The sequence below is a fragment of the Heteronotia binoei genome, chromosome 1 (genome assembly GCF_032191835.1).
Source record: "Heteronotia binoei isolate CCM8104 ecotype False Entrance Well chromosome 1, APGP_CSIRO_Hbin_v1, whole genome shotgun sequence".
NCBI classification, from domain to species: domain Eukaryota; kingdom Metazoa; phylum Chordata; class Lepidosauria; order Squamata; family Gekkonidae; genus Heteronotia; species Heteronotia binoei.
In genome coordinates this window covers 205,553,957-205,698,135 of record NC_083223.1, presented here as the reverse complement: position 1 = coordinate 205,698,135, position 144,179 = coordinate 205,553,957, and the positions used below count along the sequence as shown (strand labels likewise).

The window sequence follows — 144,179 nt, the reverse complement described above, 5'->3', positions numbered from 1 at the left end:
GGAAACTCACAAATACCTCCCCCTAAATTCACAGGATCTGCATTGCTGTCAGATGGGAGAGCCCACCACCTCCTAAGGAAGCTTGTTCCACTGAGGAACCGTTCCAACAGTCAGGAAGTCCTTCCTAATGTTGACCTGGAAACTCTTCTGATTTAATTTCAACCCATTGGTTCTGGTCCTACCTTCTGGGGCCACAGAAAACAATTCTATACCATCCTCTTGATGACAGCCCTTCAAGTACTTGAAGATGGTGATCATATCATGTCTCAGCTGCCTCCTCTCCAAACTAAACATCCCCAGCTCCTTCAACCTTTCTTCATAGGGCTTGGTCTCCAGACCCCTCACCATCTTTGTTGTCCTCCTCTGGACCCATCCAGTTTGTTTATATCCTTCTTAAAATGTGGGGCCCAAAACTGAACAAAATACTCCAGATGAAGTCTTACCAGATCCGAGTAAAGCAATACCATCACTTCACGTGATCTGGACACTATACTTCTATTGATACAGCCCAAAATTGCATTTGCCTTTTTAGCCACCATATCACACTGTTAATTCATATTCAGTGTATGGTCCACTAAGACCCCTAGATCCTTTTTGCACATACTACTACTAAGACAAGTCTGAGGTCTCCCCCATCCTGTAACCATGCATTGGATTTTTCCTACCTAAATGCAAAACTTTACATTTATCCCTGTTAAAATTCATTTTATTGGTTTTAGCCCAGTTTTCCAGCCTGTCAAGGTCATCCTGTATCCTGTTTCTGTCTTCTACTGTATTTGCAACCCCTCCAAATTTAGTATCATTGGCATTTCCTCTATTCTTTCATCCAAATCTTTGATAAAGATGTTGAACGAAACAGGTCCCAGGACAGATCCTTGAAGCACTCCATTTGTCACTCCTCTCCAAGCACTCTTTGGGTGTGGTCTGTCAACCAGTTACAGATCCACCTAACAGTGACAGGATCCAAACCACATTTTACCAACTTGTCAACAAGGATAGTATGTGGAACATTATCAAAAGCCTTACTGAAATCAAGATAAACAATGTCTACAGCATTCCCCTGATCCAGCAAGGTAGTAACCTTCTCAAAAAAAAAGAGATCAGGTTAGTTTGACATGACTTGTTCTTGAGAAACCCATGCTGGCTCTTAGTGATCACAGCCATCTTTTCTAAATGTTCCAGGACTGACTGTTTGATGATTTGTTCTAAAACTTTTCCAAATATAGACGTCAAGCTGACGAGTTGGTAGTTACCCGGATACTCCTTTTTCCCCTTCTGGAAGATGGGGATATAATTCTCCTGCCTCCAATCTTCCTACACCTCTCCTGTTCTTCAGGAATTCTCAAAAATAATAGACAGAGGCTCAGAAATTACATCTGCAAGTTCTTTTAGTACCCTTGGATGCAGTTCATCTCGCCCTGAGAACTTAGTTTCACTTAAAGAAACTAGGTGTTTATGTACTACCCCATGCTGATCCTAAGTTGGAACTCCATACCCTCATTATATGTTCTGTTATTGCCATGTTGAGCACTGTTTCCCTCAGAAGAGAAGACTGAGGAAAAGTAGGAACTAAGCAGTTTCGCCCTCTTTCCATTACCTGTTACAATTTCACTTTCCTGCCCTCGCAATAGGCCTCCCATGTCCTTGCTCTTTTTCTTACTCTGAACATAAGAAAAGAACCCTTTTTTGTTGTTTTTAGCATCTTTGGCCAGCCTAAGCTCATACTGAGCTTTAGCTTTCCTAACTTTTTCTCTACAAGCACTGGTGATTTGTTTATATTCATCCTTGGGAGGCCTCTTACCATAGCTCTTTCCACATGGAAAGCCCAGCATAGTTATAAGAATTCCAGTCTAGTGAACCCTATAACTTCCCCTGCTATAAGTTCTTCGATAGGAAGAGGCAAGAGGCCCCAAATGAAAGTCTCAATGCAAGATCACAGTTGCCTTAGGAAATGGTCACAAGGATAATATTGTAGATGAAGAATATTCAGTAACAGAGGCAGAGTCTTGATTGGGTTATTATGAAGTGGAAGGAAATAATAAGTTTTTAAAGGGACTTAGCAGTCATAAAAATATGAAAATTTGGCAGTCTCTTGATCTGAAGAAAGTTGTAGTCAAATTTGCTGGTTCTCACAACAACCAATGTAGCCAGCTTTATTTATATGGTAAATAAAATTATTAACAGCATTATTTATCTCAGTTCTGTGTTATTTGATATACTTAGTAAAATTCTTACTCCTTTACTAGGACTCTTTGCTGTTACTTGGCTCCATCAAAATAGATTTTATGTAGGCAAACTCAGTTATCATAAAGTTTACATTATATTACCTATATTAAGGGAGGTAGCTATTATGCCATAGCACCAACAACCTCACTGAATTTTATAACTGAAATAAGAGCACCAGAGAAATTAGAAATGCACATCTTGGTTTTAGGATTGTAAATTGTATGAATGATTTTATTATGTATTTTGTTTTTAATGTTTATGTGGTTTAATTTGTTGTTGTTGGCAGCCCTGAGTACGTCAGGGGAGGGTGGAATATAAATTTGATACAATAAAATTAAAATAAAATAAATTAAGTGATAGAGTTGTTGATGTTTTATTGAAGGATAGAGGCAAGTCAACACATGTTGAAGCCCTAAACTAAGAAGTTTAAGAAGCATTAACCAAAATTAAAGAGTAATTTAGTTATCAGGGTGGGGGGGTTATTTAGAATCATAATCTGAGGCCCTAAACTGTAGTTTAGTTTGTGCATCGTGCTCTGATGAAGGATGCAGACCCAATGTTAACTTACTGTTCAACCTGTTCCTAGATAAGTTTATTAAGAAATAAATTCTACTGAGTTGAGAGGCATTTATTTCTTCGTATGCTTGTGAGTGCAGCTTTAGCAATGAGAATAAAGGCAAAGGCAAATGAAAAGGGCAATTAAATTAGCAACTAAAAGAACAAACACTAAGTTAATTCATTTCCTGCAGCTGAGAATGATGAGAAAGAAAACCTTTCCTTTAACAGTTACGTAAGGTATTACTCTATTTTTTCCAAGCACATGCTTAATAACATCCTCCAGCAAAACTCACAAGCACATCCTGATATCACATGCTCACTTCTTCACAAAAAAGGAAATGACCTCTGCTCCTCAGCAGGAAGCTGCTCACACCATCCTGCTGCTCTTTCCACATGGAAAACCCAGCATAGTTATAAGAATTCCAGTCTAGTGAAAACAGTTCTTCATTATCTCTGGTTTTTCACTGAAGATGTGTAGGTATATTCCCACTTCATGGGACTATTGTGGTGCCCTATAGACTGAATTTTAATTAATTTGCTTAAATTGATAAGATGTTCTTCCTCAGGTGATCTGATCAGGGAAAACTTCACTCAGCCAGCAGCACTGTCGACTGTTGTAAAAACCTTTAGCCATCTCATGCTTAAGAGCATAATGAGGCCTAAAAATGTACTGAAGCAAATCAACACTACTATTTTCTGGCAAGTATCGTGGAAGCAATCAGCTCAGTGAGAAAAATAGATGATGCATTTTAAATTGTTTCAGGTCATGACAGAATGGTGACTGCAGAGGATTTGCACCATGCACTTAACATTCCCTTGGGTTTCAGGCATCAAACAGTAATCAGAGTTACCACCAGCAACCAGAGTTGCTCCAACAACAACTGGGGCAGGGACATGGGAGATGCGTGTGAGGTCAGCAACAATGCCAATATTGCTACACCACCCAGGAGGCTCCAAGCCTGACATAATTATTGATGGCTGCTTTTGTAGAGCCTTGGGTTCTCTTCTTGTCTCTCCCTATATACAAACTACTATCATTTCTGTCTCATATTTTTGGGACCTGAAAGGTTCCAAGAGGCTGCTGATGAAGAGGTAGTGTAGGTAGGCAATCCCCTCCCTCGATTTGGATCACTTGCAACACCCAACAAGAGCTCCACTCACCAAGGGACCTCATAGTAATTGTAAATATCTGTACATAATGTTATGTCAGAACACACATGGTCCATAATTGTGCTAAATGACAGCCATTTTAACCACGCTTCATTGTTCTGATCCCTAGACCATTGTATCCTTGTTTACATGTCACAGTGAACACATACAATCAGTTTATTGAGAGGTTTTGCAATGTACGCACTAATTCTCATGTTATGTTCAATGCATGTAGGGTTTCCTTGCACCCAAACACTCTCATCCATTAGATCTATTAAGTTAGAGCAACATCGAACATGAGCATCGTGATTTCTCCCACTGTGTCCAATCACGACATCTGTGAAACGTCCACTATGATCAATGGTGCCCTGCAGCAGTACCAAGTAGAACTTTTTATGATTGATGTATTCAATGGCCTGGCCCGGGTGGGGGAGGGGCAGATCGCCACGTGACATCCATCAACGGCCCTGATGGCATGTGGGAATCCCATGGATGCAAACCCAGCCATAATCTGTTAAAGAAAAAAAAAATTGTTATCATGTATGGCTGATCACATGCATCTATCATTTGCTAAGCAAAAGGCTTGAGCCTTCGAACGTTTATCTGAAGGAATATCAAATTTAAAAAGGAAACATTTAGGAAGACCAGAGGTAAATACCATGGGAAGCAGCAGTGATATGTCAGCATGAAAAAGGCCATGGCAAAAAAAAAAGTAAGGACAGGTGAGACAGCATAGGAGAAAAGCATTGCATCGTGGTGACGTATATATATTGAGTCAACATGGCACCGTAGTGCATTAGATAAAAAACGTTTGCCTTACTTTCCTTTGAACACCCTTTCAGCTTGGTTGGGCTGAGAGAGCTCTAACACAGGTCACCCTCTGAATGGCAGCCTCGTGATAGCTTTGGAAAAATAGGCACATAATGTCAGCTGATAATGTGGAAGAAGAGAAGTTGGAGGTGTAAGAAAGAGGTATTGAGATTTCTCGTCTGATATGTAGCTGTATTGTTATAATCGGAAAACCCTGCAGGGAAGGTGGGGATGGGATATGTCAAGAAGCAGGTGGCATCAATAAGATAACTGCATCGGGAGGTGTGGCCATCCAACATTCTGATAGTCTCTAGTAGTAACTGAAATGCTATAATAACTGCACAATAGCACAATAACTGAAGCACCGCAGTAGGTATGCCAATTTAAAAGGAAATACCATAATAATGTTGTGTAGAGGTTCATTATGGCATAAATTTAAGCACTAGAAATGTCCTATGAACGTTTGTAAGCTTTCATAAGCTGGAGAAGCAACGTATTAGGATGCTAACATGTCATCATAACCTGTACCGTATCATTATGACAAAGTATTACTCATCTTAATTCACGAATACCTAGTTATAGGTGAAGTGTTAAGATGGGATATGCATGTTGCCCTTTCCCTTGGTGGCTTCTTCACTGTGAAAAGTTAGGTTGATGGGTTGTATTTCTGATTCATAAATGTGTGCATGTAGTACTGGTAGGTCTCTACATTGTGAAGTCACACACAACTGCCATACAGCTCCATGCACATGCAAACGTATGGCGAGCAGCCAAATTTGATATGCAGCAGGCAATAGTGACAATTAAATTCAAAGGGCAGTCTGATTTAGGTATGCCCATTTGTGTGAGACCTTACCTGCTCGTGTGGTCCCAAATACATCATTCTCTTCAGTAGCTTGAGCTCAATTGCCAGTGCCACCTCCACCACAATGCCTGCAACTGTTGAACGTGCAAGACCAAATAGATTGCCAACCAAGCGGTAGTTGGTGGTGCTGGCAAACCACCACAGTGCTACTGCAACACGTTCCTCCGCAAATATTGCAGCATGCATATCTGTGTGTGATCTTGTGAGTTGTTCGCAAAGGACATCCACCAACCACTTGAAGGTGGCCCTGAGAGGTATGAATTCCAGAAATAGGTTATCAGCAAATGAAAGCAGGTTTTCTATGGTGAATCCAAAATTATGAAGGTTAGAGAACACAGAGCTTCCCCTCTAAAATATCCCTCAATAGGACATAATGAATGGGGGTCACTTTATGTGAGGGTTCATAGAATTGAGTCTCCAGGCACAATGCTTTTGTAAATTGGAAGCCCTCCCCCCGCTTCAGGGTCATCAGAAAGCGGGGGGAGGGGAGGGAAATGTCTGCTGGGAACTCTATTATTCCCTATGGAGACTTATTCCCATAGAAAATAATGGAGAATTGATCTGTGGGTTTCTGGGGCTCTGGGAGGGGGCTGTTTTTTTAGGTAGAGGCACCAAATTTTCTGTATAGCATTTAGTACCTCTCCCCAAAATACCCACCAGGTTTCAATAACATTGGACCAGGGGTCCAATTCTATGAGCCCCAAAAGAAGGTGTGCTTATCCTTCATTATTTCCTATGGAAGGAAGGAATTTAAAAGGTGTGTCGTCCCTTTAAATGTGATGGCCAGAACTCCCTTTGGAGTTCAGTAATGCTTGTCATACCCTTGCTCCTGGATCCATCCCCAAAGTCTCCTGGCTCCACCTCCAAAGTACGCAGATATTTCTGGAATTGGACTTGGCAACCCTTCCATGCCACTCAACCCGCCACCCCACACAGTACCTGGACATTCTGAAATTCTGGATCCAATGCTTGTCCTCCCAGACCCAGTTCACGAAAACCCTCTACCATTGTGAGGACCTCAGGAAGACCCACCATCGGCAGCCAGGCACCTCCTGCGTGATTCGGATGATGGAGGAAGACATGAAGGAGCACCGAGAAAGGCAGTAGCGGCAGCGATCTCTGTGAATGGCGATATAACGTCGCCTCAGAACCGCATGCCTTCGCCGGAGCGTAGTCAATCGTCGTCTCTCTGCAAACATTACAGAAAGAAGCATAGCGATGATGCCCACGGCTTCTGTTATTGCACCCGCTAATGTGGCAAGAATATCAGCATCCAATTCATTGCAAAGAGCCAGCAAATAAGTGATGAATTGATGACCCAACTCGAGTCGCGGAGCGATCACAGAAATTTGAAATGCACATTGAATGCGCCAGTGCAAATGCGTATGCGCTGAAATGCTGATTAATTTTTTTTTAAGCAAAGCACGATAGCAGGCATCACTGCACCTGTGCTAATGCGGATGGACGTCTCTTGAAATGAGGTCCAGTAGAGCACTCTGATCGACCAGCGACGGGACCCACACAGGATAGAATGGGAACCTGGCTGTTGTCTGATCGGGAAATTGGTTGTGCGGATTATAATGGAGGCGCGTTACAGATGGATTTAATGGTAGGTGTGACCGCACCCCATGTGTGGTTTAAACCCCATATTTATCCAGGTACTGGTCTACGGATACATTTGTAAAATTAGCACACATTAGATCTCTCTTACAAACAGACATGTACATATTCATCTTTTCATTGTAATGTGTGAACTGGGCATGGATGGAGAAGACATTGTTTCCCAAGGGAAATTCCAGCCTTAAACTGCTGAACTAGAATTCTTCAGTGAGTTTGGTATCTTTTCCCAATAATGTAAGGATATCTTAGGATTCATCAATCATTACAACTTTTAACCAGTTGGCAAACATAAAGAAATTACGTTATCACCAATGACGAATATTGTGAATGATCTCTGTACTTTTCTTGATTCCTTTTCAATTTTACATAATTATATCTCTGCATTGCATGCTTTCATTGAATCTGCTGTGTACATTCTGGACTAGATTTTCCAGTGGTAGAATGGAACTTTCTTGTCTTTCCCCCACCCACCACAGATCTGCACTAAATGCTGCTCCTGGAGGATAGGAATTACATGGAGGTAGGGGTGGTCTGCCACAGGAAAGGAAAATCTGTGAAAATGGACAATGAAGTCTCGATTCAATCCTATGCTGCCTAGTTAGGACTCACTTCCACACATTTTATGAAGTGGACTCTAGTACACAAAAATTTATGCTAGAGTAAAAGCTTGTTGGTTTCTGGGTAAAAGGTAGTCCCCTGTGCAAGCACCAGTCGTTTCCACCTCTGGGGTGATGTTGCATCACAATGTTTTCACGGCAGACTTTTTTTTACAGGGTGGTTTGCCATTGCCTTCCCCAGTCATCTACACTTTACCCCCAGCAAGCTGGATAATCATTTTACTGACCTCAGAAGGATGGAAGGCTGAGTCAACCTTGAGCTGACTACCTGGCTGCTGCCAGGATCAAACTCAGGTCATGAGCAGAGCTTGCACTGCAGTACTGCAGCTTACCACTCTGTGCCACGGGACTTTTACTAGTTAGTGTCAGAACTTGTATCTTTACTGCTGGTTCCCTATAATGTGACCAATGCTGCAATGTATTTTTACTATGACTTAGAGCTGCTTTGTTACTGAACCAAACTGACTCCATGTTGTAACCCTTGCTTGACCCAAAGTGCTTGAATAGTAATTAACCTTGCCCCACTGGTATCCAAAATATTTGGGGCTGTAGAATGAGTTATGTTATGTCTCTGCACATTCTCACACTGGGACCCTTTGAAGCCGAGCAGCATGGCCTTCGGAGTAGGGAGGCATCCTCTCTACTGATAGTGATGGTGAGAAGACAGATGTGCCTGTAACGGTGTGAATTGTGGCTTTGTGAGATGTTTGCTTTACGTGTATAAAATTGTGCTGGTGCTGGCTCTCGCCATCACTGTTATCTTGCCTCTTCCAGTGCTTAGTTCTCTTCAATAAAATCCTAACTTTGTAACCAAGTATGGGATCCGTTTGAAGTTCTTAAGTTCTGACATTATAACAGTGATCCCATTGTTCGTGGCTTATCTGTACTGGAGGCTTGGCCCGATGGCGGCAAAAGTGCCAGACGACGGAGAGCCCACCACCCCAATAGAGGACCCGCCGCTCGACCCAAATGTGACGGGGGTCCGGCGCAAAATTAAGGTCCCGGCACCTTTCTCGGTCGACGCCGCGTTCCCAGCCCCGCGAACCTGGAGCCCACGGAAGTCCACGGCAGCAATCGACACCGCGGAGCAGCGGTACCGAAGCATGCTGGGCGAAGGGGGAGCCGGAGACGGCGACGGCGACCAAGAGGAGGGCCCGGAGCCCCAAGGGGGAGATGACCAGATCCGGACCCTCCGCAACGACTTATTCGACTGGGTTCGGGAGATACACGACGACGTGCACCGATCCCGCGTGACGATGGCCGAGGAGTTGCAGCAGAACCTGGGCGCGATCTACGACCAGCTCCGCACTTTGCAAACTGCGGTCCTGGGAGTCCCGATTGGAGGGCTACCGCTGGGGCAACCGCCCGTAGCCCCGCCGGCTCCGCCGGCCCCAGCTCCGCAAGCTCCGGCCGCCCCGGCCCCGCCAGCTCCGGCCGCCCCGGCTCCGCCGGCTCCGGCCGCCCCGGCACCACCAGCCCCGCTGGCCCCGGCTGCCCCGGCGCTGCCGGCCCTGCCCGCTCCAGGGGCCCCGGCGCCACCCGCCCCGATCCTGCCGGCTCTACCGGGCCCCGCGCCGCCGCCGGGGGCGCCGCGAGCCCCGGGGGGGTCGAGGGTCGAGGAAGAGAATTGAAGATTACTTTCGATGGGAATCCGGAGGACGTGGAGTATTTTACCATACAGTGCGACACGTTCTTCACCCACTGGGGTGCGGATTACCCGACCGAAGCCAGCCGAGTGTACCACATCGCGTCCCGACTGAGAGGCGCGGCCCGCAAGTGGTACATCGGGCTTTTTATGGGAAGAAAGCCCGAACTAGCTACGGTGGCGGGGTTCCTGCACGCGATGCTCCGCCAGTATGGCGATCCCCTACGGGAGGAGAAGGCTGTCGCCGCCCTTCAGCGCATAGAGCAAGGCAACCGCTCCACCCGCGAGTATCCGAGTTCCTGGGGTACTGCGCGGCGGCGAGGGGATGGAACGAGGTCATGAAATATACCGCGTTCATCAATGGTCTGAACCCGACAATCCTCGACCGCTGCTACAGTCAAGGGAGACCCGACACGTTGGTCGGATGGATCCAGCTGGCCGGAGAGGTGGAGACCAACCTCCAACATGTGGGGATGCGACGGCAGCAGCTGGCGAAGAAGGCGGCGAAGCTCACACCGACTAAATCCGAAGGGAGGAAGGCACCGGCGACCTCCACCCCGTCTCCCGCTCGCAAGTGCTTCAAATGCGGAGACCCAAATCATCTCGCTGCCAACTGCCCAGTGAAAGCGGGTTCCACCCCACCCACGGCGAAGACAACTACCCCGGGGCCGAAGAAGAAAAAGAGCGGCCGCTCGAAAGAGCCCAGCCGGGGCTCTGTCGCCACTTCCTTGGCGACTGACGAGGATTTTACCACCGACTTGGCTACAGTGGAAGAATCGACCGAAGAATCGGACGACACCGAGTCGGCGGGAAACGACAGCGACCTGCTTTAATGGGTGCCGCAAAGCAGGTCCAACAACAGCCGGCACTCCTCACGGTGAGAGCAACAGGGGGTTTACTATTTATGGCCGTTACCCTCCTCAACCCTAACCTAAAGAGATTCATGCACGCCGAGCGCTGATCGACTCCGGGTGTAACAGGGACCTGATCACCCCCCGCCTAGTTGAGGCGTTGGGATTAGCCACCTCCCCCCTACCACAGCCGATGCAGTTCCAGCAGATGGACGGGGGGCCCATGAGAGGGGAACCATGTACTTTAGAGACTCAGGCAGTCCCGGTGGGAACCGAGGAGCATTGGGGGATTGAAACTTTCGTAATTGCCCCCTCTTGCTCTTTTGACGTGGTGGTGGGCTCGTCTTGGCTCGCCCGCCACCAACCAGACATAAGGTGGGAGGAACAAATCGTCCGGTTCCCGGATTGGAGGTGTGAGCATCACCACTGGCGCCCCGAATGGGGGCCGCACGCTCCCCCCCAAAACATGCGGGCTTGCCTCACTCTCGAGGAAGTCGCCTCAATCCCCAAGGAATACCAGGATCTAAGATTAGCGTTTAGCGAGAAGGAAGCGGACGAGCTACCGCCCCACCGCCCTACGGACTGTGCCATGGAGCTGATCCCAGGGCAACAGCTTCCCAAGGCGAAACTGTACTCCATGGGTTGGGCGGAAAAAGCTGAACTCCGAAAGTTTTTGGACAAGAACCTTAAGCGCGGCTTCATACGGCCGGCCACTGCCCCCCATGCCGCCCCCGTCCTCTTCCGAAAGAAAAAGGACGGGTCTCTTAGGCTTTGCACAGATTTTCGTGCTATAAACGGGATTTCCATGTCCAACGCCTACCCGATCCCGTTGATAAAGGATTTGTTGAACACCGTAGCAAAGGGCAAAGTATTTACAAAGCTTGATCTCCGAGACGCGTACTTCCGCGTCCGCATCAAAGAGGGGGACGAGTGGAAGACAGCATTCAACACCCCCCTGGGACAATTTGAGTACCTAGTCATGCCCTTCGGACTGCAGGGAGCCCCTGGTGTATTCATGAACTTTATCAATGAAGTGCTACGGGAATTCCTGTTTAAGGGGGTGGTGGTGTACCTTGATGACATCATTATCTATTCACAAGATCTAAAGTCTCATGTACCCCTGGTCCGAAAAGTGTTACGCACCCTTTGCAAACACAAACTGTACACCAAATTGTCAAAATGCGAGTTCCACAAGACCGAATTGGACTATTTGGGTTTCCGAGTGTCGGGGGAGGGATTGGCCATGGACCCCGCAAAGGTCCAAGCGGTACTAGACTGGGAACCCCCTCGAACCCGCAAACAATTACAAAGTTTTATCGGGTTCGCTAACTTTTACCGCGACTTCATTAAGGGGTTTGCCACAGTCATGCTCCCCCTCACGGAACTCCTCAAAACCAAAGGGAAGGGTGAAGAGGCGAAAAAGCCAGGCGCACGCCTAACGTGGACGCCTGAATGCCAAAAAGCTTTCAATGAACTGAAACGCCTCTTCACCTCCGAACCCGTGTTGGCTCATCCCGACGAGCGGAAACCCTTCGTGGTCCAATGCGACGCCTCCGACGCCGCAGTGGGAGCCATACTGATGCAGAGGGGGGAAAATGGGGTGCTCCGTCCATGTGCCTATATCTCAAGGAAATTTTCCAACGAACAAAGAAATTGGTCGGTCTGGGACAAGGAGGCGTTTGCAGTCATGTTTGCCCTAAAAACCTGGCGCTCCTGGCTCGAGGGAGCGAGAGTGCCCTTTGAAATCTGGACCGATCATAAAAACCTTGAAGCCCTCACCGGGCGCCGCAAAATGACTGCAAAACAAATCCGGTGGGCAGGTTTCTTTGCTAAATTTGACTTTGTGCTGAAACACATCCCGGGCTCAAAGAACTTTTTAGCAGACGCCCTCTCTCGCATGCCACAACACGACAGTCTCCGGGAGGAGGTAGTGGACTCATTAATTTCCCCCTCAGCCATCTCGGGGGGGGGCACTACCCGCTCAGGCAGGCAGACCAGCCCTCCGGATTCAGATCTGCTGCCTCGATTCCTCTCAGAATATAACCAGGAGACCGACCGCCCACCTAACTTGGTTAAAGCCGAAAACGGGCTCTGGCTGCACAATGAAAAAATCTATGTGCCCACCCCCCTCAGAAAAGAGGTCTTGGAGCGCTGCCACTCAAGTCGCCTGGCCGGCCACTTTGGCTATGTCAAAACCCTCAACTTACTCACCCGCCAGTTCTGGTGGCCGAAAATTAAAAAGGATGTATCTGAATTTGTTCTTTCATGCCCCACCTGCCTCATGGCGAAAAGAAGGGGGGGTAAACCCCCGGGCCACCTGGTTCCCCTCCCTACAGCCACCCGACCGTGGTCGGTAGTCTCCATGGATTTCATTGTCGAACTCCCACCTTCACAGGGCAAAACAGTCATCCTGGTCGTAGTCGACACATTTTCTAAGCAAGCCCATTTCATCCCGTGCAAGAAACTACCCACAGCCAAAAAACTCGCCCAGCTCTTTTTCACCCACATTGTACGCCTACACTCGTTCCCAGACAAGGTCATTAGCGACCACGGGACGCAGTTCGTTGCCAACTTCTGGCGGGAGTTCTGCAAACTCGCTGGCATCGAGCAGGGGCTAAGCTCTGCCTACCACCCCCAGTCGGACGGACAGACGGAGAGGGTTAATGGTCTTCTGGAACAGTACCTCCGCTGCTTCATTAATTTCCAACAGTCCAACTGGGTGGACCTCCTCCCCTTTGCAGAATATGGCTACAACAATAGCCTCCATAGCTCAACCAAAACCTCCCCTTTTCAAATTATCAATGGTTACGAGGGCAAGCCGTTTCCCACTCTCGCCCTCCCCGCCAGCCCGGCCGAACCCACATCCTGTCAACAATGGTGGGAGGGCCTCCGTGAAGGCTGGAAGGGTATTCAGGAAAACCTGGAGGAAGCGAAAAAAGCCTACAAAAAGCAGTTTGACAAAAAGCACTCCCAAGAGTGGGACCTGAAGGTGGGGGATACAGTTTTCCTGTCCACAAAAAACCTTCCCCTTCCCCAGCCCTGTCGCAAACTCGCACTGAAGTTTCTTGGCCCATTCAAAATAAAAAGGGTAATAAACAAAGTGACCGTGGAACTCGAACTGCCCAAATCTCTAAGTAAGATCCATCCTGTTTTTCATTGCAGCTTGCTTCGGAAAGACCCTGGTGCTACGTCCTTCCATCCCAGGGCCCCACCGCCCCCTCCGACGACAGTGAGGGGTCAGAGTCACCATGAGGTCCAGGAGATCCTGGACTCCAAAGTCAAAAGGGGGAAACTGTATTATTTGATCAGGTGGAAACACTTCCCCCCGAGCTGTGACGAGTGGGTCGAATCTCAGAACGTAGCCGCTCCGCAACTGCTGAAAAAGTTTCACCTACTGTACCCGCACAAGCCCAAGGCTGGCCCCGTGGGAGGGGGCGCTTAGGGGGGGCAGTATGTCAGAACTTGTATCTTTACTGCTGGTTCCCTATAATGTGACCAATGCTGCAATGTATTTTTACTATGACTTAGAGCTGCTTTGTTACTGAACCAAACTGACTCCATGTTGTAACCCTTGCTTGACCCAAAGTGCTTGAATAGTAATTAACCTTGCCCCACTGGTATCCAAAATATTTGGGGCTGTAGAATGAGTTATGTTATGTCTCTGCACATTCTCACACTGGGACCCTTTGAAGCCGAGCAGCATGGCCTTCGGAGTAGGGAGGCATCCTCTCTACTGATAGTGATGGTGAGAAGACAGATGTGCCTGTAACGGTGTGAATTGTGGCTTTGTGAGATGTTTGCTTTACGTGTATAAAATTGTGCTGGTGCTGGCTCTCGCCATCACTGTTATCTTGCCTCTTCCAGTGCTTAGTTCTCTTCAATAAAATCCTAACTTTGTAACCAAGTATGGGATCCGTTTGAAGTTCTTAAGTTCTGACAGTTAGTCTTTAAGATGTGTTTATTTTTGCAGCAGCTAACATGGCTACTCCTCTAGATTGATTCCTAAGAATATAGAAGATTTTGGTTATGCATTGACATCAGCAGTAGACAAGCAGCAAGCAACCCGTGAGCCTCATCTGGCCTGCAGACAGCCACCCTCTGTCCCATGAATCAAACAAGCAGCCAGATCCTTTGTTTCTCTCCCTTTCCTCCCATCTGCCCATCAGCAGTGCAGTTTGTTATGCAGAATGAAGCTAAGCAATGCCTAGCAGCACCCACTCACATCCTTTGCTCAGTTCCCTCCCCTTCACATATTTCTTTTGGAGTAAACCCCATGCTGACGTGGTTTGCTTTGAGGTTACAACAGCAAAATTTCTTGAAAATAAAAATAAAAAAACATAGAAAGCATGTGGAAATCCCTATATGAATAAAAAAGGTGTCTGGTGAATGTTGTCCTAATAGCTTGACCACTGATCTGTAGCCTTTCCTTGGGACAGAAAATATATAAACAGCCTTGTGATGTGCACAATAGTTTTCTTGTAGCAGTTTAACAGGCTATAAGAGCTTTATAGAAGAATACAAAAGCCCAATATTGGCAACAGTTTAACAGCAAAGTGCTTAACAAAAGGTCTACTTGTTTTCTTGGCTAGTCTAATTTATTTCAATAGCACAAGATACTTCTAGCTAGCTCCTTGGGTGGGGCACACTCAACCCCTTTCCATATACTAAAAAAGGGACTTATACTTGAACTGAGTAAAAATGGCAGTTTTCAATCAATGATACTTCCTATGGTATGAGTAATTGTTACAGCATGTAGGCTCATAGGTGTAAACTACGCGGGGGCTCCCGGATTTTCCCGGCGGGGGCTAAGCCCCCTCCGGGCAACCAACACAAGACTTTGGGGCTTCCAATTTAAATTTTCAAAAAGGAGAGATCATTATCTTCAAAGGCATGAATGGGGTGGTAGAGTCCATGTGTGATTTTCCCTCTGGGCTGCAAAGTACTTAGTGGTGTTAATGACTTTACAACCCCAGCTTCTTAGAAATGCTAATTGAGCTAAAACTTTGTTTGTCTTAAAGGTGTTACTGGACTCAAACTTTTATTCAACTAGTTAATGATTGGGGGGAAGAATAACACTGTATTGCTATGTTGCATATATATTACTATAGTATTTGGGGGTTCTTTTGGCAGATAGATATTTTGTGTCTTCTTCAAGCCTGTGATTATTTACATTCATTTAAGTGGATGCTGAACCAGATCCTTTTGAAAATTAATGGCCCCAGCAAGCCTTTTTTTTCTTCTCAAAATGACTACACTCTTAAAGACTTGGTCAAGTAGGTGTGTATTGACAATCGTTCACCACCTAGGCATAGGGTTGCCAATCCCCTGTTGGGGCAGGGTATCCCTCAGTTTGGAGGCCCTCCCCCTGCTTCAGGGTCATCAGAAAAGGGAAATGTCTGCTGGACACTCCATTATCCCCTATGAAGATCGATTCCCATAGGGTATAATGGTGAATTGATCTGTTGGTATCTGGAGCTCTGGAGGGGCTGGTTTTTGAGGTAAAGGCACCAAAGTTTCAGCATAGTATCCGGTGCCTCTCTTCAAAACACCATCCAAGTTTCAAAAACATTGGACCAAGGGATCCAATTCTGTGAGCACATGATATGTATAAATCATATCATATATGTCAGTATAAATGGGCAGTCTTCGCAGTGGAGGACGGTAAGCAGTGGGGTGCCGCAGTGCTCGGTACTGGGTCCCGTGCTCTTTAACTTGTTCATAAATGATTTAGAGTTGGGAGTGAGCAGTGAAGTGGCCAAGTTTGCAGATGACACTAAATTGTTCAGGGTGGTGAGAACCAGAGAGGATTGTGAGAAACTCCAAAGAGATCTGTTGAGGCTGGGTGAGTGGGCGTCAACGTGGCAGATGCGGTTCAATGTGGCCAAGTGCAAAGTAATGCACATTGGGGCCAAGAATCCCAGCTACAAATACAAGTTGATGGGGTGTGAACTGGCAAAGACTGACCAAGAGAGAGATCTTGGGGTCGTGGTAGATAACTCACTGAAAATGTCAAGACAGTGTGCGTCTGCAATAAAAAAGGCCAACACCATGCTGGGAATTATTAGGAAGGGAATTGAAAACAAATCAGCCAGTATCATAATGCCCCTGTATAAATCGATGGTGCGGTCTCATTTGGAGTACTGTGTGCAGTTCTGGTCGCCGCACCTCAAAAAGGATATTACAGCATTGGAGAAAGTCCAGAGAAGGGCAACTAGAATGATTAAAGGGCTGGAGCACTTTCCCTATGAAGAAAGGTTGAAACGCTTGGGACTCTTTAGCTTGGAGAAACGTCGACTGCGGGGTGACATGATAGAAGTTTACAAGATAATGCATGGGATGGAGAAAGTAGAGAAAGAAGTACTTTTCTCCCTTTCTCACAATACAAGAACTCGTGGGCATTCGATGAAATTGCTGAGCAGAAAGGTTAAAACGGATAAAAGGAAGTACTTCTTCACCCAAAGGGTGATTAACATGTGGAATTCACTGCCACAGGAGGTGGTGGCGGCCACAAGTATAGCCACCTTCAAGAAGGGTTTAGATAAATATATGGAGCACAGGTCCATCAGTGGCTATTAGCCACAGTGTATGTGTGTATATAAAATTTTTTGCCACTGTGTGACACAGAGTGTTGGACTTGATGGGCCTTTGGCCTGATCCAACATGGCTTCTCTTATGTTCTTATGTTCTTATATTAGCAGATCTTAAAGTGACTATTCTAAAAGTGAATTTCAAAAACAGGACACAGCAAGAGACCTCTGAGATATCACTATAACCACTGGCCAACTCCCACCTTTTCCTGGGTTTGGCCCGGTCCATGGGCATTGTTGAAGGGGGGGGTGGCTCCCTAAATTTATGGGGAGGGAGCTTCTCTATAAATTCATAGGTAATGATAATGGAGGCCACTCCTATGATGTCACTGGATCAAATGCTTCTGGCTGGGCCCCAGCCCCCCCCCCCCCCCTGGAAATTGAAAAGTCTATGCCCCTGTGTAGGCTAAGTCCTGTTAGGGGAAGGGAGAAAATTGGTGGCAGTGTCAACCCTTTTCTGTCTATTTTGCTCCAAGAGTGTGAGTTAGCCAGGCCAATAAAAATGCATGGCTCAATCAGCCATGAGGACCTTGATCTAAGCATGAGACAATGAGCAGCATTGAAGATTTACAGTCTTGCTTCCAGAATCTCATTATCTGGAGCAACAGCAAAAATAATACTTGCAGATGATATCGGAATAACAGTGTTCTTCCTGTAGATCACAAGATGGTAGTTTCTTTGTTCCCAGCCTGGCTAAATGAATAAGTGGATCCTTCTTTGCATGGGAACTCAAGTTTCTTCAGACTAAAAGGAGAAAATACTTTAAGATCAGCAAAATGTAGGCTTCCCTGCTGTGCATTAGGATACATCAATCCGCTACTTTTGTAGCATTCCCCTACTTGACCAGATAGCATATACTCCAACTGTTCATTTGTAGAGATGGCTTCTGTTTCCTAAAACCCATTCCTGGTAAATCATTATCCCTACTTTCTGTACTTGTGATCTTTCTTTCTTCAAATCCAAGCTGATTCATGGGAACCCTGGAGAGTTTTTAAGGCAAGAGATGTTCAGAAGCAGTTTGCCACTGCCTGCCTCTGCATTATGACCCTGGTTTCTTTGGTGGTCTTCTTTCCAATTACTAACCAAGGCCAACTCTGCAAAGCTTCTCAGGATGCCTGCCTCAAGATGGGACCTGGGGATCCCCTAGAATTACAGCTCATTTTCAAATTTTAGATATCAGTACCCCTAGAGTACCTTATGTCCAGATTATAGACATCAGTACCCCCCCACACACCAGAGGCCGGGGGATCTGGCAAGCCTACCTGTCCATATCTGATGAGCTCAGGTATATTTCCTGAATTTGAAAACTCTGGATTGGGAAATTCCTGGAGATTTGTGGGTAGATCCTGGGGAGTGAGGAGTTTAGGGAGGGGAGAGATTGCAGTGTGGTATAATGTCATGAAGTTTGCCCTCCAAAGCGGCCATTTTCTCCAGGGGAACTAATCTCTGTTATCTAGCGATATGAGAACCTGTTTGGAGGTTGAGAACTCTGATTTCTGATTTTAGTCCCACCAAGCACCACCAGAGGATTTACCACATTCCTACCTTCCCTACTGCACAGGGGATTGCAGAGGGGATAGTTTTCTGGAATGGAAATATGGCTTGGATATGACACCTATCTAAGCCCGTATCTGAGGTTGTGGTGTGAGGTAACCTTAACAGAGACTGTGAGACACTCAAGAAGATCCAGGAGGCTTGCTGAAGTGAGCATTGTATAACTTTATTTACAGTAAACAAAGGTTAACAAGGTCCAACAGAGTCCTGCATAGCACTTTGCTTAGCACCTTGTTGCAAGTTTGTAGCACAATCTGCATTCAGCTACCCAGAAAATATAGGGAAGTTTAATGGAAAAAAATATTTATCTTCTAAAGGTACCTCCTTCAGCTAATGATCTTCTCCAGTTCAGTTTTCAGGATATATGGTCCAAAACATCAAACATACATTTAAAAAAATCTTTATGAGATTATTCAGATTTCAAATTGTCTTTATTCAGTTTGTGCAACACTCCTATTTCAGGTCTTTAATCAAGCCCATCAACTTATCTGCATTGGTAAATTACAAAGAGTATGGCACCTGGGGCCTACTAGACATCAGGTCATGTTGTGTGGTGTCACATACTGTCCTCCTTGATGGCTGCTCAAAAATTGACAAAGAAGAGACCTCTATAGTGGATGACTATGGAAGACTGATAAAGGCCTCTTTCCTGGGTTGGCACTTAGCCTGGCAAGCGCACACCACAACAGAAATGCACATTTGAGTTGCCAGCTCAGGGAGGAGAAATACCTGGAGATTTTGGAGGTGGAACCCGGGCAGGGTGAGGTTTGGGAAGGGGGCAGTGTATAATGCCATAGAATCTATCCTCCAAAACATCCATTTTCTCTGCTAACTTCTCATGGTCATGTGGAGAGCAATTGCAATGGAGGGAGATCACCAGGTGCCATCTGGAGGGTGGCAACTAGACATGGGCATAAACCAAACCATGAATCATGATTTGTGCATGATTTGGGCCAATTCGTAGTTTGTTCTGAACCAGTCTGGACCTTGGTGGTTCATTTGGTTTATTTTTACAGTTTGTTTTCCCAGCTGATTCAATCAATTCCTAGGCAACTCTGGGGGCGGACGTCTGGGAGCCTAGACACACCCATATCAGATTCCATAGCTTGATTGGCAGCTCCAGGAGCTAATCATGGAGATCCCTTTCTGCGGCACAAAGAGTTGTCATGAGAGCTGAAGCTGAGCTTTCCTATGGGCACCTGCTTTGGGGGGCTACAACTCGGCCATTCCAAATCCAATCTTCACCAAACTTGGAGGGTGGGTGGAGGAGAGCCTACTGAAGACTCCTGGTGAGTTTTACACTTCCTGAACCAAACAAACTAATGAAACACAAACTGAGTCAGAAATCAAATGGATCATGAAATGAACCACCATTTCCCTTGGTTTGTGCCCATCCCTACTGGCAACCCTAATGTGTATGCATGTGGGTTTTCACTTTTCTGGCACCCACATTCACTATTGCTTTATTAATTATATATTTGTTTCATTTCTACCTTGCTACATGCTTCAAAAAGCCCTGGGGCAGTGAAGCTAGGAGTCTTCCATTACCCATTTCACATACCAGCTTACAGCTGTAGGCTGCAGGGCTGGCAGCAAACAACTTGATGAGCCTGGTGCTATTGAGATTTGCTCATCACTTTTAATTTCTCTCCTGCTTCCCGACTGATTCAGGAGCTACTTATTGAAATTCTTCTTCTCCCGCCTTAGTGGAATCCAGCTCAGCTGCTGTCAAATCTGCCAAGAGACACAGCAATGGTACTGTGATAAAATAGGTGCAATTCTCTCCCAATCTTACTTTCCTGTGGAAGAACAGAACTCATTAAATAATTATCAACTGTGACAAGAAAGTAGCCAGCCAAACACTTGCTGCTAATCTAGGCATGACAGCAGGACTATACCTTTCAAAGTGGTAATTAGCTAGATGAACAACAACATAAGTACCAGACAATGACATGGAAAGGACTGTCCCTAAAGGACAGATTCATTATACATAGGGTTTTAGTGTTTGCATGACTTATGAATGGTATTTTGCATTATACAATGGCACTCTTTCTTCGTCTTTTTTTTTTGTTCTTCCTACTCAACATAGTCAAAGGGGGGAAGAGAGAATGTGTAGTTATAGGTAAAGACTGAGCACCAGGTGAAAGGTTATCCTTGTTCAACATATGCATATGATGGGACAGAGTCATTACCGATCACATAAGGATGCATCGTACCACACAGTATGTAAATAGGCATTTGTCTATAAACTTTCCAAGCACTGCAGTCCTAAGAACACTTTACTCAATAAAGTGGGACTTGCTTTTGAGTAGATCTGCTTAGAATTGCTCTCAAAATGTCTAACCACAATAACAAGGGGCCTAATAGTATTGTGCTAATATAAACTGGCAAAGATCTGCAAAAGTGAATGAAGCTATGCTGGTTATGCCAACTAAAGTCCCACTTTAATAATTCATAAGTTAATTGCTTCTGACTAGCAGAGAATTCATGCCTATGTCTATGTTACAACAGTTAATTGATTTCCATTTCAGTTGTTACCCAGTTTTCTTCTTCAGAAGCCCAAGCTGTTGTTGGATAATTATACACAATAGCAAAGATGTCATGTAGTGAGAAGATCGAACAAGATATTGTTATGCCAGCACCCCTAAAGGGGTCTAATGCTTCAAGCCTCAGTGGAACAGGCTTCCTCAGGAGGTGGTGCGCTGTCTTTCATTGGAGGTTTTTAACAGAGGCTAAATGGCCATCTGACAGCAATGAAGATCCTGTGAATTTAGGGGGTTGGTATTTGTGAGTTTCCTGCATTGTGCAGGGGGTTGGACTAGATGACCCTGGAGATCCCTTCCAACTCTATAATTCTATGATTCTAAGCCACCCCAGAACATAGAAAAGTGGACAGCTAAAGGCACCCCCACTCACTTGTAGACCTAGATAACAGATGTCAAAAGGCTCTGGAAAGAAATACTGGAACAGTCAAAACAAACAAATTGTTTAAAAGTAAAGCAAGATACCCTTTTGCAAGAAAGTTTGCCTTACAAGCAAGTACCTTAATTAGCTGAGAACCATTTCAGACTCCAGCCACAAAATATGGCTAGTCTTTGTGACAAAATAATAAACATGCTATAGAAGATTTAAAGAGCTTTTAAGACAATGTCTAACACCTCCAGAAGAGCAAACTGGTCTCTCACTTCAGTTAATTATAAGGGCCAAAATTAATCTCCTGAGTCCCAACACATCTGCAAACTCACCAAATAAGAAGCATGTGAATGTACCTCGCTGGTATTAAGGGACAATTACTTGATTGGAGGGAACAGTTAGCAGGCAGCTGTGTCTCTGAAATCTCATAGTTTAGTAATTAAGGAAGCAATCCTAAGCAAGTCTACTCAGGAGTAAGTTCCATTTTATTCAGCGGGGCTTACTCCCAGAAAGTGCTTTTAGGATTGTACTGTGAGGACACTTTCCTGGGAATAATTCCTGGTGAAAAAACATGGGTCTTAATTCTGAGTAGATGTTCTTAGGATTGCACACTAAAACACGAACTAATTGGCATCTTCTTCACATCCCAGCTTTCCCAACACATTTTCGAACCATACACCCAGCCTCATCCACATAATATTTCTTCAGAGAAGAATACAGTTAAATCAACGTACTGCTATAAACAAACCAGTTGTACCTAGATAGTGGATGGTAAGGCTATATTCCAAATGTATTCCTTTACACTCTTTGTGATTTGATAGCTTTACACTCTTATGCCAATGTTAACTTTTAAAAATAATTTTTTAAAATAAAACTTTTTCAAAGCATTTCCAGAGAATACATCCAGTATTTAACAGATTTTAAAAGGTATCACTGAATAATACTCCTGGGAAGGTATCTTTCTTCCCACCATCAAACCTGTATTAATGTTGTAAAGGCATTAAAAAAAATCCATTGGTTATAATTTGGATAGTTTGGTATTAATGGTGCAACCTATGCTGAGTTACTTTAATCTAAGCCCCTTGAAATGGAGAGGAGGCGATTGGAACCGATGAAGTGGTGTGTTGCTGGGAGGCAAAAAGAAGCCATCAGAGACCAAAAAGAAGAAACCACCAGAATTTTCTGTAGAAAAAGCCCAGCAGGAACTCATTTGCATTAGGCCACACCTCCTGGTGGCACCATTGTTTCACACAGGGCTTTTTGTAGAAAAAGCCCAGCAGGAACTTATTTGCATATTAGACCACGGCCCCTGACACCAAGCCTGCCAAAACTGCATTCCTGTACGTTCCTGCTTTAAAAAAAGCCCTGTAAACAGCTGCTGTTGTTCTATGAACCAGATATTAGCTAAATGTTATTTTCTTTTGTATTTTATTGATACGTATATAGGGATACCAGAGAGGATTTAGGGACTGAGGACAGGTGTACCAGCCTTGCACTAGTATAAAATCTCACTTCTGCTTAAACCATAGAGTTTCTGATAAGTTCTAGCATGGGTTGACAAACTTGCTGAAAGTAAGAGTCATACAGAATAAACATCAGATGTTTCAGAGGTGCAAGACATGAACAAATATTACACACACATCTTTATTAAAACTCTCAATGCTTTCTTTGCACAGAAAGATATAATACATATGTATGCACTTCACAAGGTGCACAGGATGCAAGCCCCTTCCTCCGCTGATCAGGGTGGGGGAGCCGGCAGAAGGCGCGTGGGACCAGAGCCCCAGCCTGGCTCATGGGGGGGAGTGCCCAGGCAGGGTGGCATCCTAAGCGGCCACCTACTCTGCCTACTCCCACGTGCCAGCTCTGATCAAAGGGGATTATTAGGAAGAGAACTGAAAACAAATCAGCCAGTATCATAATGCCCCTGTATAAATCAATGGTGAAGCCTCATTTGGAATTGTGTGTGTACAGTTCTGGTCACCACACCTCAAAAAGATATTATAGCCCTGGAAAAAGTGCAGAAAAGGGCAACTAGAATGATTAAAGGGTTGGAATGCTTTCCCTATGAAGAAAGGTTAAAGCGCTTGGGGCTCTTTAGCTTGGAGAAATGACAACTGAGGGGTGACATGATAGAAGTTTACAAGATTATGCATGGGATAGAGAAGGTAGAAAAAGAAGTACTTTTCTTCCTTTCTCACAATACAAGAACACATGGACACTGAATTAAATTGCTGAGCAATCAGATTAGAATGGATAAAAGGACTGCCACAGGATGTGGTGGTGGCTACAAGCATAAGAACATAAGAACATAAGAGAAGCCATGTTGGATCAGGCCAACGGCCCATCAAGTCCAACACTCTGTGTCACACAGTGGCAAAAAATGTTATATACACACATACACTGTGGCTAATAGCCACTGATGGACCTGTGCTCCATACACTGTGGCTAATAGCCACTGATGGACCTGTGCTCCATATTTTTATCTAAACCCCTCTTGAAGGTGGCTATACTTGTGGCCGCCACCACCTCCTGTGGCAGTGAATTCCACATGTTAATCACCCTTTGGGTGAAGAAGTACTTCCTTTTATCCGTCTTAACCTGTCTGCTCAGCAATTTCATCGAATGCCCACGAGTTCTTGTATTGTGAGAAAGGGAGAAAAGTACTTCTTTCTCTACTTTCTCCATTCCATGCATTATCTTGTAAACCTCTATCATGTCACCCCGCAGTCGACGTTTCTCCAAGCTAAAGAGTCCCAAGCGTTTCAACCTTTCTTCATAGGGAAAGTGCTCCAGCCCTTTAATCATTCTAGTTGCCCTTCTCTGCACCTTCTCTAAAGCTATAATATCCTTTTTGAGGTGCGGCGACCAGAACTGCACACAGTACTCCAAATGAGACCGCACCATCGATTTATACAGGGGCATTATGATACTGGCTGATTTGTTTTCAATTCCCTTCCTAATAATTCCCAGCATGGCATTGGCCTTTTTTATTGCAAACGCACACTGTCTTGACACTTTCAGTGAGTTATCTATCATGACCCCAAGATCTCTCTCTTGATCAGTCTCTGCCAGTTCACACCCCATCAACTTGTATTTGTAGCTGGGATTCTTAGCCCCAATGTGCATTACTTTGCACTTGGCCACATTGAACCGCATCTGCCACGTTGACGCCCACTCACCCAGCCTCAACAGATCCCTTTGGAGTTCCTCACAATCCTCTCTGGTTCTCACCACCCTGAACAATTTAGTGTCATCCGCAAACTTGGCCACTTCACTGCTCACTCCGAACTCTAAATCATTTATGAACAAGTTAAAAAGCATGGGACCCAGTACCGAGCCCTGCGGCACCCCACTGCTTACCGTCCTCCACTGCGAAGACTGCCCATTTATACTCACTCTCTGCTTCCTATCACTCAGCCAGTTTTTGATCCACAAGAGGACCTGTCCTTTTACTCCATGATTCTCAAGCTTTCTAAGGAGCCTTTGATGAGGAACTTTATCAAAAGCTTTCTGGAAGTCAAGGTAAACAACATCTATCGGGTCTCCTTTGTCCACATGTTTGTTCACCCCCTCAAAGAAATGCAACAGGTTAGTGAGGCAAGATCTTCCCTTGCAGAACCCATGCTGAGTCTTCCTCAATAACCCATGTTCATCAATGTGCCTACGCATGGATGGTTTCAAGAGGGAACTGGATGAACATATGGAGCTAAAGTTGCCAAGTCCAATTCAAGAAGTAACTGGGGACTTTGGGGGCGGAGCCAGAAACAAGGGTGTGACAAGCATAATTGAATTCCAAAGGGAGTTCTGGTTATCATATTTAAAGGAACCGCACACCTTTTAAATGCCTTCCCTCCATTGGAAATAATGGATAGGGGCACCTTCTTTAGGGGCTCATATAATTGGATCCTCTGGTCCAATCTTTTTGAACTTTGGGGGGTGTTTTGAGGAGAGGCACCAGATGCTATGCTGAAAATTAGGTGCCTCTACCTCAAAAATCAGCCCCCCCCCAAGCCCCAGATACCCGCAGATCAATTCTCCATTATATGCTATGGGAATCAGTCTCCATAGGGAATAATGGAATGCCCAGCAGACATCCCCCCTTGCTTTCTGATGACCCTGAAGCAGGGGGAGGGCCTCCAAACCGAGGAATCCTCTGCCACCGGGGAATTGACAACCCTGTATGGAGTAGAGGTCCATCAGTAGCTATTAGTCACATGGTATAGATGGAACTCACTTTCTGGGGCAAGTGATGCTCTGTATTTTTAGTGCTTGGAGTGGGGGGGCAACAGTGGGCTGACTTCTACTGTCCTGGCCCCATTGGTGGACCTCCTGATGGCACCTGGTTTTTTGGCCACTGTGTGATAGAGTGTTGGACAGGACGGGCCATTGGCCTGACTCAACATGGCTTCTCTTATGTTCTTAACCGTCCCTGTAAGACCAGCATAGGGACGGTTAAGAACATAAGAAATGGGAATTATTATTTTTGGCACCTGTTAAAGAAGGAAACACACATGTACCATATAAATGCTTCTGCTTTGTTTTAATGGGTTTTTTTTATATATTTAAAAATGTTTTTAATTGTGTAAACGCCTAAACTTAATATTGTTATGTCGGATTTCATGTGTTGTGAGCCGCCCTGAGCCACCTGGTGGGAAGGGCGGGATACAAATCATAAATAAACTAAAAAATAAACTAAATCACTCACAATCATCTGCATCATTATTCATCTCTCTTTGCCTTGATACCAAGGCAAATACAGCTCCTACAAGGGCTATGAAACTAAAGGGGAACCCTGTGCCGCCCTCTTTAATTTCCTCGCTCTTACCAGTGGCTCCCTTGGCTTTTGTGCTCTCTTTTCCTGCTCTAGGTCTCTGAGTGACCTCTGTGGTGATGGAGAACTTGCAAGCCTGTCTATTTCCCCTTCCTGCGCATCACACATGGCAAAAAAAGTCATTTTCCTATGGGTCAGTGCTCAGAGGCTGACTGAGGTCCCGATGCTAAGCATGTTTACCTGAGAGTACGCCTGCATTAAGTTCCTCCGTAATATGTGTGAAAGAAACACATGCGGCTCCTGAGCTGCAGTTTGGCCACCCCAGTCTAGAGTATCGTTGCTGACATCATAACATCATTTTTGGGTTTCTGTAGAAGGATCATTGCATACACCAGTGCTCCCACGCCATTCCTCCCACTGGCCTTTGAGGTTCTGGAGGAAAACACAGAGGTTTGCCAGTACCCCATATGTATATGTTATGTACATATGCATTGAAATATGTAAAATATTTGTGTTTGATATTGTAGCTCTTTACTAGGATTATATATTGTTGCGGTTTTAATGCTGCTGCATTTATTTGTTGTCATTGAATAGCTGTTTTATCTGCTTTTGGATTGCTAGTCTTGTCATGCACTGTAAGCTTCTTGGAGCATAAAAATTTACACACAGATACATATTTATTTGTACATAATGCTATGTTTACACAGTTACAGTGACGTCCCATGACATAGTGCACTATAGATATGAGGCAAAAAGAGGGGCTGCCACTGAATGGCAGTAGAGAAGATGGGGAGCCGACACCCTTACCTGTAGAAGGTCCAGTATGTTTGCCTGCATGGTGGGTGCTTCAAGACAAGTGGTACTTGCAATTCTGGACCATGCTGACTCCGGCTGCACCCCTGCCTGCACTGCCACTTCAGATTTGCTGCAGGGTCTCCAGGACCTCAGACAGAGCTGGTACATCTCACTTGCTAACTGCGTTCTTTTTAAATGGAGATGCCAGGTTTTGAACCTAGGGCTTTCTGCATTCAAAGCAAATGCTCTGCCACTGAGCCACAGTATGAACATATGAAGCTACCTTATACTGAATTAGACCCTGGGTCCATCAAGTCAGTATTGTCTACTCGGACTGGCAGCAGCTCTCCAGAGTCTCAAGCTGAGGTTTTTCACACCTATTTGCCTGGATCATCCCCTCACACCTCTCTTCACATCTCACTGTTACAAATACCTAAAAAACACTGCTCCTAAATATATACATTTGTGTGTGTGTGTGTGTTACAAACAAAATCCAAAAGAATGATGAAGCACTAAAACAATATTTCTAATACTTATAATTTGAAACCCTTTTTTAAAAAAATTAACTTTGTCTTTAAACATATCTTGGAGCCTGATAAAAATGAATCTGCATCACAGGTTAGCTGTACCCTACTTGCAATGGTCCATATTATCATTTAGGATACTAAACAATGACCTCAAAACTTCACTGATGTCACTGAAACAGGCAAAACCCCAAAAACTCAAAATCTCCAGTCTTGAAATCCCTACAATCCATAATTCTCCCCCTTTTTAGAATCTGAGCAATGCCTCTGACATCACTAGGCTAAATTAAACATGGATAAATATTTGCCTGACTGGGAGCAGGAGGAGGCCTTGTTTGGAGTGTGAAAATAAATCCAAGCGGAGATAGATGAGCTGGCAAAATGGCTCAAAGATGTATACAGTTTATCATGCAATCCTGTTATTTATCACATGATTATCACAAACAAATATTTGGTATGGGGGATATAGATGTACACATGCACACAGAACTAGACAGAGCCAAAGTTTTTTTGGCATATGGGTCATGCATTCATTGCAAATTGTGAGTCTGTGGCTATGCTTGTTCCAGAATTGCTTCTCAGCTGCCAACCCACTGAAGCGCCTCAGGCTTCAGCCTCATCCTTTGTTTGCTTGCCCATTAAAGTTCTTATCCCATACTCCCTTTTGGCAGAAGATTCCATTATTTCTGCCTTATGCTGGTCTAGGCCTTTCTCCTGCCTCGCTTTCTATTAACCTACGGCAGCAAAAGCCAGGAGTAAACTGAAGCAGCTGGTTACAGATTCCACTATCTGACTATGAAACAGCTGCTTTGCAGAAGGGCCACAGTGGAAAATATATACCACAGTGATGAGTCATATTTTAGGCAGGCAGACAGACGTATAAGAGAATGAAGAAAATTTTCATTTGCACCTCTTTAATTGCTGGGGGTGGGGTGGGGAAATAAGAGCTCATACATCACTCCTCCCAGATGCCATGCCATAAGTAGGCCTTTCCAGGTATATTTTTGGCATTGCCTCACTCCATTATCTGTCTGTGCACCAGTGTCCATTGGCTCTGTTTCATAACTCAGTGCGAAAATGATTTCTGGATTTTCAGTATAAATTAATATTTACTTGTTGGTTATTTTTGGCAGTGCTGCCTTTGACAGCATTTAGTGGAAATGGCAAACAGGGGGACCAAATTTAGGTCTATGGGCATTAACACTTGGATGGATTCCTTTAGAGTGGGGTAACAGAGAGCCAAATCGGACATATTCAAAGCACTGTGGGCATAAAAAAAAACCTAACATGTTTTTGCAAAACCCTGATTTTCCCTTAAAAATTATATCCATGACTTGGACACTTCCTTATGATATGGATTGCCTAATAAAGAAAAGAGCAAAGAATAAAAAGAAAAACATAATAAAACCAATAAAATAAATTTAGCAATAAAAATAGAAACATAACAGTGGCAAGTATAAAATTCAATAGGAATTTATCCTCCATTGCAACAGAATTATGAGAGACTCCATGAATCTAAGAGCAATACAGAAGATATGGCACTTCCAGTTTTTTCATGGGAACTCAAAGTGGCTTATAGCATCACCCCCCCCCCCCCGCCGCCCAAATAATATCCTCCCAACAATAACCTGCTTCTCTCAGACCCTGGGGCCAAACTAGATAAAGAACTATGTTCCCAAATTCCTCCTGGGGACATGCCTCCATTTTGTAGACTGAGTTCCCACTGAGAAATTCCTTTTAATATTCCCATGATTGCCTGATTCTTGTCAGGATCACTATGGTGGAGGTGCTCCTGCCTACCCCCCCCCCCCCAATGTCTCCTTTACAATCCAAACCTGTACCCAGGAGCAACTAACACCCACCCACACTGTTTTGGGTCAGAAAAAAATGGTATGGAGGGAGGGCATTAACCCCTTCTCCTCCACACTGGTGGTCCCAGCCACACTGGTGGTCCCAGCCAGAATCAGAACCACAGCACTCTTCAAAGAAGTTCCTCAGGAGGCACTCACTAAAAAAAAAAATGAAGAGAACATCTCTGGGGTGAACTTGAAAACACAATCTTAGTTTGGCTCCTAGTCTGACACTTTAACTATTTCACCATTCTGGACTAACAGATCACAGTGATGGAGATCAAACACTGTAGCATGCAAATTTCCCAAAGAAAAAGGAGTCAATGGTTTTCCAGGGCACCTTGCCTTCTATCCGCTTTCCTTCTGAGTTAACAATTGCGTACATCTTTACTTCATTTCAGTAAGGCTTTTGATAAGATTCCACATACTACCTTGTTGACAAGTCGGTAAAATGTGGTTTGGATCCTGTTACCATTAGGTGGATCTGTAACTGGTTGACAGATCATACCCAAAGAGTGCTTGTGAATGGTTCCTCATCCTCTTGGAGAGGAGTGACAAGTGGAGTGCCTCAAGGATCTGTCCTGGGGCCTGTTTTGTTCAACATCTTTATAAATGATTTGGATGAAGGAATAGAGGGAATGCTTATTACATTTGCAGATGATACTAAATTGGGAGGGGATGCAAATACAGTAGATGACAGAAATAGAATACAGGATTATCTTGACAGGCTGGAAAACTGAGCTGAAAGCAATAAAATGAATTTTAACAGGGATAAATTTAAAGTTCTGCATTTAGGTAGGAAAAATCCAATGCATGGTTATAGGATGGGGAGACCTCAGACTTGTCTTAGTAATATGTGCAAAAAAGATCTAGGGATCTTAAGTGGACCATATGCTAAACATGAGTCAACAGTATGATGCGGTGGATAAAAAATACAATTTTGGGCTATATCAACAGCAGTATAGTGTACAGATCACATGAAGTGATGGTATTGTTTTACTCTGCTCTAGTAAGACTTCACCTGGAGTATTGTGTTCAGTTTTGGGCACCACATTTTAAGAAGGATATATACAAGCTGGAATGGGTCCAGAGGAGAGCAATGAAAATGGTGAGGGGTCTACAGACCAGGTCCTATGAGGAAAGCTTGAAGGAGCTGGATATGTTTAGCCTGGAGAGGAGGTGGCTGAGAGGTGATATGATACCATCTTCAAGTACCTGAAGGGGTGTCATATTGAATATGGTGTGGAATAGTTTTCTGTGACCCCAGAAGGACCAGAACCAATGGGTTGAAATTAAATCAGAAGAGTTTTCAGGTCAACATTAGGAAGAACTTCCTGATGGTTAGAGCAGTTCCTCAGTGGAACAGGCTTCGTTGGGAGGTGGTGGGCTCTCCTTCCTTGGATGTTTTTAAACAGAGGCTAAATGGCCATCTGGGGGGGAGGGGTGGGCTCCCTCTTGGGTATCCTGCCCCCCCCCAGGGAAAGTGTATGCGCAATACATAGCCTCTCCTTCCTGGTGTAGTGAACGCCGCGTGGTCACTGTCCGGCTATGCCTGGCAGATGGTCACTGCAATGGCCTCTCCTGCATTACTGCATCTGTGGCAACACCTTCCCGCTGGTCCCCCCCCGTTTCTCACAGAGTTTGCCACGTCATGGTGTGACCGAATGTCCGGCGGTATAACCGGATGGGCAGGCTGGGCTCACCAACCTCGTCAGCCAAGAGAAGGAAAACTCTAACATCAAACCCGGGCAGATAGAGCTCGTTAATGTAACACCTACCACCTGGAGGACTCGCTGCCGGCGTCCCGGCTGACTAGGCCATGGCAGATGACCCCAAGGTGAAAGGGTGGAGCCAGTACTGCGCACACTGTACTTCACCTAAAAATTCCTCTGTGCAGGCCTGAAGGGCATATCCACATCCACAACCCACAACACACCAAGTCCTGCAGCGATGGGCAAGGGGCAAAACGGCAGATGGAAGATGCCACTGGAAGCCACAGTCCCGATCCTGCATGTAGGCGGTTCAGGGTATTGGTCGCCTGATGCTGACCCGGAGACGAAAGCATCTTTCGGCAGCACCCTGAATGACCAAGCAGCCTTATCTAGGGACAGCACTGCTTGCTCCATACGGAGAGAGGCCTAGAAAAGGTGGCCTAAACAAAGCTCGTCTCCCCCACCCCAGTTGGCTAGCCGCGGTCAACGGGCATCCTTACTTGCGGTCAAAAAATAACAACAAAGAAAAGGCATGCACCTACCTCACAAAGTGTGCAAAGACTTAAGCTTGCGTGTTGGAACATCAGAACCATGCTTGACACAGTAGACAGTGGTCGCCCTGAACGATGCTCTGCTCTAGTTGCCCACGAACTTCTCAGGTTGAATATCGACATAGCAGCTCTCAGTGAGGTCCGTTTCCCTGAGGAAGGTAGTCTTCAAGAACATGGTGCTGGCTATACCCTCTACTGGTTGGGTATGTCAAAGGCTGAGAGTCGCCTTTCTGGCGTTGGCTTCATGGTCAGGAACTCCATTGCCTCCAAACTCAAAAACCTGCCAACAGGTCACTCAGATTGCATCATGTCCATGCGCCTCCCACTTCAAAGCAAGCAGCATGCAACACTCTTCAGTGTGTATGCCCCAACCCTTCAAGCAGATCCTGCAGAAAAGAACAAGTTCTATGCTGATCTACGCAACCTCGTACGGAAGACCCCTACAGAGGACAAGGTAATCATCCTTGGCGACTTCAATGCCAGAGTAGGTAAAGACTCGGAAGCCTGGAAAGGAGTACTTGGCAAACACGGCATTGGCAACTGCAATGATAACGGGCGCCTCCTGCTAGAATTCTGCACGGAGCACCAGCTCACCATCACCAACACTATCTTTCAGCAGAAGAACAGCCTGAAGACAACCTGGATGCACCCACGGTCCAAGCACTGGCACCTTATCGACTACATTCTGGTGCGCCAGAGAGACCTTCGAGATGTCTTACACACCCGAGTAATGCCCAGTGCGGAATGTCATATGGATCATCGTCTTGTACACTGCAATCTCCGTCTTCACTTTAAACCCACACCCAGGAGAGGAGATATCCCTCGGAGGAAGCTTCAGGTTGGCAGCCTTCAGTCAGCCGAAGTTAAAGCTGCCTTCCAGGCAAAACTCCAGTCAAGAATTGAGGACCCCAGTTGCCCCACAGACCCTTCTCCAGAAGCACTCTGGGAACACCTAAAAACTACCATCCTGTTGATCTCTGAAGAAGTCCTCTGGTTCTCCACAAGGAAAAACAAGGACTGGTTTGACGAGAACAATCAAGAGATCCAAGAATTACTAGCGAAAAAGAGATCTGCCTACCAAGCACATCTTACTCAGCCCTCCTGTCCCGGGAAAAAAGCAATCTTTCGCGCTGCATGTAGCAACCTCCAGCACAAGCTTCGAGACATTCAGAACGAGTGGTGGACCAAGCTTGCAGAGAGAACCCAGCTGTGTGCAGACACTGGTGATTTAAGAGGGTTCTACGAAGCCCTGAAGGCAGTATATGGCCCATCATATCAGGCTCAGAGTCCCTTGCGTAGTGCAGACGGCCAAGTGCTCCTCACAGACAAGGCATCCATACTGAACCGGTGGTCGGAGTATTTTCAGGCTCTCTTCAGTGCCAACCGCGTAATTCAAGATTCAGCAATCCACCTCACCCCACTTCAACCAGTGAAAACAGAGTTGGATGAGAACCCCACCCTAGAAGAGACTGTTAAAGCCATCAAGCAACTGAAAAGTGGCAAGGCAGCGGGAGTTGATGGAATCCCACCAGAGATCTGGAAGCATGGGGGCACAGTATTACATAGCACACTTCACAAAGTACTTGTCACCTGCTGGGAACAAGGCAAACTACCACAGGACTTTCGCGATGCAATCATCATCACTCTATACAAGAACAAAGGAGAAAAGTCAGACTGCTCCAACTACTGGGGGATAACCCTGCTCTCCATCGCAGGCAAAATCCTTGCCAGAATACTCCTGAACAGACTGGTGCCCACCATTGCAGAAGAACTCCTCCCAGAGAGCCAGTGCGGCTTCAGAGCTAACAGGAGCACCACCGACATGGTATTTGTTCTCAGGCAGCTCCAAGAGAAATGCAGGGAACAGAACAAGGGTCTATATGCGACTTTTGTCGACCTTACCAAAGCTTTCGATACCATTAGCAGGAAAGGCCTGTGGCAAATCTTGGAACGTTTAGGATGTCCCCCAAGGTTCCTCACCATGATCATCCAGCTATATGAAGACCAGCGAGGCCAAGTCAGACACTGCAACGACCTCTCGAAGCCCTTCCCAATAGGCACAGGTGTAAAGCAAGGCTGCGTTCTCGCAACAACTCTCTTTACGATCTTCTTTAGCATGATGCTTCAAAGAGCCGCAGTAGATCTAGATGATGACGATGGTGTCTACATCCGCTATCGCACTGATGGCAGCCTGTTCAACCTGAGGCGACTAAAGGCTCACTCCAAGACAATGGAAAAACTCATCCGAGAGCTACTCTTTGCTGATGATGCTGCACTCGTCTCCCACTCGGTATCAGCTCTGCAGCATATGACGTCCTGCTTTGCAGAGGCTGCCAAGCTATTCGGCCTAGAAGTTAGTCTGAAGAAGACAGAAGTTCTCCACCAGCCTGCACCCCAGGAAGATTATCACCCTCCCTGCATCACTGTGGGTGAATCAGTACTGAAGACAGTCCAGCAGTTCAGCTACCTGGGGTACATCATCTCCTCAGATGCCAAGATCGACAAGGAGATTGACAACAGGCTGGCAAAGGCAAACCGTGCCTTTGGCCGACTGCACAAAAGAGTGTGGAGCAACAAGGCACAAAGATCAATGTTTACAAAGCGGTTGTGATGACAACCCTCATCTACGGCTCCGAATCGTGGGTTTTATACCATCATCACCTGCGACTCCTTGAGCCCTTTCATCAGCGCTGCCTTCGCACCATCCTCAACATCCACTGGAGTGACTTTGTGACCAACACTGAAGTTCTCAAGCGGGCGGAGGTTACCAGCATCGAGGCACTGCTGTTGAAGACGCAGCTGTGCTGGGCAGGGCATATTTCTAGGATGGAAAACCACCGCCTTCCCAAGATTGCTCTGTATGGCAAACTTTCCACCGGCCATCGAAATAGAGGGGCACCAAAGAAGAGGTACAAGGATTCCTTGAAGAAATCCCTTGGCACCTGTCGCATCAACCATCACCAGTGGTCTGACCTAGCCTCAGATCGCAAAGCATGGAGGCACACCATCCACCAGGCTGTCTCTTCCTTTGAGAACGCACGCATAGCTGGTCTTGAGGACAAAAGGAGATTGAGGAAGAATCGCACTGCTACAGCACCAACCCCAAATCAGACTTTTCCCTGTAGCCACTGTGGCCGGATCTGCCTGTCCCGCATTGGTCTTGTCAGCCACCAGCGAGCCTGCAGCAGACGTGGACTTCTGCACCCTTCTTAAATCTTTGTTCGCAAAGTCAAGCAGAGAGAGAGAGAAATGGCCATCTGACAGCAATGCAGATCCTGTGAATTTAGGGGGATGTATTTGTGAATTTCCTGCATTGTGCAGGGGGTTGGACTAGATGACCTTGGAGGTCCCTTCCAACACTATTATTCTATGACTCTAAAGGGCCATGATTAGGCCTACTATACCCCAGTCAGGGAGGGGGATGGCCTGGCCCAGTCTTCTGTTTCTTCCTGCTGCTCGTAGCGGCAAAAGAAAAATAAACAAAAAATTGCTGTCACCCCAATGGCTTGACACTTTTACCATAGAGTTTCTGGCAATTCCTAGAGACAACTGATGTAACTTCTGAGTTTCCCCCATATGTTAAGTCACAGTTGCCTCATGTCCCTGTGCCTTCAGTCTCCCAATAGCCTGGCAACTAATGGGAAACTGAGGGCACAGAAACATGAGGGGTGCTGGGAGTGGCAGCAATTTGACTTAACATCTGGGGGGAAACCAGAAGTTATATCTGTTGTCTCCAGGAACTGCCATGCTGGCAACCCTAGCTGTGATTCACTAGTTGAATATATGCTTTTCACTTGGAAAATCCTATGTTCAATCCTTGGTTCAGCTATCTCCGGTAGAGCTTTCTCCCCTGAAACGTTGTAGAGATGCTGTCATTCACAGTAAATACAGAACTAGATGGACCAATGGCCTTACTCAGAGTAAGGCAGCATCACATCTTCATTTTTAGTTATGTTTACCAACTTATGAAAATCTGAATAGGAAATTTAGGATTTTTGCCTTGATTTTGAGGTCCCTTTGCTTGACCCAGAATGATAATTAAGCTAAAAACCCAGAATTGCTGACTTAATATTTCTATTCATTTGGATCTTCATGTTTCTAAATAGATGTTTAAAGAAAAATATTATGATGCTTGAGACTGCCAAGCTTTAAGGATGAATGGTAAATTAAGCATTCTGCTCTGTTTATAAATTCTAATGAAGGCCTCTCCAGCTTAGATTTTTGGCAAAGGAGCAAATTAGGCATTGATTAAGAAAGTCTGCTAAACCTACTTGCAGGAACCTTGGATCTGAATTTTCTAGCAGCAATGATATAATGAATACCGTAGGCCTAACAACTACACATTACATGCAAATGGACATAATTGTTCAGCTACAGCAGGTTTAGAGAACTGCCACTTTGGGTGGTGTGACTGGGAAACCAGAAGCACTGGCATGAGGTGGCACAACCATTGCCCACCTGTCATTTCCTACCCCCCATGCCTTTTCATGAAGCAGAGTTTTCACTGTGGAAAAACATGTATTTAAATCACTGTGGGGAGAACTGAGTTGGGACTGACTCGGAACAGAGAAGCAGTTAACTGAGAAAGGGTTACATTTTCCTGCTTTGCTTCTGATCACATCCCCTGAAAGCACATGCCTAATAAAAGGGTCCTTGGAATATTTTTGCACTTGTATATACCTGAGCCTTATTTAACTTTCAGATGACACAAGGTCTTGCAAAGCTTGCAAATGACTTGTGCTGTCTTGCAAAGTCATCTTTGATGTGGCAAGTTCATCTCTAGGAAAGCTTGCCTTAATTGCCAATCACAGAGCCCTGTAGAGGCGCTGGTAGATACAGTGGAATGGGACTGCATCTGCTGACTTTGCCATCCTGATGCCTCTGTCTGTAGTGAACACTAAGGGTGTGATCAGACAGGGAGTTAGCCATGGCAGTATCTCAGCCCTGTTTGAGACGTGCCATAGCAATCAGATGGCACCAGCAACACAATCGTGACCCCATGAGGCAGGATGGGCCACAAACACACTGAGAGGAGTGATCACACTGCATGGTACACCTGGGCTGATCACATGGCCAGAAACGCACCATGGAAGCGCCACGACGACTTTGCCACCAGGAAGTTCCCAGTGGCTCTTTAATCCATTCCCAGATTGTCCTACAATTAGGTAAGTATGAGTGGGCCGCAGGGGACAGATGTGCACATGTGATCTCACACATTAAATCTGGAGGTGGGATGGCTATTGTATGCCAAAATGCCCATCTGATTGCAACCTAAGTGGGTGACAAGCACATCTGCTCTTCCATGTAATCTGGAAAACAGCAAAAAAACAGCATTCTCAACTAACGGAGGAACTAAGCACGTTGATTTGTGTATGTGTAAGGCTTGCTGCAGATGTTCAGCAGAACATATGAACATCAAGGGCAGGGCAAGTGAGCAAAATTCTACCCTGTTCTAAGCATGTATAAGACATGCAGTGTTCTAAATTTGCACAGAGCTAAAGTTCAGAAACCCACAGCTACTGACTGCATTTGTGGACCACATGACAAGCCTGGCTTGGGTCTCTTCCCTTTTGCATTCAGAAATGGTCTGGTGCTGGTCCCTTCTGCCCTTGGCTGTGAAATCAGCTAAACAACAGATCTCCAGAAATTAACAGGCTTTTATATAAATCCCCATAGCATTCCTTCCATTCCTCTAGCCACTCTGAAAAGGACCAGAACAAAAGCAAACTCAAGAGATCAAATAGCCAAAATAGGACAGAAGAACAGCCAAAAAACCCATTGGCTCCTGCCCAAAAGCAGAGAAGATGGGTGGTGGTGGGCAGTGTATATGTATAGTGTAGGATATGAACTCAAATGCTTAGATTTTGTTTGTGCCATCTAAATTTGGATAAAATGGTCTCGTTGCCAATATTTTCCTAACCTCTGCTAAATACAAAGCACAGAAACAGCACTTTGCTAAAGCAGCCGGGATGATCCTGTAATGGGGGAGGGGGGAGGAATTTACCTTAAGTACCTTCACCATGCCATTCATGATTAATCACTTAAGAAACCCTTCAACCATTTCTAAAGTGAAAAGAAATAGCAGAGTCATTGCTAGGGCCACGAGAGCCAGAGCTTATTTTAATTAATTAATTAATGGAAGGCAAGTCACTCCAAATGAGAGCACCACACTGTTTTCCATCTGGTCTATTGTGTAGCAGTTCCAGGTTACTTGCAGCTATAAACATTGATTCTATACATAAAGGCCTATGTTGCCTAACTCTGTGTGCTGTGCACTAAAACAATATTCTGTGGTAATAGCTTTTAAGGCTGGCCATAGTCAGCTTGCAATGAATGTATGTTGTGCCATTTCCCATCCCCCTTTATCATCTTAAAGCCGAAACTTTATAACTGAAGCAAGGTCACTGAGCTGAGCTCCTGGTGACACTGATGAATATTCAGGCCAATGTCTTTCAAATGTTATTGTGATTCACCTTCCCCTCCTTCCTTCCCCTGCTTCAGTCATCTTGCTGGCTCAGAATTTTTACTTTTGTCTCGGACCTCAGCTGCCTTTGGTTTATTGCAGATGACTGCTATTGTCTTTGTTTCTTTTATCCGCTTCACTGTGTCTCATTTTCCTAAAGTACCTGGCACCCATTTTTCCGTAACATTGTTCCTTTGTTTCAGGAAAAGCATAATTTCAGGAGACAGCAGAAATATGGTTCCAAAGGCCAAGAGGTGACATCCTCTCTCACCTGATCTTTATTCATATTTAGTTTTAATTGCATTCTTTTTTATTTTCCATTTCTCAAGCACCTTGCAACTCCCTTCCTCCCTGACAGGAAGATGCATTTTCTTTCTCATAAAATTGCTTTCCTATGGCTTTTCTATTCTTCAGAAATCTAAGGCCCTTCTGGCACCTACTGGCTTTCTCATGCTCACTGAACGTTTAGCCTTGACACAGCTCATAGCTGTTCTAACGTCTGACATTCTCCTCTTTCTTAAGCTACATGACCCTTGCCACCCTTAAAATCATTCCAACCACTGTGCTAAACATTAATCTTCCTTATGCTTGTTTTTAATTAGGCAGTGCTAGATTGATTAATGTTGTAGTAGTGACTTTATCAAATCACTCATAATTATTCCTGATGTGGTAGGTCTTGCCAAAATGACTTCTACAAGAAATATGTGGTCCATATAGGGTGGCTATGTCTCCCACAATAGCAGGAAACCTGCAGCCCTGGTCCCCACATTCTCCATCACCACTTGACAAGGTAGCTGGAGCGAAATACGGGAGGTGATTCTGCATGACACCACTGCCACAATGTCACTTCTGGCACAAACCAGAATTGAAAATACAAAAGGACCATGGTGGAAATAATCACAATATAATAAATATCGCACTGTGAGCAACTAATCAAAATCCTAAATCATTATATTATGACTGTATATAACACATATAATGGCAAACTTAATAAATTAATTACAATGATTATATTGAAAAATCAAAATATTCAAGTCCAAATATCAGTCCTTAATAAATCTCAAAGCCCATACATTTTCTCAACATAGAAATCCAACAGAAGAAAGTATTCCTTACTCCATGATCCTCATCAGCGGTAATTGACTGAAGATGGTGAAGAGCAAAGGCAGCTGATGATGAACACAGTAAGCCAGTATCTGGCATTGATAATAGCTTGCATATAACAATGGCACTAGTTTGCATATAAACAGCAGCAGCACAATAGAGATCAAGATAAACTCTGTTTCAATACCGGACCGTCGGCAAGCCTCACAGCATTGATTTTTTTTTCCTGCAATCTAGATCCAACATGGCTTCTCTTATGTTCTTATGAGCTGTGTAGGGACATATTAAAGAGCTGAAATGTTTCTCAAATTGAGTAAAGGCAAATTGAGATCTAAACCATATAACAATGTTTTGTTGAACATGTTTGATGGTTTGGACCATGCAAATTGTTTCATCACTGGACTAGCACAATGTTCAACTCCCAGCTCTAAGATGAGCATTAGTATTGAGCCAATGCATGATTTGATGCTTTTGACCTCTGCATGCCCAATGCGGAGGGGGAGTGAGGCAGGACCATCGTGTGAGACTGTGCCCCTTTAGACCAGTTTTAACTTGCTAAACTTCCTTCTGAACGGCCATCCTTGTACATGCAGGGCTTTGAGGGCCTGTAATACGTTTGCCGTTGTGTGGTCTTGCAGTTGTTGTGTGGACAGTGCAGCTGTCACTGAGAGCTTCCCTATCTACCAGGCTGTGAGCTACTTTCTCCTCATAGAGAGGACCTGCGGCATTAAGTGGAGGTGCTGTAGTAGCTCAAGAAAGTATGTGTGCCATTAGCATATCGATCTTAATGTAAACAATCTGAAGATCATATTTTTGAAACTGTGGTTTCATTTTTAATTCAAAAGGCACTAAGATATCAATATACTGATGTAATGATAGATCAAGTGGGTTCTCTGAATTGCTAGCTTTCATTAAAAAAAATTAAAATGTAGTGTACTGGGAGCTTCAAACTAACACCCTTTGTTGGAGAGGCTCCTTGCAGCTGCATTCAGATTGACCACCCTTGCTCAGCCAGCCAATCAGGTAATATCCTTTTGAATGAAGCCCATTGTTTGAGAGGCTCCTTGCAGCTACACTTGCTGAGCCAGCCAGTTAGGTAACATCCATTTGAACCCCAAGCAAATGAGGATTCCAAGCACCTGTTTTTCTGTTGAGTTGTTTATAGATGGAGGTGTGTTTTGGGTGGAGTTTCTGTGTATATAGTTGTGGATAGCTGCATGTGTTTCAGTTGGGTTTTCGCTAATAAAAGAATTATGCTGGAATCACTATAGTGTCTGACCCATTACTTTTCAGTAAGTCTCTATCCTCCTGCTTCATGGAGAGGTAATGAAAAAAGCTTATCTCCACACGGGAAGCTACTAGAGACTTCCTTTAAAACAATTAAAGCTGGGAATTCAGAGAACATGCTTGACCTATCATTACAGAAATCTAAAAACAATTGTGTCAGGAATACAATTTGACAAAATTTACAAAAATCTATATATTATATTGTGCAAAAACATCCAAATTTCATTCCAAAACCATAAATCAGATAGAAAGCATAAAATCCCAAACAGAAACACTGTTCCTAAGGATGACTCCAACAAATTCTTTTCAAAAAATCTATAAGAAGTAATACTACTCAGGAGTAAAATTCAAACGGAGTCCTTCCACTGATGTCGGCTTCCGAAGGAAAAATCTTGCCTTCACACAATCACCAGCTTAAATTCTAATATGAAAATTCTAATATGGGCGTTTGAGAGAGGCCAGTCTGAGGACCTTGTTAGGTTGTATTATGTGTTGTATTTTGTATATTTTGTTGTTTAATTTGCACCAGTGTTTATTGTACTATTGTTGTCACATTTGGTCTTATTATATAGTTGGCTTGTGAAGAAGCTGCAAGTGCAGCGGAATGTGATTTAAACCGGTGATTGTGTGAAGGCAAGATTTCTCCTTCGGAAACCGACATCAGTGGAAGGACTCCGTTTGGATTTTACTCCTGAGTAGTATTACTCCTTATAAACTTTTTGAAAAGAATTCATTGGAGTCATCCTTAGGAACAGTGTTTCTGTTTGGAACTTTATGCTCTCTATGTGATTTATGGTTTTGGAATGAAATTTGGATGTTTTTGCACAATATAATATATAGATTTTTGTAAATTTTGTCAAATTGTATTCCCGACACAATTGTTTTTAGATTTCTGTTCATATTGTGTTGCCATTGTTTTCTCTGCTCTGACCTATCATTACAGCAGTGTATAAAAAATGCAGCCATGATATTGATATAGCTATACAAGCATGTGCAAAAAGTAAGAAGAGGAGTGCTGGATGACACCACCAATGACAACAGCTCCCTCCTTTGAAAATCATGGTTATTTAAGGCACATGAGGAAGAACATAACTTGATTCCACGACTGTGAAAATGCAGAGGGAAAGTAGATGTGCAGCAGAACCATGCCCAAACCAATTCCAGTGTTGTGCATTGACTCCCAAGAAAAGAAGTGTGCAAAAATCACTAAGACTTGGGTGCCAAGCACATGCTGGTGGAATTTTAAGTTCCTTTTCAATCTGCATGTGATTTTGTTCACCCTTTGTTAGTGCTCTAGCAGCAAAGGAAATCAGTTGTTGTTGTGTCCTAGGCTCAAATGGGAGAACTGTTACTTTTGGAGGGAAGCCGAACAAGCCAGAGCTTGAACTCCACACCAGGGTTCCAGAGAAGGCCTAAGCGTGCCCAATCAGGGGAAGGATTGAAACATAAGTAGCCAATCAACATCCAGGCTCATACTGTACCCTGATAGGCCCTTAGGGCCCTGTAAATAGCCAATCCGTGTAGATAGTTAAGGACCAATCAGAAGGGGGCAAGAATTGTATAAAGGAGCGGGAAGTTTGAACAGTCTCAGTCTGTCTGTGTGTGTGTTCCTGAAGTAAAGCTTGGTGAAATCACTCTCCGACTCTGGTCTCTTACTGCGCTGACCCCAGTACTTCACAGTTGTAGTAGACACTTTCCACTAAAAATGTAGTTTTATGACTCATAGCCAATGACGTGGATCCTAGTTTTTGATCTAATCTGATAATCCTGTAATTATGATATGGGATGTGGTTTATTTAATGTTGTGGTAAAGTTTTTAATGTTGTAAGCCGCCCTGAGTTCGCTTGCGGGATAGGGCAGGGTATAAATAGAAAAAATACATTAAATTAAAAACTGGAAAGCAGTAGAATTCTATTGAAGCAGTAGAATTCTGAAGTGGTAGAATGGTCGTACCACATCCCAGTGGGGAAAGGGTCACATTCTGAAGTCCCTCTGTATAAAAATCCCAGGAAAAGAAGTCAGCAATATGTTTATGTTTATTGGTTTTATATCCTGCCCTCCCCGCTGGAGCAGGCTCAGGGCGGCTCACAACATGTAAAAACAGTTCACATTACATTATTAATACCATTAAAACAGTTAAAACATTTTGGTGCTAATATCAGTTGACACTATTACATTACTACATTTCAGATGGCGTTCAGAAAATAAGGTATCCTTCCCTAGTCCCATATCAGTCATTCCAGGTTAAAGGCCTGCCAGAAGAGTGCCATTTTACAGGTCTTGCAAAACTGGGCAAGGCCCTAACTTCTTCTGGCAACTGATTCCACCAAAAGGGGGCAGCGATTGAGAAGGTTCTCTCTCTCGTTGACTTTAATCTTGCCTCCCTCAGCCCAGGGATCACTAATAGATGTTGGGCGTTTTCCCACAGAGCTTACCGCGGAGCAGTGTCCCTCTTCACCGTGCAGCGTCTGCATGGATTTCCCACAAACTGCTCCGCAGAACCAGGAAGTGCTGGGCCTTATGCATCGCAAATGTAAACCGCTAAAAACCAGTTTACGTTAGCAACGCAAAAGCCGCGGCTCTTCCTGGTTCTGCAGAGCAGTTGGTGGGAAATCCGCGCAGACGCTGCGTGGTGAAGAGGGACGTCACTCCGCTGTAAGCTCTGTGGGAAAACACCCGTTGTGTCGCAGATCTAAGTACCCTCTGAGGAACATGTGGGGAGAAATGATCCCTAAGGTAAGCAGGTCCTCGGCCATATAGGGCTTTAAAGGTGATAACCAGCACCTTGTAGCGAATCTGGTATAATAGCAGAAGGAAAGTTTGTGTTCTAACCCATTGGATGCTGTTCTTGTTTTCCACATACAGGAAATCATTAATGTAGGGGGACTCTGAAAAATAAATCCCTCAACTGAATATAATTCCTCGTCTGAAGTAGTAAAGTCCATTTTATAACCTCAGCAGTCTTTCACTTCATTTTGTGGCATATGTGGACTCAGCCTAAGATGCAGCAGCAAAACAAGAAAAGAAAAAAAGATGATATTGTCCAGGATGAGGGACATTTCCACTGCAGTCTTAAAGTACACCTTTCTAAACTCATTGACTTCAGTAGAAATGTGTAACTCTGCTTAGGGTTGCACTGTTTGATAGTTGAAATCTTCGGATCCTATATTTTATAGGAACCATGTACAGGATCATATATGAGCTTAGGTTGTAGAATTGTAAAGTACCAGACTTGGAGACGAGCGTAGGGCAACATAGTTTATTCCATGGTACTATACAAGATGGAGAGAGCGAGCACGCGGGCCGGATCCCGCATATATACAGTTGCCGGACTATTCTCCCTGCTGGCCGGTCCAATGCCGGCCAGCCGTATTTCCCGCCACGAGCTGTGATTGGCGGATCGTTGCGCCCAGCGCGGAGGCACCTGGATGTTTCTCAGTTGCCTCCACGGCTGATGTCATTCTGCTGTTGTGGCCCTTATGAACTGGTTGCGTTCTGCGAACGCCATACACTACACTCCTCCCCCCTTAGTTAGTGACATAGTCCTGGAGGTAGGCGGGAGGTCGGCGCTCCCGTGTTGAACGCCTGGGAGTGGCTTGTGGTGCCGGGGCTACTTCCGCCTCTGGGGTTTCCCCGGGGGGTTGAGCGTTGTTGGGTTGTGGGTCGGGGTCCGAGGGTTGGTCCGCCTCTGCTGGTGTGTGTGGCCGTGGTGTCGGTGCAGGTGTCATTGGGTGCCCCTCGGACCCTGTCCCCTCCCTCGTTTCCGTGGGTACCTCTGGGAGAGTCCGGCGGCGTAACTGGTCTATGTGCCGATGTAGGATCTGGCCCCCCTCGGTGGATACCTCATAGTGGCGGGAACCCACGACCCGTAGTACCCGCCCGGCTACCCACTCGGGGCCTGAAGCGTAGTTGCGAGCGTACACTGGGTCCCCTGCGAAGAACCCCCTAGCCGCTTCTCTGACCTCCGGTGACCCTCGCACGTCGGGGGCTCTGTCGGGGTTTAGCCGATCTAGCCTTGTGGTGAGCTTGCGCCCCATGAGGAGCTCGGCTGGGCTGACCCCGGTGACTGGGTTTGGGATGACCCGGTTGTCGAAGAGGAACGCGGCTAGCCGGTGGTCCCAATCGCCTTGCACTATCCTTCCCAGGGCCTCTTTTGTTGTTCGGACCATCCACTCGGCCTGGCCGTTGGTGGCCGGGTGGAAGGGGGCTGACCGGATGTGTCTAATGAGGTACCTCTGGAGGAATGCCTGGAAGTCCCCCGAGGTGAACGCTGCCCCGTTGTCCGAGACTATGGTGTCCGGAATACCGTGGGTGCACAGGACCCTGCGTAATGCTCTAATGGCTGCTGCTGACGAGGTAGACCCTACGGGAACGACCTCTAACCATTTTGTGTATGCATCCACAATGATTAGGAAGATCTGTCCCTGGAACGGCCCGGCAAAATCAATGTGGAGCCGGGACCACGGTTTCCTTGTGGTCTCCCATTGTGTAGCCGGGGCGCTGGGTGGGTCCGGCCGCGACTCCTGGCATGTGCTGCATCTCCGGACCCAGTTCTCTATCTCCCCGTCCATCCCCGGCCACCATACGTAGCTCCTGGCCAGGGCCTTCATTCTCACTATGCCTGGGTGTGTTTCGTGGAGTGATTCTAAGACCTGTTTCTGTAGAGGGGGGGGGGACCACTACCCTGCTCCCCCATAGTAGGCACCCTTTGTGGGCTGTGAGTTCCTCCCTTCTCATTTTGTAGGGTTTGAACTCTTCCCCCATGTTCCCCTCTGGCCACCCCCTCACCACCCAGTCGAGCACCCGTGCTAGGGTTTTGTTTTTCCCGGTGGCTCTAGCCACCTCCGCCGCGTGGAGGGGCTGCTCCGGAAGCGACTCGATCGACATGACCTGGTGTGCTGGGGCTGGATCGGGGCCTGTGTCAGGGAGCGGCAACCGGCTGAGAGCGTCCGCGTGACCCATTGCCTTGCCCGCTCTGTGTACCAGCGTGTAGGTGTACGAGTTGAGGAATTGATTCCACCTCAACACCCTCTGGGACAGGATTTGGGGAGTTTGTCGGTCTGGGGCCAACAGACCCAAAAGCGGCTTATGGTCCGTCGCTATCGTGAACCGGCGCCCATACAAATAATCGTTGAATTTATGGACCCCCGCTACTATGGCCAGGGCCTCCTTGTCGATTTGTGCGTAGTTCCATTCTGCCGAGGTCAGGGTGCGTGAGTAGTATGCGACCGGAACCTCCCGGCCATCCGGTAACTGGTGCCCCAGGACTGCGCCCACCCCGTACGGCGATGCATCGCAAGCCAAGATGACCAGAAGGCGCTCGTCGAAGTGGTGCAGCACCCCGTTGGAAACCAGAACGTCTTTAACTGCCTGGAAGGCGGCGGCTTGCTTCTTCCCCCACACCCATGGAGCTTTTTTGTCCAGTAATCGGTGTAGGGGTTCGGCGAGAGCCGCCTTGTGGGGTATGAACGTGTGGTAGAAATTGAGGACCCCCAGGAAGCTCTGTAGCTCCGCTTTACACGTGGGTGCTGGGGCTTGAACAATGGCCCTGGTCTTTTCCTCGGTCGGGTGGATTCCCTCCGCGTCCACTGCGAAACCCAGGAACTCCACCCGTGGCACCCCCAGCATACACTTCTCCCTCTTAACTTTTAGTCCAGCGGCTTGGAAACGGCGGAGCACCTCTCGCAGGCGGTTGCGGAATTCCTCAGGGTCCGGGGCAGCGATTAAAACATCGTCGAAAAACGGCTGGACTCCGGGGATCCCTTTAAGGAGAGCATCCATTATGCTCTGGAAGATCCCCGGAGCCACGCTGACCCCAAACTGCAACCGGTTAACCCTGAACGCCCCCCTGTGGGTAACTATCGTCTGCGCCTCGGCCGTTTTAGCGTCCACTGGGAGCTGCTGGTAGGCTTGTGCCAGGTCCAGCTTCCCAAAAATCTTTGACCCCGCCAGGGCTGCCAGGACGTGGCTGACTACTGGCACCGGGTATGGGTTGTCTTGGAGCACTTTGTTAATTGTGCACTTGTAATCGGCACATATCCGCACGTCCCCATTTGGTTTGACCGGGGTCACTATGGGGGTCTCCCACATGGCGTAATCAACTGGCTCCAGGACCCCTTGGGCTACTAGGCGGTCCAACTCTGCCTCGATCTTGGGCTTCAAGGCGAAGGGGACCCTCCTTGCCTTGAGCCGGATCGGTCTGACCGTCGGGTCGAGCGGTAGGGAGATGGCCGGGCCCTTGTAACTACCCAGCGACCCATCGAATACGTCGGGGAACTCTCCGCACACCTCCCCGAACCCTCCTGCTGTGGCTGTGCGCGCCACCTCTACTCGGATTCCCAAGGGGCCAAACCATGCAAGACCCAACAGGGTGGTAAGCGGCCGCTTGACTACCAGGATGTCTAGGGGCCCTCTGAAGGACCCCCGCTCCACCAGCACCCGTGCCCACCCCGCTATTTGGACCGGGTTTTGCTGGAAGTCCCGCAATATGAAATTTGCCGGTCGCAGCTGCAGCCCCTGGCCGGGGCGTAGCCTTCTCAGGGTCTCCTCCGCAATTATGGAGATGGAGGAGCCTGAGTCCACTTCCATGGTGCAGGGGGCCCCGTCTATGAGGACCGCCATCGTTATCTTGTTGGGGGTGGTCAGGGGTAAATTCAGTACCTGAAGTGAGGTGGAGGCTGTGGAGTGGGACTCGGCGGCCTCGTGGTGCGCGGTCGGCCGCGGGTGGTTGGGCTTGGCTCGGCAAGCTCGCGCGATATGGCCGGTCTTCCTGCTCCTGCAGTCCCAGGTCCGGTACTGGCAGTCCCGCCGATCGTGGGGGTCGCCGCAGCTGGCGCATTTAGCCCTTTCGCTGGTGCGCTGACTCTGCCGTTTGTGGGCTCGGGGGCGCTGTGGAGCTCGGGCGGCGGGTCCTGCGGCGCGTCGCGTCTGGAAGGCTTCTCCCTCGTCCTGGTGCTCGGGGTCCAGCTCCTCGTGGTGAGCGGTCTCGGTCTTGGCCCGGGGAAACGTCCTGGCGGTCCTCTCCCACGCTACCGCCTCGCTGAAGGCGCCCTGGAGGGTGAGCTCTTCTTTGGCGAAGAGCTTCTGCTGGAGCCTTTCATCGCGGAGGCCCCACGTGAATCGGTCGGCCAGGGTTTCCTCCAGCTGGGGAAAGTTGCAGTTCCCGGCGAGTTTGCGGAGGGCCGCCAAGTAGTCCGCTGCTGACTCTCCTGCGGTCTGGTCCCTTCTGTGGAACAGGAATCTGCGAGCCACCCGTGAGGGCTGCGGCAAGAAATGGCCCGTGAGGAGCCGGATGATCTCCTTGTAGGATTTCTCCGCCAGGCGGGCGGGCGCCGAGAGACCCTTCGCGATCTTGAACGTGGCGGGCCCGCAAACGCTCAGGAGAACATCCCTCTTTGCTCCGGCGTCGGTGATCTTGTTGGCCCGGAGGTAGAACTCGACCCGTTCCGAGTAGGACTCCCAGCCCTCTGGATTTGCGGGGTTGAAGGGCTCGAGGTAGCCGGTGATCCCGCCCTGGTTGGCCATGGTGGCGGCGGCGGTCGTGTCCGGTCGTTCGTTGCCCAAGATCTCCGTCGTAGCCGATGAGGCTAGAATCCCATCCTCGTCGCCACTGTAAAGTACCAGACTTGGAGACGAGCGTAGGGCAACATAGTTTATTCCATGGTACTATACAAGATGGAGAGAGCGAGCACGCGGGCCGGATCCCGCATATATACAGTTGCCGGACTATTCTCCCTGCTGGCCGGTCCAATGCCGGCCAGCCGTATTTCCCGCCACGAGCTGTGATTGGCGGATCGTTGCGCCCAGCGCGGAGGCACCTGGATGTTTCTCAGTTGCCTCCGCGGCTGATGTCATTCTGCTGTTGTGGCCCTTATGAACTGGTTGCGTTCTGCGAACGCCATACACTACAGAATGACCTGCCTGAAAAGGTCAAGAAGGCTCCTACATTCTTATCATTCCACAGAATGTGAAAAACAGAAATATTCAGGAGGGAGTTTTTATAAAGGAATTAGAATCGTAGTAGAAAGGAATAGTTCAGGAGGGCACCTTTTCAATGGAATAGATTTGTAGTCTACTGCAAAGGTTCTTGGAGGTACCATCTTGCTTTTATTTCTAATTCTACTTTCTGCATTTTCCATAATATACCTTGCTTTGGAAAGTCTGTTGTTCACATTGTTTTCTAAATCTACTGAGATATCTACTGAGGTTATGCATGTGAAATGTTATGAATGCTCTAAGTGCTATATACATAATAAAATTGATTGTTATCATTGGCATCTACACAGTGTGCAACTATCCTGATTTAAGCCTTAAATTAAGTCTTTATGGGCCTAGTGTGTATGGGAGTGTTACACAGCATCTGGGTATTTAGTATTCATTTATAGTCAAGTAATATTGCCTGATTTGTGAGCACACTGATTACTGGAGTTTGGGGTGAGGTGGGGAAAGAATGGACACAAAATTCCTGAGAAGTTCTACAGTAAGTTCAAACTATCTTTTGTGTGTGTGTGAACAGCATTTACACACATAAGAAATAAAATAACCAATTGACTCCTACATGGTCAAGGCATTCATTTTAATATACCTCATAATGAAAGTCTAGCATGTATTATATTCTCCATTTTACATGCCCTTGAGCCAGGGTAATTATATTATTAGCTAAGAACAGGTGGAGGACAGTGGCATCAGCTTTCTATTATAAATGGCTAGATGGGGAAGATGGAATAATTATAGTGTCAACAAGAGGATAAGTCTATAACCACTGATTCTTTAAACAAAAAGATTCCATCTTTTGTGGCTTGTCCTTAAACATCACATGGTCCCACAAATGTTTGCTAAAGTTAAAAAAAAACCAGCATGAAAATGCCTCAAAGATGAACAAAACAAACTGTGCCTTAACAGCTGCCCCCTTTGCAAGACAGCTCAGTAAAGTGCTGAACACCATCAGTGTGATAGCTTTGAATCAACAGCTTATTTTTCTAATGGGGCTGTCCTTGACAGACACAAAGAGCTATGTATAAGGAATGACATGTTAACCATGACCTACTCATTAGTATCCTTTCAAATCTTTTCTAACTAACAGCCATACGTGGTACTAAGTAAAATGCTTCTTAGAACATCCCATTGTTCAGTTACATATTGATATCCATCCTAGGATTAAAAAAATTCTTTTTCAGCTATATTATATGCGGAGAAAATGTTCAGTATATGTAACATTTGTCTTTTTTCTAATTATTGGATATCCATAACAATTACTCCATGCTGTTAAATGGTAGTGACCCCCATGAATTAGGAAATAATTTTATTTTGAGTACCTAGAAAGTTGGTCATCATATGGAGGCAAATACAAAAGTTGCTGTAGCTGCATGGTGAGGGTCAGTTTAAACTTCTCTTCTCTATTCTTATCTAGCTTTGCCTCATCTCCCCCGCCCCTTTGGTAGTTCCTGTACCTCATGGTCTAGCTTGCCTTTCAGAACTGGAAATGTTCAAATATACAAGAGACAGGAACTGATTGGACCACTGCTGATATAATGGCTTTTGATATTGCCATTCTAGACCAGATGTTATCAATTGTGGGCCCAATTCTGATTAAAGTGATACAGGGATGGGGTTTTCATACAATGAATTTCAGTCCATTAATGATCCGTCTCTGAAGCACTCCAACCTTCAACCCACAAAGAAAAGAAATCTGTCTCCCTAAGATATCATACCTGGGATTCTCTTGGAAACAGGTTACTTACCAGTCCATCCTGTCTGGGCAGTCGTGGGCTGCATGGATGGTTGAACATCAGGAATCTGCTAGAGACACCTTTGGTTAGCAAACACTGTAACACCAATCACTGCTGCCCTGAGCGCCTACCCACCAGGGAGCTGCTTTTCTCCTCCTGTATCCTGATGCAGAACTGAAGTGCTATTTTTAATCTTGCACAATACAAATTAATGTTGAATGTTAAAAAAAAAACTGTGAGAAAGATCATACAACAGAAAAAAGGGGGGGTGGCTCTACTGAAAGTGCTATACACATTTTAAACAGGACACTACAATGATTCAGGAGCACAAAGAAGAGGTGAAAATGGAGTAAAGTAGTTTACATCAAAAACAGCTGAGCCCTGCTTTGCCAACTGGACACAAGTGGTTTTGTGTGAAAAGGTAAATAAAATCTGATAGCAGTCGGTTGCTCTAATGGTTGTGTCTGAAATGACACAAAAAAATCTGCTAGCAACCAGCTGCTAAAATGAATCACAAAGGCTGTTTGAAAGAGGCTAATGTGTGTTATGTACCATCAAGTTGCTTCCAGCTTAAGGCAATCCAATTGATTCCAAAATGCCCTATCATTAACAGCCTTGCTCAAGTCTTGTGAACTGAAGGCTGTGGCTTCTATTGAATCTATCCACCTCATGTTGGGTCTTTCTCATTTCCTGTTGCCTTCAACTTTTCCTAGCATTAGTGTCTTTTCAGTGAGTCTCATCTTCTCAAGGGATGACCAAAGTGTGAAAGCTTGTTTAGTCATTTTTAGCTTTTAGGGAAAACTCAGGCTTGATTGGAACTAGAACCCACTTTTTTTTTTGATGGTTCATGATGTCTGTAAAACTCCCCTCCAACACCACTGTCCTCAATTCTACACTGAATAAACCTTTTTATTAATCTGTTAATTGGAAGGTGGTGAGAGGTGTCTGTTGGGCTACTCGTCAAGTGAAAGGTAGCAGTTTCCCCAATCTTATAGCACAATCCTATGCAGTGTGAAAGGCTTCTAAAACCATTGACTTCAATGATTTTACTTATATATTATGAAATGTTAATTTTAAAGTGTAATTTTATATTTTTATGTTAGTTTTATATATGTTGTAAGCTGCCCTGAGCCACTCGGTGGGAAGGGCGGGATATAAATCCCAGATAAATAAAAATAAATAAATAAAAATGTCTAAGCATATTTCTCCTCCTACTCAGCTGATGTATCATTCCTACCTTGTGCCAATGGAGGCATTCAGGATAGAACATTGAACATATGAACATATAAAGCTGCCTTATTCTGAATCAGACCCTTGGTCCATCAAAGTCAGTATTGTCTTCTCAGACTGGCAGCGGCTCTCCAGGGTCTCAAGCTGAGGTTTTTCACACCTATTTGCCTGGACCCTTTTTTGGAGATGCCAGGGATTGAACCTGGGACCTTCTGCTTCCCAAGCAGATGCCCTACCACTGAGCCACCGTCCCTCCCCAACATTACTACAGAAATGTCAGCCTGTTAAATAGGATGTGTTTGTATTCAATGAAATAGATATATATAAGCATATATATATATATATATATATATATATATATATATATATATATATATATGAATTTTTCTCTGATGGTGCCGACATTAAATGAACATTAAATGAAATAAAATATATGAAATAATAATTTATAAATAAAAAATATAATAAATATAAATAAATAAACATTAAATGAAAATATCTTCTGAATACTTGTCAGATTGGCTGGATGCAACAAATTAAATAACATAATAAATATCCTCTTTTAAACTGATGGCCAAGTAATGATGTATATAAAACAGAAGTTCTGTCTAGTTTTTGTTATAATGGATAATCAAGGCCAAATCCAGGACCGGATCTACATGTTTTTTTTGAAGGGGGGCAAAATTAAAAAAATGGCGCCCCCTTATGAGCCATTCTATCTTATGGTCCCATAGAATACAATGGACTCCATACCCAATTTGGCATCCCCCCTTCATCGGTGCCCAAGGCAAGCACCCCCCTCTGCCCCCCCCCCCTAGATCCGGGCCTGGCCAAATCAAGCACTTTTAGGCACTAATGGTTTCAATGGGACAGTTATGTATATAGTCAGATTTCTCTAAAATTAGTGGAACTTAAAGGTGCTAACTTCTGTTGGAATAAGCTGTGAATGTATTCAGATATAACCCCTGAAAATCAATCAGAACTCATGTAGTAAATCAAGATTTTTTTAAAAAGCAATATATGCTTTCTGCATTTATTATTTTAAAAATGCATAACCTGTGGCTTTCAGTCCATGGCTCTCAAGCAATTTACAGTATAACAAGCAATTAAACAAACAATAAAATGACTTAACAAACAGTACTACAACAAAGTAGCCTAAAACTCTTTTAAAAATCTAACAACAAAATCAACTCAATAGCCAATCTGCAGTTAAACTACAGTCAGCAAAAATGTTTCATTAGACAAAAGCAAGAAAACAAACAAAACCCTCAACCAATTTATTTTTTTAAAAAAACCAGGAAAAGCAAAATAAAGGCTAATTCCTCACTTGGCATTTAAAGATGGACAAACTTGGTGCCAGACAAACAGCTATGAGAGGGACTTTTACAGATGGTGAAGGGTGTCTGTAGTTGGACACCCACCTCAGTGTGTATTGTAAGACATAAAGAGGTCTTTGGTAATGATCTTAACTGGCAAGCAGGCTCATTGGGAAGCACTAGACATATATATCAGGCATATGCACAAGACATATATATATATAAAAGAAAATTGGGGGTAAAATATTAGAATAATCTACACAATAAAGAACAGTGCACAAAATGCTTCTTGAGCAAAGAACAAGCTGGAAAGATGATGAATTCTGTATCCTTTAGGAAAAATAGTTTGTTAATAGTTCTATACATTGCATGGAACAAGAAAAATTGCCCTGAAATATTTCAAGCCATGCTAGGCTGATCTCCAAAATTATTTGCAGAGTGTGCCCATCACGTCCTGGGTCTATTTCAGAAAGGCTTGTTTCCGTTGGAACCCATGGATCAGACCAGTGTCAATGTGAAATCCATCCTATCACTAGTATGAACTCTGCTAAAACTGGGCAGTTAGACAACTCAGATCAAAGGTCTACTTCCCAATTTGCAATTTACACCAAGGTGGACAGGCATTCATTTCCAATTTCTCCTGGGAGCACGGAACCAAATCTTGGCTGATCAAAAATCTGTAGTTCATTTGAAGACAACCCAGAAGTTCTCCTGGAGCTGTCCTCTATACATTTTTATTGATTTAAATGATAATAGATATGACAGGGCAAGCTGAAGTTAACACAAAATGGCATTTGAAGGGCTGCTGATTCTTATCGAAGGAAATAATGAAGTTGAAGCCATCCGAGCGCTCAGTGTCATTTTCACACTTAACAGCTGCCCTTGCTGTTTCCTATTGACATCTAATAACTGTCATCATGATCTGCCACTGAAACCACGTTAGTGTTCCTGTCACTCTCTTGTCTTTGCAGATTTGCATGCAGGTTTTTTTGTATTGATATTGCTTGCAATGCCTCACTTATATCCCAGGGCTTTTTTTGAGCAGGAGCACACAGGAACACAGTTCCGGCTAGCTTTGCATCAGGGGGTGTGGCATGATATGCAAATGAGTTCCTGCTGGGCTTTTTTTCTACCCAGAAGCCCTGCCACATCCTATTCATGAAAAGCAACTAAAATATGTAGGTTCAGGTGCAAAAACTGCCAGCCTTCAGATGCTGAAGCATGATGGGATCTTCACATAGAAAATGATCCAGTGCTAAACACCCTCAGCACTCTTTTCAATTTTTTTTATTTTTTTTATTTATTTAGTAGATTTATACCATAATGGGCTCAGGGCAGATCACAAACATGATAAAACAATAAAACAGTAAAATCCAACGATAAAACAATAAAACAATCAACAAACAATCAAATTATGCAGCATGGATGGTACAGCATGTACTATAAATTACAATACAGATATCCTAGGTGTCATAGATGTCATAGCTGTAGGCACAATATCTAGCAGTCCAAGTAGTTGGTCAGTGCAAGGAGGTCTGCTAGATTATGTCAGCAGTAAGGTAAGGACGCCTGCTTGCTTCAGCCAAAAGCCTGGTGGAACAGCTCCGTTTTGCAAGCCCTGAGGAATGGTAGTAAGTCTGGTAGAGCCTGAATCTTCATAGGAAGCTGATTCCACGAGGTCGGGGCAAAGGCCATGAAGGCCCTGGCCCTGGTCAAGGCAAGCCGGATATCTTTTGGGCCAGGGATGGTCAGAAGATCTTGATTTGCTGATTGTAACGATCTCTGGGGCTCATTTGGGGAGAGGAGGTCCTGCAGGTATGTCGATAAATGTCAGTACTAGTATCTTGAAATGGATCCGGTACTCGATTGCTAGCCAGTGCAAATTGTACAGCATTGGTTGACTGCCTGCCTATACAGGCAGTTCAGTCAACAATTGTGCTGCCACATTCTGCACCAGCTGGAATTTCTGGATCAGTCCCAAGGGCAAGCCTGTGTAGAGCAAGTTACAGTAGTCCAACCATTGCATTGATCACTGTAACTAAGTCCCAGGGGGCCAGACAGGGTGCTAACTGCTTCATCTGCCGAAGATGGTAAAAGGCAGATCACGCAACTGCTGTGATCTGGGCCTCCATGGAAAGGGTGGCGTCCATCATCACATCCAAACTCCTCACCTTCTGGGCTGGCACGAGGTGCCCTATCCAGGGTGGGGAGTCAGAGGCCCGGTCGTGGCTCCCTTCGACTCAGGTGCAGGATGTTTTAGTTGGATTGAGCTTTAGCTGGCTTAGTTGTAACCAACCAGCCACGGCTTCCAGAGCCCTGGTCAGATGGTCTGAGGTGGAGTCTGGATGGCCATCCATCAACAGATAAAGCTGGGTGTCATCCACATACTGGTGACAGCCCCAAACCTCTGACAATCTGGGCAAGTGGGCGCATATAGATGTTAAATATAATTGGCGAGAGGATAGCTCCATGTGATACTCCACAATCTAGTGGATAACACAGGGAGGTTTGCTTGCCAATCGCCACCCTTTGTCCCCGACCACAGAGAAAGGAGGAAAACTACTGCAAGGCTATCCCCTGAACTCTAATGTCGGCAAGGTGGTAGGCATTAGATTGTAATCAACCATATCAAACGCTGCTGAGAGATCTAGAAGCAACATCAGCGCTGACCCACCTTGATCTAGATGCCTTCTGAGGTCATCTGTGAGGGCAACCAAAGCAGACTCCGCCCATGACCAGGATGAAAGCCAGACTGGAAGGAGTCAAGGGCGGATGTATCTTCCAGGAATGCTTGGAACTGCTCTGCTTTCTCAATCACCTTTCCCAGAAATGGTAAATTTGAGACTGGGGAGCAATTGGCTAGGTAGGACCATCAAGTCCAAAGATGGTTTCTTCAAAAGCGGATGAACCACTCCCTCTTTAAGCCTAGCTGGAAATGTCCCTGATGACAGGGATAAGTTGACAATCTCAGCTACGGGACCCTGGATACTATCTTCACCCACTTTAATGAGCCAGGATGGACATGGATCCAGAGGGCAAGTGGTAGGCTTCACTGCAGCCAAGATCCTGTCCACATCCTCCAAACAAATACAGCTGAAGTGGTCCAACATGGGACCAAAAGACGGACAACGGAAATGTTGCTCATTTCTTAAAATTATCTTTATCCTCAATTGCTGCAATTATTCAATTTGGAGATTTTGGGGCCACTTCTTCAGTGAACTGCATGAGGCAGTTCAGCAAACAGTAACAGCCTAAAACCCAATAATAAACACCAGCTATATAATTGTAAATAAAATCCCCATGAAAGGGCATGAACAATATAACCAGAAATGAAACACAGCCCCGCAGCACAGAGCAGTCCTAAGTTCTGCTCACGACCTGAATTCGATCCCGGCAGAAGCTGGGTTCAGGTAGCCAACTCAAGGTTGACTCAGCCTTCCATCCTTCCGAGGTTGGTAAAATGAGTACCCAGCTTGCTGGGGGGAAAGTGTAGATGACTGGGGAAGGCAATGGCAAACCACCCTGTAAAAAAACCTGCTGTGAAAACATTGTGATGCGATGTCACCCCGAAGTCGGAAATGACTGGTGCTTGCACAGGGGACTACCTTTCCCTTTTACTAATAAAATACAAATAGTAATAAAAACAGAAGCATACAGACCACAAAAAAGTAACTAAAAAGTCTGCTTGGAAACTCCATTTGGAACTGAATACTGCAGCTCACTGGGTATTGGGAACCAGGCGGAGCATGCATCTCATATTAATTCAGCAATCATCACAGTTCAAATTACTGGTAAGAACATAAGAACAGCCCTGCTGAATCAGACCAGAGGTCCACCTAGTCTATTACCCTGTCTCACACGCTTACTCTGGTGGGCCAATAATAGGCAAATGGGGCAAGACCTTTCCCTGATGTTGCCTCATAGCACTGGCATTGAGACTTACTGCCTCTGAATATGGAAGTTCCCTTTAGTCACTATGGCTAGTAGCCATTGATAGACCTATTCTCCATAAATCTCTCTAACCCCATTTCAAAGTTGTCCATGCCTATGGCCATCACTACATCCTCTGGCAGCAATTTTCACAATTTAATCATTCACTGAGTAAAGGTTTACTGCCTCTGAATTCCCTTCAGTGGTTCCCTTTTATCACCAAGGCTGGCACCCTCTGATAGACCTCTCCTCTATGAATTTCTAATGTCCCTTTAAAGCTGCCTAAGCCTGTTGCCATCACTACCTCCTCTGGCAGCAAATTCCACATACATCAAGTGATTAAAATGTGGAAGTTGCTGTATATAAAAAAGTGCTTCCTTTTGTTCATCCTGAATCTACTGCCCAACAAATTCATTGGATGCTCACAAGTTCTAGTATTTTGGGTGAGAGAAAATGTGTCTAATTTTATAAACCTCTTATGTCTTGCCTTAGTAATCTTTTTTTCTAAACTGAAAAGCCCCATACTCGCCAGCCTTTTGCCATATAAAGGTGCTCCACTCACTTCAATCATCTTGGTTGCCCTCCTTTTTCAGCTCTGCAATGTCAGATACAGTGACCAGAATTGCATACAGTATTCCCAATGAGGCTGCACCATAGATCTATACAGGGACATTATAACATTGGCCATTTTATTTTCAGTCCATTTCTTAATAATCCCCTGCAGAGTTTGCCTTTTCCACTGCTGCAACATATTAGGTTGATAATTTCATTGAGCTCTATGACTCAAAAATCTTCTTCCTTCTCAGTTTTTGCAAGGTCAGACCCCGTTAGTATATATTTGAAGTAGGGTTTTTTTGGTTTGTTTCAGTGTACACCACCTTATAGTTGCCTACACTGAACTTTTATTTGCCGAACTGTTACCTACTCACCCAATCTGTGGAGACCCTCTTCCATGGGCACAGTCCTTATGCATATACAAACTCTGATCAGGAAGTCTATTGATACAAATGGCTGGCACTTTAAGTATCCCAGCATCAGTTATCTTCTTATAGTCTAATAAATAATTAAATGTGGGCCCATCTGTGGATGCTTAAACACGTATAGTTCTGTGAAGTTAGGGACCCCCCCCCCCCCCCAGATTTGCAGAGCCACGCTGGATCCAGGGTTGCTGAGAATCATGCTGGGTCTAAGGTGAGGTAAGAAGCTATACCTCAGCTGAAAAGGGAAGTGGGGGAGAATGGTATCCCTCCATGCATCTCACAGGTCCCCACTAGTATATTTTAATTCTCAAGCCGACCAAATTTGAGGATACTTAAACCTGTTGACTAGAACTGTGAATAGATAAGACAGATCTTTCAACAAACCTGAAAAGTGCCCTGGGTTTGCAGAAAAATCTGAAACTTAATCCCCCCCTCCAACCCCCCCCCCCATTGTGGACTTAGTCCCCACTCCTAATGACATAAGAAGCCTTAAGACATGGATGCCCTCAGTGGCCGTTGCTGGGCGACAATACTTTTGCCAGCTTTCCAAGGTTTGTTTCTGTCAGCAGTTATTTAAACATTTATTAGTAATCTTTCTACCTTACAGGAACTCAAGGCAACTTACAAAATAAACAGCATAAAACACAGTAAAATACATAAAAGCACTGATTTATAATATCAATAACTGAAAACCGCTGGTAGACAGAAGAATCAAAATGAATCAAATGCTGTCGTTAAGAAAATCATCTTCGACTTCAGTATAAGGCGGGGGGGGAGGGCCCTTTCAAGGGCTGTTTTGACCTTTGTGGGAACACTAATCGTGGCCAAGCCTGACTGAACCACTGGGGAACTTGCTACCACCCAACTTGCATGGTTACCTAGGCCTGGCTGAGTACTACTGTTCAACAGCAGCTACCCCACAAAAGAGAATAGTGGTTAGAGTTTCAGATCTCAAAGATTTCAGGTTTTCACGGCTGGTTAACATCATTAGGGTCTGTAGAATCTTTCGGGATCAAGTGCCGTGTTCTACTGGAGAAAGTTTTCCTTCCAGACATTTCGTTCTCAGCTGCGGAGAACATCCTCAGTGGCGTTGCAGCCGGAGCAGGCGCTCAGACCTTCTTGGCTGCTGTGCATTGAGTGGGGCCAGGGCTGCTGGAGACAGATCTCAGATTTCAGATCTCAGTTTCAGTTCAGTACCTTTATTGGCATACGTAAAAAATACAACAATGAATACAGATTGAAATGGTTCTTCAGATTTAAAATACAATTAAAAGTCACACAGTAAGAGATCTAATCTTATGCTCCCTGCTTATCATAGCAATTGAAAGATACCTTGCTACCGAGCATGTGATATGGGGACGCCAACCAGATAATACAAAGAAAACTAGTCTCTATTCAGATAGTCCATGAAGATTAAACAAAAGAGTCCCACACATTTAGATATGATTAGGGCCTCAACTGTGATTAGGGCCTCAAATCCCCATTCTGCAGTTTAGCCATTAAGAGCACTAGGATGTGTCCTAGTGGCCCCCCTGGCCGGGCAGCCCTGTGACAGAAAGGTGAGTCTGGCCCACTCAAGCCCCATGCAAGGTGGGAGAGGCAGACCCCGCTCACCTGAGTCAAGGAAGCACCAGTGGTGCCTGGCCTAATTGTGACAAGGTGGGGAGGTGATGCCTGGCCCTTGTGAACATGTTATGAAGCACGGGTGGTGCTGGCTTGCTCAAGCATTTGCAAAAATGAGGCAGGGGAACAGCACCCAGCCCATGTGGGGCAAGAGAGGGGAGGTGATGCCTGTCCTGTCCAAGCCCCATATAAGGTGGGAAAGCTACACATGACCCACCAAAACACTTATGAAGTGAGGGAGGTGATGCCTGTCTTGGTCCACATATGGCAAGCTGAGGAAGGTGGCATACCTAAGCCCTGTGTAAGGTGAAAGAGACCGTTTCCAGCCCACCCCAGCCCCATGGATGTAAAGCTAAAATACAGAAAATCTCACTTGAATTAAATGGAATGGAACTGGGCTACACAAAGATGTATTTAACCTAGAGCCGCCAAGCCAAGCCCCCAGTCCAGGTAGGGGTTCCCCCGTCTAGGAGGTTCCCAACCACATTGGGCCGGTGGGGGGAACTTCCTCCGATGTCGCGATGATGTCACCCGGAAATGATGTCATCGCACTGGCAACATTGCATGGCAACCACTCTAGGTGTATCTGGGAAAACTCTATGGTTTTCCCGGACGCTCTAGCCATTTGAGAGGGAAAACTCTATGGTCTCCTTGTCCTTGTGCGAGCCAGTTTGGTGTAGTGGTTAAGTGTGTGGACTCTTATCTGAGAGAACTGGATTTGATTCCCCACTCCTCCACTTGCACCTGCTGGAATGGCCTTGGATTAGCCATAGCTCTTGCAGGAGCTGTCTCAGCCCCACCCAGATCTGCCCTCCTAAAACCACGTTGCTGGCTCCGATATGTGGATGATGTTTTTGCCATCTGGAGTCATGGAGAGGCTGCTTTGAATAACTTTCTCCTTCATCTGAATTCAGTCCATCCTCGTATCCAGTTCACCGTGGAGAAAGAAAACAATGGTCAACTTGCCTTTCTTGAAGTTCTCATTACCAGGAAAGATGACGGAAAACTCGGCCACACTGTATTCAGGAAACCCACACACGCCGATCGCTATCTAAATAAGAATTCCAATCATCATCCTCACCAAAAACGTAGTTGTAAAAACCCTCATCACCGTGCATCACGCATCTGTGAACCAAGCCAACTCCAACAGGAACTACGCCACCTCAAACAGTCACTGCAGGCCAATGGATACTCCCAACAAGAAATTAGAAGAGCCCTCCATCCCAGGAGACCATCCACAACAAATCCCGAGCCACACACAAATGTGGGTACAGCCTTCCTGCCCTACATAAAATCTGTCACCGACTGCATTGGCAAAATTCTCAAACGCCATAATGTTGACACAGTCTTCAAGCCCACACAACAGATCCGCCACATGCTGCGCTCAGCCAAAGATATGAGAGATCCACTTTCAACCCCTGGAGTCTACAAAATACCCTGCTCCTGTGGTGCAGTCTACATTGGCACTACCCAACGCAGTATCAACACCCGTCTCACCGAACACAAGAGACACTGTCGCTTGTTTCAGCCAGAAAAATCAACTGTAGCTGAACATGCACTTCAAGAAGGAGACCACGTCATCCACTTTGAAAGAACTGAAGTCCTTTCTACGGTCTCACATTATCATATCCGCCTGAACAGAGAAGCTATTGAGATTTACAAACACCAGCAGAATTTTAACAGAAAGGAAGAAGGCATTTTCATCCACCAATCTTGGTACCCAGCTCTGCAAAACACCCTACAGACTATAAATTGCAGAAAGTCTCAGAACAACCAGCAAATTCCACAGAACAATCAGCACAGTCAACAACCATCTTCCTTATCTTCAAACCCCTTCCAACCTTCCCAGTAATTAACACAGAACAATGGTCACATTCAACAGCCAGTTTCCTTATCACTACCCTTCCAGGAAGCCCCACTAAACAATGGGCACATCCACAAACCAATTGCCCTTTCATCACACCCCCTCCAGCCTACAAATAGCAGCTCTCCAGCAGCCCTGGCCCCACTCAATGCACAGCAGCCAAGAAGGTCTGAGCGCCTGCGCCGGCTGCAACGCCACTGAGGATGTTCTCCACAGCTGAGAACGAAACATCTGGAAGGAAAACTTTCTCCAGTAGAACACGGCACTTGATCCCGAAAGATTCTACAAACCCTAATGTTAGAACAATCTGTAATATATTGGAATATTATGAGATTCATTCAGAGAAACAATTGGCATTAATCTGTTTGGATGCTGAGAAGGCCTTTGATAATGTCCGTTGGCAATTTATGCTGCAACAATTGAAGGGAATGGAATGTGGTGAAAATTTCTTGAGAGCAATAGAATCAGTATACTCCTCCCAAAGAGCAAGATTGATGGTGAATGGTGAATTAACAAAAGCAATTGATATCCAAAAAGGTACAAGACAAGATTGCCCGTTGTCACCACTTCTTTTTATTTTATGCTTAGAGATAATGAATAACCAGATAAGAGAAGACACAAATATTAAGGGCACGGTGGTAAAGGGTGAACAATAAAAATTGAGAGCCTTTGCAGATGACCTGGTTTTTATACTAGAGCAACCAATAGATTCAATTGACTGTCTTATAAATAAGATTAACCAATTTGGCTACTGGGCAGGACTGAAGATCAACTATCATAAAACAAAATTTTTGACAAAATATATGATGATAGAGCAAATTCAACTTCTTCAACAAAAATCAGGATTTTTAATGAGAAGAGAATCAAATATTTAGGTGTACTTATCTCAAATAAATGTAGTATTTTAAAAATGGAGAATTATGATAAACTACTTAAGGAGATTAAAAAAGATTTGGAAAAATGGCATGATTTGAATCTATCTTTGATGGGAATAATAGCTTCAATAAAGATGAATATTCTACCAAGACTGTTATTTCTATTCCAAACTATCCCAGTATTTTTAAATAGTGGGTTTTTTCAAGAACTGAACAAGATGGTTTCTAAATGTATTTGGCAAGGCAAAAAACCTAGAATCAAACTAAAGATACGGCAAGATTCTAAACTGAGAGCAGGTTGTCGCTTGTATATATGTAAAGTGACAGCTTATAGCATGTGCTGCAGAACTGAAAGTAGATCTGGAGGCTTAGATGATCTACATGACAGCAGGTGGCTGGCTGCCAGAGGTATTGCATCAGCCAGCAGAGTCAACATGCACAGCAAGTTGCTGATTGGCTGTCCAATGTATAAATGTACAGAGTAACTGTGGTGATTGTGGGTTAATGGAGTTGGAGTGCAGCGGAGCATATTGTCAGTGAGAAGAGTGGTTGGTATAAATAAATGTATATAGTGGTTTTACAGCTACTGTGTACAGCCTTCATTCTTGCGTCACTAAGAATCACCCTCTTGGACTCTAAGCGCATCGACAGGGTTATGGGCCCAGCACGCTTCCGCTGCGCCTAGAAGACCTGAGAGAGGTGGTAAAGAAAGGACGCTGAGTTGCTCCAGAGGCTACCTAGGAGGTGAGACCAGGAGTGGCTGAAAGGAGTCTGAGCAGGATGGCTACAGCAGCAGCTACTGTGCTGGTGGAGAAGCTCACCACTACCAACTACAACACCTGGTCGCTGAGGTTAGAGCATTTCCTGAAGAGAGAGGGGCTTTGGGACTGTGTGTCAGCTCCTCCAGCTAATCCCACGCCGGCAGAGGCCGTTCAGGATCAAAAAGCTCTAGCCACTATCATTCTAAGCGTTTCAGACGAACAGCTGGTGCATGTCTGTGGACACCAGACAGCAAAGGAGGCTTGGGAAGCTCTCAAGGCTGTGTATGTACGGAAGTCAGCAGGCACGCTGATATCCCTGTGTAGGAAGCTCTACAGGAAACGTATGCTGGCCGGGCAGTCGATGAGGGACCACCTCGACGGTATGTCTATCTGTTTCCAAGAGCTAGAAGCAAGGGGTAAAGCAGTGGCTGAGGAAGACAAAGTGTACATAATATTGAGCTCTCTGGACAAGAGATATGACATGCTGGTGATAGCATTTGAAGGGCAGGATGCCGACAAGCTAACTTTGCCTTATGTGACCGGCAAACTCCTGGCAGAGGAACAAAGGCAGCTGGAAAGCAAGAAAGAGCAGACTCACCGCAAAGAAGAAGATAAGCCGAGGTCTGTGGGGGCTGGTTCCAGCTGGCAAGCCAAGGAGGAGGAAAAAGCCTTGCAAGTGCGGAGGAGACACTGTTATTTGTGCAAACAGCTCGGACATTTGCGAAGGTCTTGTCCTCAGCAGCAGCAGAGAAAGAGCTGGCAGCAGTCTTCAAGGACACCTCAGGCAACTCTGGTAAGAACTGGTCCGGGACTGCAGAGTCTGCCCTGGGTTGTAGACTCTGGGGCTACCCAGATATTTTGCTGCCAGAAAGAACAGCTGCAGGACTGCAGACCGGCTGAGCAGAAAACTGTGAGCTTGGCTGATGGGCGACAAGCGGGTGTGCTTTGCCAAGGCACGGTCTATTTTCCTGGACTTAATCATAGTTTTGATAATGTGTTATGTGCGCCAGAGCTAGAGACTAATTTGTTAAGTGTCTCCGTCCTGGCAACAGCTGGGTTTACAGTAATATTTGATAAGCAGGGCTGTGAAATTTTGAAGCAGGGTAAACGGCTGGCTAAAGGCACTCTAAGAGCTAATGTATATGAGCTTGTGCAAACTGTGGGGAAGGCACAAACTGTGTGGAATAGACAGCCCCACAGCAGGTGCATCCACCGGCTGCATAGAAGGCTGGGCCACGCCAGCTACAACACAATTAATAAAACCCTGAGAATCTTGCAGGGAGTAAAAGTGGATAAATGTAATGCATTTTTAGATTGTAACATCTGCAAAGAAGCCAAATCAAAGGCATTTCCATTGACTAGACGGAGTGAACGTGTGTCTGAGAGACCGCTCCAATTAATACATGCTGACCTGGTGCAGCCGTATGCACCCATTGTTTCTAAGAATAGGTTTGGGTTGGTTCTGGTCGATGACCACAGCAGATTTGCGTGGGTGTATGCTATTAAGCACAAAAGTGATGTCTGTGCAACTTTTAAGTACTGGGCTAGAAGGGTACAAAAACAGTTAAATGCAAAAATTGCCTCGCTCCAGACAGATCAGGGAGGTGAGTTTCTAAGCAAAGACTTTGCCAACTATTTGAGGCAAGAAGGCATAAAGCACAGAGTTGCCAATGTTTCTTCTCTGTGGGAAAACGGGATCGTTGAACGGAGAGTGGGAGTGCTCCAGGGTATCTGCCATGCTTTACTAGAAGATAGTGGTTTAAGGCTGGCATACTGGGGTGAAGCCTTGAAAACGTCCTGTTACATTTCTAATCGTTTGTGGACGGAGGCTATAAATGACATACCCTACAGGGTCCTGTATGGGAGAAAGCCATCCCTGGATCACCTTAGAATATTTGGATCAAAGGCTTGGGTGAACATTCCTCTTGATAAGAGGAGGAAGGGAGGTGCCAAAAGCAGAAAACTTGTGTTTGTGGGGTATCAGAACGGCATGAAGTCCTGGAGATTTGTGGACAGTAATGACATGATAACAATGAGTAGGTCTGCCTCGTTTTGCGAGGATGAGAATTGGTCTAAAATTCATGCCAATGAAATGCCCAGAGAAACTAAGCTGCAACTGTCTCTGGAAAGTGAGGAGGAGCAAAAGCCAGAAAGCAAACAGGCTCACTCACTGAAGCAGGAGGAGGACAGTGCAGGCAGCAGTAAACAGCAAGAGACTTCTGAGGCTGTAAAAAGGGAGCCAGTTGAAGTCAGGGTCTCGGCAAGAGAAAATAAAGGTGTGCCACCCAAAAGATATGGTTTTGATACTGATGTAAATTATCTGGGCAATGGAGATAGTTTGCCAGTTGGAAAGCCAAGGGGCTGTGTAAGTGCACCAGATGTACATGTGGATACTTCTTTTACAAAGGAGGAAGAAGGTTATACTTATGTGTATGATGACAACCCTAAAACATATCCCAGTGTCCTGGAACTGTTGTATGGTACGTCTCCTAGAGAAGAGGGAGACACATAAGCAAAAGCCTGGAAGGAGAGGCTGTAAGCAGTAACTGAATTAAAAAGGGTGCAATGTGCAAATGGATAAGTGCTGGAATGTAAAAGAAATGCTGTAAAATAAAACAAACATACTACTTTAAAATGTATGATAAGCTGCAACTAAACTGTGTTTGTAAAACAGAGATGTAACAATTTCCAAAACTGCAAATGTTAAGCTAAGTGTAAAAAAGCTGAAATCTGTAAAAATGTGTATTGGAAAAAGGATGTGCATCTGTACTGAAACTATACGGTACAATGTTTCTAATAGACCTGGGAAACAAGCCAAGCAAAGATAAGGGATGTGCTCAGTCTGGGAAGAGAGCCAACTGAGGAGATATGGTCAGTCTGGGCAGTGTGCCAACTGATAAGAATGTGCTTGCAGGTTAATTGGCAAGCGGAGCAAAATGTGTGTGTGTTCAGGGAAATGGAAATACTAAACTGTAACTAATGTATATATGAAAAGAAATGTAACCAAATGTATTGATGGTGAAATGACCAATATGTATGTGAAATATTGTAATATATGGATGACAGCACAAGCTATAACCTGAGGAGGGGTGTCGCTTGTATATATGTAAAGTGACAGCTTATAGCATGTGCTGCAGAACTGAAAGTAGATCTGGAGGCTTAGATGATCTACATGACAGCAGGTGGCTGGCTGCCAGAAGTATTGCATCAGCCAGCAGAGTCGGCATGACACAGCAAGTTGCTGATTGGCTGTCCAATGTATAAATGTACAGAGTAACTGTGGTGATTGTGGGTTAATGGAGTTGGAGTGCAGCGGAGCATATTGTCAGTGAGAAGAGTGGTTGGTGTAAATAAATGTATATAGTGGTTTTACAGCTACTGTGTACAGCCTTCATTCTTGCGTCACTAAGAATCACCCTCTTGGACTCTAAGCGCATCGACACAGGTATGGGCCTTCCAGACTGGCAACTGTATTATAAAGCTTTTGTGCTCCTGTGGGTAAGAGACTGGATACTATTGAATGACAACTGTCGTTAGAGGGACATGATCTTAATTTGGGCTGGCATACGTATTTATGGTATCAAAGACTTGAAGGACATTCTTATTTTAAGAAACATTGGTTCCGGAAATCTTGGTCATGGTTAAAAACAAGAATTTATCAGAAAATTCCAAGATGGGTATCCCCAGTGGAAGCATTTACTCCTCCAAATCTCTTAAAACCTAATCAAAGTTACAGATACGATGACTTGTTGGAAAGAGACAATCAAATAAAAACCAGAGAAGAGCTAGAAAACATGGACATTAAAATGAGTTGGTGGTTGAGAATGCAAGTTGAACCTAGGTATGCCAAAAACAAGATGGTAGGCTTTAACACAGAGCAATATCCATTTGACAAAATCTTTTTAGGTCCTCAAGAAAAGCTAATCTCCAAACGATATGCATACCTATTACAGATTAAGATGCAAAATGAAGTAGTAAAAGATTGTATGGTCCAATGGGTGAAAAACTTGGGTCATAATATCACATTAGAAGAATGGGAGAGGTTGTGGAAACTTAACATTAAATTAACTAAGAACCTTTAAAGAAAATCTGTATAAGATGTTTTATAGATGGTACATGACCCCACAGAAATTGTGTAAGATGTATACTAATATGTCTAACAAATGTTGGAAATGTGCTAAACAGGTGGGTTCCTTTTATCATATGTGGTAGACATGTGAGATGGTGAAGGACTACTGGAAAATGGTTCATGAACTATTACAAAAAATTATGAAGACACAGATTCAATTCAGACCAGAACTATTTTTATTGAACATATTTCCTTAGGACTATTCTAAAGATATGAGACACTTGTTGGCGCATATTTGTACAGCAGCCAGGATTCTTCTGGCACAGAGATGGAAACTTCAGGAGACTCCCACGAAAATGGACTTGGTAGGAAAAATTCTGGAAACGGCGGAGCTGGACTACTTGTCCCAGCTGTTGGCTGGGAAATCTAAGGAAGAAGCAAGAAAATACTGGTTGAAATTCTATACTTGGCTAGATACTCAAGACTCTTAAGATTCTTTGGTGTGAACTTGAATCTCCTTTTCCCTGTATTTTGTATTATAAGATTCTCTCTGGTGGAAATGTCAATTTGAATAGGTATTTTAATAAGAAAACTTACAATATTAAAATATCAAAATATTGATGATGTAAAGTTAAGAGATAATAATGTGTGACAACTTACGTATTTTAAAAAAGTATTTTAGATGCAGACTTGTATTTTATGAAAGTATACTATATGCAGACTAAGATTGATTTGTAACTACTATTTTCTGTCCCCTCTTACCCTATGCCCTCAATTTCTAGAAAACTAATAAAACTTTTAAACTACAGAAGAGGGCGACAAAGATGATGAGGGGTCTGGAGACCAAGTCCTATGAGGAAAGGTTGAAGGAGCTGGGGATGTTTAGCCTGGAGAGGAGGCGGCTGAAAGGTGATATGATCACCATCTTCAAGTACTTGAAGGGCTGTCATATAGAGGATGGTGTGGAATTGTTTTCTGTGGCCCTGGAAGATAGGACCAGAACCAGTGGTTGAAATTAAATCAAAAAGAGTTTCCAGCTCAACATAAGGAAGAACTTCCTGACAGTTAGAGTGATTCCTCAGTGGAACAGGCTTCCTTGAGAGGTGGTGGGCTCTCCTTCCTTGGAGGTTTTTAAACTAAGGCTAGATGGCCATCTGACAGCAATGAAGATCCTGTGAATTTGGGGGGAAGTGTTTGTGAGTTTCCTGCATTGTGTAGGGGGTTGGACTAGATGACCATAGAGGTCCCTTCCAACTCTTATGATTCTATATCTGAGGATATTTAACTCTGGTGACTGGAGACAAGTCTTTCCGCAAGTCTGGTGAACAGACAAGTCTTTCCGCAAACCTGATGAATGTCCCAAGTTTGCAGAAATATTTGGAATCTAATTCGGTCCCACCCTGGCTGCGCCGCAAAAGCGGCTGCACGCCGCGGGGCCGCTTTTTGCATCCCCGGAAGGATGCAGAGGCTCCCTTTCCCGGGCATCCGGGTGTTTTTGTTGAGCGGGGGGTGAGGCTATAAATAGCCTCGGCCCCGCCTCTCCCTGCGCAGTTTCAGGGAGTCTTTGCCCCACCCACCCACCCTGCAGTAGTACAGGTTTTCACTGGTCGCCTTATTAGGGGCCAGGTAGGAATTTTTTCACTCTTACCTGATTGGCCGTTGGTGGTGTGTTTTTCGCCTACCTTGTACTGCAAGTAGTGGTGTGGCAGTTAGGGAGGTAGGTAATTTGGTCACTTGGCGGAATGAGCAAGGGGTTTAGACCTTGCCGGTGAGCACCCAGGCCTAGCACCTGTGTTGTGCAGGCGATCCGTAGGAAAGGCAGATGGGCTTTACGGCTCAATGTCATGGAATATGGATCGGATTTCATGCCTCCCCTTGGTCGCCTCCTTCTGGTGATCGGGGCGGGGGTAAGGGGAGGGCATGTGTGGTCTGCCGGCCCAGTTCTAGCCACATTAGTATGGCTAGGGATGGGGGCAGGGTGGCTTGCCCTTTCGTAGGACTTGGCGGGGTCAGGAGAAGACCTCAGGGCTCGTCCTACCACTGTTACCTTGCCATGTTGTGTTGTAGTTAATAAAGTGGCCTGCTTTTCCCAACGTTCTTGTCTGCCTCTTTATTCCGAATGGGGGTGCAAAAAACACCATGGAGGGGGGAGTTAAAAACCTAACATGATAAAAGGAGTGCCTGTAATTTAAGAAACAGTGGCCATTACTAGGCAACCACAGCATTCAGTTATTGTCAGTAAATGGCAGGGGGTGGGGAAGAGCCCTTTCCAGGTCTGTTTTGGCCTTTAAGAGAAGACTCTTTGGCACCAAAATGAAGCTATCTGCTGCTACCTGACTTACATGACTCACCTAAGCCTGCCTGCTTGCTACTATTCAGCAGCAGCCACTCCAAGAAAGTCAATCTGATGTTGCAGTTAGAGCTTCTGAGTAGGGTCTGGAAGACTCAGGTTCAAATCATCAGTCTGCCACAGAAGCTCACTAGGTGATGTAGAGGCACTCATATACTTTCAGCCTAACCTACCTCACAGGGTGGATCGAAGGATAAAAAGGAAAAGAGGAGAATGATGTAAGGTGCCTTGACCCCCACTGTGGAGAAAGGTCAGGTATAAATGAAGAAAAAAAAGGTGAAGATGGGAAGCAGATAAAAGAGTAGGTAGGTGAGTGGCTGAGAAGGAAACAGGGAAAGGGCAGAGTATATGGGGGTTGCCAGGAGGAGGTTAAAAAAAAATAAGGGAGGGAAGGGGATACAAAGGAAAGTGGTGTGCCCCTCCACAAATCTGTGAGGATTTCCTACCATGCAAGTGCACCTGGCCCAGCAGTCGACACAGCATCACTAAGCCACAGTTTTGTTAGGTGAAGAGTGGGGGAGAGAGCAAAGAAATGTATGTAGAGAAACAAAAAAATTATGTAGTACCTGTATGAACTGAGTTCAGATAAATATGCTATTCTTGCACCAGTTTTTGTGTATAATATTATAGAATTTTATTTAGTATTGTACTCCTTGAAAGCATGTAGAAGCAGGGCAGTAATATTTTTCCAATAAACAAACAACTTGCAGAGACTTGCTCCAGCATTTCAGAAGCCCCATCCTGCATTAATACAAGTCAATAATCTTGAGCTATGCTCTTAGATTACTTTACACTTCAGTAGTATTTATTAAATCTTTCTTCTCATGCCCTCAGGCAACCCTCTGTAGCGAGAGAATGCCTTCTGCTTACAGAAATGAGGGGTTTCTAACATGTAGAGATTTTTTCCATGGTTCTTGTTTAGTTACTGTTTTATTAGTATTAACATTTTTACTGCGAACTATCTTTGTCTATAATTTTATGAAAAGGCAACAAAATCTAATTCAATAGTAATAACTGTTTAACATTAAGAGACTGGATTTATATTCTGCCCTTCACTATCCAAAGGAGTCTCAGAGTGGCTTACAATCTCCTTTCCCCTCCCCTTCACACAATAGACACTCTGTGAGGTAGGTGGGGCTGAGAGAGCTCCCCCTGAGCTGCTTTTGAGCAGAACAGCTTTGAGGGAACTTGTGGCTGACACAAGGTCACATCAGCAGGTGCCTGTGGAGGAGTGGGGAATCAAACCTGGTTCTTCCACATAAAGAGTCCATAAATTTAACCATTACACCAAGCTGGCTTTCTCTAAAGTCTATGGAAGAAGTGTGAGGATTTGTAGGGAGAGATCTGGGACTTGCTGTTTTATCTTTGGTTTTAGCTGGGGGGTGTTTTAGCTATTATTGTAAGCTTCCTTTGACCACAAATAGAAGATGATATTGGATTTGTATCCCGCCCTCCACTCCGAATCTCAGAGCAGCTCACAATCTCCTTTATCTTCCTCCCCTACAACAGACACCGTGTGAGGTGGGTGGGGCTGAGAGGGCTCTCACTGCAGCTGCCCTTTCAAGGACAACCTCTGCCAGAGCTATGGCTGACCCAAGGCCATTCCAGCAGGTGCAAGTGGAGGAGTGGGGAATCAAACCCAGTTCTCCCAGATAAGAGTCCACACACTTAACTACTACACCAAACTGGCTCTCTGGTGGGATGGAAATGTTCTAATAAAATAACAAATAAATCTGACTAACTGGAGAATCTCTCTACATATTAAAGAAATAAAGGGTCAATTCTTCCATTACCATCTTTGATATATGAGGAACTTGAGTGTCAAATAGATGTTAACTTATTCAAATATTTGGAAAAAACTTATTTCTCATACAATATATGGGTAGATAGGGATTCTGGAAGCATAATGATCAGGGTTGGGTCAGAACATTGTATTAGAATTAGTGAAGTAATACATAGGAAACAGTACCATTGATAATGTGTAAAACATCAAACCAGGAAAATCACAGCTCCAATCTCACCTTACCTACGAACCTTTTAGGTGGCCTCAATATTCTCTCAGCTTGAGTCCCTCCACCTGCTAGATAGTGTTATTTTAGAGATCACAAAGGCTGTAAAACTCACAGCACTTAAAATGTTCCATTAGAGATGCTAATAAACATAACATGCAGCACCCATGTGGCATCTCCAGGGGAAAAGGTGTGTTATTTCTGTTCAAAAGCCCCTTAACAGTAGTAGTATTATGCATGCATTAAAATGGAAGAGGGAGGAACTGGTTTGGGTCTCCACGGGGGAAAAACATAAACAACATAAACACTGGAAACAATTGAACTAGCTAGTTAGTTTGGTGTAGTGGTTAAGTGTGCCACTGTTATCTAAGAGAACTGGGTTTGATTCCCCACTCCTACATTTACACCTGTTGGAATGGCCTTAGGTCAGCCATAGCCTCTCACAAGAGCTGTCCTTGAAAGGGCAGCTTCTGTGAGAGCTCTCTCAGCCCCTCTCTAATTCAGAGAGAAGGGCAGGGTATATATCTGTGGTTTTCTTCTTCTATAATGGGCGCCATGGATGCCACCAGACCTGACAGGGCTAACAAGGGACGTAATCAGCCAATAGTAGACTGGCCTCACAAGCGGTGGTTTAATAAATTTCCCCACATTGAAACCGGGAGGAGGCCCAGTGGCTATAGTGATTTGGCCACCAGTCGAATTCGTAATAGGCTTAAACCAGGCGCCTCCTAGCTTTTTTGGCACGAGGCTATGCTTATTACTGTTATGTCGCTACCCCCTCCCTGTTGCAGCTTTCACCCAGGTTCCCGGGAAACGCAAAGCCACGTCCTACGGGCCTCTCCTTTGCAGCACCCTGGAGCCATCGCTGCGCTTCACCCACCGTTTAGCGCGCACGGTTTGGCTGGCTCTAGGACCCAGCGAGCTCCCGGTGCGCCTTTCCCAGGGAGCCGGCGGCGGCTGCTGCTGCTGCTGCCCATGCCCATGTACGTGCTGCGGGGTCTGGCTGGCTGAGGCCGGGCTTTGCGGGTGAGTGCCTTCCATTAATAGCAACGAGAGAGGCCGCCGCCACGGCGGAGCTCCTGCGAAGACGGCAGCGACTGTAGCAGCGAGAGAAATGCGCTCCGGGGACAGTTACGAGTTGGGGCTTGAGCGGTTCCAGAGCCCGGGTAGGGGCAGAGGGCTGAGGGCTTTGCGTCGCTTCGCCGTGGGTGAGCTGCTCTTCTCCTGCCCGGCCTATACTTGCGTGCTGACCGTCAACGAGAGAGGCAATCACTGCGAGTGCTGCTTCGCCAGGTACCTCCCGGCGGCCGGTCCTATCGGGGAGGGAAAAGGCCGAGCGAGGGGGGCAGGCTCTGCTTTTGCGGCTGGGGCGCGGGGATTCCCCGTGGGTCCTAGCACCGACTGGGGCTTAGCTCTGGGAAAGGCGCAGAGCTTCCGGGTAGTTGCAGTCCATTGGAGGGAGACAGAAAACGAGGCGGGGGGGGGGGGGGCGGGGAGCGCGAAGAAGGAGCTTGTGGCAATATTATGCACTCTGAACTGGAAAAAAACCCTCTCCCCCCATCTCCTTCCTCATTCCACGTGGAGTGGATTAGATTTTGGTTTACGGTAGCCCCTCCTTTTTCTTGGAAAGTACTCCTGTAGCGTTTAACATCTACCCGATAAACAGCAAATCAACAGGTTGAACCATTACCCGTACCTCTCACTGAAAGGTGAACTTGCTGATTTTTTCTGTGTCCTAGAGCTACAAAGGTTCAAAAAACAAACAAAAAAACACCACCCATGGTGGCTTGTGTTGGTCATTTCAGCAACAGGTACGAACACTTTTAGTTTTTTGTGGTGGAAAGTGCTGTCAAGTCGCAGCTGACTTTTTGGGACCCTGTAGGGTTTTCAAAGCAGGAGACATTCAGAGGTGGTTTGCCATTCCCTGCTTCTGCATCACAACCTTGGTATTTGATGGAGGAATCTCATCCAAACAAAAGCCCTTCGCTTCTGAGATCTGGCAAGATCGTGCTAGCCTGGGCTATTCACGCCAGGCTTTGATACTACTGATATCTGAATTCAGGACTGAAAATGGGTCCAGGGCAAAACTAATTTTAGTTAAATTCTATTCAGTTCCATTTGACTACTCCTGCACTTCTTATCCAGTTGCAAAGTGCTTTAAGTGGGCCTTAAAAGTGAGACATAGTAAAGGTATACAGGAGTACAGCAACCATCCCCAGTATAGTGCATACTGATGTGTTTTCTGGTACCTGTTTTCCTTGTTCCTCAATGCAAAAAGTTAGTCATCATGTCTTGCCTCTTCTCCCTTTGTGTCTGCTGAGAGAAACAGTGGCCTCCATCAAATAAATGTATTTGGTTTGCAACCTCCCAACAGTTTGTGATTGGCCCTAGTACTCCATGGCAGCCATTTTATGGTGGCATCCACCCAGAAATGCCCAAAGTGACCATAGGCCCAGTGATGTTGGGGGGCATGGAATTGTTTAGAGAAAATGTTTGCTTTGAATAAACTCTCACAAAATATAGGCCTGGAACTTGTCTTTAGTTCTTTACTTTTAGTAAAGTGCCTTTTAGGAAGTGTGGAATGAGTTTCAGTTCACCCTTGAGTCTCTGCCTCTGAGGTTTGTAAACTAGGTTTCCAGACAAACTTTTCAAGTTTGCCCCCTCATAAGAATGAGATCTTTGCTGGATCAGACCAATGGTTCATCTAGTCTAGCATCCTATTTCATACAGTGGCCAGCCAATTTCTCTGGAGGGCCAAAACAGGGTGTAGAGAGGCTGGGGCCTCTCCTGATGTTGCTTCCTGGCTCTGAGATCCAGAGGTTTAGTGGTTCTGAATGTGGAGGTTCTCCTCAGTCACCATGTCTAGTAGCCATTGATAGGCATCCTCCATGAATCTAATCATTTTAAAGCTGTTTATTCCTGTGATCTAAATCCTCTGCAGCAGATTTCACATTTTAATCACTCTGTGCAAAGAAGTACTTCCTTCTGTCCATCCTGAACCTACCAACTTCATTGGATGCCCTTGAGTTACCTTTTTTTGTTACCTTTAATAGTTTTATCCCACCTTTCTTTTAGGGAGCTCAGGTGTACAAGCTTCTTCCCAACTCTAGTTTATTTCCACAGTAATCTTTTGAGGTGGGTTAGATGGGGATAAGGTTTTTAGTCCAATACCAGTCTGTGAGTTTCATAGTTGAACAGGGATTTGAACCTGGGTCTTGGCATGGTAGTCCAGCATGGTAGTCATTGCACTGTACTGTGTCTAATTTTAGAAATGCAGCATTTGTTTGGAAGTATAGTTTCAGAAAACTTATTCTGACTGGAAGCAGGGCTTTTTTTGTAGAAAAAGCCCAACAGGAACTTATTTCTGACCCTCTGACATCACCATTGGTTCACACAGAACTTTTTTGTAGAAAAAGCCTAGCGGGGACTTATTTGCATATTAAGCCACACCCCCTGACACCAAGCCAGCCGGAACTGCGTTCTTGTGCGTTCCTGCTTTAAAAAAAAACTCTGACTGGAAGTATAATTTCAGTAAGATGAATCTGACTGTGATCCATGGTGGAGTGGGGGCTAAATGAATATGCAGAAATATGGAGATAGTGGCTGTTGGAAGTATGGCTACTAAATCTGAAGTTCCTTTCTTCCCCCCCACCCACAACAATGTGGTAGTTGTTTCTCTTCCTCTTCTGTGTTATAGTTTACAGGAAGCCCAATCCTGAGCGCTTCTATAGTGGGCTGTGGTGGGCAATATAATAGCTGTGGTGGTGGTCCAGTTGCTATGGATATAATAATAACAATAATAATAATAATAATAATAATAATAATAATAATAATAAATTATTTTTGTATCCCGCCCTCCCCCGCCAAAGGCGGGCTCAGGGCGGCTCACAGACATGGAATACCATGATTTGAATAAAACAATATAAACAACAATTTTAAATACAATTCAGTTACATAAATTAATTAAATAGATAAAATAGATAAAACAGGTGCTATAAGGTGCTATAAGTCACAATCATACATAAGATGGCTAGATGGCTACAGGTCAGTTTAGCCAGGTTCTGTCTTAAAAGCAAGCTGAAAAAGAAATGTTTTGCAAGCCCTGCGGAATTGGTTCAGATCCCGCAGGGCTCGCACCATCTCTGGAAGTTGGTTCCACCATCGAGGGGCCATTGCTGAAAAGGCTTGCTCCCTGGTTGTCTTCAATCTAGCCTCTCTTGGCCCAGGGATTATTAAAAGATTTTGAGAGCTAGATCTCAGTGCTCTCTGGGGAACATATGGGGAGAGGCGGTCCCTAAGGTAGGCAGGTCCTCGGCCATATAGGGCTTTAAAGGTGATAACCAGCACCTTATAGCGAACACGGTACACAACCGGTAGCCAGTGCAGATCCCGCAGCCCAGGCCGCACGTGTTCCCACTGAGGTAGTCCCATTAGCAGCCTGGCCGCTGCGTTCTGCACTATCTGAAGTTTCCGTGTTCGGTATAAGGGCAGCCCCATGTAGAGGGCATTGCAGTAGTCTAGTCTCGAGGTGACCGTTGCGTGGATCACAGTTGCTAAGTCGCTGCGTTCCAAGAAGGGAGCCAACTGCCTCGCCCTCTTGAGGTGAAAGAAGGCAGATCTAGCAGTGGCAGCTATCTGGGCCTCCATTGATAAAGAGGATTCCAGTAGCACTCCCAGGCTCTTGACCCTGCGCACTGGTATCAGTGGCGCACCGTCAAAAGCCGGTAGGGTAATGTCCCCTCCAGGTCTGCCGCGGCCCACGCAAAGGACCTCAGTCTTCGCCGGATTCAACTTCAGCCCGCTCAGCCTGAGCCAGTCAGCCACGGCTTGTAACGCCCGGTCCAAGTTTATAGGGACATCGCCAGCCCGGCCGTCCATCAGTAGATAGAGCTGGGTATCATCCACATACTGATGACAACCCAGCCCATACCTCCGTGCAATCTGGGCAAGGGGGCGCATGTAGATGTTAAACAACATCGGGGAGAGAACTGCCCCCTGAGGCACCCCACAGTGAAGTGGGTGCCTCTGAGACAGTTCCCCCCCAATTGCCACCCTTTGTCCCCGACCTTCAAGAAAGGAGGAGAGCCACTGTAAGGCTAGCCCCCGAATTCCTGCGTCGGCGAGGTGGCGGGTCAGCAGCCGATGATCGACCATATCGAACACAGCCGATAGGTCTAGCAGCAGCAATACTGCTGAGCCGCCTCGGTCCAGTTGCCGTCGAAGGTCATCCATGAGGGCGACCAAGACTGTTTCTGTCCCATGGCCCGGGCGGAAGCCGGACTGGCATGGGTCTAGGGTGGAAGCGTCCTCCAAAAAATCCTGTAACTGCAACGCCACAGCTCTCTCAATAATTTTGCCCAAAAAGGGCAAGTTTGAGACCGGTCGGTAGTGTGCCAATTCGGCCGGGTCTGATGTAGCTTTTTTCAGGAGAGGGCGGATCACTGCCTTTCAGGGGTGTTGGAAAAGCACCCTCTGAAAGGGATCGATTTATGATGTCCCGTATAGGTCATCTTAATTCCTCCTGGCAAGCCTTAATTAGCCAGGAGGGGCATGGGTCCAGATCACAAGTTATGGATCGTGCAGTGTCAAGAATTCTGTCGACTTCCTCCAAGCTGAGTGGGTCGAAGCAATCCAGGGTTAAATCAGAAGACACGCATTGGGTCTCGAGTTCACTTACTGCATCTAAATTGGCAGGGCAGTTGTGGCGGAGCGATTGGACCTTATCAGCAAAATTTTTTGCAAAAGCCTCACAGCCAATCTCCAATTCCTTAGCCTTTGAATTGCCCTGTGGCAATGTGGTAAGATTCCGAATTATTCTAAATAATTGGGCCGGGCGCGAATTTGCAGATGCAATCTTAGCCGCAAAGTATGTTTTCTTTGCGGTCTTGATTGCCATCTCATAGGACTTCATAAACTTCCTATAAGATGTTCTAGTCGCTTCGTCACGGGTATGCCGCCATTGCCTCTCTAGCCGTCTAAGACCTTGTTTCAGCTGGCGTAATTCCGGGGTATACCACGGGGCCAGCCTAGTCCGAGGTCGCAGAGGGCGTCGAGGTGCGATCTCTTCGATGGCCCTAGAGAGCCGGCTATTCCAGGTCTCAATCAGGCCATCGAGAGAATCGCCAGAGGGCCAGGGGTCCCGCAGGGCCATCTGGAACCGTTCCGGGTTCATTTGGCTCCGCGGGCGAGCCATAATAGGCTCCTCGCCTAAACAGGTTTGGGGGGGGGCATATCTACATGGGCCTTGAGGGCGAAGTGATCCGACCATGGCACCGCCTCTGCGGTTATATCGCTCACTGCAACCCCGGCCGCAAAGATCAGGTCTAACATGTGTCCGGCCTGGTGAGTGGGAGTTACAACAAATTGAGAGAGTCCCAGTGTCGCCATGGAAGACACTAGGTCCGTCGCCTGACTGGAGGACGGGTCATCAGCATGGACGTTGAAGTCACCCAGGATTATCAACCTTGGGTGCTCCAGCGCCCAGCCCGTCGCCGCCTCGAGCAGGGACGGTAAGGTGTTGGCTGGTGCGTTAGGCGTACGGTACACCAGCCAAATCGCCAACCCCTCTCCAGCCTCCCATGCCAGACCGGCACATTCAATACCCTCAATCTTTGGGGCCGGGAGCGCCCTGAAGGAGTAAGCCTTCCGCACAAATAATGCCACTCCTCCCCCCCGCCTGCTAGTCCGCGATTGGTGGAAGACTGAGTAACCCGGGGGAGCTGTTTGCGAGAGGGCTACTGTATCACCCTCCCGGATCCAGGTCTCAGTCACGCAAGCCAGGTCCATGTTCTATGGGGGAGCAAGCAACACTTCTCTCTCTCTGCTAGGCACAAATCTCAGAGTAAGCACACTGGAGTTCATAGCAACCATGGCAACATGCACCAATCAGGCAGCAGCCCCTGATGATGTCCTTCTGAGTGGCACACACAGGCTCGACCAACCACCACTTGCCAATGTGGCCACCTCTCAATGCCACTCCTCACCATGGAGCACCAGAGGACAGGGAGGGAAGACCCAATGACAGCACAACACCAACAGAGGCACGTGGCCTCAGCCAACAGGGGAAGCGTTCCCACTCATCCCCCCCCCCCGCCCCAACAAGGGTCTGAGTGCCTGCAAAACTACTGTCCATGCACAAATGTCCCTGCTCCAAGCCACACACACTCTTCCCCTGAAAAGGGACGGGGGAGGAAGACAGAGGGCAAGCTCAAATCCACAGCCCAAGACTATCTTCTTAACCGCTGGGCCAGGAAGGCAAATGCAAACAGGGCACACCGTCAGTTATTAGGCACACTGTTGCAGCCCTAATGTCATCACCAGCCATATGGGGCCAGGCAACAAACATGGCAAGGAGAGACATGGCTTAGTGGAAAGGCAGTGGAATAGCATGGCCAGGGCTCTTGGCTCAATTCCCATATGAGGAGAGGCCACAGGCAGGCAGAAGTGTCAGAGCTGCTGTTTTGTCCCTGCAAACCACAAAAGGGGGAACAGGACATCCATCATTTTTTGTGAGACATACCTTCACAATCATTCTGTGCTACACTCTTGCACCTCATCTGCCCTGAGCCCCTGTGCACCCACACCGTCAACCTGTATGGCTTTCCTGATGCTGGGAATAATGTTGGGAAGTTTGCGATCCAGAAACCAGCCCTCCTGGCTAGAACAGACACATCTCCCCTTGGACGACCCACTAGCCTGCTCCCCATGCAACCTGCACACAGCAGCCAGAGGAGTTCATGACTGGGAAAGGGGTGGATGCAGCAGAGACATGTTTGCAGAGGTGAGTTGCGATGCATGGAAGTTTGTAGTGAGCCAGGTGTCATCATAGTTAAACAAAACTGTGGTCCAGTGGCACCTTAAAAACTGAAAGCATTGATCCCAGCATGGGATCCCTAGGTCAGGTTGGTCCAGTACACACTGACTGCTGACATTGATGGTAAGAACCTTCTTTTTGAAGGCAACACCCAGGATATGTGCAAGTGGGGTGGAGATGAGGGTGGACTCCAGTGAAGGTTGTGGATCCCTGCCTCAGTTTACCCTTCAGTGTGTAGTAGCTCCTTTACTGTGAGTCTCCAGAGATGGGGTTTCTGTTGAGACTCTGCAGTGAGACATGTTAGTCACCTGGCTCTGTGGTGGTAAGTGCCCTCTCTGTGCATTTCCCATTATATGAGTGAAACTTTACATGCTCTAAGTGTGCAAGTCAGACAGAATCCCATGCCATGTACCTTGTTCTCTGAGGTTCAGGGCATCCTGTCTCAGGTTTATGTAGTGCTGGGTGGAGGAGCTGTGATTGGATGCGGGGAAAGGGATTTGGCCTGTCATTGGTCATGGCTTTAGTTGGCTTCCTGTTGCCACACTCATAGCATTTCAGTGTATCTCTGTGACATGCTAGCATAGTGGCTGGTCGACTGAGTGCTTCTACTTCAGGACAGCTCTCTTAGTAAGCTCTCTGCCAGAGAAAAATAAGAGATACTTCTCCCTCTTTGTTTTATTAAAAAAAATGATGAGAAACAAGCTCAGATCAGGTTTTTCCCCACTCCTATGCAATTTTTTTAAAAAAGAGTAATATGGGTAGTTCGCTTATTCCCTGTCAGCAAATGGTTTGATGCTGCGAAGGAGTCCTGTTGGGCAAAGTGCCTGCAGGGTGATAGAACCCAGATGCTTAATCCAGACAATCCTAGATAGATGAGGTAGACCTAAACCTGCTGATAGAGATGCAGTTAGATTTATCTGCATAAAATCACATTTTGAAATCAAGTTTTTTCTCTTAAGTATATATGTACTTCTTTGATGTGGAAAAATGAGTGAGGCCTAAAATCAGTAGACTGTTTTGCTGCATCTCCAATGGACCTTTTCAAAAACTGCACATGTAATTTTATGGAACTTTTCTATTGTTTGCCATTAAGGACTGTAAAACTTAGCAGCCAGTAGCGGAGAAGGCTGTTACCCCATTTACAGCAGGTTAAGGGCTGTGCTGGGGTTTGAGACTTCTAGTTTCAAACAGGTAGATCACTATCGCTCTGGGCATATCACAACAAAACAGAGTCAAAGACTCATTACGTTAGATTACATTAGATTTCAAATAATTAAAATAGTAAAATTCAAAGGTAGCAACAATTTCAGAAAAAAAATACTAATGCCACATAGGTGGAATCAATGGTACTTAGTGGGAGGCCTCAATGTATTTATTATTTCTCACATTTAAGTCATTTTTATGCCATCTTTCCATGAAAGATATGCAGAATTCTATTTAGAAATGAAGCAAAGTTCCATGAGTTGTAACTGCTTTCTGGTAATTCTTGGAAGGACGTGTCTGGCACTGTAACTCTGTGAAGTCCCCATGTTGATAACTTTTCACAGAACAGTAATGCCAAAACCAAGATAGCAGTATACATTCTGCAGATCATTATTATTTATGGTCAAGGATGATATAAGATGTTGGGAAAAGGCATGCCATGTATGAGTTTAGAGAGTACATTATTTGGTTTTCCTGACTGTTAAGAGCCATGCTTGATTTATTTACTTCATGTATATCCGGTCTTTCTCCCCAATGGGGACTCAGATATTCATCTCCTCCATTTTGTCTGTACAACAATTCTGTGAAGTAGGCTATGGTAGTGTGTACTTTGCCTGAATGTGGAATTCAGTTTATTTTTAGCAGACTCTAAATTACATGCAGAGAGAAGTGGAGTCCTACAGCATGTGTAAGTTATACAGTAATAAAATGGTATGGTGTCTCTTATTTTGGCAAGTTTATTCTTCTTTTGCTCTTTTGTCTAATTTTCTTTTGACTCCTTTGCTACATGGGAGAGACCTAACGCACTGAAGCAAAGAGCAATTTTCCCCCCCTGGGAGCTTGGCAAGGATTGCCCAAATGGTTTCATGCGCATCTTTGCAATCATATGAACTACAAACTTAGTATTTTCTTTTGCTTTGTTTGTAACAAGACACCTGAAATCCTCAGAAAGCCATCTGCACATTAATTCTGTGCTCATTATTCTGTACTTGGGAGGAATTGCAGCATACTTGACAGCCTTTTTAAAGTCAGGAATATCTAAAGTCAGGAATATTTCTTACACAATGTAATGAAATAAATGATAGGAGAAAGCATAGGAAACATGGTATCATTTTCATATTTGGGAAACAGTTAACTTAAAGAACACAATTTTGAACTGTTAGAAAGGCTACCCCTACTAAGCATGTACGCTGTAAACTATATTACAGAAGATAAATTGATATATTGTACAATTTTTAAAAACTCACACCTTTGGGGCAATGTTCATGAGTACTACTGTAAGCTACTTTGTCCAAATATGAAATCAGTCATGGTGCTTCTTGGTAGGCTACTGAATTCCCATTCTTTATTTTGTAAGGGGAGTTATGTTTTATTGCTACAGTTTAGATGTAAGAGATTATTAATGTATAACTTTTACTGGATTTAAATAATTTAATAATTTTTGCACACTTCTGATGATTGTGAGTTTTTTTTTTCCTGGGGGTGGGGAGAGAGAGGATTATGATTGCTTTGTTCTGGAATTTGTCTGTTATTAGTACGGTTGCTATGCCAATAAAGGTTGTTGTTCTGAAACTGGCAGCTGAGATTTCTGCATCTGAGGGACAAGTGAGAAGGCAAGTTACAGAGTGAAAAAATATAGAATGTATTACTAGGAACCAAGGTAAATGACCTTGTATAATCTCTCTGCTGCAGAAACATAGGGACAGATCATGTGGGAGAACATGTTCGTATCCAAATTATGTCTACAGGTCTTGGTCCATATAAAAGATTCCAGTACAATGTATAATTTTTTTGTGTGTGTAGATTGAAGGCTGAGGCTTCAATGTCCTGCTTATAAAGTCTTTTGACTAAGGCATGGTGTGACTTGCCTCTCAACATTTTTCAGGTCTCGGACTTCCTTCTCACAATGGAGGGAAGTGAGCAGCAGTGTCCCACAAGGACCAGTATTGGGACAGGTACTGTTTTGTGGGCAAATTAAATACCTGCTGCTCACTTGACTGTGGGGTGCCCCAGGGAGCAGTTCTCTCCCCGATGTTATTTAACATCTATATGCGACCTCTTGCCCAGATTGCCCGAAGGTATGGGCTGGGGTGCCACCAGTATGCTGGTGAGGGCCCTGTGGGATCTTACTCAGTTCCGCAGGGCCTGTAAGACGACCCTCTTCCGGTTAGCCTACGCCTGACTGGACAAATGTAGCTTTCTAGATTCTAGATTTTTGTGATTATACTGTATAGTTTTAATGTAAAATGTAAAATTTTAAGGTTTTTAGGTTTTAAATGCTTGATTTTAAATGTATTAATTCCGATTAATTGTTCCGATTTTATTGTTTTATTGTTTGTTGTAAGCCGCCCTGAGCCACTTGTGGGAAGGGCGGGATATAAGTTACGGAATAAATAAATAAATAAATAAATAAATAAATAAATAAATAAATAAATAAATCCTTATTTGAAATACTATCTACATACTATTAGCCACCTGTAGCACCCATCTGCAGATAGCTAAATGGCTAAATCTGCAGATTGGGGCCACATGGAGGCTAAACAGAGATATCTGCAAACCCAGGCACTTCCCAGGTTTGCAGAAAAATCTGGAAATAAAAACAATACACAGGAAGGTTAAATCTCCCCAAAAGTAAATTACTTTTTAGTGCTCTCCTTCTGTGGTGGTGGCAGCAAAGCATCCCAGGGGTTGCAGGTGGTCAAAGGTGGTGGTGAAGTAGACTGAGGGCAGCGCTGGGTGGCAGGTGGCTTCAGGAGAGTTTGGGAAAGCATGAGGCATGGAATTTTATTTTTATTTATTTTATCAAATTTATATCCCGCCCTCCCCTGACGGACTCAGGGCGGCTGGGCAGGGAAGCAGTGACAAAGCAGCTTGAGGATTGTGCCAGGCCTGGAGGCAGTAGCAAAGCAACCCAGGGACAGCTGTGGTCCTGGAGGTGGCTGCAGGAGCAGCCAGGACCTGCATCAGTGGGAAGGTCTGGCATCAGAGACCTGGAGCCACACTGGGCTCTTTAGGATTGCTGGTGGGGAGAGGAGGTGGGAGCGTGGTGGCCCAGCAGCAGAAGCCTTGAGGATGGAGGGGCTTTGGAAACTGTCATGGGCCCAGCATCAGAGATTTGGAACCACACTGGGCTCTTCAGGATCAATGTTGGGAGTGGGAGGAGCATGGCAGCCCAGCAGCAGTGGTTGCAATGGAGGGAGGGAACCGCAAAACTCAAGGGGGAACCCCTTTCCCTTTCGTAGCTGGCAGTGATTAAGGGGGGATAAAATTAAAAGCAGAAAGGGATTCCCCACAAATATCATATGTTCATTAATGATTTCGAGTTGGGAGTAAGCAGTGAAGTGGCTAAGTTTGCAGATAATGCTAAGTTGTTCAGGGTGGTGAGAACCAGAGAGGATTGTGAGGCACTCCAAAGGGATCTGTCGAGACTGGGCAAGTGGGTGTCAATGTGGCAATTGAGGTTTGTCATGACCAAGTGCAAGGTAATGCACATTGGGGCCAAAAATCCTAACTAAAAATACAAGTTGATGGGGGTGTGAACTGGCGGAGACTGACCATCAGAGAGATCTTGGTGTCGTGGTAGATAACTCATTGAAAATATTGAGACACTGTATAACTGCAATAAAAAAGGCCAACGTTCTGCTGGGAATTATTAGGAAGGGAATTGAAAACAAATCAGCCAGAAAACAATGCCCCTGTATAAATTGATGATGCGGCCTCATTTGGAATACTGTGTATAATTCTGGTCACCGCACCTCAAAAAAGATTATTGCGTTGGAAAAAGTGCAGAAAAGGGCAACTGGGATGGTTAAAGGGTTGGAACACTTCCCCTATGAAGAAAGGTTAAAACGCTTGGGGCTCTTTAGCTTGGAAAAGAGTTGACTGAGGCTGCAGGAGCAGCCAGGACCTGCAGGTGACATGATAGAGGTTTACAAGATTATGCATGGGATAGAAAAGGTAGAGAAAGAAGTACTTTTTTCCCTTTCTCACAATATGGGAACTTGTGGGCACTCAATGAAACTGCTGAACAGACGGGTTAGAACTGATAAAAGGAAGTACTTCTTCACTCAAAGGTTGATTAACACATGGAATGCACTGCCACAGGAGCTGGTGACAGCTGCCAGCATAGCCAGCTTCAAGAGGGGATTGGATAAACATATGGAGCAGAGGTCCATCAATGGCTCTTAGCCACAGCATATTGTTGGAACTCTCTGTATGGGGCAGTGATGCTCTGTGTTCTTGGTGCTTGGGGGGGGGGCACTGTGGGAGGACTTCTAGTGTCCTGGTCCCACTGATGGACCTCCTGATGGCACCTGGTTTTTTGGCCACTGTGTGACACAGCATGGGTCATTGGCCTGATCCAACATGGTTTCTCTTATATTCTTTATGTTCACATGTCTTCCCTTTGTCTATCTATATACTACTAGTCACTGGTGGCCCCTATTTAGGGATAGCTAATCCATGGATCAGGGCAACGTGGAGGCAAAACAGATTTTTATGCAAACTTGGATGATTTAAATTGTCGTGAAATAAAAGAACATTGTCTGCTTATGCACAGATCATAACAAATATTCTATCAACTATAATAGGGAGTTCAGCAGAATTGCTTTATTTGCTTGTTGTTGTAGATATCTGTGTGTATACACCTGACTTAACCATGTTAATCTTTTATCAATAGCGATTTTGTCTGCTGATTTTATTGAGGAATATGGATATATTCATGAACAGAATCTTCTCGTTTACTCAGTTGTAAACATTTCACAATACCTTAAGCTTAATCCTGTGTTTGCTGTGCTGTAGAGAGGTAGAATTGTTCTGTGAAACTATTTTATGGCACCTGTGGCCAAGACCATTGCCTGTTCTCAGGTGTAACGTATTGCATTGCAGATATTCTGTACAGTGCAATAGATCTGCTGCAATGCAGTATGTGCTTTGCAGTTGAGTCTGAGAACTTTCCACTGTGGTTGAGATGGGTAGAAGAGTCTCAAAGATGGAGAATGAGGGTTTTTATAAAGGTAACTTCATACTGTATTTGTTGGGGACTCCCCCTACCCCCCCCCCAAGAAAAAAAAAACCTGTGGAGAATGTGTCTTTTAAATCAAAGCATGTTAAATAACTATTTAGAAAATGAAGCATGTTAAATAACTAATCAGCTTTTCAACTTGGGAGACTGGGATTGCGAAATTGTTTTGTATACACATTCCAATATTAAATTGATACAGATAAAGCCATTGAGCTTCTGAAAGAATAAAATATGTTGGATTTGAATATGTAAGAGAGATAACATCTTTGTGTTTGTGATACTCTGTTAATTATACTGTGCAGAAAGTAATAGAAGGATGCTGTGATGGTTAGGGATAATCGTGTTGACAAATTACTTATTAAAAAATCCTGATTTATCATTATCCTGGTTCAACTCTTGTTGTTTTTTGTGGGGGTTGATGGAATATTTTTCAGAAGATAGCCATTTGCTATCTGGAAAGTCAGTAGTTAACTATCAGAAACTGAATATAATTAAGTAAACAAAGAAGGGGCAGGACGAGAGAAAGATGACTCTTCCCTCCACCCCAAAAGAGAGGAAAGCCTAACCGATTGTGGGAGAATCTTGTGATAACAAAGCAATGGACAGTTTTGACTGGATTTTTTTAATCAGAGGCAACTGTGAAATGTGAGCATAGGTTCATGGTTCAAAGGCCTGTGTATGTTTCTGGTGCTTTTTAACTATGTAAATAGTTGGAGCATGATGACACTACTTTAAATGCTGCAAGCCTCATCATGTTGTTATGTGCTGGTTGCCCACTTCTGTAACCAGCAAAAAGTTCCTGGGGCAGTATGTGCTTCTTCTGTCTCACCTTCCCTGTAGGTTTTAAAGAGTCTGCTCTCTCTCTGCTTGCATAGGCCCCATTGCTAGCAGCCTTTTCCTCTTCTTGTTCCCTTGTGCAATCTACTACCTTAGTCCTGCTTTCCTTTCGAGGCATCTGCCAGGCACTGAGGCTGCTGGTGGTGCATTTTCAGGCATGGCCTTGGCCTTCTTTTGTTCTCCACAGTTTCTGATTGGGCTGCCTACCTCAGCAGTGCCCGGGTGTGGCCCCTCCAATGGAGCAGGTGAGCTTGGAGTTGGGACCACACCAGACAGTAGACAAACAGAGCATAGATGGAGACAAGGAGTCATTCCTGTAGACCTGCAGAGCTTCTATTCCATATTAGATTTCAGAAAGAGAGACTGCTTCCTCACTAGTAGTTGCTCCACCCCTGGCCTTCTGCTTGAGTCAGCTCAAATGATTGATTCCCCACCAATTGATATGCAGGTGCCTCTTGATCCATGGCTACCTCCCATTCCCCTTGCAGTGACCAGATCTGGTTTTTTGCAGATCTGGTCTCTGCAGGGGGAATGGGAGGTAGCTGCAGATCAAAAGGCACCTGTGTAGCAATTGGTGGGGAATCGATTGTTTGAACCAGCTCAAGCAGAAGGCCAGGGGCGGAACAACTACTAGTGAGGAAGCAGTCTCTCTTTCTGAAATCTAATATGGAATAACAGACACATCTAAAGTCTTTTAAGGAGTGCTAAAGTTATTTTTGTCACAGACCCTTTCTCCCACCTGGCATACCACTTTAGGCCAAACATATAGAATAGATGTATAGAAGTACCAATTGACAATTAACAGCAGGTGTCATTTTGTAGAAAAATAGGTGGTGGAGCTCATCCAGGGATTGTTATGCAGTTGCAATACTATTCAATGGACAAGGAGGTGGAACTCTCAGAAGGAGGCCTGGTTAACAGACACTAAACCAACAGCTATATATAGCAGATTGGATACCACCAACTTTTGCTTTGACCACCAAAAAGGTTATGCTGAGGATGATGAGAACTGCATGGACAAAAGCCAAAAGACTGAGCGCAAAGCTGGTGGATGCAACCCAGCACCTGCAGTGCAAGGGGGGGAAATATAAGCCTAGAGTATACACACCAAAGAGGCTTCTTGATTCACTTAATGGGCTTCATCACTTGATTCAGTTGGGTGAAAGTAATCTGGAACTTGTTTAGTACTATAGTTGGTGATCTTGGATAGATTCTTTGTTCAGGGAAAAAAGCCTATCTCTGGAATATTATTTATATTGGTGAGAACAAATCTACATACATTTCCTAGTAGTAAGTGCCATTGTACTGAGCTGAAGTTGCTTCTGAGTGGCATCAGAGAGTGAGCCTCTGTATAGTTTATGTACCACAAGAAGTGTTTTTTGAATTTATGAAACACTTAAAAAACCCCAAATTGGCTTGTATTTTTGCTATGGGGTTTCCTAGATACCTAGATCAAAGAGGCATTGTTCAAGTCAATGGATGCCTTCTCTTGGTGGTTTAGCCCCATTAATTTAGTTTAGTAGGTTGTAACCCAGAGATTATGTCAGCCTCTGTAATTCAACTGCATCAAAGGAGGATTGAACTGTTGTTCTTCTTATACCTGTATTTGTTTAGTACTCCCTGTTAGAGGCAAACTAGAATTCTGTTTGCTCCACAGCAAATGGGAAGAGTGGGTAAAGGGACGTGGGGAGAGAAACAACCACTGCCTTGGGATGGAGAATAGTTATGAATAACACACTTCCTACCGTAATTTTTCTTAAGAACTGCTGTGGAGTATCTGTGTGCATTAGTCCCAAGTACACACTTGCAGCTTTTATATACTAGCCTTTACATGCCCCAGCACCAGTATATAGTGGCTCAGAACTAAGGATACATTTGAGTGAAGCTCAGCAATTTTGAATCTACCAGTTTCTGAGTAGGAGACATCTTGGGACATTGCTCATGGAAGAAAACCTATTTGTATTCAGCCTACCATACTTTTATTATTCATTGTCAGTGGGAGACTTTACAATGGTGTGTTTATCTCTTTAAGGAAAGAAGGATTGTCCAAATGTGGAAGATGTAAGCAGGCGTTTTACTGCAACGTAGAATGCCAGGTGAGTATCTTAACTGCTATGCAAGAAAGATAAAGTTTTACTAATACAAGGACCTATGACATTTTGAAAGAAATGATAACCTTTACATATTCTAGTGTAGTGCTAAGAGAGGTTGACAGGGGCAGTAAGGAGGAGCTGTTGGGATGAGTTACAAATGTGGATCAGAGTTGTGACCTGAACCATTCCAGGAATTTGGAAATTGCCATAGTGAGTCACTGGGGATCAGCTGTGCCAGGTCATAGTACTGCTGAGCCATTAGATTAGTAGACTGCTACATGGCCCTAATTGCTTCAGAAGCTTCTGCCTACTTCAAGCATACCAGATGGTTTAACATTATTTCACTAAGCTGGTGAAGAAGCTTGTGCCTAGCTGAGCAATCAGAAATAAAGGCTGGATTTAGCAATTCTTTATGGGAGGGGGGAAAGAAACTGTTTGCAAATGTTCTGTCACTGCTGCTAATAATAATAGTGTGTGTTTTGAAACCAACTGTGCTTCCACTCAGTAGTCATGTACTTTCATTACAGGGGCAAAGAAAATGACAAGTAGGCCTGTTCACATAATTTATAGTTGTTGGAAAGGTTTTATGACAAACTGCGTAACAGCTCCTAATTCCCCACCCTTGCTTAGCTTGATTCAGTTGATTGCTATTGCTGTAATAGAAATATTTTCATGTTTTCAAACTTTTTTGGTCTCATTCATTTTATTGGCAAGAGGCAAACTGGTTTTGAGAGGCTGCCTTTGTATGAAAAGATGAGAAATGCTTCATGAAGAACAATCAAGCAGGGCAAAGTTAATGGGAAGGGCTGAAGCTCAGTGGTAGAGCCATGCTTTGTGCACATGTGCTTCTAGGTTCACACCCTGGTATCTACAGTTAAAGAAATTTGGGTAGTAGATGGTAGGAAAAGCCTTTCTCTGCCTGTGATCCTGGGGAGCCATTGCCAGTCAGAGGGATCAGTACAGTTAATGGACCAGTGCTATGAGGCAACTTTGTATGAAAACATGAAACTGTCTTATACTTAGTCACACAGTTGGTCTGTCGAGGTCAGTATTGTCTTCTCCAGGCTGGCAGGGTCTCAGGCAGAGGTCTTTCACTTCAGTTACCACATGATCCTTTTAGCTGGAGATGCTGGGGATTGAACCTGGGGCCTTCTGCATGTCAAGCATATGCTCTGCCACAGAGCTATGGCCTCAACTCCACTGTTTATATGTACTTGTTGGTCTCTTGACCTGTCTCTGTCTCAGAAACTGTCAGGAAAATGATGCTTTAGTTGCTAAAGACATACTCTTATGTAATTTAGAAACTCATTATGAGTATGCACTAACCCATTAGTCATGAACATTTGATTTGTCTTACCTTAATCTTAAAAAACAGCAAATGTTACTGAAGGTTTTAAATACAGCTGAATATACTTACAAAGCTTTCTGTCCCCAGCAACAGTTTTATTCTGTCTCTTGCCACAGAAACAGGTCTGTATTAAAATCAGCAGTTTAAAATAACACAAAGCTTATTCTGTGTTCAGAATGCTTATTCATTGTTCTCCTTACTCCAGTTCTGCTTTTGTCCTGAGGTCTGTATTGTACCTATTTTCATTTTCTGCTGTCACTGGACAGCTGGGTATGTATGATGATGCCTCTGCTTATAAAAATATAGGTTATAATTGATTTTCCCTGGTCTTATGATCATGAGGGAATGAAACTTATATTTTCACCTTCTGCCATTGGCTCTTCTTGTTTGGTCCATCCCTTGGTAGGATGAGTAATTCTGTAATGTGTCAGTGCATGTACAAATCAGTCACATCTTGTGTGTTTATATAAAGTGATTGCTTGTGTGTGTGCTATGGTCAGAACTGTTGTTTTTTCCTTTGCATGAAAATATATTTGATTCCCCCCCCCCCGGCCCTTGTGACTGTTGCTCATGTTGACCTCTGAAAGAAAGCAGTTTTATGAATGAACTGCTTGTATTTTAAAGGCTGAGGAGTAAATGAACCTTAATTTTTCAATGAATCCTGCAATGCCAAAAAAAGAAACATGGGTATGAAAGATGAGTGTGACCAGTGGCATTAGATTCATGGTACATTTTGGTCCCTGCTTGCCAGCCAAGAACAGTCATTGAGAATGATTATGTTGTTTTTAAAAAACTTCTAGTGGAAAAAAAAATTGTTAATGGACTCAAAATAGAATTCATGAAGTCTCCAGAGTTGTACTTCTTTAAGATTATCTGCAAATCTCTCTGTGCAGGTTTTTATTCTTCTCAAATACTTTAGGTCTACGTGTTTGACAGAGCTTTGGACTCTCTTTTTCAACTGTAGTTTTTCTCTATACATGCCACAAGTCAAATCTCTTTTTGAGACTGAGGGCAATTTCAAAAGCAATAATCAATAAGATATGGCATTGAGGATCTGCCTTTCAAGGGAAATAGCCAATTAATTCCACTGGGCTTGCTCAAGCTGTTGACCACACCTACATTAGTTATTTGGAATCCCAGAAGAAAGCTTCCACGAAGATAAGGACTAGTGACTGCCCTTCTTTTGCCCTATTACTTTCCATCAATGTATTTGTTCAAGGTGAGTCACTATGTTACTTCCCCACAGTGCCCTTAAAGCTGATATAACAAAATATTTTTCTAAAAAAATTAAACTCTTCTACCAGGATGTCTTTCAAAGTTGTGAGAGACTTGAGATCGTGTTCACTCTTAGGATGTGCAGTTATGTAATGGTTTAATGAAATCCTTTCTTCAGGTCATAATGCACTGCATCATGCCTTATTCATTAGGGCTTGAAAGTCTTGATCTTTTGAGTTTTGAACACATTGGTATTGATTCTGTCTTTTCATCATTGTACAAGAAGTGCTTAAGGCTTTTTGCTCCTCATTTGGCATAATATTTTTCTTCAGTGTTTGGGGAACCTTTCCAAAGCCCTCACTTGAAATGTAAGAACATCATGAGCACTGAGTTCTTTTCAAAGTTATCTTCAAACCTTATGTTCTTCAGAAATCAGTCTCTGCTGACTATATATTCGGTACTGGCAATCCGACTTGCATCTTCATCTCTATCTTCTTCAAAGACTTTTTTTTTAGCAGCTCAGCAGATTTGTCTTGAAATTGAGAAGGACATTGGTGCCTTGATATTGAACTTGTAGCACAGTGATGTATGGCAAATGTTTCTCTTTCAGACCTCTGTGGAAAGGAACACTTCTTGCTTTTCTTTTCTTTCCATCAGATAATAAAAACTCGATCTAAGTTTACTAAAGTAACGAGGCTTTTGAATACATGTTGATATCTGTATACCTTAGCCACCACAGTTGAATAAAATTCTTTGCTCTCCATTTGTGTACGTACAGTGTCTCTGTATGTCTCAGAGGAGGTGATAACAGGATTATTGCAAGTTCACAGCTGATCAGCTTGTATTCAGTCTTAAGAATACCTGTTTAGTTTGTTTTTGAAAACTCCCTTTCCCTTCTTGAATATATGCACAGAGTCATCTTTCTCTCTTCTAAGTTGAAATATGTATTTCCCAAGAGCTGACTGGATAAACACATTTTATTGTCAACTAAAATAAAGCCAAAGTATATTCCTACTCAGGCTGAATGCATGGAGGTCACACCACTGTCCCTCCCTTCCTAACTCCGAAGGACTGTAGATTCAGGTGGGTAGCCATGTTGGTCTGAAGGAATAGAACAAAGTTTGAGTCCAGTGGCATTTTTAAGACCAACAGAGTTTAATTCTAGGTGTCAGGTTTCATGTTCATTCATTCTTTATCAGATATCCGATGAAGTGTGCATGCACATAAAAGCTTGTACCTAAATTAAACATCGTTGGTCTTATGGTCTCAAAGGGCTGTGTATGTCATGTATATGCAAACAGGGCTCTTTTTTAAAGGATATGCTCTATTAAAACTGTTTGCTGAATCTGTTAAGGTCAGAGGTGCCAGTAGAGGAGGTCCTATTATTCACTTAGTATGTTCATTCTGTGTACTTTTGAAACTCTGAATTGACCTGATATGTAACTGGGGCTGAGCATATTTCTGTACTATTTCTACTATCTCTCTTCCTATCCCTCCCTTTGGCCTCTGCCTTTCTACTGAGATTAAATTATAAATTTCTGTGGACAGAAAAGTGAGGTTTTTTGCTTTTGTTACTTTAGTGGGTCATAAGTGCTTGCTAGAAGAAGTGTAGGTTTTAATATTCTTCTTTTCTCTATCAAGAAGTCTCGAAGTGGTTTACAGTTCCTTCCCTTCCTCTCCCCACGACAGCCACCTTTACTTGTGAGGCAGGTGGGGGCTGAGAGAGTTCTGAGAGAACTGTGGTCGGCCCAAGATAATCTGGCAGGAGGAGTGGTGAATCAAGCCCAGTTCCCCAGCATAGAGTCCACTGCTCTTAGCCACTGCACCCCTCTGCCAGTTCCAGGAGCCAGTGTGGTGTAGTACTTCTCTATTAACAAGTAGAGGATGAGTGGGAAACAAGAGTAATACGTCTCACCTGATTTTATGACTTCCTTGCAACCTGATTACCCTTTCTTTTTGGAAAAAGGGGCAGAGCGACCTGTGCAAGAGGGAAGGAAAAACAGAGGAAAGACATAACCCCCCCTTTTTTGCAAGAAGTACAACAAAAAGCCCAAACTCACTACCTCTTGCTCTTTTTCCAACTGTTATTTTCTTTCCTCTTTTTTTTTTGCATTAAAAATGCTTTCCAAGAGCTGTTCACTTTTGTGGGTATGGCATCGACTTTTAATATTTGTACCAGCACACTCTGGGGTTCCAGTTGATCTCTACACCCCCCACTTTTCACATTTATTCAATTCAGACATAACAGGGCATTCAAGGTAATCAGCTGAGCACCCAGCAAAATCTGAGATTCCTGGCTGTTTGGTTCCCCACTTGCAGAATTTGTGACAAACCCATCACAATACCCCAAGATTCAAAACAACTCCTTTCCCACACCCACCCTTTAGTTGCAAGACCCTTCAAATATGCAAGACCACCAATCTTTTGGCCAAGGCGAAAGCTCCACTTGTGGATCCACCTTCTGGGGTTAAATTATCTTTATAGCAGTAGGTTTTTAAAAACAAATTATAGCACTAAATTTGAAATGAAATGTGGCCATTTCTGTCACACCCCCTCAAGGAAAAAACACACACAAACCTCTACACACCCAAACAACAGGCAGTTGAGTTAGCAATTCTTTTAACATGTGAAAATACCTTCACAGGAGTATTCTTTTTCACAGTTAACATACTTGAAGGTACAGCTAAAGATAAAAGAGCTTTGTTATCAAGTCAGCCCAACATTAATGCTGCATCTTTGGCACTCACTCAGTCATGACTCCAGTGGAGCATACATATAGATGAATGTGTTTAGGATTTACGCTGCACTAGATTCAGGATAATATCTTCTTCGTGGTCTCTGTGCCTCACACTCATGGGATAGTGCGCCTGCGCCGATCCCCGAATCGGTATCTGAAAAAGCCCGGGATTTTTCCGCGCTCGGCGCCAATGAGCATGCGCAAGCGACCCACTGCGCATGCCCACCAGCGCCCGCGCGGCAATCCCGCCAGTTCCTTTCTGACCGCTGCGCTGAGAGGTTTACCTTTCCGTTTCCCCGGTCGGTGAGAAGTTTTTTGGCTTCGCCTTTTCTTCTCGTTCTAGCCCGTTTACCGTTGTTGTTTAGTAGTTAGTTGTAGTTCATAGTTGTTAGTTAGTTAGTTAGAAAAAAAAAAAAAAAGCGTTTTGTGTTCGCCCGCCTGACGGCCCTTCGGGGCGCTTCGCCCGCGCTTTTCCCCCACTCCTCTTTTTCTCTCTCAGATTGTTCTGGGGAGTTTTTTTGCGGCTACTTTCTATGGAAAGTCGCTGGGGGTTTTTCAAATGCTGTCGTGCGTGTGGGAAGAAGATCGCCCCTCCAGACGGTCATTCCCTGTGTCTACTGTGCCTGGGAGAGGCCCACCGAGTAGACTCGTGTCCGCATTGTCTCCGCTTTTCGAAGCAGACGAGGAAGAACCGGGCGGCTCGATTATCTGCGGCACTGATCGAATCGGCGCTTACACCCCATCGACCGATGGAGGTATCGGCACCGAAGTCGTCCGAAACCCCGGCCCTGGAGCTCGCATCGGCCGATGCGGCTCCGATACGGACTTTGGACTCGCCGGAAGAGCGTGGCTCCACGAAACGCTCCCTTGAGGGCGCGGTGGATACGCCCGCTAAAAAGCGCCAGGAGGATTCGGGGACCCGACCTCCGAAAAAGGCGAAGTCGAAGGAGAAGCGAAAGCGACCCCGCACTCCTTCCCCATCGGGCGGTGCGTCGACATCGACGTCGGCAAAACCTCCGAAAAAAACCTCGGACGCCTCCGCGCCGTAGCCCAGCTGACCAGCAGCGCCTGTCGGCGTCGGAACAAGAGCCGGAAATCGACTTAACCCAACGGTCTTCATCTTCGGGCTCCCGTCGTCGCTCCGAAAGCGAATCGACCTCGGAGGTTGATGCGTCGGCACCGGTGATCGACCCACCATTCAAGCCTCGAGTCAGGCGAGACACATTCTATCCTCCTCAACGCTTCCCGATACCACCGTGGGAGCAACGCAGGTGGCAGCCTCCCTACTCCCGGTACGAGACCTGTCGTTGGTACCCGGACGACTACCACGATTGGGAGCAAGCATCCCAATTTTCATCGGTGTCGAGGGTATCCCATCGGTCTCGGAAGGCCTCTGCGTCGGCGTCGGTTCCCCCGGATCGACAGTTGGTTCCGGTAGATGTGGATCGAAGACCACCGATCCTTCCACCGCGAGAATCGACCCCGATGCTCTCGGAGCACTCCACACACAAGGACTCCTCGTCGTCGGAGTCGGAGAGTGAGGTCCAGGGATTGGAGCCTTCACCGGGTTCCCAGACGGCCGAGGATCTTCCGATCTCGCCGTCGGAGGATCTGAAGTCCTATGGGGACCTTGTGAAGCGGATTGCCGCCACCCTCAAGCTGCCTGTGACGCAACCGGAGCCAGTAGTGGACGACAATGTGTTCGATATAATGCAAAGGAACACATCCACTGCGGTTGCCCTGCCAGTGACCAAGGTGATCCTCCAGGTGGTCAAAGAGCCTTGGGCGCGACCCTCCTCGACGCCGGTCTCATCGAAACGGCTGGACCATATGTATAGGGTCCAAGAGACTGGGGCTGAGTTCTTGTTCACCCATCCGCGCCCGAACTCGGTGGTCGTCTCCTCCTCTTCGAAGGCAAGGAAGGTCCACTCCTCCCCACCGGACAAAGAAGGGAGGAAGATTGATGGAATGGGCCGCAAGGTCTACTCCGCGGGGGCACTCGGCATAAAGGTGTCTAACTATGCCGCCTGCATGGCTAGATATCAGTATGCCGTGTGGGAACAACTTTCCCCCTTCCTTTCCTCGTTAACTGAGGAAAAGAGGGCTGCTGCAACCAGGCTACAAAAAGAAGGTCTCGCTGTGGCCAGACAACAACTGGCCGCAGCAAAACATATGGTTGAAGCCTCGGCCAAACAGATTACGTCTGCAGTCTGTATCCGACGGCACTCCTGGCTCAGGTCTACCACGCTCCACCAGGACACTAAGACCTTCATCGAAGATCTGCCGTTCGAGGGTGACGGGCTCTTCAGCACCACAACTGACTCGGCGCTGCAAGAGTTCGACAAGAGTGTTAAAACCTCTAAGAACTTGGGTGTCCAATCTGCTCCTAAGGCTTCCAAATCCAAGCAATGGTCCAAACCCTGGACCAAGAAGCCTTATCAGAAGTTCTCTCCTGAGCAATGGCGTCCTCGCCCTGCCCAGTCTGAGCGATCACCCTACTCGGGTAACGGCAGGAACCGTTATGGATCACAACCGCCCAGCAAGTCGAAGGGGGTTCGCTCCCAGAAGCAGGGGGTTTGACTTCTTCCAAGCACGCGTCGTCGTCCCCGTTGGGAATTCATCCATCCGCCTACGCCCTTTCCTGCCTGCCTGGGAGTTGATCTCCACAGACAGGTGGGCTCTGTCCATCATAGAAGAGGGCTACAAAATAGAGTTTGTTCAGACCCCAAACCAGTCCGTGGTAGTCACCACTCCCCCTTCCCCACCTCTGCTGGCGGAGGTGAACAACCTCCTACAGAAACAAGCCATAGAGGTAGTTCCACCGGAGGCCAGGACGGGAGGCTTCTACTCCCGGTACTTTCTGGTTCCCAAAAGGGACGGGGGCCTAAGGCCTATCATGGACCTTCGGAGTCTGAACAAATTTATTCTGTACCAGAAGTTCAGAATGGCTACGCTGCAAACGATCCTGCCCCTCATCAATCAGGGAGACTGGATGGCGACCCTGGACCTCAAGGATGCTTATTTTCATGTCAGCATCCATCCCGAGTTCAGGCGTTTCCTACGGTTTGCAGTGGGTGCTCGTCACTTCCAATTCAGGGCCCTGCCGTTTGGACTGTCTACTGCTCCTCGGGTGTTCACGAAGCTGATGAGTGTGGTGGCTGCCCATCTTCGTCTGCAGGGAGTCGTTGTCTTCCCATACATCGACGACTGGCTTCTTGTGGCGAAGTCGAGGGAGAGTCTAACAACCCACATCGCTACCACTCTGCGTCTTCTTGGCACCCTGGGGCTGCAAGTCAACCTGGAGAAATCCCATCTCACTCCCTCAAAGACAGTTCAATTCATAGGGGCTCTGTTGGGCACTCAACAACATCGAGCGTTCCTCCCTTCGCAGAGAGCGAAGGACATCATCAATCTGGTGCAGCTACTTCAAAGGCGGCGGTGGGGCACGGCTCAGCAGCTCCAGCGGATGCTGGGGTTGATGGCCGCGACGACAGGCGTGCTACGTTTCGCAAGACTGCACATGAGAGGCCTACAGATTTGGTTCTTGCGCCACTTTCGGCCTCTCAGAGACTCACCTCGAAAGAGGTTCACCATTCCACCCGGGACTCTCCGCTCCCTGCAATGGTGGGGAACAGAGAGCAACATCCGTCAAGGGGCCCCTTTTCATCTGCCGACCCCTACAGTAACCATCGCTACCGATGCCTCCATGTGGGGGTGGGGAGCCCACCTGGAGGAGCTGTGTGTGGGAGGCAAGTGGCCACCGAAACTGAGCCGGTGCCATATAAACTACCTAGAACTGCTAGCAGTTCACTTTGCCCTTCGATCGTTCCGTCCACTGCTGGTGGGACAGACTGTGGCATTGCTTACGGACAATACCACTGCCCTGTGCTATATAAACAGACAGGGGGGGACAGTGTCTCGCAGGCTATGCTCGCTGGCGATGGATCTCTGGGAGGAGTGTCTCCAGTGGGACATTTTTGTAAAAGCTACACATCTGCCGGGGGTCCTCAACATACAGGCGGACTCTCTCAGCAGGGGTGGAGCCTCCCCACACGAATGGGAACTGCAATGGAGGTTCCTAGAGCCGGTGTTCCAACTCTGGGGCTACCCACAGCTGGATGCTTTCGCCACAGCGCAGAACAAGAAGTGCCCATTGTTCTGTGCCAGGGGAGGTGCGGATCCGGCTTCCTTGGGAGACGGACTTCTACTTCGGTGGGAGGGCTGGTTCCTGTACATGTTCCCGCCCTTACCTTTGCTAACGAGGGTGGTCCACAAGTTAGTGCAGGAGAAGCCACGTTGCATTCTGGTGACCCCGTGGTGGCCCCGTCAGGGCTGGTTCTCGATTCTGCTCCAGCAGTCGAGGGGGACCTTTTACCAGTTCCCGGCAGAACCGGACCTGTTGTCGGCCCAGGGAGGGCACGTGCTCCATCACAACGTGCCGCACCTGAAGCTGACAGCGTGGTTCATCGACCACTAGACTTCTCCACCAGGGTTCAGCAAGTGCTCCAGAGTAGCAGGAAACCTTCCACCCGTGCCTCTTACGAGAGGAAGTGGAAAAAGTTCAGTGACTTTGTGGTTGACTCTCCAATGTCACCTGACACTGTTGGGCTGCCCACAGTTTTTGACTTTCTTTTGTCCTTGGTGGATGAGGGGCTGGTATTCTCATCCATTAAGGTCTATTTAGCAGCTATTTCTGCTTTTCATGATTCAGTTGAGGGTTACTCTGTCTTTGCTCACCCGCAGTCCAAGAGATTTATGAAGGGATTGTTCCGCCTTCATCCCCCGTCTAGATCCCCTCCACAGCTGTGGGACTTGACTTTGGTCCTGGACAAGTTGACTCGTCGCCCCTTTGAGCCTATGGCGACATGTTCCCTGCAACTTTTGTCTTGGAAGACTGCATTTTTAGTTGCCATCACTTCGGCACGTCGTGCAGGGGAGCTCACAGCGATGCGGTGTGACTACCCATACCTTGCCTTTAGAGAGGCTGGGGTCTCTCTGGCCCCGGACATTACTTTTCTCCCGAAAGTGGTTTCCCAGTTTCACCTTAACTTAGAGGTTTGGTTGCCCACCTTTTACCCTAGCCCTTCCTCGGATGAGGAACGCAGACTGCACGCGTTAGATGTTAAGCGTGCCCTCCTGTTTTATCTAAACCGTTCACGGGGTTTTCGTAAGGACAATCAACTTTTTGTTTCCTACTCTGCCCCAAAGTTAGGGTCCAAAATTTCTTCTCAGAGACTGTCCAAATGGCTCACTGAGACGATCAGACTTTGTTATTTGTTGGCTAAGAAGCCTCTACCTGGACCTGTTCGTGGACACTCCACAAGGGCGATGGCCACGTCGGTGGCATTCCTGAAGGGTGTGTCCCTTTCCGATGTCTGCAAGGCGGCTACCTGGTCTTCTCCGCATGCCTTCATGAAGCACTACGCGCTGGACGTGCATGCTCAGCAGAGGACTCGGTTGGGAGCTGCGGTGTTGCAAGCTGTTTCTTCAGGCTGACCGTCTTCCCGCCTCCAGGTATGCTTTGCTTGCTAATCTCCCATGAGTGTGAGGCACAGAGACCACGAAGAAGATAGACAGGTTGCTTACCTGTAACTGTAGATCTTCGAGTGGTCATCTGTGCATTCACACTACCCGCCCTCCTTCCCCGCTGCTGACGGTCTCTCTTCAGTAAAGGGGCTTTCAGCGGTCAGGGAGGAACTGGCGGGATTGCCGCGCGGGCGCTGGTGGGCATGCGCAGTGGGTCGCTTGCGCATGCTCATTGGCGCCGAGCGCGGAAAAATCCCGGGCTTTTTCAGATACCGATTCGGGGATCGGCGCAGGCGCACTATCCCATGAGTGTGAATGCACAGATGACCACTCGAAGATCTACAGTTACAGGTAAGCAACCTGTCTTTCCTTCTGCACCTGCTAACTTTGACCCAGTCTTCTGGCTGTTCCTGACTAATGCTAATTCTGTCCCCAAACTCTCTTTAGAAACACCTCAGTTTAAGTTCCAGTTATCTCTATTATCAGATTGTCTACCAGCTATCAAAATCCTATTTAAATGGACTGGGTTTGAGGCAGATCTTAGTCTCCTTGTCAATGTTTGCTCCTCTTTCCCCCAGAAGCAGGAGCTTGCCTGTCCAAGTACAATGCTTTGATCTTGTAATTGCTTCTTATTATTCCCCTCTTCAGTGAACTGTCTTCAACCATGCTCCAGTCTTATTCATGCTTCATTGGTCTTCCTTGTGTCTTGCCTTTCTCCCTCCTCCACTTAAACACCATTCACCCTTCCCCTTTCCCAAATACATGGGATGTCGCTTGATGCATGGAGGCACTGTTATTGCTCCGGTATGCAGGTATCTGTACTTCCAACGCCAAAAAGATTATCCCATTCCCTTGGAGTGTGCCTTCTTTTCGTCTCCCCTCCCCCTTGTAATCAATGCACCCACCCCATTGCCTTTCCCCCACACTCAGGACCAATAAGCCTGCTTCGGCTTCCTGGTCACACATTCACTTAATATCAGCACCGTTCCTTGCCAGACCCTCTCAACACAAAACTTCTCACTGTCCATCTGAGGGGCGGGGCCAGAGGCTGCAGTGGCAATGGGTGGTAAATGAGTGGTAAAAGTTGAGGGGAGAATGAAGAATCCAAGTCAGATGGGGTCAGATTAGTGGAGGGAGTATCCGGTTAGATTTGAAAGACAGATGGTCCATTGGCTTGGTGAGCCCAAACAGCAGCCATTGTGGTGGCTTCAGAATGGATGCCACAGCAACTCTGAAAATAAAGAAAATTTAAATGTATATATAATTTAAAAGCATTTTAAACAATATAAACACGCTAATAGCCTAAGAGATGGTGCTAAAGAATTCATTGGTGCCAGTGCAAATATTGGACTGTTGGCATCAATACCAGATCCCAGATAATCCAAACCATAGTCATTTTAGCTAGCACTGAACAAATCCCTCTTGAGAGGAAAATTTTGTGAATGATAGCCAATTTATACTATTCTATCTTTCAAAGTGTACTTTTTAATGGTTTTTTTTTAAATGGTTGTTACACTGCAGTTGTATCCAGATGTTATGCATGGCTTTTGAAAATTTGACTTGGAATTTATTATTATTGTTAAACAGCATTAGATCTACCCCCGCACATACTTGTTTCTTGTTTCAAAAACTGGTGGTTAATAGCACTGAAAAGTGTTTTAAGAGGCAGCATTTTGTAAGCGTGGCCTGATGAACCCTGTCTCAGCTATATGGGCTGCTGTTGCTGCTCTAAAATACACCTATTCAAACATTAATGAGTTGAGGTCAGCTAATTATGTTGGCAGTAACCCTGAACTTGTGTTTCCGCTCCTTTGTAGTGTTTGAAATAGCTCTGAAAGGGGAAAAATGACATATTTGTCATTTCCGACTGTTTTATGCTTGTGATAACATACCTGTTGCTTTAACTCCCTCAAGAGGCCATCTTGACTAACAATATGACTTGCAATTGATCCCCCTCCCCCCCAAAAAAAATAAATAGCAATATTCAGAAGAGATAAATAGAATTAAATTTCTTGTATTTTCATTCTAGAAATATATTTATGTGGCAGTTTGGATCAAGTAAACATTAGCCGGCATGGTATAGCTTCTAACAAAAGTTTGACTGGGTATTTTGAAGGTATCTAATATTGCTGGGCATTGCATTTGGATTCAAGGATAGGTTTTTAGTTCTGAGAATAATACATTTATAGGATTTCCAGATGTCCACTTTTTAGAGGACATTTCCTCTTTGTTTGGTTTATGTCTTTAAAAAAACTGATGAAAATATCCTCTTTTGGGGTTGGAAGGTTAGGAATATTGCTACAATTATCGCAGTTTCAATAGGGAAATTTAAAGATTTGTCATAGTGATCACTTGTTGAAGTAGTCAGAAAATATGTGCTCTTTTTGCTTTTCAAAATATGGTAACCCTATGTAAAATGTGAATTGTAGGCTGCAATCCTACGGACACTTTCCTGTGAGTAGGCTCTCTTAAATAACATGTGAGTGACTTCCACCTGGAAGTCATGTCAACCTCTGGTGCCTGATCCCTGCTGGAGGCCTGGAGGATATTCAGAGACAGGCTCCCATCCAAGTACTAACCACAGTTGACCCTGCATAACTTCCAAGATCTGACAGGATCAGGTTTGCCTGGACTGTACAGGTCAGGGTTGTTGCTTCCACATTCTTGTTGCTGGAGAGGCCTTCCTTCCTGCTTTCAAACTGCTTCTAATGTTTGCAGGGTTATATTTGAAAAAGTTATCAGTAGTGTTAAATTTGCAGAAACAAGGAGGAAAATAATCAGAAGTCTAAATAAGGTGGACCAGCCACTCGCCTCAGCAGATTTTGAAGCCTTTCTCATATAAAGAACCTTGATCCAGTGTAAGAAGGCTTCTTATGCAGAAGAAAAGGTGCAAACTTTGCCCAGCAGAGTGACTGGATCCGTCTCAGTATATGCCCCCTCCTAGCACTCTCATTTTTAAAATCTTCATTGTATAAATATCAGGAGTTGAGTCATATTTGAGAGTAGCAGCCTCTGATGAACATTTATGTAGAACTATAGTTTGGCATGCCTTGAGCTGGATCGCTCAGGATAGCCTGATCTTGTCAGACCTCATAAGTGAAGCAGAGTTGGCCCTGGTTGGTATTTAGATGGGGAACCTCCAAGGAAGTCCACGGTAGCTATGCAGAGGCAGACAGCCATCTCTGAGCCATCTTTGAACCCCTGCAGGGTTGCCATAAGTTGGCTGTGACTCGTTGGCGCTATCTACCAACCCAATTTGAACAGATTTTTTAAAACTTAGTTAATTTCATTTATAACATGCTTTTCTCTCAGGTGAGGATGCAAAGTGGCTTAAGTTCTCTTCTCCATTTCATTTTCACAACAGCCCTGTTGTTGGTTAGTCTGAGAGTGTGTGATTGGCCCAAGACTTCTGTGGCAAAGTACAAGTTCAGATCTGGGTCTCCCAGATCTTAGTCTAACTCTGAAAGCACTATGTCACACTAATGCAAATTAGATCTTTTGTGCTTGAATATTTCTGTTTATGCTGCTCCTTGACTTGCCAGAACTGTGTAGCCATTGCTTCCAGTCTAGGCCTTCTGTCTCCAGTCTCATTCTAAATACCATCTATTGGGGACTTGGGGGGGGGGGGTGTGTTAGAACCACAGGGCTCTAGCAAATCAGTAGCAAAGGAGAACCATTTGAAAGAGTTGAGGTAGTCCATTCTGGTTTTTTTAATAATAATAATAATAATAAAAGCAAATGCCCTAGCAAACTTCAATTTTCTAGTGGAAGTTTTCTCATTCTATCTTATTGTCTGCACATTTCCCTTCACTTGAATCCTCAGAATCATTAATGCAGCACTAGGGAGTTGGCTAGAACAATGCTGCCTGTTACCAATCAAACGGCTTGGAGAAAATGTGGAAAAGAATGTTAAATGTGATCCTGCTGTGATCACTAAAAAGGCCTCTGTCAGAGGATTTCCATGCCAGGTACTGCTCAGATGCTGCTCCCCTATTCCTGCAATGTTCCTGGCTTTTATCTTGTTTTGCAAAATTCAGCCATATTTTGTCCCTTTAACCACCTTACTAGTTCACATAACTCAGTTGGATTCTGCCTGAGGAAAAATTTTAATTAACGATGCTTAAAGAATAAAAGGGTCAGGGCGGAATGTTGGAAGGACATATTGGCATTATCTATTTTGCATCTTACTGATTTTTTAAAAGTGATATGAACATAGCTGTATTTGTAAAATTTTAGAGCTGCATTTGTTTAACTCTTATATTTTTAAGAGCTTTAGAAAAAGAAAAGAAAAAGAAGTGACTCAGGAATCGACGCTATTACTTAGTGGTACTTTTTGTCACAGTTCTTGCTCTGTGGCACTTTTTTGTCACAGTTCTTCCTCTGGCACACTTGTGAATGCATACTGTGATTGTGAAACATTTTCATTTATTGAAATTTTGCTTAGGGAAAGCAATTGATTTTCAATGTGACTTAATTTCTTCATATAGCTTAATTGGCAAGTATAAGTGGGGATTGCTGAGAAATGTCTTCCAGAGAATCAGGTTTTTGGATGGCTATTGTTAATTTTGGTACTGTGTACCTTGCTGCGTAATTTGTGCCTTTCCATACAAAAAGCGGAGACTGCCATTACATATTTTGACCCCACTTGTCCCTTTCTCTGCTTGGATCACCTACCTACTTACATAGAAGAAAAGGCTTTTCTCCTTCTCTCTTTTGTTGTTACTGCTGTGTTATTTGATACCATTCAGACTCAGAAGCACTTTAAAAAGCACTGGTGTACCACAGCAGTTTTATGAAGCTTCTGAAATGAAACTAAATAAACATATTTAATGACTATATGGCTGGAGAAATTGTTGTAGGGCAGATGAAGGTTGTATTAAGCATTCTAGTTTTTTTTTAAAATGAAGAAAGGTTAACTAGAAAGAGACATTTCCTGTGATATTCCGGTACATCTGAATGTTTGCTCAATCTGAAACCTCTATGATGCATTATTTAATTTTAGTACTGTTGACTGTCACTTGCATGTTTGGATGTGCCACTCTTAACATGCACACTTAATGGTGCTTTGTGGGGAGGTAGATCCAAACTTGGGCTTTAAATAGTTACACTAAATTTTAATTTCTCTTGACTCAACTATTCCTGATTTAACTAGAAAAAAGGCTCACAAAGAAATGTTGAGTTTCTCTAAAACTATTTATCAAGTTAAAGTTTTACACAAGTGAAACTAAAAGGCACCATCTTTGACCTTGTGAATTTGAATTTTATCATTATTTTTCACTTAAAACTGCTGGGAGTTGGGAATTTCCTGTTACCTTAAGTGATGCCCCTTTTTCCTAATATGTCTATTCATAAGACCAAAGCCATTAGTACTTTTTCAGATTGTCTGAAGCTACTATAATTCTGTGGACCTTTCATTGAACACCACAGTTATACTTACAACCATAGAAACGTGGTGTGATTTAGGAGATCAATGCTATGCCATACTTACTCAATATAATTTTCCATTGTGAAACACCAGCCTTCCTGCCCAATTAAAGCCTTTCCTTTTAACCTAATTTTCTCCTTTGCTGATTTTTTTTTAAAAATTCAATGTTTGAGAAATATTATTTTGTGTCTAAGTTAGTTAGATTCATTAAATCATAACATACATCAAGAGCCAGCGTGATGCAGTGATTAAGAGTGTTGGGCTAAGATCTAAGAGACCCATGTTAGAATCCTCATTCTGCCATTGAAGCTCACTGGGTGACTTTGGGTCAGTCATATTCTCTCAGCCTAACCTTTTTCACAGGTTGTTGTGAGGAGAAAATGAAGGAGAGGAGATTGATGTAAACTATCTTGGAGAAAAAGGCAAGATATAAATAAATATTTTTAAAGGAGTCTGTTCCTCTGGAATCACAGTGTCTACCATAGATAATTTTGGGGACAGGAGGACTGCTTTCTTGTGAGAGAAACTTTATTGACTGATAAATGTCAGCTCGCACCAATCTAGTTGCTACACATGGCAGTATGGTTTCATTTCTTCATAGCTATAATTAATTTCACCAATTCAATGGTAATTCATATTTCCATGAGGGGAGCAAGTGGCACTCCAGATTATTTGTCCTGTGTTAATGGAAAATGATGACTGTGGAAGTAACCTCCTTCAGTGCAACATTGATTGGAAATGCCAAATATAGGAATATGATTACGGAAAAAGCCTTTTGCACAGTGGTACTTGCATGGGTGTCAAAATCCATATGTTTTTATCTTCTGGCATGCTGACTCAACTGTATCCATGGGAGGAGGGACTCAGGGCCTCAGAATCAGCTGGGGAGGCAGGGTTCTCCAGTGGTTCCAGTAGTGGGTCAGTCCTGACCTATGGGAATATAGCTCCTCCTCTCCATAGGCAGGGCCAGCAAAGCAAGTTCCTTCCAGGAGGGGGTGCTATTCCCCTTAACTTTCAGGTTTGCTTGGCCCTGCCTCCAGAGCAGGACGTGCCAGCTGAGCTTCGGCTCAACTTTGCAAAAAATAAAATTAAAAAATAAATAATAATAATAAGACCGCAGAAGCGACGAGGAAAGGAATGGGGCAGCTTACTCTCCCCCCTCCCCATGGCACCCGAAGCTTCCCGGAGTCTGGCAGAAGCCAGGAGACCCAGGAACATGGCTGCAGTTTTCCCCACGCCTCTCTGAATACGGCAGCGAGCAGCAGAGACTGCAGACGACCGGGGTGGAGACAGCAGCACACGCGTCGGTGGCCCCACGGACATCCCAAGCCTCTGTCCAGACCTGGCAGCGCGCAAAGGGCGGACAGGACAGCGACAAACTCCTCCTCCCTCCTGAGGAACAGGTAGGGTCCCAGAGAACCATGGAGGAGGAGGAAGTTCAGGAATGGGGGAAAGTAGGGTGGCCTGTGCAGGGTTGCTTGAGGGAGGACTTAATGAATAGTCTGCCCCCCTCCAACCCTTCCTCTCGCCGGCATAACTGAGGCTCAAGGGCCCCTAGTGCCAGAGTTTTTCCAGAAGGCACAATAGCACTAGTCCAGAGGCTTCCATAAAGGAAGACCAGGCAAAGAGGAGGTCCAGAGAATGAAAGGGAGTCCCACAGCCCAGTAGCAAGGCATGAACAGGGCCTACAGGGTGTGGAAGGGGAAGGAAAATTTAGGCGGGAAAAGCTGCCATTTTGTGTCTTCTCTTTTTACAGTATCCTGGGCACTTCAAAATGGCTACCCCATCTGAATTCCCCAAGGCCAAGGACACAGCTATATGTGATTTGGACTTGTCTGACTCAAGAGGACCAGACAGAAAGCCCAATAGTGGATTTATTTGGAGCAGAGGCCAAGGCAAATCTTTTTGCCTGGATCCAACAGAAAGTTAAACAAGAAGTACAGTCTAGCAAAGAGGATCCTAGTCAGACCCCCAAACTGAAGTCTAAAAAATGCACAAAAAAGACTGAGTATCTGGTAGAGGAGAAAGTTGAGACAGCCCCTTCCCAGAGAAAGAAGAGATGCATAGATTTGGAAAGTTTTCCAGCGTCTGAGCTAGGGGAAGACTCTGAGGACTCAGAACTCTCTTCCCCAAAGGAAGAAGGGGAGCTTTCTGAGGAAGAGGTGGGGATAATTCAACCATCTCAGAATAGGTTGTTTTCCCCTGACATTTATTCACGGCTCTTCCCTAAAATTGTCAGAGCCTTGGAACTGAATTATGACCCTAAATTTAAAGAGGAAGAAACAGATTTCCCAATGGGGTCAGAGAAAACTATTCCTAAGGCCAGATCTAAGCCACAGCTGGTACCACTGCCAGCAGGGTTTTTCTCCATTATGAAGGCAGAATGGAACACCCAGCCAAACCAAAGGCGACCCATTCAGTTTTTTCCAAGTTTTACACTCTTATTCCAGAGGCCATGAAACGGCTCAAGCTACCCAGAGTGGATGACCCAGTTAACAGCCTCACTTCCTCTTCCATCCTACCATTGGATACTGATAGCACACCAAAGGACCCCACGGATAAAAGGATTGAGCAAGCCCTATGAAGGGATTTTGAAGCTTCAGCCATCTCTTTGCAGGCGTCAGTGTCGGCTTCTTCGGCTGTCAGAGCCATTTATTTGTGGGCTTCAGAATTGGCCAAGGCGGAGTAAGACTTGCCCAAGGAAGTTAAAGATGAGCTAAAGAAGATTGCCTTGTCTGTGGCCTTTGCAGCGGACGCCTCTCTGGATGCTATGCAACAATCTGCGAGAGCCATAGCCTCGAGCGTGATGGCCCGACGGAACACTTGGTTGCGAAACTGGGACGCAGATCTGTCTGCAAGAGCCAAAGTAGCAGCGGTTCCTTTTAAAGGCGATTTACTCTTCAGCCAAGGCCTAGAGCGCTACCTGGTGGAGGACAAGGATAAGAAGAAGGTTCTTCCATCCAAAAAGCGGGACAGAGATAAGAGACGCTTCCAGCCCTTTCAGGATCAAAGGAGGGACTTCAAGTCGAATTACTCCAAATCCTATAGGGGAAGATGGCAACAGAAGCCCCGTGGTTCCAGATCTTCATCTTTCAAAGGGCAGTCCTCCAAAGGTCCGAGGAAAGGCAATACCACCTGACTATGCCTAGAACAGTCCCCCAGGGGCTATAGGGGGCCATCTCCAATGCTTTGCCGAAGTGTGGAGACAGACAGTAACAGACAGATGGGTGATGGAGACGGTGTCCAAGGGCTACAGTATAGAATTCAAGACAGTTCCACGAGACAGATTCCTGGAAGTTCTCAGGAACGAGTCTCCTCAAAAACATCAGCTTTTGCTATCAGCCATCCTCCATCTCCTCGAGATAGGGGCTATACAATCAGTGCCAGAGAAGGAGAGGACCCAGGGTGTCTACTCGATCTTCTTCATCGTCCCAAAAAAGAATGGGGATGTGAGAGCAATCTTAGACCTGAAATGGCACAACAGAAAGGTGGAGACAAAGACGTTTCAGATGGAAACCTTGCGGTCGATCCTCCTAGCCCTACAATAAAGGGACTTCCTGGCATCGATAGATCTATCTGAGGCCTATTTACACATACCAATTTGGCAGGGGCACCGCCGTTTTCTGAGATTCTCTTACGACGGCAGCCGCTACCAATATAAGGCATTGCCATTTGGCTTAAAGTCCTCACCCAGAGTCTTCACAAAGATACTGGTGACTCTAGTGGCAGCCCTGCGTCTCAGGGGAGTGTCATTGTTTCTATACCTGGACGACACCTAGTCAAAGCACCATCATTTACGCAGACGAAGGTGGCCCTGGAGGAGACAAAGGATGTTCTATCCTCCCACGGGTTTGTCATAAATCGGGAGATGAGTTCCCTCACACCGGCTCAATCCATCCTTCACCTGGGGGTACAGATCGATACCCAGGAAAGACAAGCGAAACTGACACAACTGATCCATTCAGTGTTGTAGGCCAAAACCACGCAAGTGATGACTCTAGAAAAATTGGTGGGACTCTTAGTCTTGTGCCAGGACCTTGTGCAATGGGCACGTTCCTGTACACGACCCATCCAGTTCTTCCTAAATCCCTTTCAGACAGCCATTGCTCAGAGGAAGCCGCTCCAGGTAGGAGTGCCAAAACGGGTGAAAGTGGCCTTGCAATGGTGGTTGTCGCCACGGCAGTTCCAAGCCGGACAGGCTCTGCGAGAACCAATTCGAACAGTCATGACGATGGATGCCAGCTTGTTTGGCTGGGGGACACATGCGAAAGGACAGATGGTTCAAGGGCACTCGTCCGGTCAGGAGACCTACAACAGTATAAATGTCCTGGAACTGAGGGCGATCAGACTAGCTCTGCTCCACCTTTCGAACATAGTGAAAGGCCAACATGTTCTAGTCCAAACGGACAATATGATGGTGAAAGCCTTTGTGAACAAGCAAGGGGGGATGCGATCGAAACTCTTGCAGCGAGAGGCAACTCTACTAATGGACTGGGTGGAGACAAATCTTCTGTCCCTGAAGGCGACACACGTTGCGGGAAAGGACAACGTGTTAGCGGACTGGCTCAGCCGTCAGACCCTGGATCCAGCGAAGTGGTCGCTGAACAAGATGGTGTTCCGTCAAGTTTACCAGAGGTTTGGTTTTCCAAAGGTGGACTTGTTCGCATCGGAACTAAACCATCAAGTTCCAAACTTTCTGTCAAGAACAAAAACTCAAAAGGCCTTGGGCACAGATGCATTGCACGCAGAGTGGCCCAAGATTCTTCTTTATGCCTTTCCCTCAGTGCAGGTGCTGCAGAGGTTCTTGCTCAGGGTACAGGAATTGGGGGCGGATGTAATAGTAATAGCACCTTTTTGGCCGAGAAGGGTCTAGTTCCAGGAGTTGATGCGTCTCAGGGTAGCCGAACCCTGGATACTTCCGCTAAGGAAGGATCTTCTGCTACAGGGAGAGGCGCTGTGTCCACGACTGGAGATGCTAAGACTCACAGCGTGGAAGTTGAATGGAGGCAACTGACCAAAAAGGGGTTGTAGATACCATGCTGGCCTCTAGACGAATGTCTACTAATAGAGTATACAATGCCACTTGGCAGACCTTTGTATCCTGGTGTCAGGAGAACAGTGCAGGCCCAATGGCTGCTAAGATAGACAACGTGCTAGCCTTTCTTCAGGTGGGTTTGGAGAAGGGACTTAGTACCAACACCCTCCGAAGGCAGGTAGCAGCCATTTCAGCGATGAGAGGTGATAGGAAGAGCAAGTTGCTATCCAAACAGTCACACATCAAATGCTTTTTAAGAGGGGCGTCTCTCCTTAATCCACCATAGGCACACAGGTTCCCTTCTTGGAATTTGAATGTAGTGCTTGAGGCATTTAGTCACAAGCCTTTTGAGCCTATGCTTACTTTTAAAACGATGCTTACTTTTAAAATGCCCTTGAACCATCTGTCCTTTCGCATGTGTCCCCCAGCCAAACAAGCTGGCATCCGTCATCACGACTGTTACTTTTAAAAAGATGCTTACTTTTAAAACGATTTTCCTGGTGGGGATTACTTTGGCATGCAGGGTGTCTGAGATTAAGGCTTTGTCTATACACAAAGATCTTTGTATTTTCCACCGAGATAAGGTGGTCCTGAGACCTGACCTGGCCTTTGTCCCAAAAGTTAATTCACTGTTTCATAGATCGGAAGAGCTTATTCTTCCTTCCTTTTGTCCTAATCCGCAGCACGAAAAGGAGAGATTATGGCACTGTTTAGACGTTTGCAGAGCCTTAAGTTTTTATCTGGACAGAACTAAGCCTCTAAGGTGTTCTGATTCCTTATTTGTTTCTTTTAGTGCCAGAGCCCTGGGTAAAGCCATTTCTAAATCTACAATTAGTAGATGGTTGCGAGGCTGCATCATCGAGGCGTATAAGGCCAGGGGATTAGAGCCTCCATCAGGCATCACAGCGCACTCTTTAAGGGGAGCAGCCACTTCGGCAGCTTACAAAGCTTTCCCTTCTATGGAGGTGGTGTGTACAGCGACCACTTGGCGCTCCGTTCATTCCTTTACAAAGCACTACCGTATTGATAAGCTCTCTTCAGCTGAGGCAGCATTCGGTAGGAGGGTGTTGCAGGCTGCTATTTGATCCAAAGGGCTGAGTGGGCCCACCCTCGGGAACTGCTGTTATAAGTCCCATAGGTCAGGATTGACCCACTACTGGGACCACTGGGGAACGGAAGATTCTGTTCACTTACTGTGAAGCCTTCCTTCTTGGTGGTCCCAGAGTGGGTCAGTCCTCCCCGCCCTGTTTGGGATTGACTCAGTCTTTACATCAATACACTGGGAGGCCAGGGAGTTCGGGCATTTGTCTTTCTGCTGAGTTTACTATGGACCATGTAATTGGAAACAAGCATGGCCAGCATGACTTGCTTCAAAAGAATCAATAACAGGACATACTGGGGGATGTAAACTGTCAAGGGCGCCAAACAAAATGTACACCTTAGGACTCCGGACCTCAGAAGGTATAGGGTTGGGAGGGGGAAGTACCTCAGCGAAAGCTAGATGGCCTTATTGGAGATTTACAATAGGTGTCTGGAGGTAAAACAAAGGTGAAAATTGTACCTGTGTGGCCACTCAGGAAGGGCAGTTAGGTGACAATTTAGTTTCAACATTCCCAGGAAACAATGCAATGACACCACAATGGGGTAACACATAGTATATTGACAGAGACGGGGTAAAGATGAGTCACTGGAAGAGGGAAGACATTGAAGGGATTATCTGTTCACACTGGCACATTCCAGTACTTTTCCATTGTGTCCACTGAAGGAGATATGGGGGGAGATCACTTAGAGGCAAGCCATGTCCTATGCAGCCCAGCCTTCCAGTATGGCATTTTCCTGGTCTCCATCTTGGGGCCTTTCAGGGACACACAGGCTTGTTTGAGGGAGCCCCATGTCTCTGGGGCTACCCTTTTTATTTGTATGGGCGGAGAGCCTATTTTGGCTCGCCCGCGGAGGCTGATGGACCCGGAACGGTTCCAAATGGCTCTACGGGATCCCTGGCCCCCTGGCGACTCCCTTGACATCCTGGTTGAGGCCTGGCAAGATCGGCTATCCAGGGCAATCAATGAGATCACACCCCGACGCCCTCTGCACCCTCGTGTGAGGCTGGCTCCATGGTATACCTTGGAGCTACGTCAGCTGAAACAAGGGCTCAGACGGCTAGAGAGGCAGTGGCGACGTACTCGTGACGAAGCGACGAGAACATCCTAAAGAACGTTTATGAGGTCTTATGAGATGGCAGTCAAGGCCGCAAAGAAAGATTACTTTACAGCCAGGATTGCATCTGCAAATTCGCGCCTGGCACAATTGTTTAGAATAATTGGAAACTTAACTACACTGCCTCAAGGCAGACCAAATGTGAGAGAATTAGAAATAGGCTGTGAGGCTTTTGTGAAATTTTTTGCAGATAAGATTATGTCGCTCCGCCAGGACTTGCCCATCACATTGGATACAGTACATGAACTGGAGGCCCCGTGCCTGTCTTCTGGTTTAGTTCTGGATCACTTCGACCCACTGAGCCTGGAGGAAGTTGACGGAATTCTCTCCTCTGCATGCCCAACAACTTGCGATCTGGACCCGTGCCCCTCTTGGCTAATTAAATCTTGCCTGAGGGAGCTTAGATGTCCTTTATGGGACATCATAAATAGATCCCTCCTGGAGGGGCATTTTCCAACACCCTTGAAAGAGGCTATGGTCCACCCCCTCCTGAAAAAAAGTACAGCAGATCCGGCGGAATTGGCAAATTACCGACCGGTCTCTAATTTACCGTTTTTAGGTAAAATTATCGAGAGGGCAGTGGCGTTGCAGTTGCAGGGTTTTCTGGATGACGCTTCCATCCTAGACCCTTGCCAGTCCAGCTTTCGTCCAGGTCACAGGACAGAGACAGTACTGGTCGCCTTGGCAGATGACCTCCAGCGGCATCTGGATCGAAGTGGCATGGCAGTGCTGATGTTGTTAGATCTGTCAGCTGCGTTCAACACGGTCGACCATCAGCTACTGACCCACCACCTGGCCGATGTAGGGGTTAGGGGGTCGGCTTTACAATGACTCTTCTCCTTCCTCAAGGGTCTGGGACAAAGGGTGGCAATCGGGGGTGAGCTGTCCCAGAGGTGTACACTAGATTGTGGAGTGCCTCAGGGAGCAGTTCTCTCCCCGATGCTATTTAATATCTATATGCGCCCCCTTGCCCAGATTTCCCGGAGGCATGGGCTTGGGTGTTATCAATATGCAGGTTTTTGACAGGGTGCCGCTGAAAGCAGCACACCAGGTCAGGAGCTTGGGAGTTCTACTGGAGCCTTCACTATCAATGGAGGCCCAGATAGCCACTGCCAAGTCAGCCTTTTTTCACCTAAGGCGGGCAAGGCAGTTGGCCCCCTTCCTAGAGCGTCAGGACCTAGCAACAGTGATTGATGCAACTGTCACCTCGAGATTGGATTACTGTAATGCCCTCTACACGGAGCTGCCTCTGTGCCGAACCTGGAAGCTGCAGTTGGTGCAGAACGCGGCGGCTAGGCTGTTATTGGGGCTCCCGAAGCCCCAATACAGTCAGGGCTACACGAACTGCACTGGCTGCCAGTTACATACCGGATTCGTTACAAAGTGCTGGTTATTACCTTTAAAGCCCTATATGGCCAAGGACCTGCCTACCTGAGGGACCGTCTTTCCCTGTATGAACCCCAGAGAGCACTGAGGTCAGCAGGGAAGAACCAGCTGACCATCCCCGGGCCAAAGGAGGCAAAACTGCGGAGCACTCATATGCGGACCTTCTCTATTGTAGCTCCACACATATGGAACCAGCTCCTGGAAGAAGTGCGGGCCCTGCGGAACTTTGAACAATTTCGCAGGGCCTGCAAGACCATCCTTTTTGGGATGGCCTTCACCGATTAAAATGACAGAGGGACTCGCTTAAGTGATTTTCACCATCATTTTGAAATAGCACCAGAATGTTAATTTTAGAAAATTTTAAATTAGACTGTTTAAAATTAGCTACTGTTTTTAAATATTTATTTTATAATGTACTGTATTTGATGTTGTTAGCCGCCCTGAGCCTGCTTTGGTGGGGAGAGCAGGATATAAATAAAATGTTGATTGATTGATTGATATTTGGCAAGGCTCTGGTATCAGAATGATCTTATTTTGAACTTTATAATTACAGCATTGAATAAACAGATATTTCCCCATAAATTTATCAGAGATAGCTAGCTCCTTAGGTTTTCTATAATACATTGCTTTTATCATTAACGACATTCCCGATAGTTCAAACACTATTCCTTCATATTTGGCAAATCATATTTTTTATCTTGCTGCTATACATGTTTTAGCTTTTAAAAGTATAAGGTCCATTTCCATATTTCTGCTACTATTTCTTCTAAATAACATAACAGTATTACTTTAGAGCTATGTGGTAATGACTAGTAGACAGCTCCAGAAAATATGTATAAAGTCTTCTTTAAGCACCTCACACCTCCACTGTTTGCCTGGATGAGTGAAATATATCCTGGATATGGGTGCTTCTGGTTCCGGTTTCGGCTCTCTCTCCTGACATTTTCAGTTCCTCAGCTTTTTATTTTCTTTTTAACTTGTGTCTAGTATTTTATCACCAGTTTTAGATTTATTGTCTCTATAAGCCTTTTTATTAAGGCAACAAGGTGAGCTGAGTGAAGTCGCATGTTTTTCCTTGAAGTTGAATGGCTGCGTTTCCTCCCATGAATGCCTCCTGGAATGGTGAGATAACAGGGGTGGTGTCAGCCTGGACTGTCTGTCTCTGAAGTTACTATATTTCATGCTCAGTTTTTGCCTATATTTGATAGATTGGTTTACTCAGACCCTAAGAGTTTGGACAGCCCTTTTAACTATGGAAACATTTAAATGGGGAAGAGAGGAAGAGGTGCCCTCCCCACCTGCTTCTAAACAATTAAAAATTGATGGTTTTTATCCATCACAAGCCCCTATAGGTTTTTGGTGCTGGAAGAGTTGTCTGATTTGTCTGAGACCTCAGCTTATATTTTTCTCTATGATAGAGGGCGAAGCTGTTAATAATGATTTTACTGGAAGCCAGCCAGACTTTAAAGGGAAAGAAAAAGTGGAAGCTGAGGCTCGCTGTTTGGAACTACTGCATCTAGTTGCAAAAATGGTGAACCATATTTGTAAAAGGCATGATTGACTGCATTATAAAATGGACACTATGAACAGTATCTTTACTAATGTAACTGGGAGGATGAGCGTAAAATCCAAGAACAAAAAGTTCTGGGTGGCTAAGCAACTTGCGTCCTCCCAAGCAGTAGCTATTGTAGATTAAAATAAAGCTACAATAGGTATGCCGTGTGTGGGTGCTAATAATGGAGATTATCAACTGGTGCTGCAGCCCACTAATGTCAGTCTGACTGTATGGAAATATAATGTTTTTTCCCCTCTTGGCATACCAAAACAGCAGTGAATAAACATTTAATGGCTTTGATGGGTGAACAGGTAAGGGTGCTTAAACTTAAAAGATGTAGAAATTCCAACTAGTATCAATCAGTCTCAGAGAGCACTATGGTCTTTTAGCACCCCAGAGATTCCATCAGTTTTGTTCCGTAAAAAGGATTTCTTAAGATCAAAAGGAATTTTTCCAGTCTGGGTTTACAGAAATATCATTTCGTCTCCATTAATTCTGGCTTCAAGTGGAATAGTGATCAATAACCAACATGAGCCCAAGACAGAGGTAATGGCTCCAAAGAGGAGATCATGAATACTATTTCCCAAATTCCAGCTCCTGGTGATTCATCTATGAATATCAAATCTGTGTCCTCCCTTAAGGAAATGCTGTTGGAAGAGGAGGTGGTGGATGAAAACATCCAGGAGGATTTTATAGACTTACCTTAGCAGGACCAGCGATGGATTCTGGATAGAATTGAGCATTTGAAGTCCATGCTGATAAACTGCAGATCTCAGAAGCAGTGGAGAATAATCAGTGAGGAGGTCATGGTCCATGAGAATCTGGAATGTAACATCCTAATGCCAGCCCTCACTAATCAACCCCTGGCTGAGGGTTCATCTGAAGGAATGAAACTGCAAATTAGCTCTTTATCTGTTGGTGATCAACCGTTGGTGATAGGTTGTTCCCCTAATCCAGCACTGAAGCCAGTTGCTGAACTCAGAAGCAAATGTTTGAAGAATGGATGCATTTGCCCTGATGTCAACAAGTCTTTAGAAAAGTTGATAGAATATAATTGATTGATTAAGGGTTTTTCTTCCTCAGATATTAAGATTCTCTCCTGGAACATTGCTGGCTGGAAAAACAAAACTGATTTTAGAGTTTCTTAGTGGTTTTGACATAATTTTACCACAGGAAACTTGGGCTCATTTTCAGATTATGCTGGAGAGGTTTAATGCACCTTGCCAGCGTTTAAAGTTAATCACTGTGGCCATGATCAAGCAGTGTTGTCAGTATTATGGTCTAAGAAACTTAACTTAGTGGTCGCCCCTCTTTGGTGTGGTGGAAAAAACGTGCAACCCTGCCTGGTGGAAGGTACTGGAAAGTCCTTATTATTAATCAATGTGTATATTCCTCCTTATATGACTAAAGAAGTATTAACTTATCATTGTGAGGGTATTGCTGAGCTTCTTGAGGTTCTAGAACTAAAATTTCCACAGATGTAATTGTGGCAGGTGATTTTAATGCTAGACTTGCTTGATAGCCTGTTTAATTTTCAACTCTCTAAGGACACTCAAATTAATGAAGTAGGGGTTTGTCTTCCTCAACTCTGCCTTAATCTGTCTGTCCTGAACCCTCACATGACTTTCCAGGTGAATATACCTTTGCCTCAAGTCGAGGATGTAGTGTGATTATTTTTTTAAAATTTCACCAGCTCTTTTGGAACATATCAGAGCATTCGCAATAAGGGATCATGTTGACAGTGATCATTTCCCTCTTTCTTGTTATAGAGCCTTTTCTCTCTCCTGAGAGAATTGTTAGTCCAGGAATTGAATCCCTGAATACGGCCCCCAGAGTTTTCACAAGGACAATGGTGGTCATAGTGGCTTACCTGTGTCTCCAAGGGATAATCCTCTTTCTGTACATCGATGACTGGTTGGTGGTCACTGGCTCCAGGAATCATCTTTTGGAGCATCTCAACACCATTCTTTACTTGCTGAGCAAGTTGGGCCTGCAGGTAAATGACAAGAAATCGCATTTGAACCTGTCCAGGAAGGTCCAGTTCATTGGGGTGATCCTGTACACCACTCGTCACTTGGCCTTGCTCACGGACAGCAGAGCAAGGGGCATCATCTCCCTAGTTTGCCTCTTACAGACTCAGAAACATGGGACTATGCTGCAGATACAACGACTTTTAGGATTAATGGCAGCCACAATGAGTGTTCTTCTGCTCGCAAAACTGAGGATGCGGATCCTGCAGTTGTGGTTCCTCACTCATTTCAATCCGTTGGTGGACTCCCCAAGGAAGTCACTCAGCATCCCCCCGCTAGTCCTAGATTCACTAGACTGGTGGAGATCAAAGAGTAATCTTTGTCAGGGAGCCCCCTTTCATCTGCCGTCTCCTTCAGTCACCATCTCTGGGGATGGGGCGCCCACTTGGGACACTTGAATGTCGGGGGCCTGTGGCCTGCATCTTTTGCTCAACATCACATCAGTTTCCTGGAACTCACAGCAATGCAGCTGACCCTCCATTTGTTCCGACCCCTGCTAGAGAACCACATGGTAGCTGTCCTCACGGACAATACGATGGCTGTGAGCTACGTCAACTGCCAAGAGGGAATGATATTGAGGAAACTGTGCACCTTGGCAATGAGTCTATGGGAAGACTGTCTGCAGGCACGGATTTTTTGTGGTGGCCTCACATCTTCCAGGATAACTCAATATCCAAGCGGATTCGTTGAGCAGGGGGGCAGTGTCGCCCCACGAGTGGGAGCTGAACTGGTCTTACCTATCTCCCCTCTTCAGTCGTTGGGGCCACCCCACCATAGATGTGTTTGATACTGCGGAAAATCAGAAATGTGAACAGTTCTGTTCCAGGGGAGGGAAGGGCTGCGGTTCCCTAGGAAATGGCCTTCTACTCCCATGGACAGGAAGGTTTCTGTACCTTCCCCCCCCTCCTCTTCTGACCAGAGTCATACACAAGGGAACAACCAGAATATATTCTAATTTCCCCCTGGTGGCCCCGGCAGAATTGGTTTCCGATCCTCCTAGCATTGGCAAAAGATCATTACCGCATGTTTCCTCCAGTACCAGATCTCTTGCTGGCACAGGGGAGTTCTCTATTTCATCACAACATAACCCACCTCAAGTTGACAGCCTGGAGGATCAGTTTCCAGACTTTTCAAGCAGAGTCAGACATGTCCTACTGAATAGCAGGAAGCCTTCTACCCAGCGCTCGTATGCTGGCAAATGGTCTAGATTTGCGTGATTTGCAACTGGAAAGGGTGTGTGGGCTGAGGAGGCTGGTCTAGAACTCATTTTTGAATTCTTGCTGACTTTAGTGGATGGAGAGCTCAACCACTTGTCCATTAGGGTCTATCTTGCGACCATTTCAGCTTCCCGTGGCCTTATAGAGGGCAAGTCAGTGTTGATGCACACGCATACCAAGAGATTCTTGAAGGGACTTTTGCGGTTATACCCCCCTCTATGGTATCTCCTCCACCTTGGGATCTCCTGTTGATCCTTGACAAACTCACGAAGCAGCCCTTTGAATCCTTAGCCTCTTGTCCATTACATCTTCTTGCCTGGAAGATGGCTTTTCTGGTCACCATCACCATCACCTCGGCAAGGTGTGTGTGGGAACTTGTAGCCCTATGCTGTGACTCCCCTTACATCACTTTCCATGAAGGCAGAGTATCCTTGTCTCCTGATGTCTCATTCCTTCCTAAGGTGGTCTCAAGTTTCCATCTCAATCTGGAGGTTAACCTTCCCACCTTTTACTCCTCCCTGACTACGGCAGAGGAGAGGAGGCTTCATTCTTTGGATGTTAAACAAGCGCTGCTGTTTTTCCTGCAGCACACTAGGAGTTTCAGAAAGGACCTTAATCTGTTCATCTCTTATGCCTCCCCACACCTGGGTGTAAAGATTTCGGCTCAGAGGCTTTCGAGATTGATTTCGGAAACTGTCAAGTTGTGCTACCTGTTAGTGAAAAGGCCTCTGCCGGCACCAATCCATGCTCATTCCACTCGAGCCATGGCCACTTCCACAGAGTTCTTTAGAAGTGCTTCCATGACGGACATCTGTAACGCAGCCACATGGGTTTTGCCTCATGTCTTCATGAGATACTACGCCTTAGATGTTTGGAAGCATCATAGATCGCAGCTGGGCAATCTGGTTCTTCAGTCTGTTCTGTCATCTTGACCATCATCTCCCACCTCCAGGTAAACCTAGTTTGCTAATCTCCATGTGTGTGAAGCATAGAGACCACGAAGAAGATAAGCAGGTTGCTTAATTATAACTGATGATCTTCGAGTGGTCATCTGTGCATTCACACCACCCGCCCTCCTTCCCCCCCCTGCTGCCGGTCTCTCTTTAAGAGGGACTCTCTTCACATTGGGGCTGCTGCGCATGCTCATGGGAGCTGGCTTGAAAAAATCCCAGACTTGGTACTACCAATTGGGGATCGGTTGAGTATGGTAGATGTTCTCCCTTGAGACTTCGGATTTCTTCTTCTAGGTTGCTAGCAATTTATTTTTCTTACCTAGTTGATCCGTGTATTTGTCGAGGGTACATGCTAGCCCGCTTTAATGTATTACCTTTGGTGATACTTTACGGGAGCTTTCAAGATATTCCATATGTTCAAAGGGAAGGAAGGCCATGGAAGGAATGAAGTAGAGTGTTGAGCATGTTTTCCTGCACTGTACCTGTTATTCTGACATTTAGATTGGTTACTATATGACCTAAAAGGCCAATCAGATGAGCAAATGTCCCTTTATTTGCTTTCTTTTTGAAATGTTGTAATTATTGAAATGGTGGTGAATTTTCTGTATCTGGCTTCCAAAGGGAGAGATATGTGTTATGTTTCTCTCTTGTTTTTTATTTAGTTTGCTATGCCAATAAAGGTTGTGATGATAATGATGATATCCTGGATAGGTGGTGAGGTGTTAGATACTATCGGATCTGTATTTTTCTAAAGTTTTCTCTCAAATTCATTAAAATAAGTTTCAACCATACCTTTTAATTTAATTTAATAATTTAATTTCTCAATTTCTACCCCACCCTATCCCGCAAGCGGGCTCAGGGCATGTTACAACAATAAAACAACATATTAAAATTAAAAACCACATATCAAAATTAAAACAGCATCATAAAACAGATATTACCAAATCAGAGTTCAGACGCTGGCAGCAAAACCACGCAACAGCATGTAGGCTGGTAGTTGTCACCACAACTTAAGCACCATGATGATAAGGTGCTGGGGGAAGTGATGATTTTCAAAGGACACCCGCTGATCAGTTAAAAACCTGGCAGAAGAACTCCATCTTGCTGGCCCTGCGAAACCTGGATAAGTCCTGCAGGGCCTGGATCTCCAGCAGGAGTTCATTCCACAGGTTGGGGCCCAGACCAAAAAGGCCCTGGCCCTCGTTGAAGCCAGTTGGGGATCCTTAGGACTAGGGATCACAAAATGATGTTGTGTAGCAGACCTCAGAGCCCAGGGAGGGGCTCATATGGGGAGAGATATGCAGGCCCCTGACCATAAAGGCTGTATCTATTCATTCCATTCAGCCTGCCTTATTTCTTGGCCCATATCTTTCCCCCATCTTTTCACAAATTAGTTGACAAATTATGCAGGCTGATTCTTTATAAGATGAACCAGCCTTCATCATTTTTTCAAAATCATTACACTTCTCAAATTTGTTCCATGTCTTAACAATGAAAAGGCTATATGAGTTCTAAATACTGAAACAGCAATGGTCTTTCCCTCCATTTTCTCATCAGTTGAATGGCTCTGCCTTTTTGAGACTCTTGACAACTTATCGAAGTTTTGGAGGCAGGAAGTGAAGGCACAGGTTGTGAAAATGGCTTAGGAGCAAAGTATTGTGAGGAAGTGAAGAATGTCCCAGCTAGACTTGACACAGCATTTCCTTTTGCTATCTGGAGATAGTTAGGGCCTATGGGAAGTGACAGTCAATATGGCAGCACTAACTCTTGGTCTGTGGTCTTTTAACTGGGTAGAGTCCTGGCAGCTGCTCAACCCCTCTTGCATTTGGGGGTGTCCTGAATCATCTCTTAAATGGGATGATATCAATACTCAGGTTTGTTCCATCTTTAGTTAAGATTTCACAAGTGTCATCTTTTTTTCCTAAAGGAAACATATTTTGTTTGACCTCCAGATTCTGGTGGGTTAGGCAGAGCATCCTCTTCTCATTTACAAAGTACAACTGCACAATTTTTTTTTCCTCTTTCAGAAGCAGGACTGGCCAATGCACAAGCTGGAGTGCTCTGCCATGTGTGCATTTGGACAGAATTGGAATCCCTCTGAGACAGTGAGACTCACTGCACGGATTCTTGCCAAAGAGGTGAGCAAAGCCCAAGGTTTCAGAAAGAGTGCTGGTTTTTGTTTTGAAAGATGGATAGGAAAGGGCCAGGAAAGAAATCAGCAGCTGTTTCTGAAAAATTCACTTTTAATCCTCTTGTTTATGTCATATTGACAGCTGCTCGGGGAATTAATGTTACATTCTTGCTGCATATCTATTCCTAAGTTGCAATGCTATTGGACAACCTCCCTCTTTCCTTGTTCTCCATTAAATCTTCCATCAAAATTCATTTATTGTAAACTCTTCTGAAAGCAAAAAATTTGCTGAACCATCATAATATTACTGTTTTGTCCTGTTTCTTTCACCTAAGATTTCACTTAGAGTTTGGTCAACCCAGAGTTGGTTCTGGGTTCCTCATAGAGTGAGAGGTTGACTTCCAGAAGGTGGCCATTGCTGGATGCTGTTTTGGAGCTCCGTGGTTTTAAGGTTTTTAAAATCATATCAATGACTCTTTTAGCTTTTAAGGTTCCCCATAGCCACACAGCAGCCATGGGGAATGGCTGTTTAAAGACAATGCAAAGACCATTTGCCCTCAGAATGTTGCCAACAGGGAGGAAGAGCACTCACATTTCCCCAGCCATTTCCCTTTTGGCATATTCTGTGCATATAGAGTAGCAAAAACAGGGAAATAACTTAGCAGAGTTGTTTAGGCATGGAAAAATGGCTGAAGGGGTGGGGGGGGGGCAAGAGCTTGTCCTCTCCCAAACAGACTTTACTTTATTTTTAATGACCCATTCTCTGCAGTTGCTGTATGGCTGCAGGGAACCTGAGCTGGTTCCTGAGCTGGGTTCAGGAAACCCAAGCAAACTTCTTGTTTGGCCCTGGGTGATAACCTGAGATGGAATATCAGGATGCTGTGTGAAGTAGAGGATTGCGCAAATTTTGTTTTCAGTTTTAGAGATCCAGTTTCACAAAGCTCAAGTGCTTTAGCTTCATATCAGTGATGACCAGGTTCTTCAGCCTGGAGTGACCAAGCTGATTGGGCATCTCAGTTCTTTATTGGTATTTTTTTTGTATATTTGGCATCCCAAATGTCTCAGGAAAACTGGAAAAAAATCCCAGATATATTTGGGAATTATCAGTAGATCCAAAAACAGAGGAGAGGCAGGAACAGATTACTCCCATGTCTCAGCTGTTTGTCAGGCTTCTTGTACTGCAGTCCCTTTAAAGTTTAAAGAGACTGCAGAACACAACCTGAGGATTAGGATCAACTGTGCTGGGAGAAACAAACTGTTCCTGTCATCTTGACTTGGGGCTGGCTTCTCATGCAGCCTGGTTTAAACTGGGCTGTATGAGAAGCTGTCCCAGCCAGGATCTGCATGCCTTGGGGAGTGATTTCCCTGAGGCACACAGATCCTGAGTCCAGTTCCTTCTGTAGCGCAGTTTAAACCAGGCTGGAGGAAAAACCATACCAGCCAGGATTTACATGCCTCAGGGAGTAATCTCCCCGCAGCATGCAGATTTGATGCACACAGATCCTGGGTCTGGTTTGTTTTACAGTGTGGTTTAAACCAGCGGTCCCCAACCTTTCTGGCACCAGGGACCAGTTTTGTGGAAGACGGTTTTTCCATGGACCGGGGGAGGGTGATGGTTTTTGTGCACTTTATTTCTATTATTAGATTATAATATATAATGCAATAATTATACAACTCACGGTCTGGTTGCTAACAGGCCACGGACCGGTACTGGTCCGCGGCCTGGGGGTTGGGGTCCCCTGGTTTAAACCATGTTGCAGAAAAAGCTGTTGCAGCCATGTCCTGTGTTCCTCGGGCAGCAATCTTCCTGTGGCATGTTTTTCCTGCAGCACAGTTTATACCAGGCTGCAGGATAAGCCAAGCCAGCCCCATGATAGGCTGACTTAAAACAATAGCAACAACAGTATTTTTCTTCTAGGGTCTATCCCAGCATTGGGATCTGAAATGTTTTGGAAATACCAAAATTCTTTTGGGTCCAATAGATCCTAACAAAACAATACTGAATTTTTAAAAATTGCACACCAATAGTTGTGGCAAAGGGCTCACTCAAGTTTCCCTTTGGAGGGAGCTCTCCAAGTATGGGAATACAACAAGAGAAAGGTAAGGTTTCCTTGCAGGTCTTAACTAATAGAGGTTCATATAGAGAGCTTCCTTCAGTGCAGACTTTGGGAAGGTGAGACGTGTTTCTCAGAAAGTATCTTCAGGGAGCAAATGGGATTGGTAAGTTTCAAGGTCACTGTGTTTTATGCTGTTGTAAAGCACCCACTTCTCTTTGTGAACTGCCCCCCCCCCCAAAAAAAATGCCTTTTGAAGAAAATTACTTTTGAGAACTGCTTATATGACAACGGTGACCCAGATGTAGTGTAGAGGGAGGATTTGGAAGACCTGCTGGGAAGGTATCAGGCTTACCCCCCTGCACTGCTTTTCTTTTCTTTTTCTTTTAAAATTAAAGCACAGTCTACTGGTGATCCACAAACAAAATTAGATGTTTAATGATGAAAAGTCATTGGAATAAATTTGTGCCTTTATAGCTAGCAGGGAAGTGGGAGGGAGCCCAGTGTGGCATATGAAAGCTAAATATGCAAACCATAGTCCCTGAACCTCAGCTGTTGGGCCACCTGCAAACCCCTATTTAATGGCCAAGATTACAAAGAAGTGGCCTTAGGCCAACACTGGAGTGTTCCTTTTAAACTCTGTCAACGTTGAGATTATTCACTTTCCTCAAAGCAAAGTCTGCCTTCTGACTGCTTGCCACTGTTAGCTGCTTTCTGGGAGTCTGCAGTTTGAAACAAGCGATGTGTTTTCAAATAAATACTTATTCTGTTGGTGTGTGTAAATTTGATGGGCATTCTGGGATTAGATTTGGTTAATTTCATATGCAGTGTAGGCAAATTAAAAATAAAATGATGTTGGTTGACCTGCATTTGTGAAGCAGATGGGTGATTTCTTATCTTAGAATGAACAACTGAGAATTAGTCGGTGAGATATCTGGGGGATTTTTGAAAACATCAGTGTCTTTTTTTCTTCCATTAACAGAAAACACATCCTGAAAGAACTGACTCAGAAAAACTCCTTTCTGTAAAAGAGTTTGAATCCCGTAAGTAGAAACGACTGGAAACTGACAAGACTTTTCCATAGGAAGTTCAAAAAGTGCTTTACAATAACTGAACAAAATCTTCTTTTGTGTACATGTGTGGGAACCAAACAACAGTTTTATTCTGTCGCATTTTTAAGGTGGTGTAAAAAGAGAATTAAAATTCTGACCTCTTAATTACATAGTATCTCCTCAGCTTTCCTGCCAACTAGGGTGACTTTGTAGACTGTAATGTTGCAGGATTTAAACAGCCAGTGCTGTTACCAGGGGGCATAAAGTCAAAGATGCTGCAGTTGTTTGGTGGTGACAGTGTCTTTGGGGCTAATTGCAGGCCTTTCCAGGGAGTAGTTGCATATCTGTCGCTGCCAGTCAAGTCTGATATATTCTCCGTGATTGTATTTGAAATTTTGTGTCATGAATGCTCCAGAAGTGAACCAAGGAAGGAGAGAAGGTTCTTGCATCTTCCCTCTAAAATTATTTTTTCCCTTCAAGGCAGAGCTAGAAAGTGAGCAACTGCTAAGGAGCCTAAGCAATCTAAAGTTGTTGGTGTAGAAATGTAGTGTTGCTCTCTTGCTTGGTTAGTGACATCAGGGAGACAAGCAGGGGCTTTGATCCACATATCAGAGAGTTAATGGTGTCTTCAGCTTGCCTGCCACTTTTGTGAAATACTTGGAGATGTGATGACTAAATTCAGCTTCACATCTAACTCTGAGAAGAAAAGAACAGGTGTTTTAACAAGCAGCATAACAACTTCAATACATTTTTTGCAAATAACACCACTAATTATATTGTCAATTTGGCTTAACAAACTGTCATTTAAAAAAAGAGAGAGAAAGGACAATATTGAAATTCTGGCTTTAGCATTTCTAGATTATTTCAGTATATCAGTTCATCAGAGGCCTTGCTTCTGGACTGTGGGTACGCAGCAAGACCAAGTGACACTTGTCCTGTGCTGTTAATGAATCTTGCGTGGATACCATCCACCTCACTCAATACCGAACCAGTGATAAAAAGGTATTTACCAAAGCTTGGCTTGAACATCTTGTGAAAATTGACTTTTCCTATACAGAATGCAAAATACATTCAATGTCATTTCTAGTCATAATACGGCAGCCTCAGCTTGTAATTGAGAAGCTCGTGTCTTAATTTTTTAATGTCCACAACACATATTTTTATTGTCTGTGAGTATACTATTGTTTTTTCATCCACAAGTGTATTGTAACCCCTCAATATCCTTTTTTGCAGTATATTCCTTTAGCATTCCTCTGAGGGTTTTTCCTCCATCTCATGCTTTTGTGCATAATTCTTGTGGCCAATGAGCTGAAAAAATGAGCCTGTTTCAGTTTGGTTTTCACATTGGATGTTTCTAGGGTTTAGGCAATCCAGTGGATTTTGTTGTTGCTGCTTTTGTTGTTTACAAATACCTCTGACACATAGGATTTTTATTTTGTGCAACAGGCTATGTTCAAGCAACTCAGAACAGGTAAACACAGTTGCTATATAAAGGAAATGTTCCAAGCAGCATAAATCACTTGACCTTTCAAGTGTGAAAATGTAAGGAAGCACATCTTTTCTTACAAGCCTGTAGCATGAAGCCATTGTGGAACAAGTGCAGGTGCAGAATCTCTTGTTTTGATTGTTGCTGGAAAAACAAATACCAGGAGCCTGTGAACTGGAAGGCAGGTGGCAAACATCTATGCAGCTACACAAATGGAAATAGCCATTGCAAGCCCAACCTCTTGAGCAAATTACAGATCTGCTTTCCTTGGGAGTGCAGAACATGTTTTGTCTTTGCTGAACAAATGTGTCTCATTTTAGAAGAACTGTTTGCTGATCAAGGAATGTAATGTTATCTGTACCTGTTTGGAAACAAGGATGCTTTAAAAAGAAAAGATTAAGCATTAACTGCAGGTCTGCTGACAAGCCCATGAAAAGAACAGCTCACAGGTATTACAAGGTGATGGTTATTTGTCCATCTTACAGATGAAGTTCTTCACACACCAAACAGGTAGCTGCTGTTGCTGGCATCATTCATTTGTGCAAGGTCCCGAAGGAGGACAACAATTCACCGTAGTGCCCATCATGTCCTTTTCTTTTTGTTAGAGACCTTCCCCTCTTTAAATAGTGGTAGTTTGAAGTGGATTTTGCTGCATTTAACAAGCAGAGTGATCTATCAAAACAGAATTGTATTTTCCATTTACAGATCTTGATAAGCTTGACAATGAAAAAAAGGAGCTGATTCAGAATGACATCTCTGCTCTCCATCACTTCTATTCAAAGCACATGGACTACCCTGACAATGAGGCTCTTGTGGTCCTCTTTGCCCAAGTAAGATGCATAAAGTCATGCTTTGGTCAGCTGCGTAGGCTACATCCCAGGGGCAGATGTGGGGATTCTGGGGCCTACAGTTTCACACTAAATCAAAAGTGCATGAAACTTTTCCATAAAACCAACCCCCCTGCTAAAGTTGTGTGGCATTTTGTGCACTGATCCTTGATCAGTCCCCTCTGCTGACACCTGTAATTCTTGAGTGCTGCATTTGGACTTGCACCCCCACTTACCTGATTGTTTCTAATAGAATGGTGCAGATGGACTGAAGCAGTGTTCATGTCACTGCAGATGTTCTCACTACTAAAGGAGAAAACAGCAATTAAAGCATTTCTGTACCAAAATTCCATTTCCATTCAGCTTAGGAGGGCACTGTGTACAATGGTGCTTGGGTACAATTGGTCACTGTAGGTGTTTAAATCACTGAAGAATGAGAATAGAGTCATGTTCTGGATGACCTTTTTTTCTGAAAAGCATTCATGTGCTTTTGGAAGTGTGGTGCCTCATAGATCTGTGTTTCCTATAGAGTTTAGAATAGATCTTTAATCTATGCCTTCCAAATATCCTTCTGCTTTTTTGTTTCTAAGCCACGTATGTCCCTTGCAGGAGGAAGGCACACATTTGTAGCTGCCAATTTTAATTTTTCTATACAGTTTTTTTTTTTAAAAAAAAATAAGATTTAGCACTTTCATTGCATTCAGTATGCTTTTATATTGCTATAGCTCTTGATGCCTCAGTAAGCTATTTATTTAGAGATCTGTGCAGTCCCCATCCCTGCTGTTTTGATTTTTCCCTTCCGACTGTAGCCAAAGTTTCTGTGTTCTTGGGCTAAATTCTAGTCGAGGCCAGACTTACAGTAAATGTTATGGATTCAGACCTGGCCTTTTCTATTTTACTCCCATTTCAATTTTGAATGTAACATCACCTATACATATATTTTCTCTTCTCCCAAGGGGCTGTTTTTCTGCTGCTTTCCTTCAGGATGCTGCATCCGTTTGGTGTGGCTGCCCAGTTCTTAATCTTTCTATTCCATCACTGCAAAATTAGATTGTAAATAACTTTTGACCTTCCTACTTATAAAGCTAGTCGCTCAGCAGCAAGACTTGATTAAGAATAAGCAACATTCTAATCAGATTAATCAGTGTGGCATAGAGGAATAGGGTCACTTACCATGCTCTGTTAAACAAGCTAGCAGATTTTAATTCCCAAGATCTGAATGTTTCTTTCTCTTTTTCTCAGGTTAACTGTAATGGCTTCACCATTGAAGATGAAGAACTTTCTCACTTGGGGTCTGCGATATTCCCTGAGTAAGTGTTTTAGATGTGGTATATTAAAACAAACAAAGGCAGTCTCCTGTATTTCCAACAACAAATGTACAGAAAATTATAGCTTATTTGCAAAGGCAAAGTATTCCCATTCCAACTCTGTTCCCTATCCCCACTTCCAATATTTGCCCCGGGTTCTTAACTTTCCACTCTGCCACTGGGCATAGTATGAGGAATTATGCCTGCATGGGAGAACTGAGGACTGCAGATAGAAAATATAGGATTTTAAATAAAGATATATGTATATACAGCCAAAGTCCCTAGACTATATGCTCCAACAGTCTCAAAAGTTAAAAGAAACTTATGAATAATCAACAAAGCTAAAAAAAAATAAGCATCTTAAGTAAGGTAGGATGCTAGGGTTACTGATACTCCAGATGTTCAAGGCCAAGGTCTTATCCCTGCTGTTACAGTCGCTATATTCATAAAAGCTCTCTGTCCTAAGATGGAAACCAGCCAGAGGTCTTTTCTGCATGCATTTTTTGGAGAACCAAGCTATGTATCCTTTTCAACTGTCCATCTTGAAGCTGACTTAAAGTCATTGGCTATTTTGGCCTGGACTGCTGTTACAAAATTCAAATTAATATGCTTTCCCCTAGTTTTTCTCTCTCTTCTACTTTACTGTCTCAGATCAAATTTTTAGTGAGTAGAGCCAGAAGGTTGCACCATTATAATAATTTGCAGTATTTCTGAAAGAAACATTAATTTATTGTTGTTATCTCTATTCTTTAGCTTTTCCCTGTGGTTAGACTGTTACTGATGGACTAGCATTAAGTTTCCTTTTGTCTTTTTAGTGTGGCACTTATGAACCACAGTTGCTGCCCTAATGTGATTGTTACCTACAAAGGGACAGTGGCTGAAGTGAGAGCAGTTCAGGATATTGAACCTGCTGATGAGGTAATGATGTGTGCATGCAGTGAATATTTGAGATGGGTACTTCATACCAGTACAGCTCCTATTGAATGTGCTCACACTTGTACCTACAGTGTGTAATTCCATTTTTGTGGTACATCTCCCCCACACACACACACACCAGTATTTGGTATTTGCCATTTATAAAGTACTGTTAAAATATTGTGACTTTAAATGGTGGGGATCAGTGGCCTCCCTTTGGAGCCTGACTGATTTCATTCTCCTGGGCTGAAACAGCCTGCTTGATGTCACAGGGCTGCTATCAGAAGGGGACAGCAATGTGTTGATTTTTCTCTTCTTTCTCATAATTTATTTTTAGACTTAGCCACATTGTTTCCCCTCAGCTCCGCATCATTGACTGCTATTGGTGTAGGTGAAGAAATGACCAGGAAAAGTCTGACTAAATGTTAATGGGGGTGGTAGGGGGGAGTTGATGAAATTCCATGTTTAGAGTCTTGTATATCTCTAGCATTATTCTGTTTGAAGCAGTTTTCAAAATATGTCGAGGGCAACTTCAAATATGTTCTGCCCAGTGCGTCAAATGGGCCTTTGTTGCATTTTTAACACCAGGGTGGTTAGTGTCTGTTCTTTGAGATGTGTAAAATCATAAGCTGTACCTCGCCCTCCCAGTACTTCTGTTATTCCTACTGAATTAGCACAAACAACTATTTGTAGATAGAATGTTACCTTAGAGGAACATAACTCTGGTACCACAGGAAATTGGTTTAGGAGTGGTAGGGGAAGGAAGGACACATGTCTTATGAGAATATTTTATGTGAAAAATAACACAGTTATGTTGGTTCAGGCAGATAATGTATGTTGCAAACATGAGACATAAACAAGTTGATAAATAAGGGGACAGGTCTCTGTCTTTGGGAATCTGAAGGTTTACAGATGCAGGGCTACTTGGCACTGGGGACAGTGCATAAGTATGTTGTGCCTAGAGATGTAAAGTAGAAATGGAAATGGTGGGGGAAATTGAAATGTATGCAATATTTACTTTCCTATCAAATGTATCAAACCAATTTGGTGTGGTGGGTCAATGAGTGGACTCTTACCTGGGAAAGCCGGGTTTGATTCCCCACTCCTCCACATGTACCTGCTGATGTGACCTTAAGTCAGTCACAAGTTCTTGCAGAGCTGTTCCTCTCAAGAGCAGTTTTTGTCAGAGCTTTCTCAGCTGCATTTACCTCACAGGGTATCTGTTGTGGAGGTAGAGAAGGGAAAGTAGATTGTAAACTGCTCTGGGGCTCCTTCGGGTAGTGAAGGGTGGGGTATAAATCCAATATCTTCTCATCTTCTTCTCTTCTAAACATATTTTGATGCTCTAACAACATAAAATGCCTCATTTGTAACTTCATTAGAATATACAATTTTATATTTATGGAATTTAAAATGAAAAATGCCTTAGTTTTTTTCAAGGAAAATTACAAATGTATCCAGGGGTTGTTTTCTCGAAAAATAGGTGGTGGAGCTTATTAGCATATGCCATTCCCCTCAGCTCAAAGCAACCTGATGCAAGAAAGGAGAGCCCTATGTGAGTGAGGCCTGCTTGGAATGGCTAGAGATCCAGCCAGCCCAAGCAGGCCAAGGAGAGCCAGTTTGGTGTAGTGATTAAGTGTGCGGACTCTTATCTGGGAGAACCGGGTTTGATTCCCCACTCCTCCACTTGCACCTGCTGGAATGGCCTTGGGTCAGCCATAGCTCTGGCAGAGGCTGTCCTTGAAAGGGCAGCTGCTGTGAGAGCCCTCTCCAGCCCCACCCACCTCACAGGGTGTCTGTTGTGGGGGAGGAAGGTAAAGGAGATTGTGAGCCGCTCTGAGACTCTTCGGAGTGGAGGGCGGGATATAAATCCAATATCTTCTTCTTCTTCTTCTTCTTCTTGCCTGAGGCTCTCCTGGGCTGCCCCCCCCCCCCAGTCAAAAGGCCAGCAAGTCACCTGCCACCCAAAATCACATGAGAAAGGGGTGTGTGGGCTTCTCCAGGGGTTAATGAGGGCTGCTAGAGGCGTGGCAAAGCCCCTGGTGGCTGACTGGCTGCCCGCTCTCCTAATCCAGGGATTGTTATGCAGCTGCACCTACTATTCAATGGACAAGGTTGGTGGGGAGGAAGAGGGGGAACTCTCAGAAAGGTTCAGGAGCTGTGCTTCTGTGAGCTCCTTCTGAATCTGAGGCCTGAATGTATCTAGTACTAAAGGATGAGACTTGTATGCTGCTGTTTCCTGTGCAAATTTAGCCCTCATATGACTGTATATGTCATATGAGAGTTTTTTCAGTGTCCCCACAGAATTGCCCATTTTCCTGGAAAAATTGGGAAAAAAGAGTCCTCATGCTTTTTTATGCTATAACCATTTCACTTATTTGAAAAGAAAGGAAAATTGTGGGATTTTTTTCCTAGTTCTCCATCCAAAATGTCCTCACTTTTTCCTGTCATACATTTTGAGTAAAATCTTGTCCATAACAAGTGTTTTATTCAAAGTAAAGTATTTCATAGGAGTTTCCCCCCTCAGAGCTCCCCTAGATTTCTTGATTTTTTTCCATTCATTTTTTAAAGAAAGATACCAGGTTCTTCTCATTTCCCCCCTAGCCCTTCCTTTTGTAATGGTGCCCAGCATATGCACAACCTTTGCTATCACTGGAGAGTTGGTGAAAAAGCCAAAGAAGCCATTGCACTGTTCTTAATGAATGTGGCTTTTTCATGTCTACTTCATGGCCTGGATTCTAGCGGATGATATGTAGGTGAAAACAACTCTCTACATATGCATAAGAAGCTAGCACAGAGGTATAAAATCCTCTGCAATTAACAGCTGTTCTAAGGCCACCCCTTCCTAAGGGGAGCAGTGAGAATGGGCCAGGCACCCCCTGCCCTGCAAAAGCATCTTTCTCTGAATGCATTCAGGTGACAATGATATCATTCATTTCTGCTGTATTGCAGATATCAGAAAGTGTCTTTCCTTCCCAGTTCTTTAGGAAAATTTACTTCCTTGCATGCTTTAATTTGTTATGCTAAGATAAAAGTTCCATACCAAAGAACTGATAATGTTAACACTTCCCAATAAGTATTGTTCTCCACTATTATTGAACTTCTGGAAGGGAGTGCCTAGCATGTAATCAGAGCATAGCTGTAGTAACAGAATTTCCTTACAAAACAGTGGCATGGCCTTTGCCTCCACCTTCTGGTTCAATATAGTTATTACATAAGAAATCTGTCACAATTGCACACTCCGCGTGCGTATGTGTGTTTCAAATCGGCTTCCATTTTTTGTGCCTGGAGAAAAGCAATTGAGATGCACTTGCTGTCGAATAAAAACAAGCAACATCTAACTAAAATCAACTTGCCTTGGGCATGTTGAAAGAAGGTGAAGGACATGACAAAAACAAGAGCAGACTGAATGGAAACTGTACAGTGCTGGTAGAGCAAATGTGCATTTGCTTTTCAATCCAGGCTGATTTTAGTTTTATATTTAAGTAAAAATTCTGAAAATGAGGATTAATCATAAAGAACTAGAACTCCCCAGCACTTTTAAACATTTGTATCAAAATACACAGAGAGGATATCTCTGTGTGTTTTGGAAGAGGAAAAAAGTATGTGTATGTATGATTTTTTAAAAATTCTTCTGTGAAAACGACATTTTCCTTGCCAGAGCAAGCTTGGCAGCTGTTTACCCTGTGGAATAACTACAGTTAAATCAACAAATGTGTATGAAATGCTTGTGTCTCTGTTGCCACACACAATCTTCTAGCACCAAGTCTGTGCCCAATATTATCTATTGACATATATAAAAGCATTTAACCACAACACAACTGTCTTTTTTAAAAAAACCACCCGTTTCTTGTTTTAGAACACAATGAAATTATCAGGAATTTTTTTTAGAATAACATACTGCTTTTCCAACTGAGATGCAGGAGTTTGTCACTCTTCTCTATTTATGCATAGTGATAGTGTTTTTTCAGAACATACTAATAAAAATATTTTACAAAACTGTTTCTAGAAATAAAAATGTTTCTTTTATTCTTTATTTCACATGTTGTATGAGTACAAGCATGCTTACAATATTTTGCATATTTTTTCATACTGGGATCTAATTGGTCTCTTTAGTTTCTTGAATGTCACTCACATATAAGCCTGCACTCTTCTAATTTGCAACTTTTTTATTCCTTCCTTGCCTTCAATTGGAAAACAATTGTCTTCTATTCCTAAAAGACAGAAATATGGTTCTTTTTGTGAATTTTTGAAAAAGTTCCAGTATCTGATTTGTCATTTCCCTAGGCTTTGGTCCAGATGTAGTCCATGCCAAAACGCTGTAATGTTGGTACCAGCACCTTTGAGAATAAGGAGTATTGTGGGAGGATTTCTTGCATAGACAGGTTCAGATGAGGACATTCTTTTGTGTCTAATATTAAATATAAATAGCCTGAAAATTGACAGTTTCATGCTGCATTGCTTCACTGAAATCCACCCACTTTGGAATTCTCACTGACTTTAATAGATCTTTAATATACCTTTTTAGAGTATTGATGATGATATAGAATTCTTTCTCTATATCCATTCCAGATTGATATGTTAGGGGGGAAATCTTAGATTCAGTTGGGAATAGAAATACTTTCTTAAATCAAGTTGTCCTTGTAGGATTATTACTGTAGAATGTTAGGGATAGCCTCAACAAGAGAATGATCAGGTGTCTTGGTGACCTTAAAACTTAACCTGTGGCACAGCTTACTAGGCTTTGGCTTGAAATGCATGTTCTTCATCAGTGACAACACTCTGTTACACAGGTTGTGAACCTCCTTTGTATTTCTTTTGAGGAGATTCACTTTCTTTCACCAGTGCTTAACAAAAGCCAATCTGTCTACATCAGTTCCTGGGATACAGATTTCTAGGATGTAATAACAAGATTGATTGTGTGTCAGACACTTTGTGTATTTGAAGGTTTTTGTGGCTAATCTGTGTTTTAATAAAACGTTTAATCTTTCTTCTCTAGATTTTTACCAGTTACATTGACTTGTTGTATCCCACAGAAGACAGAAATGATCGGTTAAGAGACTCCTATTTCTTTACTTGTGATTGTAGAGAATGCATTACTAAAGAAAAGGTAATCTTGTCTAATACTTGACTTGTATACATTGTTACTTAGGCTTGTATTAATCTGCCTGCAACAATTCCATGTATTCTTCATCTTATTTTCTTTCTCATCATTTATTAATGCTTTGAGCTTTTTTTTGGAAAAGGGTTAAAATAAAATAATATAATGTTGATATCGTGCCTATAATAAGAACAGTTATGTCACATAAAGAACCGATTTCTAATTTCCACTTGTACAGCGAGTCGAAGTGATTTATCCAAAGATAGCCATTATGTCTGTGACTGAGCTGAGATTTGAATACAGGTTCTGGTTAGCCACATATTTCCTACCATCCTTATTTAGGTTTTATGGCCTCTTCTTTCATTTTCTAAGAAAGAACTATATCCTTTTGCTGAAGACAACCACTGTGTTAAAAGTAATAAAGGACTCTGTGTCCATGTGTAAACGGGCAGTTGTGGGTAGAAATGCCATTCCTCCAGTGAGGGCAGGGATGCCTTACCTGTTTTAATGTTCCTGCTGCCACTCTAAGAGGGCACAATATGAAATGGTTTCTGAGCCTGTGGTGTGACATTACTTCCCGGGGGGAGTGAAGCCATGGCTCTCTAGCAACTCTGGTAAAATTGTAGGATTTTTGGTGATTCCTAGAGAAGACTGATGTCCCTTTTGGGAGAGCCAAGTTTTCCCCATAAGTGATATCACACTATCATTGATGGTTTCCTGCGCCTCCTGAGATCTCCTGTTTGTTGTGATACAGTGTGGCAGGAGGCAGAGAGTATGTAGGTCCCAAGCAATTTAGGGCTTTTACGAGTTGGTGTCAGCACCTTGATTGTGCCTGGAAGACCATGGGAGGATGGATGTGCAAATGGATCACTAGCATCCAATTCTTTTAGGAACTCCTGTCTGTCAGGAAATAGGAAGGTACATTCTGCTGTTTTGTGTAAGAGCTTTTTAATACTCTAACTTCAAGATTATGAATTCATTAATTAATGACAGAATTGGTGAAGAAGTTGGTGAGCTTCAGGCATTATGGAACAGTCTTTCAGACAGTATGAATCTGGGGAAAGGGCACTGGTTTGACATAGCAGGCTGTTGCTCAGTTCTGTGCAACCTGTTTTTTGTTTCCAATTGACAAGGTTTGCAAAAGTGACTGGAAATTGCAGTTTTCTCTGTCCCTTCTGAGCTCTGCACTTGCATTTGGTCTGTTTAGCACAATATTGAAGAGTCTTGTGGAAGGGCTTTTGTGCACCCGTAACAATTATCCAGTTTTTAAAATAACCTTAGACTGTACTTTTAAATACTATTTTAGTGAAAATGTGGGAGAGAATGGAGTCAGATTACAAGCTTGCCCCCCCAATTCTTCTAAAAAATTATGTTTCTTTATAAAGCTCCCTAATTTTTTCTAGCTATTGCCAGATTTTCCATGGATCTGCTTTTTGTGTTAGAGCTGGAACAGCTCTTCTAACTCTCTCGTAACTCTTCCCCCAGGACAAAGATAAACTCGAAATCCGTAAGCTGAATGAGCCTCCATCAGCAGAAGCTGTGCGAGATATGATCAAATATGCCAGAAATGTGATTGAAGAATTCAGGAGGGCCAAACACTACAAATATATCCTTTGGTGCTCTCTCTTCTCTGTCTCTCCATAAAATAGAACTTTACATTCAATTTAGGAGCCTCATTTTTGTTGAGGGGTGTCCAAAAATGAATTTCCAGTGCTGTTTCCAGGATTCTCCCTCCCCTTCCCTGTTGTGTGCTCTTTTTGTAGGGAACTGTTTTCATGTGTATAAAGCTGTAGCCAATATGTTCCCTTTGGAACTGCTTAGCATAGGGGCAAAGCATGTAGAAATTCATTTTCAACTGACTTCTTGAACATGTATTTCTTTATATGCTGCTGATTAAACAAAGAACAAATGACTGGGCTACAAAAACTCTGCATTCCAAGAGGGAAACAAGCCTCATTGATTTAACGCATCTTTGAACATTCAAGTGAGATAATCTGTTTCAGTCAGTCTTCAAGATATTTGTTACATTACCTAGTTACTAACTTCCATAAAACCAGAAAACTTCAGTCAATAAAGAGTTTCTGACCACATGCTCTGGAATTGTCCCATGGATTTTTGTATGTGCACTCCCTTTTTCAGCGGGGTTTAAACCCCAAGTACATTGACCTTTGCTGGCTCAGGCTTCTCTGGTGCCATGTATTTATAATGTACTTTTTCACCATAAAAACCTTAAAGGGGTTGAGTACAAATAAAATATAATAAAACAGAGAAGAAATGAATGTTATAAACCAGTTTTTGTCCCCATTTGGGAGGAGAGTAGTGCATAAATGAAGTAAAATAAATAGGTAGTGTTTGCTAAAGAAATAAACCATTGTAGACTTCCTCTTAATTTTTCTACAGTGTTGTATGACAACAACAAAAAAAATCTTGATATTTTCAATGTCAAATATTTGTTGTCAGTCTAATCTTTCTAGATTAGATTAAGGGTCTAGTTTGCCCTGCTTTTTGTTTTCAAGAATATTAGGTGCTTTTGGAAAGCCCCACAGCAGGTTTCAGTCAAGCTTTCTGGAAACTATTTCTGGAAGGGATTTTTGCTGCCCTCTGTTTTCCTCTGTATTTCTCTCCACCCTCCTCCAGAAATCACATGATTGAAGATTAGGAGCATTCCAGATCACTATGAAGTGCAGCATGGAGGGACTACAGAAGAAAGCAAATAGTCACAAATCCACCTTTTTCTCCCTCTTATGCAAGCTTTCCTTCTGTTTACGGTATTTGCTCTGTTGACAGAAGAGAGGGGCCATTTGTTGCAGGTCCCTCCTTTTTGTTGCAGGTCCCTGTGAAATAGACTTGTTCTGGATGGCTCCAAAACCTCATCAGGAGTTTTTTGGGATGGGTGAATGCATGCTGGGGAGTGTAGAAGAATGTGGAAGGCAACAAAAGTCCCTTCTGCTAAAACTGTTGGCATTCACAGAAGTCTTGGCTTTAACCCTTAGTTACCAGCATCTAGTTTTAGAGGTACACGGCCTCTGAACAGGGTGAAACTGTGGGGCGTCATGGCTAATAGTATCACACTCACTTTATTCCAGAAACCAGAGACAAAAAATGATGATAGGTTGTGTGTGTGTGTGTGTGGAATATGTATTTTGAAGGGTGGGGGGAGGTGCATATAAAGGTTGCCCTTTTAAGGAACAGGTACAAAGTCTGTAATCATTAAGCGGTTGTTACTTGTGGTCCTGTCTGAATATTCCTTGACTCCTGATTTACCCCCAACTGAACTGCTGGAGGTTTGTGAGCGTAGCCTGGACAAGATGGGCTGTGTGTTTGAAGAGAGTAATGTGTACATGCTGCACATGATGTATCAGGCCATGGGAGTCTGTCTCTACATGCAAGACTGGGAAGGTGCTTTACGCTATGGACAGAAGATTATTAAACCATACAGGTAAAGTACGATTACAGAGAAAGTTAGGAACAGTATGGTAAGCAGAAGTACCTGCAATGCATCTTTGGGTTTAATCAAATAATGGGATCTCATTAGGTAGTGCTTCTTCCTATAGGCCAGCACTGTGCAGAAATGACAGTATCTAAAAGAATGCAAACCTGTTTATCTCACAATAGACTGATTGATTTACTTGTTCAGGAATAGGGCTGCCATTTGAGTAAGAGCCAATTTAATAGATTAATCATATTGGTTGTAATTAATTGCATACTTTTGCATATGAACGAAGCAATGGTTTTTGAAGAAAAGCATTTAATTTTATGTGATCTATGTATGTATTGTTTTTGGCAGCATTAGTGATCTCTCTCTTCCCTGAGAAAAAGTGAATAAAACCCAGTAACATGTTGTCTGTTAAGGGGTGTCACAATTTTCTTTAGAGCTTAATGCAACCGAAGTTGACCCAAGAAAATCAGCAAAGTAGTGTGGACGAAGCTTGCCTACAATTTGCCATATCCTTATGTGACAGTTTCCAGTGGCATTGGTAATAAATTTCTGATGATTATCATTGTGTGAGCAAGCCTTGGTGAGGGAATTTCTGTATAAATTCAACACAATGGAGTTGGACTTCTAGAAAAATCTCTCCTTAGATCTGTCTCCAAATATTTGTTCTGTCATTAGAGTGGGGTTTTTTTTGCCTTTGACTTCCACATCTGTTGCTCTTCTTCTTTGCCAGTCAGCTCAGAAGCCATGTATCAGTCAGTCAGTCAGTCAATTAGTCAGTCTCTCTCATATTTGATTTTCTTTATCCTACCCTTCCTTTAAGGAGCTCACCCCCACCCCCTTATTTTCACATCCAAGATGACAGGGAACTGGTCCAAGATCACCCAATGAGCTTTATGGGTGAGTGACGTTTTGAACACCGTTCTAGTAAGGCATTCTAACCACAGTTCTGCAAGTAGCCACAAACACTTGGTTTCTCTGACTTCAGCTGGCTTAGCTTCTGTGAAGTCATGAGTGGTTAGCAATCTTGGTTAGCTGTTATCAAGGCAGGGGGCAGAAAACTGAATGTTAAAGGGGGGCTAGGGAGATTTTCATGAGCAATTTTTCTTCAAGTAATTACAAGTGAACTATTTGCTAAGTAAGTATCCCTGTATCGGCTTTCAGGTTGGTTGAATGGCTTTCAGCAGAAACAGATGTTAGCTACTTCCAGTAGGCTTGACTAGTTTACCACTTTGTTTTTTTTCACAGCTGCCTTACTTGCAGCTCCATAAAAGCCCACTTCTTTTGGCTAAGTGGTAGTAATGGTGTCCTCCTAATTTCTCCAGTCTTCCATCTTGACAAGGGAGGGCCACTTTCTAGTTCCTCCCTTTTACCTTAAGTCACAAAAAGCTTAATGATTCTCCCCCTTTCCATACATAGCATCATAGTGCTAGGACTCTTATGCAGCTGGCCTCAAGTGAAACCAAATACTACAGCAAATGAGCATTTGTGTAATTTGTGATTTTTCTGAATTGAGCTTTCCTGGTCACAGAAAATCTGTGTTTTGTGTGTCATCAAGTTGCTTCTGACTTATGGCAACCCTATGATTTAATGACCTTCCAAACATCCTATTTGTTAACAGCCATTGTCAGGTCTTACAAACTGAAAGTTGTGGCTTCCTTTATTGAATCAATCCACTTCATATTGGGTCTTCCTCTTTCTTGCTGTCTTCAACTTTTCCTAGCATTATTGCCATTTACAGGGACTCTTGTCATCTCATAAAGTGATCTATATAATAGCCCCAGGTTAGTCACTTTAGCTTCTAAGGAGAGTTCTTGCTTGATTTGATTTAGAACCCCACTTATTTGTCTTTTTGGTGGTGCATGGTCTCTGTAAAATTCTTCTCCAACAACATATTTCAAATGTGTTTTAATATAGTCAGCAGCACCTGTGAGCTCCCTGATGTCTTTTGCCTCCATGCTTGTACCTAGAATGTGAAAATTTAGGGCATAGCTGAATGGCAGAACACATGCTTGCCATCGTAGGGACTGAGTTTCAGTCTTCGGCATTTCCAGCTGTATGTGTGTTGGACTTTGTTCTGTCTGTGATGGTGGAGAGCTACTGTTACTAGAGAGACAAGTGACTTGATTTGGTGTAAGGCAACTCCTTATATGCTCCCCTTCAATTTTGCCTTTAGAGAAAGGGTATGTTGCTATTTTTGCAGACTCTGTGTTTTGAGCCATTTTAGCTATAAAAGGTACAATTTGCAGCCCTTTGGTAAGGCTGTTCAACACTATAAAGCCTGTGCAGAAAAAGCACATCTGTCAGCAGTGTAACTCAAAATATTGTGTAGCTACACTGGATACACTATGCTTGAACATGGGCCAGTTGTGAGGCTTTTTGGCAAACCATCATCTTGGGGCATGATTTTCTCTCCTCTCTGGAGAGGCATGCTTCCACTCCCTTTGAACTGGATGCCAGCATGAAGTCATAGATCAGCTGGCAGGGAGTGGTGATAGGCAAAATACAACAGCACATTTCCCCCTCCAGGTCCAAATCAGATTTATCACCCCAGTGACTCACCTAGATTCTGTAGGCACAGAGCCCGAAGTTCTAAGCTGGTAGCCTAGCTTGCTGCCACTGCTTCAGCTGGATTAATGACCAGAATGTCAGCCGAAATTCATTGTATGGGATTACTCTGCTGAAGCTCATGGGATGCTGAGTGACAAAGGTCATCTTTGTAAAAATACTGGGAATGATCAAACTACCAGTACATGAAGAGAAGGCAGAGGGGCCTCTTGGCACTGATGACCAGGGGCTTGTGTCAGACCAAGACAGAAGTGCATAACTGAAATTTCAAGCTCTGTTGCCTTTTTCCCTTCCTAACAGTAAACATTACCCTTTGTACTCCCTCAACGTGGCTTCCATGTGGTTGAAGCTTGGAAGACTGTACATGGGCCTGGAAAACAGAGCTGCTGGTGTTAAAGCTCTGACAAAGGTATAATTTTCCTTGTAGACTATCTGTGTCAGTTGTTGGGTCTTTAAGGGCACCTGTGTAGACCTTTGGCTTTATTGTTATCCTCTGTTTCTTCATTTATGTTTTAGGCAGTTGCTCTTGTTGAAGTAGAAGAGTTTCAAGCTCTCTTCCCCATACTCAACATGGTGATTGTAGAATTCTGAATCTAGGCATGGTCCCCTTGCACCTGCTTTGATTCTTTTTACCCGTTCTGCATCGCCTTCTATTAAGGTGGCAGCAAGCAGCAGTTTGGTTTAATTCATACATATGGTTTTCCCAACAGGATCCCTTACTGAAAAGTCACCCTCAGTTTCTGTGGTCTGTGTACAATCAAGAGCTGTTCAGAAACTGAATGTTCTTGGCTCTTGTGGAAGCTGGCATATGGCACCAAGCAGATTGCATTTCAGTAGCTAACTTGAATGTTAGTGCATATGGTAGTCAAAATATTTTTTTTCTGTAGCTGGAAAAACCCTGTGGCAAGCTTTGGATTGGTAAGCTTTGGCAAATTGGGGGTTTTATTTCATACTGAAAGACACAAGAAAAGGGTGGTAACTTATACATGACACTTGTTTTGCATAGCATCTAAATGCCAGTTGAGCTATATTTATTAATGGCCAGGGTAGCCAGGCCATGGCAGTGAGTGTTAATCAGTGCTTGAGACAAATATTTTTTAAAAGCTGCATTTCCTACACCATGATTCAAAATACAGCCAGAACATGACGAGTGTTATCATCAGCAGAAAAACAAAACATATAAACTGTATATCATGCCATCATTTTCATTTGTTAAAAGTGACCTTTTTTTAGCAGGAACTCCTTTGCATATTAGGCCACACCTCCCTGATGTATCCAATCCTCCTGGAGGTTACAGTAGGCCCTGTACTGTGAGCCCCGTAAGCTATTGTAGGATTGGCTACATCAGGGGTGTGTGGCCTAATATGCAAAGGAGTTCCTGCTACAAAAAAAGCCCTGGTTAAAACCATATCCCCAAGTTGGGATTATTTTTGTAAACACATTCTTTGGCTGATCCTTTTGGAACTGTTTGGGATTTCACCATCTTCAGTGATTTGGTGACATCCACAATCCTGACTACTACTCTGCTGTCTCCAGACCAGACACATAGGTTAAATAACACCAACTCCTTGGGCAACTCCATGTTGAAAATGTTTGTGTTTTCCCACCCTCTGCATTTTGTTCTTTAATCAGTTATTGGTTCATAAGTAGACATCTCTTGTCTGCCTATCCCATGGCAGCTCAGTTGATTCAGGAGCCTTTGATGAAGAACTTCGTCAAAGGCTTTTGGAATGTCTGAGTATGCAAAGAATTCCAAAAGTCTGATGATATGAAGGTTCCCTTTGAAGAAGTCATGCTGATTTTTTTTGTTCTTTCCACCAAACAGCCATTCTCTTCTGAGTAAGACATACTGACTTGTAGAAGATGGCTGTTCTCACACATTGTAAGGCTTTTTCTTGAGAGAAGCCTTGATCCTGCTCCTTTCATGATAGCAACTCCTATTAACTTCTAATTTGTGGCTTCATCAGCTGAAAGGATCAATGTGACAATTTGTGTAGACCATTAATACCTTTCATGTTTACATCTAAGAAAGTTAACTTTATTACAAATCTTTCACAAACCAGTCCTGCTGGAGTTCAAAAATGAAATGTAACCCAAGTGAGCCACTGAAACTCCTGTTAAGTGGGACAAGGACCTTCATACTGCTTGTCTGTGACTTGCTGGGATGCATAGCATCCAAACCTTTGCTGCCTTTCCCAGCATCTCTGGGTCTTTCGGTAGGTAAACACTGGCTCAAGAAGCCCCCAGCAGAGGGCAATGCAGAGGCAGTGGTAGCTGTATGGTTGTGTTCATTCAAGATATGGATGGCACATTCCCTGCTCCTGCTCATCACCCAAATTCTCTGAATACCATCAGGCCCAAACTGGTATCAGAACTGTTCTGTCTTACAGTGATAATCTGTTAAGTTTGGATAGAAAGGTACATACAATGTCCTTTAACTTTTTGCTTTCAAAAAGGGCTTGGGTTTGCTGATCTCTTAGGATCAAAGGTGCTGTGTATATAAGAAAGTTTGATATTTGCAATCAAATGAGCTGCTTTTTCTTCAATTGGATACATTTAAGGGGACAAAACCCAGTCAGAGGTTTCTGACTCTTTGGGGTCCCTGAAGAGAACATTTCATAAACCAAGGCTGTTTGAATCAATTGTATTTTTTTTCTTTTTTCAGGCAATTGCTATCATGGAGATAGCACATGGGAAAGATCATCCATACGTTATAGAGATCAAAAAGGAATTAGAGGCCCACTGAGTCTTTGAATCTATGCAATCCTTCAACCTTTCCTTTAAAAGCCCTGCTATGGAAGCATCAGGAGTGCTTTGAAAACTGACATGGGATGAAAGCTTTTCTGTAAAATAATTGGAATGACAAACATGTGGTGCACACAGGCCTTGCCTCTTGCATTCTCAGAGATTTGCGAAGTTACTTGAGCCTTGACAAATTAATTTTTGAATGCTTTTTTTTAAAAAAAGAAAATGCCACGTTTCATACAGTTAATGCCTTTGATCACGTGTCAAGCTGACCAGTGTTTATTCCTCACAGATTTTAATGTATTGTTTATCTTAGTCATGCAAAGCAGCTAATTAAATTGGGACAACCTTACTGCAGTCTGCTTGCTTGTTTGCCTCTTAACTGAGAGCTATTGTGAAATTGCTTTTAGCTCCCAGCAAAGTAGGACCTCTGCCCTATTAGTTTTTTTAAAAAAATAACTTTTGTGTGTGGTCACTTGTAAACTCTCATGCCAACATGTGGTATGAACTTTGCTCTTGCTTACAGTATGCATCTCCGGTGTCAAAACTCAGACTGATTGTCCAATTTATGCTAACAGTGTGTCTGCAAGGATGGTGATAGTGCAACTTCTTACCCCATGTATGGAATGTCTCTGCATGTTTCTAGTGTGTTTATGAACCTACAGGAATAAAAAGAAATGCAGGATTGAGAGACTTTTGTCCCACAAGGGAATGCTCACATGTTCACCATCTTAAGTGATAGCACTACAACTGGTCCCTGTTCATCAGAAAAAGTTGACAGACTACTTATATACATGCTTCAGCTGCTGTGCAAAAAACAGTGCAAAGGAGAAAAGACTTATAGGTTCTAGCTGTGTAGATTTTCATGTTTGTACTGAAATCTTTCTTAGGAGGCACATACCCATACCATAGCTCCATCTGTTTAGAAAACTGAAATACCTCATACCGGATCTTGGATTTTCAGTGTTACTAAATACACATTGGAACTTTATATGAAAAGGATGCTTCAGAATTAAATAAAGAAATGCTGACCAGCTAGCATTGTGCAGAAAAGCCATCTGTGTGTATTGGCTATAGATAATTGAGAAAAATACCAGTTTTTTTCTCTAAAGAGATGGTTGTGGAAGTGAGTTTCTCCATATGTGCGGGAAGGTATCATCATTAAGTTTCCTACTTGCTCCATAAATAAAGCATTAGGGCACCACTGCCCAGAGGCAGATGCCAATCTGAGATCTGTTCTACTCCTACCTGAGGATAGCACCAGCACTCTAAAGCAGGGGTCCCCAACCCCTGGTTCGTAGCCTGTTAGCAACCAGGCCATGGAGTGAGGCAGAGACCTTCACCTACTCCTCATTTAAAGATCTCCATGGGGGGCAGGGACAAGGTGTGGGTGTGGGGGCAGCAAGAAAACCCCACCGGTCCGTGGAAAAATGGTCTTTCACAAAACCGGTCGCTGGTGCCAAAAAGGTTGGGGGACAGAAAGAAAAGGTTTCTCTGAAAAAAGTTCCACAAGGCCTCAGCTGTATCCATCATGGTTAGATCTGTCACCTCTTTCTCTTGAACCACAGTTCTGGGGACAGAGGAGCTCCTACAAGATCCCAGTTCCGGTTGAAACAGATCTTCTAAAGATCAAAAGAGCTTCTGCATTCTAAATAAACCGTAGTTTAGATGCCATGCCATTCTCTGCATGTGTAATGGCAGCAGCTACAGTAATCCAGAAGATCATATGGGGTAAATATTGGAAGGTGGATCTC

General features: G+C 44.6%; 1 protein-coding gene across 1 annotated transcript; it reads left to right on the top strand.

Annotated features, from left to right (window-relative positions):
* Positions 1–72,304: 72,304 nt before the first annotated feature.
* Positions 72,305–143,114, top strand: SMYD2 (SET and MYND domain containing 2). The gene is made up of 12 exons (XM_060246868.1): positions 72,305–72,483; positions 88,099–88,162; positions 120,831–120,941; positions 123,971–124,031; positions 126,232–126,356; positions 127,596–127,663; positions 128,476–128,578; positions 133,575–133,685; positions 135,162–135,282; positions 136,941–137,115; positions 139,981–140,089; positions 142,346–143,114. Exons 1-12 carry the CDS (start codon positions 72,305–72,307, stop codon positions 142,424–142,426), a joined length of 1,308 nt encoding a protein of 435 aa, XP_060102851.1. The 3' UTR covers positions 142,427–143,114.
* Positions 143,115–144,179: the final 1,065 nt, after the last annotated feature.

Coding starts and splice junctions, on each gene's coding strand:
- SMYD2 (XM_060246868.1), top strand. CDS start 72,305: ATGCGCTCCGGGGACAGTTACGAGTTGGGGCTTGAGCGGTTCCAGAGC. Junction 128,579..133,574: donor ATATTGAACCTGCTGATGAG/GTAATGATGTGT, acceptor TTTCTTCTCTAG/ATTTTTACCAGTTACATTGA. Junction 133,686..135,161: donor AATGCATTACTAAAGAAAAG/GTAATCTTGTCT, acceptor CTCTTCCCCCAG/GACAAAGATAAACTCGAAAT.